This window comes from Haliotis rufescens, unplaced genomic scaffold, assembly GCF_023055435.1.
Source record: "Haliotis rufescens isolate VD_foot unplaced genomic scaffold, xgHalRufe1.0.p SCAF_10, whole genome shotgun sequence".
NCBI classification, from domain to species: domain Eukaryota; kingdom Metazoa; phylum Mollusca; class Gastropoda; order Lepetellida; family Haliotidae; genus Haliotis; species Haliotis rufescens.
Genome location: NW_025963780.1, coordinates 8,350,195 through 8,472,327, shown reverse-complemented (window position 1 = coordinate 8,472,327; position 122,133 = coordinate 8,350,195). Strand labels below are relative to the sequence as shown.

General features: G+C 41.6%; 1 protein-coding gene across 5 annotated transcripts; it reads right to left on the bottom strand.

The window, feature by feature from the left end:
- Nucleotides 1–10,871: 10,871 nt before the first annotated feature.
- Nucleotides 10,872–106,059, bottom strand: LOC124118623 (probable serine carboxypeptidase CPVL). 5 transcript variants are annotated; one of them, XM_048386735.1, is made up of 13 exons: nucleotides 105,829–106,059; nucleotides 104,544–104,716; nucleotides 86,793–86,905; nucleotides 82,358–82,472; nucleotides 73,303–73,361; nucleotides 54,749–54,828; nucleotides 49,984–50,050; nucleotides 31,775–31,897; nucleotides 28,294–28,425; nucleotides 26,715–26,804; nucleotides 15,752–15,925; nucleotides 15,231–15,413; nucleotides 10,872–11,216 (listed from the first exon to the last, which is right to left on the bottom strand). In XM_048386735.1, the coding sequence occupies exons 1-13, from the start codon at nucleotides 105,921–105,923 to the stop codon at nucleotides 11,127–11,129; spliced, it is 1,494 nt and encodes a 497-aa protein (XP_048242692.1). In that variant the 5' UTR covers nucleotides 105,924–106,059; the 3' UTR covers nucleotides 10,872–11,126. The 5 variants fall into 5 exon arrangements, with proteins under 5 accessions (XP_048242692.1, XP_048242691.1, XP_048242690.1 ...); XM_048386734.1 differs by lacking the exon at nucleotides 26,715–26,804 and adding an exon at nucleotides 22,834–22,923; XM_048386733.1 differs by lacking the exon at nucleotides 26,715–26,804 and adding an exon at nucleotides 22,637–22,735.
- Between the last annotated feature and the right edge of the window lie 16,074 nt (nucleotides 106,060–122,133).

Genomic DNA, 122,133 nt, shown 5'->3' with positions numbered 1-122,133 from the left:
CCTCCTTACTGACGTCTGCAGTGTTTCCACCAATCGCCCGACCTCCTTACTGACGTCTGCAGTGCTTCCACAAATCGCCCGACCTCCTTACTGACGTCTGCAGTGTTTCCACAAATCGCCCGACCTCCTTACTGACGTCTTCAGTGTTTCCACAAATCGCCCGACCTCCTTACTGACGTCTTCAGTGTTTCCACAAATCGCCCGACCTCCTTACTGACGTCTGCAGTGTTTCCACCAATCGCCCGACCTCCTTACTGACGACTGCAGTGTTTCCACCAATCGCCCGACCTCCTTACTGACGTCTGCAGTGTTTCCACAAATCGCCCGACCTCCTTACTGACGTCTGCAGTGTTTCCACAAATCGCCCGACCACCTTACTGACGTCTGCAGTGTTTCCACAAATCGCCCGACCTCCTTACTGACGTCTGCAGTGTTTACACAAATCGCCCGACCTCCTTACTGACGTCTGCAGTGTTTCCACAAATCGCCCGACCTCCTTACTGACGTCTGCAGTGTTTCCACAAATCGCCCGTATCTCGGTGAACAGACATAAAGGCAAATTGTGGGTTTGTTTGGTTTGTTGTTTAACGCCGTACTCAACAATACTCCAGCTATATGACGGCGGTCTGTAAATAATCCAGTTTTGACCAGAGAATCCAGTGATTGACATCATGAGCATCGATCCACGCAATTGAGATACGATGACATGTATCAACCAAGTCAGCAAGCCTGACCGCCCGAGCAGGTTCGTCGCTTCTTACGACAAGCACAGTCGCTTTTTACGGCAAGCATGGGTTGCTGAAGATCTATTCTACTCCGGATCTGGTCCAAATTGTGGGTATGATACACGGGGGCACATCAATATCCCATGTTGCAAAAATGGTTGGCAAATCAAAAAGTGTAATTTCTCGACTGTGGGACATGTACCATCAAACGCGTGAGGTTGCAAACGAGACCTGGTAGCGGCAGGAATAAAATAAAGACACTTGTACCAAATCGTTTCATTACATTAATTGCAAAACACAATAGATTCAAATCTGCTTTTGTTGTCAATAGAGAATTCCGTACAAAAACAGAAAGGCGAATTTCAACATCTACCGTTAGAAACAGGTTCGAGGCAGCCCGCCATAAAGCCAGTGAAAGTCTCCCGTGTGGAGCGTGACCCTTAAAACTTACCATAGGCGGCAAAGATTGGGGACGGGCTTTGTGCCAATGTCGTAACACCATCCTTAGAGACGATTCACTGATGGCAGAAAAAACATTGTTGATGGCGAGCTGTAGGGCAGGGCAGAGACCATATACCGGTATATGGTCTCTGGGCAGGGCTACATTGTTTGGGTTAATGGGTATGGGTTGGTATCACAGATGACTGGCGAACTTATTTGGTTATTGTGAATTGGCATTTGACTGGCCAGCCATAGGTTGAACTTTTGTGTCTTGTCGTTCCATACGCTGGAATTAACTGCAGACATTTTTTGCCTAAAAGTCGGGCCAAGAAAAGTCGGGCCGGGCCGGGCCCGCGGGTAATACTAAAAATGGATTGCAGAATAAAAACGAAACGTGCTTATCTAGGCAGATCTCAAATGTCCACAAACGTATAGTTTTGCGCATTTAATTGAGTTTGAATAAAAATGCACCTTCAACAATGTAATAAACTGATGATTATGACTACATACCGTGAGTCTCGTAGAAAAGTCAGCGTCTTGACTGTGTGTATTCTTGATTAGAATGCTTCTCACCGACCTTAGCGTGTAGGGGTGTGATGTCCTGGGCAGGAAACGACAGTGTTTTGACTACACTTCTTTCATTAATTAACGTGTTAAGGTAATTAACCTTTACTAATTCGTGTTAAACCAACACAGGATGTTTTCTGGAAGTGGATATTCGCGAATGTCAAAGGACTGACACGACACGTGTTAATAACTGTCCAAGCACTTCTAAAGATCCTAACATTATTTATATCTAAAGACTAGTATTATATCTAATTATTTACCACTTTATTGTCTCATATTTCAGTAGTTAAAGAAAACACAGAGCTCAAAGTGAAGCCTTTTTCACTCTACATTCTCAACATAGTCTCTATCAGAAGTGTTTGGCTTGTGTTGGGTCCGACTTGGCCCGGGCGGTCAAAATGCACTTTAAACACACAAATGTATCATCAAATGTCTTTAAATCTATAGACTAGCATTATATCTACCTATATACCACTTTATAGTGTCTCAGTTCACTGCATTTAAAGAAAACAAGGTGCTCAAAGTGAAGCCCTTTTCCCTCTACATTCTCAACATAGTCTCTATAAAAAGTGTTTGGCTTGTGTTGGGTCCGACTTGGCCCGGGCTGTCAAAATCAACTTTAAACACATAGATGTATCATCAAATGTGTTTACATATATAGATTAGTGTTATATCTACCTATATACCACTTTATAATGTCACAGTATATCGTATTTAAAGAATACAAGGTGCTCAAAGTTAAGCATTGTTACTGTATTTTCTTCAGAAAATCTATGTCAGAAGTGTTCGGTCCGACTTGGCCCGGGCTGTCAAAATCAACTTAAACCTCACAGATGTATCATCAAATGGATTCACGTCTATAGATTAGTATTATATCTACCTATACACCACTTTATAGGGTCACAGATTGCAGTATTTATAGAAAACAAGGTGCTCAAATTGAAGCCCTTTTCCCCTCTACATTCTCAACATAGTCTCTATCAGAAGTGTTTGGCTTGTGTTTGGTCCGACTTGGCCCGGGCGGTCAAAATCAACTTTTAACACACAGATGTATCTTCAAATGTGTTTACATCTATAGATTAGTGTTATATCTACCTATACACCACTTTATAATGTCACGGTACATCGTATTTAAAGAATACAAGGTGCCCAAAGTGAAGCATTGTTACTGTATTTTCTTTAAAAAATCTATGTCAGAAGTGTTCGGTCCGACTTGGCCCGGGCTGTCAAAATCAACTTAAACCTCACAGATGTATCATCAACTGGATACACATCTATAGATTAGTACTATATCTACCTAAATACCACTTTATAATGTCACAGATGGCTGTACTTAAAGAAAACAAGGTGCTCAAAGTGAAGCCCTTTTCCCCTCTACATTCTCAACATAGTCTCTATCAGAAGTGTTTGGCTTGGGTCGGACCGAACACTTCTAACAGGGATTCTATAATCAAGGTTTTGTCCCGGGTTTGGGAACTTGATTATACCTTAATAAGAAGAAGAGGAACGATTACAGTCAAGCAGTTTACTGTCAGTGGTGTTGTGTCTTATAATACAGAATACAAGAGACATAATAGCAATACATGGAACATAGAATGATAATAGTATGAATACATGAAACATATAGAATAATGATAGAACGATCGAATAAGCAACGGTTATAATACTTGAGGGGGGAAGATGGAAAGGTAGGGGATATAGCTATAGGTAGAGCTAAGCACACTTTCATGTCTAGAGAGAGCATTACATCATAACACCAACATTATGACCTGTGACTGCCTTTGTAAGTAACGTAACTATAAATACGCTTGGCTTATTACGTCCGAAGTGAGACGCGCTATTTACTAAATGTAGATAGACATATACGCGATAAACGATAATAACAATAACCTCAAACCAAGTATAATAAAACATGTAGATGTAGGATATGAACGATATTGATAATCAGAATAGTATCATTTGCATGGAGTTGACTTATCACGATGTTAGATTTGATTTCTAAGTTCATCAATGCTTTGTCATCGTTTGTATCAAAATATGATAAAGTAACAGTTTCTGTAACGGCCGAACATTAGATATACAGACTAACTGTCTGTGTCTTTATCGTTCAACATACCATCCGATTAACGTTACTTTCATGACATTTATTTGATACATATTGTGTTCTGATACCGTGTATATTCGGATATTGATAATGGAAAATCATATTCAATTAATAGGTAATTACTGCTCATTTACGGACACATGTGGTGCTAAACACATTTCATAAAACATACAAAGTATAGTAAACATCTATTCATAGTACATACAAGTTCTGGTAAACAAATATCTCAAACACGAACGTTATTGTGTTTGATCTTTCATACGTACATAGGTAATAATGAACGCTTCATTATTTAAACATACAAGGGACCCGTGCACATGCACAGTGCAAATATGTCTCCACAATCTTACATTAGCTTGTTAGAGTTAACCATCTATAGAAACAAAGACTATCTAGAATATATCACACACATATATATAATATAGGACCAAATGTATCAAATAATAAAATGTTTCTTACCTTAATAAGAAGAAGAGGAACGATTACAGTCAAGCAGTTTACTGTCAGTGGTGTTGTGTACTGACCAGTGTTGTTGTTGCATTAGGTGTTTAAGAGGTCGCCTTCTGCCTAGGCAATTTCGGCTGACCTGTCCCTCTTTGGGACTCCTGTGTGTGAGAAGGGTTCACATATCTATTGTGAGTTCGGTGTTCACATAATTTCTGTTTTTGCATTGATATGATTTCTATTTTCTTATATTGATATGATTTCATTTTTATCCTTGGCTGCTCTGTTTATATACGTTCGAGCAGCTGTCCATCTCTCAGAAATAGAGTTAGTTTGGCCTTCGCTATTGCATCTCTTGGCTTTAGGAGATCTATGACAGATAGCGGATCTAACTGCAATTCTTGTTTTAACCTAGCCCGGGCCGGGGCATGGTCTTGACATTCTAGTAACAGGTGGTCAATGGTTTCAGCCTGATTGCAAGATGAACAAACCTTGTCATAGTGCTTTTTGTGACCAAGTCTGAGGCGTGAGATAGCAGTTTCAATTTTCCTTTCATTTGAGTATGAGTTTGGCTTTTGCTGGACCTTGGGTTGAATTTTGTATAGCCATCTGCCGATCTTACTTGCGTCCCATTGGGTTTGCCATCTTTTTGCTATGGAGGCTTTGATTTTGCTTTTTATCTCTAGTTTACTAAAGGGAATAGGCTGTATATCCGCTTTGTCTAGAGCTAGCTTCGCCAGTGAGTCTGCTTTTTCATTTCCATGAATATCTATGTGAGAGGGGATCCAACACAGCTCCACCTGTTGCCCTTGGTCCGATAGTTTTGTATATTCGTATAGAATATTGTTGACTGTGTTTGGTCTTCTTCTTTGTTTGAGTTTCTTCCACTGATGGCCTGAAGTGCACTTAGCGAGTCTGATAGGACGACTGCCTTTGCTTCCGGGAGTTCCGGTATGAGTTTGAGTGCATGATGAATTGCCTCCAATTCAGCCGTGAATACTGACTGACCATCGGGCAAGCGAACTGAATGTGCTTGGGGTTTGGAGCTGTGGATATGGATCCCGTAACCAGCACTGTTGTTGATAGGATTCTTGGATCCATCAGTGTATATATGGGCCCAGCTGTCCCAGGTAGTTTGAATTTTAGTGATAGCTACTGAACGTAGTAGGGTTGGGTTTTCTCTTTTAGTGACTTCTGATGTTAAAGCAGTGTCAACTTTGGGAGTTTGTAAAGTCCAGGGAGGGTGTAACCCTTTGTAGTGACTTTCTGGAGGCTGAATGTCATCGCAATTGTGACTTCGAATGAGTTCACGTACTAATATCCCAGATGGCTTTAGTGAGGGATTTTTTCGAGCTAGGGCCTCATCTCGAGCGTTTTTGTCTTGCCATATCTTTTTAACCAAAGGGTTTGATGTTCGTCCCCAGAACGATAATATTGCCTGCTCTCGTCTTAGTTTCAATGGGAGTTCTCCCGTTTCTACTTGTAGTGCTTCTAGTGAGGTGCCTGTCGCTGCGCCTGTGGCCAGTATTAGGGCTTTGTATTGTATTCTGTCTAGTCGCCTCAAGACAGTATTTGATGCTGAGTGAAAAGCCTCACAACCATAGTCAATTTTTGATCTGATAAGAGCTTTGTAGAGGTCCAGCTGAGTGTCCCTCGATGTGCCCCAAGATGTGCCTGAAATTGCCCGTAATACGTTCAGGTCTTTTTGACATCTGTTTTCCACATATTCGATATGCTTGCGCCAAGTGAGGTGTTGATCAAGGATAACTCCAAGAAATATTGCAGATTTTTCGAATTTGATAGGTTTGCCTTTTATGGAGACACGGGGTATCATAGCATCTTTCCCCCGGCGTTTGAATAGAACTCCAACAGTTTTTTCACTTGAAAGGGTGAATCCCCATTTATTGCACCATTGATCTACTCCGTCCAGGGCTGACTGGAGTTTTTTTCTGATTTGTGAGATATCTCTGTGCTTTACCCATATTGCTCCGTCATCAGCGAACTTAGAAGTTTGGGTAGGAGAGTTGACATGGTCAAAAAGATCATTGATCATGATATTAAACAGGGTTGGGCTTATAATGCTGCCTTGTGGCGTGCCATTGTCCAGTGCCATAGGATCCGATCGATTGTTCCCTATTTTAACTGAAAGCGACCTGTCTTGCAGGAAGCTGTCTATGAAGTTTGCCATGTTCCCTTCAACTCCATTTTGTGATAGTTTTGAGAGGAGTCCGTCATGCCATACCATGTCGAAGGCTTTGCTGAAGTCCAGAAATACTGCGGCTAGGTATTGTCTGTTTAATTGGGCTTTTTTTATTTCATTTTCCAGTCTTAGAATATGATCTAGACACGAGTGTCCCTTCCTGAAGCCACTTTGGTCAGGTTTTATGTGGTTGCCAGTTTCAAGATGATGCATGAGCCTTTTTGTAACCATGGCTTCCATGGCTTTGCACATGTTTGAGGTGAGTGAGATCGGTCGATAAGAGTTTGGTAGGGCTTCGTCTTTCCCTTGCTTTAGCAGCGGGATAACCGCAGCATGTTTCCATGCTTTTGGGACTTCTCCTTTGGACCATATCGTGTTATACAACTCAGTGAGTAAGCCTTTGGTTTGATCAGGTAGGTTTTTCAATATCTCGTAGCTGGTTGTGTCAAGACCAGGTGCTGTGCCTTTTCTATGTTGTATCGCATCATCAAACTCTGTCACAGTAAATGGTATATTGTATACCAGATGCTTGCTTTGCGGCCGTTTTGAGATCTTAGGCATAAGCATTTTTGCCTGTTTGAATTCTTCGCTGCAATTTGTGTTGCTGCTGACAGATGAGAAGTGCTCAGCTAGAATGTTGGCCTTTTCTTTGACTGTATGGGCGTTGGCTAACTTGGGAATTTTTGTGGGTTTACGCTTACCCCTGATTGCGTGTATTTTGCTCCAGACTGTTTTAGCATTTGTTTTCTCATTAAGGGATTTGCAGAAGGTCTGCCATGACTCTTTTTTAGAATCGTCTATGAGTTGTCTTACTTTCGTCCTGGCTGCTCGGACTTGGGCAAAGGCTGATTTATCCCTTTTTGACCTATTTAGGGCTTTCTTTCTCACTCTCCTAGCTTTTGCTATTTCCCTGTTCCACCATGGTACCGGCGTTTTGCCAGTTTTGTGGTCTTTTTTTGGAATTGATTTTTCAGCTGCGGCAATAATTGCTGAGGTGAGATTTTGGCAAAAAAGATCAGGATCATCCGAGGCAATTTCTGAGGACTTGAATGATACACATTCCTTCCTGAATTTAGGCCAGTCAGCCTTTGCATAGTCCCATGTGGGCTGAGGATTGGGCTGTTCCTCTAATTGTGGTGGGCTACCTATGTAGGTGAGTATAGGAAGGTGATCGCTTCCCCAAGTGTCGTCATGGACTTGCCATTGGCAATGTGAGGCGAGGTTTTTGGTGGCAATTGTGAGATCAATTGAACTCCACGTGTTGTGGACTTGGTCATAACGCGTGTGACTGCCGTTGTTCAGAGTTATGAGATTGTCGTCCTCAACCCATTTCTCTACCATTTTGCCATATTTGCATGAATCATTCCTGTCTTCCCAAAGAGGGCTGTGGGCATTAAAGTCACCAAGGATTATCCCATTTTTGCCTACTATTTGAGCTAGTCTTGTTAGCTCTTCCATGTTCGTTTCATGGGTAACCCTGTGATATATGTTAGCTATGCGTAATTCGTACTGACCAGTGGAGATGCTTGACTTTTATAGTAATCGCCTCGTACATTTTGACTTTGAGTGATTCCCTAGTCAATGAATTGTGCATTGTCTTCATCTAGTTCTTGACCGACGGACGTTACGTCACGAGGTAGTGATGCTGTATTATTACATAATAATAACTTCTACGCCGGCGCGACTACGGCCTCTGGACAATAGAATTCACTCAGCGCGATGGGTTTGATGGATACGTCAATCTTACATCACTGTAGCCTGCTATGTAGCTGTCAGTGTTCAGTGTGACACGTGAACGTCTACCAGATTTAATTGTTTGTTGATATGTTGTAGGTAATGAAACCTTTATGAATATTTTAATTCCATTTATATTTAGCTAATAATTATATCAGATAACGCTAATATTTACATAACATATTGGAACAATATTGAGTGTATTTTACACTGGTATAATTCTCTCAAGAAAATACAGTAAAAGGGCTTGACTTTAACGGCCATGTTTTCTTTGAATGCGATATACTGTGACATTATAAAGTGGTATATAGGTAGATATAATGCCAGTCTATAGATTTAAAGACATTTGATGATACATTTGTGTGTTTAAAGTGCATTTTGACCGCCCGGGCCAAGTCGGACCCAACACAAGCCAAACACTTCTGATAGAGACTATGTTGAGAATGTAGAGGGAAAAGGGCTTCACTTTGAGCCCCTTGTTTTCTATAAATACTGCGATCTGTGACATTATAAAGTGGTGTATATGTAGATATAACACTAATCTATAGAGGTAATCACATTTGAAGATACATCTGTCTGTTTAAAGTTGATTTTGACAGCCCGGGCCAAGTCGGAGCGAACTGTGTGACTGTTGAGAGTATAGGGAGAAGAGGTCTACTTTAACTTACTTACTTACTTACTTTGGAGATTTAACGTGCGCTTTCCGACTGATGCGTATTTCGCACACGGGCCCGGCCAGGCCATTTAATGTGTTTCCGAAAGGGGCGAAAGTGGTCTGTGCAACCCAAGAGTGGGGTTTTAGGGGTTGCTTATATAGAATTTGGAAATTTTGAGATTTGGAATAGATGCCGATGGGATTGGGGAGGAGAACTAAGGGAGCTGGGTATGGTGGATGTTTGTTTGTTTATGTGATTTTGATTTGGTAGGTTATTGTGTTTTTAGATGCGTTTTATTAGTTCCGTTTTTCTACTTTAACCATCGTGTCTGCTTTAAATACGATGAACAGTGACGTTATAAAGTGGTATTTACTTAGATATAGTGCGTTCCTATAATATAAACGCTATGCCGGCAGATGGAAATTCGTATCACGATAGCTAGAAGTATTTGATACGTGTCAAATCTTATTTCGTTTAACGATTGCTCTTTTACATGTTACCTAGATCAGCGACGCTAACACATAGCTCCACTTTCTAGTTTTTAAGTGATTTACTCCGAATTACTTAATTATGCTGCACGTTTTGGATTGGTGATTGTTCAGTAGTGTCATGTGTGTATGTTGCATCAATAATATGTAGATATGATCGCCGATAATGAAGTAATTAGCCAATAACACTTTGGCCCGTCTTGGCCCGGCCCGGCCCGACTTTTAGGTAATCCCCATTTAGAAATGCAAGATGACACTGTCAAACCACATCGTGCCCAGGTCGTCACTGATTATCTCCGAGAAGGCATACGGACATTGGACTGGCCCGCTAAGTCCCCTGACAATTCCCTGAAAGAGCATTTGTGGGATGTTCTCGGGCGGATAGTCTACGACAGTGATGCCTGACCAAACGTGGTCCAGCTTGGGGTAGCTCTTCAGACTGAATGGCAACCATATGGAAGTTAATCAACAGTATGCCATCAAGGTGTCAGGCATGTATCGTCCAACATGGTGTACACACCAGATTTGATCAACACGCCCGAAATTTATTTTACAGTTAGACATTTATCATCACTACCCTTTTGTTATCATTCCATCAGTTCCCTGATTTGTTGTTGACAGTCTGTCCTGCCATCCATGTTGCCTGGTCAAGAATTGATGATATAGTGTCTTCTCCTCTCCTCTTTGCATTGCATTTGTTGTCCACAGCGCAGTCAACAGTATTCAAGACATAACATGGAGGCGTGCAGAAGTTGTCTCTGAATGTTTGTTGGAATCTTTGTCTAAGAAAGCACAGAACATCCAGACATATCGATATGTGTAGCAACACCACAGGATACAGTTTATTTATGGCAGTTGTCAATTTCTACTTTTTCTTTGAAATTGGTATATCTTTAAAGGGGCAATTAGTTGCTTTGGGGTTTTGTGGATTGAACTAGAATTCAATAGGAATGTGAAAATCCTTAAACGACTATTTATTTCTTGGTTTACATTTATTTCTGAAAAAATATTGGTCAGATGAAAGGAGATACTATTTTCCTTCATTCTTCAGTATGGCCGGCCCAATTGTTGAAAATGTGTAGAAAATCGACTATTGTGTGGAAAGTGTAATGTCTCATAGGTCTCCCTTTAACTGAAGCAGGCTTCTTTACTGTTATACGATTCTCCTCAAACCTTTACTTGTGCAATATTAATCACACAACAAAGGTATTCAAAAGTTGTGTACACCATAAGCTCTTCATTCAGGTACCACCCCGTACCAGGCATTACTGTATGTAATGGAGGTGCACATCAGTGAACAGGTATCATACCCACTTTCTGCAAGTGCTGCGAAAGATTGTGAAATACTTGCCACAAATAAACATGAACATAGGATTGTGGAAGTTGTCTGGTGGATTGTTTCATAGACTTTAGAGAGGCCCATCAACAGATCTGAAACTACTTATAGTCACTGTCATTTTAACTTTCATCTGGCTGTGTGCTCTCTGTGAAATAAATGCTAACAATTAAAAATCTGAGCATCAAACTTTATTTCCAAAACTACTCATGTCATCAAAATATGAAATCAATAATATCACATGTACATAGATTTATCAAAATATATACATTCTGAAAGTATGGACCCAAGTTATGATTTAAAAGTAACCAAAACCATCAAGATATTTTGCCATCAGCACTGATAATATGCATAATAAATCCATACAAAAGATGTGATGTGGCGTTTCAGGAGCAGCGAGATATGCAAGTAGTCTTGCTGTGTTAATCTTCCTAGCGCCCTTCAATGAACCTCTGGATCATGTCAAATCCACGGACAGGCTGGTCATATGGCAGTATATGCCCAGCTCCCCTCACGATCACCTGCAACAGCAACGCATCAAAATGTATGACTCACCATCACCAGCAACACATCAATATCTGACTCACCATCACCCGCAACACATCAATGTCTGACTCACTATCACCAGCAGCACATCAATGTATGACTCACCATCACCAGCAACACATCAATATCTGACTCACCATCACCCGCAACACATCAATGTCTGAGTCACTATCACCAGCAACACATCAATGTCTGACTCACTATCACCAGCAATACATCAATGTCTGACTCACTATCACCAGCAATGCATCAATGTCTGACTCACTATCACCAGCAATACATCAATGTCTGACTCACTATCACTAGCAACACATCAATGTCTGACTCACTATCACCAGCAATACATCAATGTCTGGCTCACTATCACCAGCAACACATCAATGTCTGACTCACTAACACCATCACCAGCAATGCATCAATGTCTGACTCACCATCACCAGCAGCACATCAATGTCTGACTCACTATCACCAGCAGCACATCAATGTCTGACTCACTATCACCAGCAACACATCAATGTCTGACTCACTAACACCATCACCAGCAACACATCAATGTCTGACTCACTATCACCAGCAGCACATCAATGTCTGACTCACAATCACCAGCAACACATCAATGTCTGACTCACTATCACCAGCAACAAATCAATGTCTGACTCACATCACCATCACCAGCAGCACATCAATTTCTGACTCACTATCACCAGCAGCACATCAATGTCTGACTCACTATCACCAGCAGCAGATCAATGTCTGACTCACTATCACAGGCAGCAGATCAATGTCTGACTCACTATCACCAGCAGCAGATCAATGTTTGACTCACAATCACCAGCAACACATCAATGTCTGACTCACCATCACCAGCACTACATCAATGTCTGGCTCACTATCACCAGCAACACATCAATGTCTGACTCACTAGCACCAGCAGCACATCAATGTCTGACTCACTATCACCAGCAGCAGATCAATGTTTGACTCAAAATCACCAGCAACACATCAATGTCTGACTCACCATCACCAGCAATACATCAATGTCTGGCTCACTATCACCAGCAGCACATCAATGTCTGACTCACTATCACCAGCAACACATCAATGTCTGACTCTCTAACACCATCACAAGCAACGCATCAATGTCTGACTCACAATCACCAGCAACACATCAATTTCTGACTCACTATCACCAGCAGCACATCAATGTCTGACTCACTATCACCAGCAGCAGATCAATGTCTGACTCACTATCACAGGCAGCAGATCAATGTCTGACTCACTATCACCAGCAGCAGATCAATGTTTGACTCACAATCACCAGCAACACATCAATGTCTGACTCACCATCACCAGCACTACATCAATGTCTGGCTCACTATCACCAGCAACACATCAATGTCTGACTCACTAGCACCAGCAGCACATCAATGTCTGACTCACTATCACCAGCAGCAGATCAATGTTTGACTCAAAATCACCAGCAGCAGATCAATGTTTGACTCAAAATCACCAGCAACACATCAATGTCTGGCTCACTATCACCAGCAACACATCAATGTCTGACTCACTATCACCAGCAACACATCAATGTCTGACTCTCTAACACCATCACAAGCAACGCATCAATGTCTGACTCACAATCACCAGCAACACATCAATTTCTGACTCACTATCACCAGCAGCACATCAATGTCTGACTCACTATCACCAGCAGCAGATCAATTTCTGACTCACTATCACCAGCAACACATCAATGTCTGACTCACCATCACCAGCAACACATCAATGTCTGACTCACTATCACCAGCAACACATCAATGTCTGACTCACTATCACAAGCAACACATCAATGTCTGACTCACCATCACCAGCAACACATCAATGTCTGACTCACTATCACCAGCAACACATCAATGTCTAACTCACTTTCACAAGCTGCCAGGAGCACATCAATGTCTGACTCACTATCACCAGCAACACATCAATGTCTGACTCACTATCACAAGCTGCCGGAAGCACATCAATGTCTGACTCACTATCACCAGCAGCACATTAATGTCTGACTCACTATCACCAGCAACTATAGCTCATCAATGTCTGACTCACTATCACCAGCAGCACATCAATGTCTGACTCACAATCACCAGCAACACATCAATGTCTGACTCACTATCACCAGCAACAAATCAATGTCTGACTCACATCACCATCACCACATCAATTTCTGACTCACTATCACCAGCAGCACATCAATGTCTGACTCACTATCACCAGCAGCAGATCAATGTCTGACTCACTATCACAGGCAGCAGATCAATGTCTGACTCACTATCACCAGCAGCAGATCAATGTTTGACTCACAATCACCAGCAACACATCAATGTCTGACTCACAATCACCAGCACTACATCAATGTCTGGCTCACTATCACCAGCAACACATCAATGTCTGACTCACTAGCACCAGCAGCACATCAATGTCTGACTCACTATCACCAGCAGCAGATCAATGTTTGACTCAAAATCACCAGCAACACATCAATGTCTGACTCACCATCACCAGCAATACATCAATGTCTGGCTCACTATCACCAGCAGCACATCAATGTCTGACTCACTATCACCAGCAACACATCAATGTCTGACTCTCTAACACCATCACAAGCAACGCATCAATGTCTGACTCACAATCACCAGCAACACATCAATTTTTGACTCACTATCACCAGCAGCACATCAATGTCTGACTCACTATCACCAGCAGCAGATCAATGTCTGACTCACTATCACAGGCAGCAGATCAATGTCTGACTCACTATCACCAGCAGCAGATCAATGTTTGACTCACAATCACCAGCAACACATCAATGTCTGACTCACCATCACCAGCACTACATCAATGTCTGGCTCACTATCACCAGCAACACATCAATGTCTGACTCACTAGCACCAGCAGCACATCAATGTCTGACTCACTATCACCAGCAGCAGATCAATGTTTGACTCAAAATCACCAGCAACACATCAATGTCTGACTCACCATCACCAGCAATACATCAATGTCTGGCTCACTATCACCAGCAACACATCAATGTCTGACTCACTATCACCAGCAACACATCAATGTCTGACTCTCTAACACCATCACAAGCAACGCATCAATGTCTGACTCACCATCACCAGCAACACATCAATGTCTGACTCACAATCACCAGCAACACATCAATTTCTGACTCACTATCACCAGCAGCACATCAATGTCTGACTCACTATCACCAGCAGCAGATCAATTTCTGACTCACTATCACCAGCAACACATTAATGTCTGACTCACCATCACCAGCAACACATCAATGTCTGACTCACTATCACCAGCAACACATCAATGTCTGACTCACTATCAGAAGCAACACATCAATGTCTGACTCACCATCACCAGCAACACATCAATGTCTGACTCACTTTCACCAGCAACACATCAATGTCTAACTCACTTTCACAAGCTGCCAGGAGCACATCAATGTCTGACTCACTATCACCAGCAACACATCAATGCCTGACTCACCATCACCAGCAACACATCAATGTCAGTGAGTCAGACTGTAATTGAGGATGAACCACAGACAGACTGGATGGGAGGATTAACCATATACAGACTGTATTGCAGGATGAACCACAGACAGACTGGATGGGAGGATAAACCCCAGACAGACTCGATGGGAGGATGAACCATAGACAGACTGTATTGGAAGATGAACCACAGACAGACTGTATTGGAAGATGAACCACAGACAGACTGGATGGGAGGATGAACCATAGACAGACTGTATTGGAAGATGAACCACAGACAGACTGTATTGGAAGAAGAACCACAGACAGACTGGATGGGAGGATGAACCACAGACAAACTGGATGGGAGGATGAACCACAGACAGACTGCACCCCTGTTTGGAAAACCACTGACCATAGTGAACATGTGAACTGCTGTACCTGGTAAAAGTTGCCAACTTGTCGCACATAGCCTGCCACATCTGTATCATTCGGGTTAACCTTCCAGATGAGTTTTGGTGCCTTCTTGTATTCTTCAAGACCCTTCCATTGGACTGTCTGGAGCCATGCCTCGGTCAGCGGAACAGCAATGATGATGTCCAGTTGTCCATTGTAGATCAGCACCTGGACACAGATCATCATATCATTATTACTACATGGACAAGTTTCAGCACATATTTTGTTTAACCCAACCACTGAATCATGACTTTTGAAGAATTCAGGGCATGTTCTGAAAACTAAAATGTCCAATACAGATCAATTGAGCACAAAGTTGTCTTGTTAACCTATTGCAACAAACTACAATTTAGAATGTCATAATTCAACAATTCGCAACTTCTTAATTTTACAGCAACAAAAGAATGCAAAAGTGATTGTGTGAAAATTGGTGCCAGAACCCAATAATATATTCTTTCAGCCTAATCCATAGCAGATCCTTGACTGCAAAAGAACAAAGCACCAACCCTATAGTTATCCATTAGTGTTGCTATCCATGGCTTGACGGACTGCATGACATCATTCATGAGATGCTTCTCCACAGCGCTGCCATCATTGTAAGTGAGATTGCCTACGTGTATCGCTCTTCGAACTTCTGGTCGTGCGAGAAACGGGCCATAGTAGTTAAAGGAGGCAGGCTCCTGGAGAAAGTTTTAATGATGGGTTTATGTTTTACAGGAAAAAAGGATTGATACACTTTCATAGGAAGAAATGATTGATGCAGTTTTATTGGAGAACATGAGTGATAAAGTTTTACATAAAGATATTCATACTGATTGAGTATTTATTTCATACACAAACACAATTTATTGATATTACATCAGGCTGTATTATTTTCCCATTTGATAAAAGCTTTCACAACAGATTGTGTCATTGTCATAATGATAAGCACCGTGAACCCATTTGTGATTGTAAAAAACAATCGTGAGCAAGGGAAAGTGTGTACTATGTTAGAGATAGAGAAACTGAGAGGGTGATGACACTTGAGAAAAAAGCTATGGTCATGAATGATTCCAGGGAATTAATCCTAACAGAATGGAGATATAATACACTGCATGATGGAAGACGTCTTTGACCGGAGGAAGAATCTGGCATGACTTAGTGAAAGTGCATAGCTACTGGGGCTACCATGTCTATTCATAGTGTTACCAGTGCAATACAGTGTGCAATACATGGGTTAAGTAAAGCAATGCAAGGTCACTGTCAGAGATGCTGACCCACATGCAATCAATATGTGGAACATGAGACATTGTGAACAAAGCAACATATTCAGATACCCTCAAAGAAACTAACCTGAACTAGTAAAATCTGACAAATGTTATATTTGGGAAAACACTTTCTTTGTAAAGTACAGACTTTTGTACTTTTTATGTGTTGAGTTCCGTCCGGGACAGAGTGAGGCACCTAATCACCAGCACACAAAGTCAGCGATCTAACGCACTCAGCCACTTAGGCTTCCACAAAATGAAAGTCTGACAACTGGTAGTCTAGATCACGTACTTTGTGTACTCCTTTGACAGGTGTCAGACTTTGTGTGCTGGTGATTTGGTGCCTCACAGCTGTTACATTTAAACACTTTCTAAATGACATTGTGTGTTCATAGTAAAATCTAGATTATTTTTTATATCTGTATACTTATCCTGCATAACTTTTAATGCACTTACTGCTTGTTTTGACTGAAAGAAAAGTTGATGAAGAGGTTGTTCCAACTAGTTGTGTCGCCATCATGTTACTACAGAGGTGATGACCATCACATTACTGCTAGATCGTAACATTTAAAGACATCGTGGGGAGGCAAGTTCAGCCGGGTGGGCCACTTTAGATGTAATTATGCAGGATAAGTATACAAATATAAAAAATATCTAGATTTTACTAGATTTTATAGCTTACCCTGCACTACTTCTTAATGCATGGTTATCGGATGGTATGTAAGAAGGGCACACCGTCAGATGTGGTCCTCGGTGACACACTCTGCAGTAGTTCACGGCAGTCATTGAGTGCATCACTTGCGCAGATCTGTAATTACTTTGACCAATCATGTCTGCGGACGGTACGAGAGTATGAGGACGTCCTAGTGAAAAGCAGCAAGAGAAATTAGCATGGGCTAAAAGTCTAGAAACAGATTTACCAAGCTAAACAGCTGGTTAGCAGAAGAACTACCCTGTCAGGCGTGTGAACACTGCGCAAGTCGGGAAAGGCTGGCCCAAGACAGGAGGAGTATTTTAATGGTGGCAAGGATTGGTGACCTGCCGGGTTCCAACCTGAGGTTCAAACACCTTTGACATCTTCCAAGGTCACATTCCTCAGGTCGTGGCTTGCGAAGATAGTGTCTGACCCCTCAAAACATCTTTCCATGTTGACTCTAATAGAGCAATTACTGTGTAGAGCCATCGTAGAGGCAACCGCTCGAATCTCATGAGGGTTATTAGCTCTTGGTGGATCAAGATTGGCGAACTCAGAAGCTGGAAGGATTGATAGCTTGTAACCATAATAATATAGTGGAGGCCAAGGATACGGGAATAAAAAGGCATTTCCTAGCACCACGCAACGTATTGAAGCGACATATGACTCATAATGTGTGCACAGGGCATAAAAAGAGTTCTTCAGAGCTCGTTGATCAATAATAAAGGTGGGATGGAGAAAGACCGGTTAGACTGTCCTGGTAACTGATTCTTGGCAATGAAATTCCAGCAGTCCAAGGTGATCGACTCGGTGTGTACCATGCTCAAAGCATAAACGGGTAATATCAAGAGCGTGAAGCTCACTAACCCTTGCCGCTGTTGCCAGTCCCAAAAAGAATATTGTTTTCTTAGTGAGGTTATAAAATGATTTAGCCTGAAGAGGCTCTAACATGCAAACACCAAAGTATGACATTAAAAATCCCATGGGGGAGGCTGAAACTTGGCCTTCTTATCTTCAAGGTGCAATGAGCGTAATAGCGCCTTAAGTTCTGGGAGCTTGGTCATTTTCTTATCTTCTGGAACTGCCAACATCGAATTGTGAGACACCCAATAGGTAGTAATGGTGCTGTCTTTCAGGTGTTGCTTGGTACGCAGATAGGGAGGAATTCAGCTGGGAATTGAGGCGATGCAGTAGTAGGATCCTAATCCTTTCCTTTACAAAAGTTTTCGTGAACGCAACCTATCATCATAAAGGTCTCAGATTGAAAGCCAAAGCCATAGCAATGGCCTTAAATGCCTGTGCCGAATAGCCTTTTCCACCTAGAGCTCTCTTAAGTAAAACCAGGCATACACATGAAACTTGTTTGGCGTTAACCTGCAGTGGTTGGACCACCCAGCTAGAGGTAGTGGATCATTTCCTGCAAGACTTCTGAGGTCTACGGTGCAATCACAATGAGAGCGAGGCTCTTGGTTGCCCTGATCTTCTGCATCACCCTGGGAAGAAGTACTGGTGGTGGAAAAGCGTACGCCCTCGGCCCTTCCAACATGATGTTGAATGTGTCCACCGCTGGTAGTTCTGGCAAGTGGCGACGTGGTCAATATTGGGATGACCTTGGCACTAACACACGAGATGAAAACCCGGGAGGAAGCTGGATAAATTGTTATCAAGGAATGTGCTGGACCTGAACACGTATGCCCAGCCGATTGACCAGATAAAAAAAGAAGAGGAACGTCTCTTGAAGAAGGGAGTAAGAGTGTGTCGTCCCATGATTGTACAGGCACCAGGCTGCCGTGAGGTTGTTGTTCTACCAGTTGAAATGACTCCTGAGGTTAGGGGGAAGAGCAACAGATAGGTCAAGGGAACTGTTGGATCCGACGTAAGTGTAGTTGACTTTAGCTCCTCACAGCGTGGGCTGGAGTGAGCAATCCCAGGAGCACTTGCCACTGAAAAAGTGTAAGCGGCTGTTGAAGAGCGTGTAGCAAATATTTTAGATTCGGCTGTCAGCGAACCAATGCCAAATCCCATGTAGACGAAAAAAATGCGCTCCCCACCTGATTACTGAGGCATCGACATAAATGGAGAGGAAAGTCGAAACTTATCAAGAAGAAAAGGCTGAATATATATTAAACTTTGGTCTAAAAGATTGCACTGTTTGAAGTAAGGTGATCATTTCCATCCCCTGGGCATTATATAAGCTCTCCCGTTCTTATATCGAGGTGGTTACTCGTTACCCCGCGTGATAGCATTGGAGGTCTACTGAAGTTAGTGACTAGGTCACATTGATGTACAGCAACATTTCTTGAGTATATAACTGGCAAAAACAATAGGCTGCATTGAAGAGCTAGGGTTATTATTATTGAAATATATTTAGTAAAAGCTGTAACTAAAATGACATGATATTGGAATATGTAATTCCTGATAAAAAAATAGTTTCAGATACAATTTTTCCCGATCATTGCATCAAAATCCTATATTTTATGTTATATATTATATCATTGGTTAAGTTTTAACTAAATCACCAGTAGATTCCAAGAGAACGTGTGTACAGCTGATAGCTGTTTCCACCTTAGTTTACGAGAGTGAGTGAGTGAGTTGGGTTTAACACCGATTTTAACAGTATTCCAGTTATATCACGGCCTGTCAGCTTAATGTGGAAGGAAAGCCTAAAGTGATGCAGGTCTCAGACGTTTACCACTTCGGTGAAACCCACGAGCACAGGCATGGTGCTGACAAACCTAGAAACATAATCAGGCCTAACCAAGATTCGAACCCACAATCATAGCTTTCTGGCGTGCCCAAGGGACGCAACTCTGCACACTAGTTTACAAGAAAATACATAAGGTAATCTTTATCTCTGCATGTAAAACAATGCCAAGCAGAACAAAAAATACAATGGTGAACGGTGAATCAACATGTCTGGTCAATTATTATCTCAAATTTCAAAATTGTACTGACTAAGTTTCTTGTCACCTGTTTGTTTACCGGAATTCCCTGATTTTTTTCTGCGCACAATATTCAAAATAATTTTTTTTCCAAAATACTGAAGCCGCTAAAGAGGGGTGTGTGCATTATACTTGGGTGTGCACTATACTCAAGAAAATATGGTACAGCGACAGGCGTCATCGAATGGTTGCAGCATTGTGTACAAGTAAGCATGAAAATCAATCTGTACAAATTCACTGCATGGCTAACATTAGGTCAGTTGACCTAATTCAGGTCGGAGATGTTTACAGTCAGAGAGTTCTTGACATGTGACAATTAAATCACCCTGCGCAGTTACCAAGAATCCCACAGTTTGCCACAGACACGGTTGAAGCTCAACATGGATAATCCCTGGTGAACTGTGTGGTAGACAGACAAGTGGTGTTTCCAAGTTCTGTGTAGAATGTGTCATGTGGCTGGTGTAGGAGCAAGTTGATCTCCATGATATCTTGTCCTGTCCAGTGAACGATGATCCCGAGATCATGAAATGATCATGAATTTGTGATGATCTTTAAGTTTTGGTACAGATCATGTCTACCAGAAGCCACATGAAAGAAAATGTACTATTGTCCTTTCTGTGGAATCATTCAGCCAACGTTCAACGGACACTGATTAGACAGGGAGAATTGGGGGGAACTTTCATAGAACCCTCACCATGAATGAGGCCAGGTGCTGCTAAGTGCTTGAGGAAAAGGTCTGACCTCCGTTGTATGAACGCCAATCGCGTGTCCATCAACCACTCTGATCTCGTGAGGGTTGTTGACCGTGGGGGATCCAAAGGAGAGCACGTAACCATAAGGTGATCGTGCTACGGATAACTTCTGTCTGAGAGGTCATTCCGAGTGTGTGCCAAGTCTGCCATCTCCAACGCATGGGTGGGGTAATTGTCTTCCCTCAACTGAGGAATCTTGAACGCAGACGATAAAGATAATATCGTAAAATCATCGTCCAACCATCCAGTCCGACAGAATGGAGTTAGGCTTGGACCAAATAGTGTCTCGTTTATCCACGCCTTGGCCGTTTTCTGCTGGAACATGGACTGCATCATCTGCAACCAGGTAGGATCCATATTGGGTGCCTGGAGGAGCTGGAAGGGCGGGGTCCGCATCCTGGAGGCACTGAGAGTGCTGGTGCCATCTGATGACAGGTGGTACGCTTGCAAGAAGCCGGTCTCTGGGTCGTTGGCGCCAGGGATGGTGTAGTCACTGTGGTCATCAGCGTCTGAAGTACTTTGTTTGCCCATCAACGTAGGTAGAAGAGACGCAGGGGAGCATGAAGAAGATGGAGTAGCACTCTCTGAGAGCCCCTCTGGTACTTGGATTAGGCTGTGGGGTATAAATCACAAAAAGCAAATAGTGTTGAATAACACACAGAGGATGACAGTGGGTTGTCGCTTGAGAACTGAAACAGGACTGTTCAGTATGAGTGACAGCAGTAATGTGATGGACCGTGACGTCATCACTTCCAGTAAGTGCATTAAAGAGTAATGCAGGATAAGTTAAGTCTTTTTTCATAACTTTGCTCTAGGATCTAAAAATCTGAAACACAAAATAATCACACACTGGCTTAATCAGTGCATCATTTATACCTCAGTTAGAATATATGTGTTACAGTTGATGGGGTAATTACTCAATGTGGGGAACAATGGTCATGCACTTCCACTATGTGTATGTTGCAGATCAATGTGGGGAACAATGAGATCTTCCTGTGAGTGAATGTTATTAAATTCTGCTGTCATTAGTGCTCTAGAGTATGGAAATGAGCAGTGTTCTATTATATTTTATGCAAAATGTAATATTTCAGTGCTGTGCATGCAAAAGCTAGTGTTACTGGTTGCAACCAAGATGGCAACATGGGAGAGAGCACTAGTAAAGCTGGCTCACTGAAGAAACTGACTACACATAAACAGGAAAAGCTCCAGAATGTAAACTGGTAGACAAACTTCACAAATAATACACATCAGTCAACTTGCGGGAGCATTAGATTCAGAGGCACCCTGGGATTTTGGGGTCAATATTTCATTACCAAACACTACATGAGAGGCTGCGGTGTTACCAAACAATTGTTTCTCATTACATGAATGCTGATAGTGTTACCAAACACTGTCTTCTCATTACATGAGAGGTTGTGATGTTACCAGTTACTGTTTTCTCATTATATGAGACAGGATGTACATCTGTTCCACAAACTTCCACGATGCTTTATCCTCACAGACACCAACCTAAATTAACACAGACTTACAATGCAAACAAGACTGTTAATGTTTACTTATGTTACAAAATATACCCAATATTGGGTGGAAAAGGTTTTGTAAATATGACATATATGAGATACAGGATATGACTCCTTGAAAAGGCCTGTGAACAGATGTCCTCCCTGTGTATAACCTATCTTTACGATGCCCATTCATCAAGGTCAACTGGTATGTCCCATTATGTAGTGTTTGTTTACCAGTCACACAATTGTACCGTTGTTAGCAGGAAATTGTAGTAATTGGAAGTCCCTGTCACATTTTGGAAGTATGGAGGTCCTTGTGTGAGGTCCCCATTTAACAGCTCATCAAAAACCTGGCAATTAAATAACAGTTAACATGAAACTCAGTTTCTTCCAGTGTCAGAAAGAAGAAGAAAATATGTAGCAGGAAAACACTTTCTCCAAATTATACCTCTGTGAGAATAAAGTTGTAAAGATCGTCCAGGCCTGTGACTTTATAAAAGTATGCATCATGGCCGTTATTTAAGACTTTACCCATTATCTGTAAGAAACAGAATTAAGAAAAGCCTGTAGTTTAGGCAACACCTTTCTTCTTGTTGGTTCTAAAGATGAGCAGGCTAACATAATTAGGCTTAACAACATATTAAACAACATCCATTTCTGCGTTTAAAGTTAGTCAGCAATCTGAGAATTCTGATATGATATACTTAGCCTGCTATGACAGTGTGAAATTTGTTTTTTATCTTCAATACCCATAACACAGAGTGAAAACAGCTCTCACTCTGCCAGAGAAACCATTTGATGTCAATGCTTGATATAAAGAGCCACACAGTGGCGTTGTGTATGGCTGCCAGGTCAGCAGGTCCAATAACAGATCCCTATGTCTTAGTCCAGCTTTTCTTGCAACGTTGTTAAGATTAGGTCTGGGAACCACATTCAGCAGGTGCTAATAAGCAGTCAAAAGTCTGTCAAGGCCTTGATCTTCAGCAGGATCTGCGGCAATCTAGTTGATGGAAATAGGAAGTGGCAAACAGGCCTACATTTCTTTTGCCAAATGTGATTGTAGAAAAAGTGAAAAATCTCTAGATGGAGCATAAATTCCCCCACAAGTGGCCCCCAGAATGAGATGAGATTGTGCCTCCAATGAATTGAAATGGTATCAATCATCATGACAGACTGGAATGTTTACTCCAACAGAGGTTGGGAATGCATTGACCCATCTTGTTGATGTGGTATGCTACTGTGGAGTTGTCGGTGGCAATCGCTACCCTACTGTGTTCAAGAGAATGTTTGCTACGCCTGAAGGGCATGAATGGCCACAGGGAATTTCAGACAGCTGAGTGGGTACAAAGTCTGTGAAAGAGACATTCGACTTGAGGTCAATCACTGGAGATGGGGGATGCAGACACTGGTCTTACAGCCCCAGGAGACTGTGCTGATCTCGTACTTGCCACTTGTGTACCATAATTTCTCTGGAAAGAGCTTGAGACATTAGCGACTGAATCCGTTACCACCTGACCTGAGGAACTGAGAGATGATTCAAGGCTGTATGAAACTGATCCCTAAAGAACTGAGAGACTGTGAGGGAGATAGCTCTGATGTCCCCACATTGATTATCCAGCCCAGCTATTCCAAGCAATGACGGGTGTAGTTGACAGGGAGATGCAGGATTGTCACCTTGATTTGAGACAGAATACTGCCCATGTAAGAATCAAAACTGATATCCACCACGGACATAGGACGCCTTCGATAGACTATAAGGTAAATATCTGGGCCAAAGAAATGCTAAATTGTTGGGTCTGCCATCGAAGATACCGCCCCTGCACGTAGAAACCTTGGAAATATATCGTGTCCCAGTGTTTGGGGATGTGTTGATAAGCATTTTGTAAGTCAATTGACATCAGTTAATTTCCCAGTTGTGGAGTTGTAGCTGTGCCATTGTAAGCATGCAAAATCTGACACTTCTAAGTATTACTCATTAAAAATAGTTATCTTTTCAGCTGGGATTTCTTCAATGATTCATTTCTCCAACAGATCCTCTCTTCTAGATGATCCTGTGGGAATTATCCACGTAAAAAATCCACCATGTTGGAGTCTGCAACCTACTGGCATGGAGATGACAGGATTGGCTGATGGTGGCAGGTCCCAACCACATGGTAATAAATCTTATTCATTGCTGATGCAGACGGAAGGAAACAGATGAGTGTCAGGAATAATGAATTGAGGAGGAATGGCCTTGTGACTTGCTGCATTGTGTGTGCATGACCACCATAAATTTGCAAAATGGGCGCTTTTAGACGGACTTATATAAGGCTTGGAGTGTCTGTAGGGTAGTCACAGCCTGAGACTCCAATGTTTGAGATTGTTGAAGCCTTACCATGGTTGTTGCAGCAGGTGAATCCAGAAAGACGAATGCCAAGAAGTCTCATCCATGTGTGTTTTCCTCCATAACATTGTGAGCAAACTCATGGCGTGCCCTTGGGGAGCAACAATGTTGACCTTCCATTAATCCTTAGAGGATGCAGATGAAGACACCGCTGTCATTGGAGTAAAAATCTTGCATTTGAAATGAAACACAAGGCCATGGATAAGGGTGTCAAGGATTGTATTTGCAGATATATTGCGGGAATTTAAGGTGCTGAAGGTGATGCTTAAAATGGCAGAAACCCCAAGACCATAGGTGCCAGCAGGTAGTCAGTCTCATAGTGTCCTCAAACGTCTTGACACCGAAGGATGGTTTATTTGATCGACCAGGAAACAGCAATTGTTGAGCCTCAACAACCCAGGGCAGATGATCTTGTCTTCTGAGGACACCTGAGTTGCCACATTCTTTGCCCAGATCCTGATTCTGAGCAGGTGCAGTGTTGACAATGTAGGAGTTTGTGATGAACCAGGTACAGGGGCAAACACCACAGAATCAGCAGGCGTAAGTGTGTGCATCAACAGACACAAGTGACACAGAATCAGCAGGTGTAAGTGTGTGCATCAACAGACGCAAGTGACACAGAATCAGCAGGTGTAATTGTGTGCATCAACAGACGCAAGTGACACAGAATCAGCAGGCGTAAGTGTGTGCATCAACAGACACAAGTGACACAGAATCAGCAGGTGTAAGTGTGTGCATCAACAGACGCAAGTGACACAGAATCAGCAGGTGTAAGTGTGTGCATCAACAGACACAAGTGACACAGAATCAGCAGGCGTAAGTGTGTGCATCAACAGACGCAAGTGACACAGAATCAGCAGGTGTAATTGTGTGCATCAACAGACGCAAGTGACACAGAATCAGCAGGTGTGTGTGTGTATGAAGAGACACAAGTGACACAGAATCAGCAGGTGTGTGTGTGTATGAAGAGACACAAGTGACACAGAATCAGCAGGTGTGTGTGTGTATGAAGAGACACAAGTGACACAGAATCAGCAGGTGTGTGTGTGTATGAAGAGACACAAGTGACACAGAATCAGCAGGTGTGTGTGTGTATGAAGAGACACAAGTTACACAGAATCAGCAGGTGTGTGTGTGTATGAAGAGACACAAGTGACACAGAATCAGCAGGTGTGTGTGTGTATGAAGAGACACAAGTGACACAGAATCAGCAGGTGTGTGTGTGTATGAAGAGACACAAGTGACACAGAATCAGCAGTTGTGTGTGTGTATGAAGAGACACAAGCAAATGCAACAACAATATAGAAAAAAAATATGACGCAAACAAAACATACGAGGTGAACTGTAACGTGCCTTGTGAAGTTAAGTGCATACCAATGAGCTGGTACAAACCAAAACACACCCTATCAACATTCAAAGCAATATCAAGGATTGCTATTATAACTCCAAATGGGTGACCTACTTCTGGGGTGCGTTTTACAAGCTATTTTCACTCTGTTATGACTATGGAAGGTCAGAAACACATTGGGCACTGTTGTAGCAGGATAGTAGTAATAAGTAGGTCTATTGCCATCATGCTTGTACATAGTTTTCTCAGAAACTTTTCAAAAGAATCCTGTCTTTGAAATCAAACCAACACTGCCAACAACAAAATATTTCAATTTTGATCAAATACATCCTCAAAAGAACATGTTGTGGCCATCAGAACACATGGAATGTAAATCTGAAATAGATAAGACGTTGTGAATCAATTAGAAGAACATTGCAGAAGCCTGCATCAAATATGTTTAAAAACTATACATCCCACACTGGAAGTAGTAATAACGGAAAAAGCAGCCTTGTTTTTGTGTTTTCATCCCTGCTTAAAACATCTTCCACTTTCCATGGTTGCCAATTTGGTTGCGCAAGGGTTGAAGCAGTATGCATGAAGTCAATCTCAGATATACCTTAGTTCTAAGAAAGTTGAAATGATCGAGTAAGCCTGTAACATTTGTTGCAAAGGAAGAATTGCCTCCTAATATCACTGCCCAAAATATCTGTTGGCAAAAAAAGGGATCTCAATTTTAATGAGATGAAAATGAGCGTGGTTTGATCATGGAGTTATATCTCATTTAAAACAGCAGCATCTTGGCATCCTGAAAAGAGTAATTGTATTGTCAACAGTCTGTGATGAGCATGTGAAAAAAACATTCTTGAGAACCTGGGGTTGATGGCATGAGTAAAGGGTACAGCTGTGATGGAACCATGACTCGCTTTGTTTGTTTGTTTGTTGTTTAATGCCTCACTCAGTAAAATTCCAGCTATATGATTGGGCTTGTAAATAATCAAGTCTGGACTATACAATCCAGTGCTTGACACCATGATCTACACAACTGAGTAAGTGAGTTGGGTTTGACGCCACTTTTAACAGTATTCCAGTCATATCATGGCGTGTCAGCTTAATGTGGGAGGAAAGCCCGAAGTGATACAGGTGTCAGACATTTACCACTTCGGTGAAACTCACAAGCACGGGTATGGTGCTGACAAAGCTAGAAACATAATCAGGGCGAACCGAGATTCGAACCCACAACCATAGGTTTCTGGCGTGCCAAAGGGACACAACTCTGCACAGCAAATCACGGCGCCTTAGACAACTGGGCCACACATTCCCCCTTCACAATTGAGATACGATGACATGCATCAACCAAGTCATGGGTTGCTGAAGACCAATTCTAACCAGGACAACATGTGATCAGCCTGGTCCCACCTACTCTGATACACAACAGTATACTCCATGTGGTTTTCAGGGCGGTGTTGTGGACTTGCTTGCTGTATATGACAAAAGTCATTTTGCCTATTCCTGTATAGAACAATTCCAACTAAACTCTAAACTCCCATGGTAATTAATTTACTGTACAAGATTGTTTCTACACAAGGTTAAAACAAAGTTGTGTCACAAAGAGCTAAAGGGGTAACAACATTGAAGATGCCTTCAGTTGTCTAGTCAGGGGATTAAACCCCGACTGGCATTTACTGTGTGGAATGGGGCCAAGGGCAGCAGGTGTTTTATTGTATATTGTATAAATAGGATGGTAGTAATAAAATGCCAGTTACTGATTGTTAATTGTTATTTTAATTATTCACAATGTCAAGATCAAAGGTTGTTTCACACATTGAACAATTTATGCAATGTTGTTATTTTTGTACGATCAACAGAAATAGCAGAAACAATATATGTTTAATGGCTGAGAATCACTAGACAGACAAACGAGGCAAACCTATCAGCCTTTGAAAACACCTGTGCTTTAGGCCATGGCCCCAAATAGGCTTGTCATAAAAAACGATGTTGGAGCATGTGTGATTTCAGCACTTTCACTAGGACATTTAAATACTTTCTACAAATATAAAGTTTTTGTCTCTCTAGGAAACAAATATCTAGGGAAAATGATATTCAAAACAAAACCGCAAATTTTTTTTTCACTTTACTTGCCCCGTTAAAGAGCTTATAAGAAAGTGTGTAAATTGTTCTCGCTGTCTAACACCCACCTTGAAAGCATCCCCAAACCTCTGTTCCTGCATTGCCTTCACAGCTAGGTCGGACTGTGACTGGAAATAGTCCCGCTCACTCTCATCCAGAACGCCGATGTTAAACATGAAGTCAGCATATTTCGGGAACATCTGTCAATGATATCAAACATCATATGACAGGTAGTCATGCACACTTAGGAACACAACTAAGTGATCAAATTTCATACAAATAAGTTACATTAAACAAAGCCTTTATCTGATTTCACTCCTGAATGTTCTTTATAAAAAACATCATTATCAACAGCTGTTCATACAGTTTTATGTAAGAATAGATTTCAAAGCAAGTACAAATGCATTCTTGTGTGAAACATGAAGTAAAGACAACAGATATAGACAAAACAAGTGACAGACAAAGGGCTTTCACCTTTTCCAAATAATTATTTAAGTTTAGTACCATACAAAGTGAATATTAGAAAGTAAGCAAACGCTTAGATGAACATCAAACATGCATTCTCAAATTGCCGAATTTAAGTCTGCAATTTCAGCTTTTACTGATTCATTCGAAATTCCTTTGTTGACACTTTTTATGAGAGACGCATAAGTGAAAAGACATAACTATGGACAAAAACACTTGAGTGACTTACAGGTTTTGAAAGTCTTCATGCGCCTAAACATAATTTCACATTTATAGAGAGGCAAACAAGCAAAGCTTCATCCCATATGTGATGTTTTCCTAACAGTGACATGCAAATTCTTAAACACGTGCCATTCATTCAGGACAAAACATCTGCAAACACAAATCATCAACATATTTCACAGAATGTTGTCACAAACAATGTTTATTTAATCTTTGTTCATTTTCACAAAACAAATCCAAGGAAAGAGTAATGTACCTGGTCTACATTTTCGAAACGATCTTAGCTAAGGTAAATCTTAACAACTTACGTTCAAAGATAAGATATCTTAGGATTAAGATAAGATAGATTTTCGAAACTGTCGTAAACCTGTCGCAGATCGTTCAGAGCTACGACATCTATCGTAACTCTGACAGAGAACTCATTTGTGTTAGAGATTGAAAAAGCGGGGTGTTTCCCAGTGACGTCACGAGGATTTCCCAGCTGCTGACAATAACAACAACATAGATAAGTGACACGGAGTTCATGATCACATTGTCAGGTCACATTGTTTAACACGGAACTATCTGAGTGACATTCAGTACAATCCCACATACGTTCTACATGTAGACGTTTTGTTTTTATGATAAGAGATGACTACCCGAACACAGATATCATTCGTGTGTCATGCAAAGGCATTTTGCAAACCCAATAAGTGTTATAATCAATAAGTGTAGTGTTACCACACTATAGCTATTAGAATTGAACAAATGTGCAAACAGATACTTCACTATTTTCCCTTCAAATGGTCCCTTCGCGAGCGCGCAGAACTTTATGTTAACACATCGCGTACAAAGTAAAGGATCAAAAGTAAGGGACGTTATTCTAGATGACAATGCCGAGGCCTTTGATCAAACAGCAGGCATTAATCATTTAAGATGCGTGTTCAAGTCTGATGTTACGTGTTGTATACTGGGTCAGTTGGACAATACTGCTTGTTTTTGCGTTTATGTCAAAAGTCAAGTTTATAGAGAAAACACTAACATTATACCTGGAAACTCTCAAAACAAAATTTTTTCATGAAGCAGTGCACCCACGAGCGGGTTATAATGACAATGTATGCTTAAATTAAGTTTGTTTGTTATTTATATATCCAATATATTTCACGAATAAACCAAGGACTCAAATACAATATCAAGCAATTAGTATTTAGAAGATGCTTTTATTTTTTTTTATCTAGTTGTGTTGTCTGATGGAACACTCCACAAGTTAACGTGAACATATATATAATGTAGTCCTTTTCTATCCTTTAAAAATAAGTAGAGCTAATAAACAGATTTTTTTTATTTGATTTAAATCTGGCTGATGAGTGAAATATCTACATTGTGAATGTGTGAAATCTATTTCCAAACATAGCATTGCTAGGGTCATTTAATAGTATTTGTCCAGTGACCCTATCCTTTACAACTATTTTATTGTCTGAATGGTTTCAAGTAATTATATCTTTTTAATATAAAACGGATAAATGTACACTTTAATTTTAAAAAGACCAACATCAATTATTATTATAAAATCGGTCCAGTGAATGCAAAATTCAAAGATTATTGTGATTAAGTCCATCAGTAAATTTCATTCAATAAACATTTGCTCCGTAAATATATTGTAAACTGAATTTTGGGCAGTGTTCAAAATATGTTACTTTTTGATGACATTTTAAACTCAACGAGCATGGGAACCCATTTTTTACTTGATTTTTCAAATCGCCAATCTGGAAAATACGATACAAAAATATGTGCTTAACTTTTGCCGTTAAAATATCAACAAATTGCTATATTTAATCGAATACATCTATGCCGTTAATCACCTGTTTTTAAAGAATGCAATTATTGCATTGCAACAGACAATATTTACTCACTTGTTATCAAATATTTGTCTTTCAGTAATATAGATAACCTAGGTGTTGTTCTTAAAACGAAAAGAAAAATACAATTACATTTGCTAGATAAAGATTAAAAATACTCTTTATACAAATATACTATACACATATTTGATCACATGAATTTCCTTGTTTAATCAATAAATAGTACACTGGTATTGTTACATTCAATTGTTAAAACCGCTTGTCCCACATCAATATTGATGTAAAACATGATGTGAAACGTTTATGGTTTTGCACTTTGTCACACATGTAGATTGATATAATTTTATAAAATGCAAAATTTAAGACTAAAGCATTCCCAGATAGCAGTCAGATGTTGGGTCAGACGTTGGGCCAACGTTATCACTTACAATTGTCACAAATGCGATCCAGAAAATATAACAGCGGAACTCTGCGCTTTATGCACACTCTAACATTGAGCAAGCCCGGGCGAATACAAAGGGAAACCACTCTCAGTTAGAGTATGAACCAAGTTTAACTGCCCCTGAGCTATCAATAAGGTCACGGTCATTACTATAGCCTGCCGACACCTTACGTTTTTATCCTTCCCAAATTATCGAAAAGGTATGTTGTTTCACACTTCTTCAGCATGGACTCGGATAGAAATATATTGTAAGCTATCGACTCCACAGTTATGTGGATCGCTGTCGCGATGAAGAACACTTCTGACGTGAAATCTTTGATGCGGTCTTCGTGTTTTCGAAGGGTCAATTTGAATCACAAATTTTAACAAAAGGAAATGTCAACGTTTGAATGTAAAGCAGACTAATTGTTTGGCAAAATATCTATGGAAAAGTATGCTGCCATCTTAGATGAAGATGAAAAAAACTTACGATAGGTATGGGTCTATCTTGGATTTACCACAAACATTAGCCTACGATGTCCTTACGATAACTTTACGATTATTTAAGGGCTACGATCGTTTCGAAAATCTATATATTTGTACCGTTATTGGATCACAGAGGCCATCTCCGATAGCCATCCCCTTGAAGTTGATCTTCACTTTAGCTGTTGGGTTCTCCACGTGGATCTTGTAGGAGATGGCGGGGACGTACTTCCCTGCATACGACTGGGGAACAGAGGACAGAGATACAGTGATGTAGGAGATGTCGGGAACAGAGGACAGAGATACAGTGATGTAGGAGATGGCGGGAAAAGAGGACAGAGATACAGTGATGTAGGAGATGGCAGGAACAGAGGACAGAGATACAGTGATGTAGGAGAAGGAGGGAACAGAGGACAGAGATACAGTGATGTAGGGGATGGCCGGAACAGAGGACAGAGATACAGTGATGTAGGGGATGGCAGGAACAGAGGACAGAGATACAGTGATGTAGGAGATGTCGGGAACAGAGGACAGAGATACAGTGATGTAGGAGATGGAGGGAACAGAGGACAGAGATACAGTGATTTAGGGGATGGCCGGAACAGAGGACAGAGATACAGTGATGTAGGAGATGGCGGGAACAGAGGACAGAGATACAGTGATGTAGGGGATGGCGGGAACAGAGGACAGAGATACAGTGATGTAGGAGATGGCGGGAACAGAGGACAGAGATACAATGATGTAGGACATGGTGAGGACAGAGATACAGTGATGTAGGAGATGGCGGGAACAGAGGACAGAGATACAGTGATGTAGGAGATGGTGAGGACAGAGATACAGTGATGTAGGAGATGGCGGGAACAGAGGACAGAGATACAGTGATGTAGGAGATGGTGAGGACAGAGATACAGTGATGTAGGAGATGGCGGGAACAGAGGACAGAGATACAGTGATGTAGGAGATGGCGGGAACAGAGGACAGAGATACAGTGATGAAGGAGATGGCGGGAACAGAGGACAGAGATACAGTGATGTAGGAGATGGCGGGAACAGAGGACAGAGATACAGTGATGTAGGGGATGGCGGGAACAGAGGACAGAGATACAGTGATGTAGGAGATGGTGAGGACAGAGATACAGTGATGTAGGAGATGGCGGGAACAGAGGACAGAGATACAGTGATGTAGGAGATGGCGGGAACAGAGGACAGAGATACAGTGATGAAGGAGATGGCGGGAACAGAGGACAGAGATACAGTGATGTAGGAGATGGCGGGAACAGAGGACAGAGATACAGTGATGTAGGAGATGGTGAGGACAGAGATACAGTGATGTAGGAGATGGCGGGAACAGAGGACAGAGATACAGTGATGTAGGAGATGGCGGGAACAGAGGACAGAGATACAGTGATGAAGGAGATGGCGGGAACAGAGGACAGAGATACAGTGATGTAGGAGATGGCGGGAACAGAGGACAGAGATACAGTGATGTAGGGGATGGCGGGAACAGAGGACAGAGATACAGTGATGTAGGAGATGGAGGGAACAGAGGACAGAGATACAGTGATGTAGGAGATGGCGGGAACAGAGGACAGAGATACAGTGATGTAGGGGATGGCGGGAACAGAGGACAGAGATACAGTGATGTAGGGGATGGCGGGAACAGAGGACAGAGATACAGTGATGTAGGAGATGGCGGGAACAGAGGACAGAGATACAGTGATGTAGGAGATGGTGAGGAGAGAGAAACAGTGATGTAGGGGATGGCGGGAACAGAGGACAGAGATACAGTGATGTAGGAGATGGTGAGGACAGAGATACAGTGATGTAGGGGATGGGGGGGACAGAGATACAGTGATGTAGGACATGGCGGAAACAGGACAGAGATACAGTGATGTAGGAGATGGTGAGGACAGAGATACAGTGATGTAGGAGATGGCGGGAACAGAGGACAGAGATACAGTGATGTAGGAGATGGCGGGAACAGAGGACAGATAAACAGTGATGTAGGAGATGGCGGGAAGAGAGGACAGAGATACAGTGATGTAGGGGATGGCGGGATCGGAGGACAGAGATACAGTGATGTAGGAGATGGCAGGAACAGAGGACAGAGATACAGTGATGTAGGAGATGGCGGGAACAGAGGACAGAGATACAGTGATGTAGGAGATGGCGGGAACAGAGGACAGAGATACAGTGATGTAGGGGATGGCCGGAACAGAGGAGAGAGATACAGTGATGTAGGGGATGGCGGGAACAGAGGACAGAGATACAGTGATGTAGGAGATGGCGGGAACAGAGGACAGAGATACAGTGATGTAGGAGATGGTGAGGAGAGAGAAACAGTGATGTAGGGGATGGGGGAACAGAGGACAGAGATACAGTGATGTAGGAGATGGTGAGGACAGAGATACAGTGATGTAGGGGATGGCGGGGACAGAGATACAGTGATGTAGGACATGGCGGAAACAGGACAGAGATACAGTGATGTAGGAGATGGTGAGGACAGAGATACAGTGATGTAGGGGATTGCGGGAACAGAGGACAGAGATACAGTGATGTAGGAGATGGCGGGAGCAGAGGACAGAGATACAGTGATGTAGGGGATGGCCGGAACAGAGGACAGAGATACAGTGATGTAGGAGATGGCGGGAACAGAGGACAGATACAGTGATGTAGGAGATGGCGGGAACAGTGGACAGAGATACAGTGATGTAGGGGATGGCGGGAACAGAGGACAGAGATACAGTGATGTAGGAGATGGCGGGAACAGAGGACAGAGATACAGTGATGTAGGAGATGGAGGGAACAGAGGACAGAGATACAGTGATGTAGGGGATGGCGGGAACAGAGGACAGAGATACAGTGACGTAGGAGATGGCGGGAACAGAGGACAGAGATACAGTGATGTAGGAGATGGTGAGGACAGAGATACAGTGATGTAGGAGATGGCGGGAACAGAGGACAGAGATACAGTGATGTAGGAGAGGTTGAAGACAGAGATACAGTGATGTAGGAGATGGCGGGAACAGAGGACAGAGATACAGTGATGTAGGAGATGGTGAGGACAGAGATACAGTGATGTAGGAGATGGTGGGAACAGAGGACAGAGATACAGTGATGTAGGAGATGGCGGGAACAGAGGACAGAGATACAGTGATGTAGGAGATGGCGGGAACAGAGGACAGAGATACAGTGATGTAGGGGATGGCGGGAACAGAGGACAGAGATACAGTGATGTAGGGGATGGCGGGAACAGAGGACAGAGATACAGTGACGTAGGAGATGGCGGGAACAGAGGACAGAGATACAGTGATGTAGGACATGGTGAGGACAGAGATACAGTGATGTAGGAGATGGCGGGAACAGAGGACAGAGATACAGTGATGTAGGAGATGGTGAGGACATAGATACAGTGATGTAGGAGATGGCGGGAACAGAGGACAGAGATACAGTGATGTAGGACATGGTGAGGACAGAGATACAGTGATGTAGGAGATGGCGGGAACAGAGGACAGAGATACAGTGATGTAGGAGATGGTGAGGACAGAGATACAGTGATGTAGGAGATGGCGGGAACAGAGGACAGAGATACAGTGATGTAGGAGATGGCGGGAACAGAGGACAGATATACAGTGATGTAGGGGATGGCGGGAAGAGAGGACAGAGATACAGTGATGTAGGGGATGGCGGGATCGGAGGACAGAGATACAGTGATGTAGGAGATGTCGGGAACAGAGGACAGAGAAACAGTGATGTAGGGGATGGCGGGAACAGAGGACAGAGATACAGTGATGTAGGAGATGGCAGGAACAGAGGACAGAGATACAGTGATGTAGGAGATGGCAGGGACAGAGGACAGAGATACAGTGATGTAGGAGATGGTGGGAACAGAGGACAGAGATACAGTGATGTAGGGGATGGCGGGAACAGGGGACAGAGATACAGTGATGTAGGAGATGGTGAGGACAGAGATACAGTGATGTAGGAGATGGCGGGAACAGAGGACAGAGATACAGTGATGTAGGAGATGGTGAGGACAGAGATACAGTGATGTAGGAGATGGCGGGAACAGAGGACAGAGATACAGTGATGTAGGAGATGGCGGGAACAGAGGACAGAGATACAGTGATGTAGGACATGGTGAGGACAGAGATACAGTGATGTAGGAGATGGCGGGAACAGAGGACAGAGATACAGTGATGTAGGAGATGGTGAGGACATAGATACAGTGATGTAGGAGATGGCGGGAACAGAGGACAGAGATACAGTGATGTAGGAGATGGCGGGAACAGAGGACAGAGATACAGTGATGTAGGACATGGTGAGGACAGAGATACAGTGATGTAGGAGATGGCGGGAACAGAGGACAGAGATACAGTGATGTAGGAGATGGTGAGGACATAGATACAGTGATGTAGGAGATGGCGGGAACAGAGGACAGAGATACAGTGATGTAGGACATGGTGAGGACAGAGATACAGTGATGTAGGAGATGGCGGGAACAGAGGACAGAGATACAGTGATGTAGGAGATGGTGAGGACAGAGATACAGTGATGTAGGAGATGGCGGGAACAGAGGACAGAGATACAGTGATGTAGGAGATGGCGGGAACAGAGGACAGATATACAGTGATGTAGGGGATGGCGGGAAGAGAGGACAGAGATACAGTGATGTAGGGGATGGCGGGATCGGAGGACAGAGATACAGTGATGTAGGAGATGTCGGGAACAGAGGACAGAGAAACAGTGATGTAGGGGATGGCGGGAACAGAGGACAGAGATACAGTGATGTAGGAGATGGCAGGAACAGAGGACAGAGATACAGTGATGTAGGAGATGGCAGGGACAGAGGACAGAGATACAGTGATGTAGGAGATGGTGGGAACAGAGGACAGAGATACAGTGATGTAGGGGATGGCGGGAACAGGGGACAGAGATACAGTGATGTAGGAGATGGTGAGGACAGAGATACAGTGATGTAGGAGATGGCGGGAACAGAGGACAGAGATACAGTGATGTAGGAGATGGTGAGGACAGAGATACAGTGATGTAGGAGATGGCGGGAACAGAGGACAGAGATACAGTGATGTAGGAGATGGCGGGAACAGAGGACAGAGATACAGTGATGTAGGACATGGTGAGGACAGAGATACAGTGATGTAGGAGATGGCGGGAACAGAGGACAGAGATACAGTGATGTAGGAGATGGTGAGGACATAGATACAGTGATGTAGGAGATGGCGGGAACAGAGGACAGAGATACAGTGATGTAGGAGATGGCGGGAACAGAGGACAGAGATACAGTGATTTAGGGGATGGCCGGAACAGAGGACAGAGATACAGTGATGTAGGAGATGGCGGGAACAGAGGACAGAGATACAGTGATGAAGGAGATGGCGGGAACAGAGGACAGAGATACAGTGATGTAGGACATGGTGAGGACAGAGATACAGTGATGTAGGAGATGGCAGGAACAGAGGACAGAGATACAGTGATGTAGGAGATGGTGAGGACAGAGATACAGTGATGTAGGAGATGGCGGGAACAGAGGACAGAGATACAGTGATGTAGGAGATGGCGGGAACAGAGGACAGATATACAGTGATGTAGGGGATGGCGGGAAGAGAGGACAGAGATACAGTGATGTAGGGGATGGCGGGATCGGAGGACAGAGATACAGTGATGTAGGAGATGTCGGGAACAGAGGACAGAGAAACAGTGATGTAGGGGATGGCGGGAACAGAGGACAGAGATACAGTGATGTAGGAGATGGCAGGAACAGAGGACAGAGATACAGTGATGTAGGAGATGGCAGGGACAGAGGACAGAGATACAGTGATGTAGGAGATGGTGGGAACAGAGGACAGAGATACAGTGATGTAGGGGATGGCGGGAACAGAGGACAGAGATACAGTGATGTAGGAGATGGTGAGGACAGAGATACAGTGATGTAGGAGATGGCGGGAACAGAGGACAGAGATACAGTGATGTAGGAGATGGTGAGGACAGAGATACAGTGATGTAGGAGATGGCGGGAACAGAGGACAGAGATACAGTGATGTAGGAGATGGCGGGAACAGAGGACAGAGATACAGTGATGTAGGGGATGGCCGGAACAGAGGAGAGAGATACAGTGATGTAGGGGATGGCGGGAACAGAGGACAGAGATACAGTGATGTAGGGGATGGCGGGAACAGAGGACAGAGATACAGTGATGTAGGAGATGGCGGGAACAGAGGACAGAGATACAGTGATGTAGGAGATGGTGAGGAGAGAGAAACAGTGATGTAGGGGATGGCGGGAACAGAGGACAGAGATACAGTGATGTAGGAGATGGTGAGGACAGAGATACAGTGATGTAGGGGATGGCGGGGACAGAGATACAGTGATGTAGGAGATGGCGGAAACAGGACAGAGATACAGTGATGTAGGAGATGGTGAGGACAGAGATACAGTGATGTAGGGGATGGCGGGAACAGAGGACAGAGATACAGTGATGTAGGAGATGGCGGGAACAGAGGACAGAGATACATTGATGTAGGGGATGGCCGGAACAGAGGACAGAGATACAGTGATGTAGGAGATGGCGGGAACAGAGAACAGAGATACAGTGATGTAGGAGATGGCGGGAACAGTGGACAGAGATACAGTGATGTAGGGGATGGCGGGAACAGAGGACAGAGATACAGTGATGTAGGAGATGGCGGGAACAGAGGACAGAGATGCAGTGATGTAGGAGATGGCAGGGACAGAGAACAGAGATACAGTGATGTAGGAGATGGAGGGAACAGAGGACAGAGATACAGTGATGTAGGGGATGGCGGGAACAGAGGACAGAGATACAGTGACGTAGGAGATGGCGGGAACAGAGGACAGAGATACAGTGATGTAGGACATGGTGAGGACAGAGATGCAGTGATGTAGGAGATGGCGGGAACAGAGGACAGAGATACAGTGATGTAGGAGAGGTTGAAGACAGAGATACAGTGATGTAGGAGATGGCGGGAACAGAGGACAGAGATACAGTGATGTAGGAGATGGTGAGGACAGAGATACAGTGATGTAGGAGATGGCGGGAACAGAGGACAGAGATACAGTGATGTAGGAGATGGCGGGAACAGAGGACAGAGATACAGTGATGTAGGAGATGGCGGGAACAGAGGACAGAGATACAGTGATGTAGGGGATGGCGGGAACAGAGGACAGAGATACAGTGATGTAGGGGATGGCGGGAACAGAGGACAGAGATACAGTGACATAGGAGATGGCGGGAACAGAGGACAGAGATACAGTGATGTAGGACATGGTGAGGACAGAGATACAGTGATGAAGGAGATGGCGGGAACAGAGGACAGAGATACAGTGATGTAGGAGATGGCGGGAACAGAGGACAGAGATACAGTGATGTAGGAGATGTCGGGAACAGAGGACAGGGATACAGTGATGTAGGAGATGGCGGGAACAGAGGAAAGAGATACAGTGATGTAGGGGATGGCGGGAACAGAGGACAGAGATACAGTGATGTAGGGGATGGCGGGAACAGAGGACAGAGATACAGTGACATAGGAGATGGCGGGAACAGAGGACAGAGATACAGTGATGTAGGACATGGTGAGGACAGAGATACAGTGATGTAGGAGATGGCGGGAACAGAGGACAGAGATACAGTGATGTAGGAGAGGTTGAGGACAGAGATACAGTGATGTAGGAGATGGCGGGAACAGAGGACAGAGATACAGTGATGTAGGAGATGGTGAGGACAGATATACAGTGATGTAGGAGATGGCGGGAACAGAGGACAGAGATACAGTGATGTAGGAGATAGCGGGAACAGAGGACAGAGATACAGTGATGTAGGAGATGGCGGGAACAGAGGACAGAGATACAGTGATGTAGGAGATGGCGGGAACAGAGGACAGAGATAGAGTGATGTAGGGGATGGCGGGAAAAGAGGACAGAGATACAGTGATGTAGGAGATGGCGGGAACAGAGGACAGGGATACAGTGATGTAGGAGATGGCGGGAACAGAGGACAGAGATACAGTGATGAAGGAGATGGCGGGAACAGAGGACAGAGATACAGTGATGTAGGGGATGGCCGGAAAAGAGGACAGAGATACAGTGATGTAGGAGATGGTGGGAACAGAGGACAGGGATACAGTGATGTAGGAGATGGCGGGAACAGAGGACAGAGATACAGTGATGAAGGAGATGGCGGGAACAGAGGACAGAGATACAGTGATGTAGGAGATGGCCGGAACAGAGGAGAGAGATACAGTGATGTAGGAGATGGCGGGAACAGAGGACAGAGATACAGTGATGTAGGAGATGGCGGGAACAGAGGACAGAGATAGAGTGATGTAGGGGATGGCGGGAACAGAGGACAGAGATACAGTGATGTAGGAGATGGCGGGAACAGAGGACAGAGATACAGTGATGTAGGAGATGGCCGGAACAGAGGAGAGAGATACAGTGATGTAGGGGATGGCCGGAACAGAGGACAGAGATACAGTGATGTAGGGGATGGCGGGAACAGAGGACAGAGATATAGTGACATAGGAGATGGCGGGAACAGAGGACAGAGATACAGTGATGTAGGACATGGTGAGGACAGAGATACAGTGATGTAGGAGATGGCGGGAACAGAGGACAGAGATACAGTGATGTAGGAGATGGCGGGAACAGAGGACAGAGATACAGTGATGTAGGAGATGGAGGGAACAGAGGACAGGGATACAGTGATGTAGGAGATGGCGGGAACAAAGGACAGAGATACAGTGATGTAGGGGATGGCGGGAACAGAGGACAGAGATACAGTGATGTAGGGGATGGCGGGAACAGAGGACAGAGATACAGTGACATAGGAGATGGCGGGAACAGAGGACAGAGATACAGTGATGTAGGACATGGTGAGGACAGAGATACAGTGATGTAGGAGATGGCGGGAACAGAGGACAGAGATACAGTGATGTAGGAGAGGTTGAGGACAGAGATACAGTGATGTAGGAGATGGCGGGAACAGAGGACAGAGATACAGTGATGTAGGAGAGGTTGAGGACAGAGATACAGTGATGTAGGAGATGGCGGGAACAGAGGACAGAGATACAGTGATGTAGGAGATGGTGAGGACAGAGATACAGTGATGTAGGAGATGGCGGGAACAGAGGACAGAGATACAGTGATGTAGGAGATGGCGGGAACAGAGGACAGAGATACAGTGATGTAGGAGATGGCGGGAACAGAGGACAGAGATACAGTGATGTAGGAGATGGCGGGAACAGAGGACAGAGATAGAGTGATGTAGGGGATGGCGGGAACAGAGGACAGAGATACAGTGATGTAGGAGATGGCGGGAACAGAGGACAGGGATACAGTGATGTAGGAGATGGCGGGAACAGAGGACAGAGATACAGTGATGAAGGAGATGGCCGGAACAGAGGACAGAGATACAGTGATGTAGGGGATGGCCGGAAAAGAGGACAGAGATACAGTGATGTAGGAGATGGTGGGAACAGAGGACAGGGATACAGTGATGTAGGAGATGGCGGGAACAGAGGACAGAGATACAGTGATGAAGGAGATGGCGGGAACAGAGGACAGAGATACAGTGATGTAGGAGATGGCCGGAACAGAGGAGAGAGATACAGTGATGTAGGAGATGGCGGGAACAGAGGACAGAGATACAGTGATGTAGGAGATGGCGGGAACAGAGGACAGAGATAGAGTGATGTAGGGGATGGCGGGAACAGAGGACAGAGATACAGTGATGTAGGAGATGGCGGGAACAGAGGACAGAGATACAGTGATGTAGGAGATGGCCGGAACAGAGGAGAGAGATACAGTGATGTAGGGGATGGCCGGAACAGAGGACAGAGATACAGTGATGTAGGAGATGGCGGGAACAGAGGACAGAGATACAGTGATGTAGGAGATGGAGGGAACAGAGGACAGGGATTCAGTGATGAAGGAGATGGCGGGAACAGAGGACAGAGATACAGTGATGAAGGAGATGGCGGGAACAGAGGACAGAGAGACAGTGATGTAGGAGATGGCCGGAAGAGAGGAGAGAGATACAGTGATGTAGGGGATGGCGGGAACAGAGGACAGAGATAGAGTGATGTAGGGGATGGCGGGAACAGAGGACAGAGATACAGTGATGTAGGAAATGGCGGGAACAGGGGACAGAGATACAGTGATGTAGGAGATGGCGGGAACAGAGGACAGAGATACAGTGATGTAGGAGATGGCGGGAACAGAGGACAGAGATACAGTGATGAAGGAGATGGCGGGAACAGAGGACAGAGATACAGTGATGTAGGAGATGGCCGGAACAGAGGAGAGAGATACAGTGATGTAGGGGATGGCGGGAACAGAGGACTGATATACAGTGATGTAGGGGATGGCGGGAACAGAGGACAGAGATACAGTGATGAAGGAGATGGCGGGAACAGAGGACAGAGATACAGTGATGTAGGAGATGGCCGGAACAGAGGAGAGAGATACAGTGATGAAGGAGATGGCGGGAACAGAGGACAGAGATACAGTGATTTAGGGGATGGCGGGAACAGAGGACAGAGATACAGTGATGTAGGGGATGGCGGGAACAGAGGACAGAGATAGAGTGATGTAGGGGATGGCGGGAACAGAGGACAGAGATACAGTGATGTAGGGGATGGCGGGAACAGAGGACAGAGATACAGTGATGTAGGAGATGGCGGGAACAGAGGACAGAGATAGAGTGATGTAGGGGATGGCGGGAACAGAGGACAGAGATACAGTGATGTAGGGGATGGCGGGAACAGAGGACAGAGATACAGTGATGTAGGAAATGGCGGGAACAGGGGACAGAGATACAGTGATGTAGGAGATGGCGGGAACAGAGGACAGAGATACAGTGATGTAGGAGGTGGCGGGAACAGAGGACAGAGATACAGTGATGAAGGAGATGGCGGGAACAGAGGACAGAGATACAGTGATGTAGGAGATGGCCGGAACAGAGGAGAGAGATACAGTGATGTAGGGGATGGCGGGAACAGAGGACTGATATACAGTGATGTAGGGGATGGCGGGAACAGAGGACAGAGATACAGTGATGAAGGAGATGGCGGGAACAGAGGACAGAGATACAGTGATGTAGGAGATGGCCGGAACAGAGGAGAGAGATACAGTGATGAAGGAGATGGCGGGAACAGAGGACAGAGATACAGTGATTTAGGGGATGGCGGGATCGGAGGACAGAGATACAGTGATGTAGGAGATGGCCGGAACAGAGGAGAGAGATACAGTGATGTAGGGGATGGCGGGAACAGAGGACAGAGATACAGTGATGTAGGGGATGGCGGGAACAGAGGACAGAGATACAGTGATGTAGGAGATGGCGGGAACAGAGGAGAGAGATACAGTGATGTAGGAGATGGCGGGAACAGAGGACAGAGATACAGTGATGTAGGGGATGGCGGGAAAAGAGGAGAGAGATACAGTGATGTAGGAGATGGCGGGAACAGAGGACAGAGATACAGTGATGTAGGAGATGTCGGGAACAGAGGATAGATATACAGTGATGTAGGACATGGTGAGGACAGAGATACAGTGATGTAGGAGATGGCCGGAACAGAGGAGAGAGATACAGTGATGTAGGGGATGGCGGGAACAGAGGACAGAGATACAGTGATGTAGGAGATGGCGGGAACAGAGGACAGAGATACAGTGATGTAGGAGATGGAGGGAACAGAGGACAGAGATACAGTGATGTAGGAGATGGCGGGAACAGAGGACAGAGATACAGTGATGTAGGAGATGGCGGGAACAGAGGACAGAGATACAGTGATGTAGGAGATGGCGGGAACAGAGGACAGAGATACAGTGATGTAGGAGATGGAGGGAACAGAGGACAGAGATACAGTGATGTAGGGGATGGCGGGAACAGAGGACAGAGATACAGTGATGTAGGAGATGGCGGGAACAGAGGACAGAGATACAGTGATGTAGGAGATGACGGGAACAGAGGACAGAGATACAGTGATGAAGGAGATGGCGGGAACAGAGGACAGAGATACAGTGATGTAGGAGATGTCGGGAACAGAGGACAGAGATACAGTGATGTAGGAGATAGTGGGAACAGAGGACAGAGATACAGTGATGTAGGAGATAGTGGGAACAGAGGACAGAGATACAGTGATGAAGGAGATGGCGGGAACAGAGGACAGAGATACAGTGATGTAGGAGATGTCGGGAACAGAGGACAGATATACAGTGATGTAGGACATGGTGAGGACAGAGATACAGTGATGTAGGGGATGGTGGGAACAGAGGACAGAGATACAGTGATGTAGGAGATGGTGGGAACAGAGGACAGAGATACAGTGATGTAGGAGATGGCGGGAACAGAGGACAGAGATACAGTGATGTAGGAGATGGCGGGAACAGAGGACAGATATACAGTGATGTAGGGGATGGTGAGGACAGAGATACAGTGATGTAGGAGATGGCGGGAACAGAGGACAGATATACAGTGATGTAGGGGATGGCGGGAAGAGAGGACAGAGATACAGTGATGTAGGAGATGGTGAGGACAGAGATACAGTGATGTAGGAGATGGCGGGAACAGAGGACAGAGATACAGTGATGTAGGGGATGGCGGGATCGGAGGACAGAGATACAGTGATGTAGGAGATGTCGGGAACAGAGGACAGAGATACAGTGATGTAGGGGATGGCGGGAACAGAGAACAGAGATACAGTGATGTAGGAGATGGTGGGAACAGAGGACAGAGATACAGTGATGTAGGAGATGGCAGGGACAGAGGACAGAGATACAGTGATGTAGGAGATGGAGGGAACAGAGGACAGAGATACAGTGATGAAGGGGATGGCGGGAACAGAGGACAGAGATACAGTGATGTAGGAGATGGTGGGAACAGAGGACAGAGATACAGTGATGTAGGAGATGGCAGGGACAGAGGACAGAGATACAGTGATGTAGGAGATGGAGGGAACAGAGGACAGAGATACAGTGATGTAGGGGATGGCGGGAACAGAGAACAGAGATACAGTGATGTAGGAGATGTCGGGAACAGAGGACAGAGATACAGTGATGTAGGAGATGGCGGGAACAGAGGACAGAGATACAGTGATGTAGGAGATGGTGAGGACAGAGAAACAGTGATGTAGGGGATGGCAGGAACAGAGGACAGAGATACAGTGATGTAGGAGATGGTGAGGACAGAGATACAGTGATGTAGGGGATGGCGGGGACAGAGATACAGTGATGTAGGAGATGTCGGGAACAGAGGACAGAGATACAGTGATGTAGGGGATGGCGGGAACAGAGGACAGAGATACAGTGATGTAGGAGATAGCGGGAACAGAGGACAGAGATACAGTGATGTAGGAGATGGCGGGAACAGAGGACAGAGATACAGTGATGTAGGAGATGGCGGGAACAGAGGACAGAGATACAGTGATGTAGGAGATGGTGAGGACATAGATACAGTGATGTAGGGGATGGCGGGAACAGAGGACAGAGATACAGTGATGTAGGAGATGGCGGGAACAGAGGACAGAGATACAGTGATTTAGGGGATGGCCGGAACAGAGGACAGAGATACAGTGATGTAGGAGATGGCGGGAACAGAGGACAGAGATACAGTGATGTAGGAGATGGCGGGAACAGAGGACAGAGATACAGTGATGTAGGACATGGTGAGGACAGAGATACAGTGATGTAGGAGATGGTGGGAACAGAGGACAGAGATACAGTGATGTAGGAGATGGTGAGGACAGAGATACAGTGATGTAGGAGATGGCGGGAACAGAGGACAGAGATACAGTGATGTAGGAGATGGTGAGGACAGAGATACAGTGATGTAGGAGATGGCCGGAACAGAGGACAGAGATACAGTGATGTAGGAGATGGCGGGAACAGAGGACAGAGATACAGTGATGTAGGGGATGGCCGGAACAGAGGACAGAGATACAGTGATGTAGGGGATGGCCGGAATAGAGGACAGAGATACAGTGATGTAGGGGATGGCGGGAACAGAGGACAGAGATACAGTGATGTAGGAGATGGCGGGAACAGAGGACAGAGATACAGTGATGTAGGGGATGGCCGGAACAGAGGACAGAGATACAGTGATGTAGGGGATGGCCGGAACAGAGGACAGAGATACAGTGATGTAGGAGATGGCGGGAACAGAGGACAGAGATACAGTGATGTACGAGATGTCGGGAACAGAGGACAGAGATACAGTGATGTAGGGGATGGCGGGAAAAGAGGACAGAGATACAGTGATGTAGGAGATAGCGGGAACAGAGGACAGAGATACAGTGATGTAGGAGATGGCGGGAACAGAGGACAGAGATACAGTGATGTAGGAGATGGCGGGAACAGAGGACAGAGATACAGTGATGTAGGACATGGTGAGGACAGAGATACAGTGATGTAGGAGATGGTGGGAACAGAGGACAGAGATACAGTGATGTAGGAGATGGTGAGGACAGAGATACAGTGATGTAGGAGATGGCGGGAACAGAGGACAGAGATACAGTGATGTAGGAGATGGTGAGGACAGAGATACAGTGATGTAGGAGATGGCGGGAACAGAGGACAGAGATACAGTGATGTAGGAGATGGCGGGAACAGAGGACAGAGATACAGTGATGTAGGGGATGGCAGGAACAGAGGACAGAGATACAGTGATGTAGGGGATGGCCGGAACAGAGGACAGAGATACAGTGATGTAGGAGATGGCGGGAACAGAGAACAGAGATACAGTGATGTAGGGTATGGCGGGAACAGAGGACAGAGATACAGTGATGTAGGAGATGGCGGGAACAGAGGACAGAGATACAGTGATGTAGGAGATGGCGGGAACAGAGGAGAGAGATACAGTGATGTAGGAGATGGAGGGAACAGAGGACAGAGATACAGTGATGTAGGAGATGGCGGGAACAGAGGACAGAGATACAGTGATGTAGGAGATGGCGGGAACAGAGGACAGAGATACAGTGATGTAGGAGATGGCGGGAACAGAGGACAGAGATACAGTGATGTAGGGTATGGTGTGAACAGAGGACAGAGATACAGTGATGTAGGAGATGGCGGGAACAGAGGACAGAGATACAGTGATGTAGGAGATGGCGGGAACAGAGGACAGAGATACAGTGATGTAGGAGATGGCGGGGACAGAGAACAGAGATACAGTGATGTAGGGGATGGCGGGAACAGAGGACAGAGATACAGTGATGTAGGAGATGGCGGGAACAGAGGACAGAGATACAGTGATGTAGGAGATGGTGAGGACAGAGAAACAGTGATGTAGGGGATGGCGGGAACAGAGGACAGAGATACAGTGATGTAGGAGATGGTGAGGACAGAGATACAGTGATGTAGGGAATGGCGGGGACAGAGATACAGTGATGTAGGAGATGGCGGGAACAGAGGACAGAGATACAGTGATGTAGGAGATGGCGGGAACAGAGGACAGAGATACAGTGATGTAGGGGATGGCCGGAACAGAGGACAGAGATACAGTGATGTAGGAGATGGCGGAACAGAGGACAGAGATACAGTGATGTAGGAGATGGCGGGAACAGAGGACAGAGATACAGTGATGTAGGAGATGTCGGGAACAGAGGACAGAGATACAGTGATGTAGGAGATGGCGGGAACAGAGGACAGAGATACAGTGATGTAGAAGATGGTGGGAACAGTGGACAGAGATACAGTGATGTAGGAGATGGCGGGAACAGAGATACAGTGATGTAGGAGATGGCGAGAACAGAGATACAGTGATGTAGGAGATAGCGGGAACAGAGGACAGAGATACAGTGATGTAGGGGATGGCGGGAACAGAGGACAGAGATACAGTGATGTAGGAGATGGCGGGAACAGAGGACAGAGATACAGTGATGTAGAAGATGGCGGGAACAGTGGACAGAGATACAGTGATGTAGGAGATGGCGGGAACAGAGATACAGTGATGTAGGAGATGGCGAGAACAGAGATACAGTGATGTAGGAGATGGCGGGAACAGAGGACAGAGATACAGTGATGTAGGGGATGGCGGGAACAGAGGACAGAGATACAGTGATACTATGCAAGACCACTCTTTTCATCACCACATTTGATAATTGTTACTTACATCATGCAGTGATGTACCGATAATACCCCGCAGGTGCACTTGACATAATATTATCTTAGCAGTGTTTGAAAACCCATCAGTTTGTTACGCTGTGGCCTGTAATATATTTCTAATTCCACACTATATATGACCATTTTCAAAAACTTCTGCTTTCCAAATTAATTTTCATACAAGAGGTGACAGACCTGATCAGGGATCCGTAAATATTTTTTGCCAATCAGACATTTGCATTTTGGTCTCGCCCACCTAATATGTGAGGTGCTGGATGTATGAACAAAAAGAAAAGTCAAGGGTCACTTTCATGATATACATAGTGTTCCCTCACTATTGCGCCCTTCAATACCTCGGTTATGGCACGCAGTAACAATTGGCTCCCAAGATTTACTTACTTTTAATGAACTCAAGGTTTACACCAACACAAAAAACATTTATCAACTGATCACTGTGAGCACGTTACACCGGAAATACCAGTCAACAAATCCAATCTGAAATACGCAATCCCATTATTATACTATCTGGTTATAAAATCGTGTCATTGTATTTCTGGAGTTATGTTTGTAAGATATTTTATCAATTTTATTCAAAATTTAATTCAGTATTGTTTACAATAATTTTGGCAAAATTGTGTGTGAAGTGATCGGTAGATCACACAACTCACCGTTATTTACAGCAACCACGGTCAGATTACTGCTATTGATGCCTTGAAACAAACTTTAGTTGCCAGAGAATGGATACATATATCATAAATGCCATACTTTAACTCGTTAAAAGTCATATTTGTGGCAATGTGACTATTATATGTCAACATTATGTTTTCGCAATCAAAATAAATGTCACGCGGGAAGTCCCTACGGTGCTGACTGGTCCATACATAAAAATATCCTGCAATAGTGATCAGCTATACCAAAGTGTTACGCTTATGGTTCTTATAATTATAAAGGCCACAACTAAAATAACACGATTTTGGAATATATTATTCCTGATAAAATTATAATTTCAGATTCAGTTTGTTCAGACCATTGCATCAAAATCTTTGATGTTGTATCATTGGGTACTTTTTGACTGAATCACCGGTAGATTGTTGCGAGAACGTGTGCACATCTTCATCTCTGCATATAAAACAATGCCTTGGAGAACAGGAAATACAATTTAAATGGTAAATCATCATGTCAAATTTATATCCAATTTCATATTTTCTGACAAAGTTTGTTATATTTGTTTGTTCACCTGAATTCGCTGAAGGGATAGAGCTACGATGTGTTTTATAGCCTCCAACACTTGATAAAGATACATAGATCTAATATAAACAATTTCAACCTATCGGGATGTAGGTCAGTGTGTCTGTGGTGATTGATGTTGGTCGAATTATAAAATGTCCGGTTGCACTATTTCAAACCGGACGTTTTGCAGTCACAATCGGACAAGTCCAGTAAGACAGATTTCCAGAGTCCTGCATGGACATATCTGTGCAAAGTGTGATCTACCACTACTGAGTAGCCTTCAAGTTATACAAACTTGCAATGGAACCTGGTGGGAAAAGTCAAATGTTTAGAATCTGTCTGATAAGCATGCACAGTTTTGTTATAAAATATTAAATGGTTCCTGAGTAATGCACTGGCAACAAAACGTTATGGACGGAAGGTTTGACAGCTCCCATTCCTGTACCCCATTCCCACTTCCTGGCATTTGATAACAATGCCTAAAGTTTAGTGCCGATGACAGGTCCGAAAACAAACTAAAAGTGAAATAATGTTTCGGGTTTTCTTTTTAATGTTTCGATTAAAAAATTGTTTATTTCTTAATCTAAATGGCATGAGTAAATGTGAAGTCTATGGCAGTGTTGCACTTTGAAATATCACCTGGAGAAAGTTGGTATCCTGAAATGAAGATGCTCTGTCACATTCCACTATTAGAAATGTTAGTCAATTTAAAAAAATAACTACCCTTTTCAATCCCATGCCATGATCAAATACAATAACATTAAGCTCCTACACATGTTTTGAAAGTTTCAGCTCTCTGGTTCATAATGTTTCAGGGAAGAATATTCTTAGAAACTTTTTATAATTTCTTTTCACAAAGTATTTGCTGCAATGAAAAAATGTGAATTCAGTTGTTTTGCTACAGATCCTGTCATGTTTCATATTGCTAGACAGCTGACAAACATGACCTTGTAAAAACTGTCTTACCTCTCCCGTGATGTAAAAGTCATTCTTCTGGTATTCATTGAAGATCTGGAAGAACTGTGTTAAACAGCTGTAATAACACAAAATGGACATAGATGTACACATGACATGAGAAGACTGGTGAACACTCTAGTAACGTTCATATGTGTGTGTGTGCGTGCGTGCGTGCGTGTGCGTGCGTGTTTGTGCGTGTGTGTGTGTGCGTGCGTGTGTTTTATGGCAGTAAATTATTGCAAGTGGCAGTAAACGAGGCACTTGCAACCACAGTATTCTAGAGTTATATGCCTTTGTTTGTCAATAAACTCTGGAACAGTCTGCATCGTTAGAGGAGTTTCATGAGGTGACAGCTTCTAGAAGGATGGCTTAAAGAGTGAGACACGGGCAATTTGAGGCCTTCTACGACCTGACTTGCACCTGTCTCTTGACCCGTGAGGACAGGATGATTATCTGAAAACACAGACTTCCTCACAACTTCCAAGAACGATTCAAGAATGGAGCACGTGCCTTTTTCAAGACACTTATTACATTTGTGAGGCCCGCTACTTGTAGCTGCTGCCCCTTATTTGAAAAATAACAGTAAGGATTCTCAGTCTTGGTTCTCAGGCACGGCCCGCATGATTTTTTTTATTTCCATTTTCAAAAAGTAAAAATCCTTTAAAATTCCTTGTCTTCAACACATGAACATGGCAGTGAAATGCTACAATACTTAAAAATAAAATTAATATTATGGATTACAAATGCAAGTCCAGATACACAATGAACACTTTTATAGCCAGATAGTGTAATGACAGAACGCCCCTGCATACTTCAGTACGGATTTGTTGACATGTTTCTTCTGGTGTTGTGTGGTTGTGATAACATCTTTGCATTGTAAAATAAAATCAAAGCTCATTCTATGCATGAATTATGCACACACTGGTAGCCCAACGGTACTCAAATACTGAGTACAATTAAGTAGGGGGGCCCTTTCCCAGGTTTATCGTAAACAACTGTATATTTTGTGACATAATAGCTTTAACAAAAAAAAAAGAAAAAAAGAAATCATCACCCGCCCATCCTGCCCAGACTATATTTTTCAAAGCCATAGCCTGAAAACGAATTCCAGTTTTTGAAGCCTAATATAAAACTGTGTGTTTCAATAATAGTCCAACCTTGAATTAAGAAACATGGATGCTGTTAAACCTTTTCTATTCCACTTTTTGAAACAAGGTGGGAAGTGGGCAGTGTGTGCGTGTGTGTGAGTGTGTGTGTGTGTGTGCATGTGTGTGTGCATGCGTGCGTGCATGTTTTTATATGGCTGTAGATTATTGTAAGTGGCAATAAATGAGGCACTCGCAACCACAGTACTTTAGAGTTATCTGTCTTTGTTTGTAAGGTATCACAGGGATCTTCGAGGCCTCTAGAGGCACAAACATCGTAGATGTGCCCGAAGGCACTGGCAATGTAGAGATGCCCGTAGGCGCAGGTCTAGTAGAGGCGCCTTTCGGCATGTAGATAGGTGCTGCAGAAGACATTATCAACGTCATTTGCTGCAATCTGTAAAAATTCCGATTTTATCTGGCATGTTCCGCCCCGTATATGATGTATGCATGTTGAAGTGCTCAATGTATTACATCATTCTTCATGCACCCAGTGTTATCATAATAAAATGAAGGGACAGATTTTCAGTCAATTTGCAAAATAACTGAATACTGAGGCATTGAATATATTACCTATGTGAAAATTTTAGTCATTTTCAGTGAAACTGCCTGTACTGGTGGACTGCCACCTCTAATAATTACCAGTCCCCCCTAATGTTTGTCAACAAATAAAAATATGTATGAAAATTACCTGTTTTTAATTCTTTCAACTTCATGTTCAGTGCAATGACGTCATCTCTGAAGTAACTTAGTGAGATCTACACATTAAAGTTCAGTCAAAATTTTCTCTTTTTTTTTGAATATTTTGCGACTAAGACGTTACAAATATAAATATATTTTGAAGCAAAGTAAAATATTATTTCCTTGCACTAAAAATAGACAAGGAGAAACCCAAATGGCAACGGACAAGTTGATTTAGTTCGAAAACTATACTTATATAAATATACCCAATGTTTTGATCAACAATAAGATTTATAAGGTACTTTATTTGCCGGTCCACAGGGACAGGCAGTCACATGAATTCTTGGTCCAAGCCTAACATTTAGACACGATTAAATAATGAATGCTTAAGTGAAATATTTAGTATGAGCTACAAGTCAAAATAGTGCAAACGAAATTCAAACAATACCAAGCAAGTGACTTATCCAAACTTCGTCACCATTACCGATGCTACCCCAAAAGATACCTACATATCCTTATTATTTTCAAGACAAAACTGTATTTCATTTTGCTGATTAATGTGACGATACGCCCTTAAAGTGTCAATAAAAGCAGCAAATGCACTTACCGTTGGCGTAGCACAGGGAGCGAACTGGTGGAGATTTCTGGGATATCATTTGGGTATCCACAAGAAAAAACAATAACAGAGGCAACAACTAGTTCCGGTGAACTCTCAGAGATCAGTACCCCATAAAACAGCAACATTTACAAGTAGTCGAAAAACATCTCTTCCAGACCTTGACTGTATTCAAGGCTAAGTATAACATCCAACATTTGTCTCAGTAGAAGTGCAACAGTACCTGACAATGAATGATGCAACCATGTTTACAATTACCACACAGACTTTGACCTTTGATAGACATGGCACACCATTTCATGTGGTAGTATTTGTAAGACACATGCAACCATGAAGTTCCATACTGTAGCGGTAACCTTGCCAGAGAAACTGACATGGACATAACCATATTCTACAATCTGAATGCTGACCGTGACTTATGGTGACCAAAATGTTTTCAAAGCAGGGCCCAGTCAAGAGAAGATACATACCCAGTTCAGTGATAAATTAAAGTTAATTTTTTTTAACCCTTTACCTTGATCTCTGACTGAAGTCAATAAACTTCGGGACATTAGAGAAATCAGTAGCAGTGGTGGTCAAATTCCAACCAAACCGTCAAGTAGTCCTGTCCCATGGGGCAGCTTCTTAAAAAAATCCTGATTTACAAAAGGTCTAGTTCAGCACTTGCCTGAAGTTTCATGAAAAAATATTGAGCAGTTTTTGCTTTGGAAATGAACCCTACACTCATTTGAACGCAAGTCAAACATGCTGCTAGTTAAGCTGGTATCTATAGGAAAATGTTTCGGAAACCAAAATAGCAAAAGGCACAACTACTGTTAATGAATGTGTGCACTATGTTTTGTGAATGTAGCCTGTATAGTTGTTTAATTCTGTTCTGGCAATGTTGTGAGACACATGGAAACTGCGAGGGGCACAACCAACAATTCTACCATGAATTTGGAATTTACTCGATTCTGATTGGTCAGTCAGAGGCTACTAAATCACAATAAACCCCCTCTGATTGAAATTGCTGGTTTGACGGCCGCATCATCGCAGAAGCTAATATTCATAGAATGGTACTATTTTCAGTTATTGTTGGTAGGCATATTTAAATAATTATATCTACAAAGGTAGTACAATTACAGGTTACAAAATACACAGATGCGGTTACTACAATATTCAAAGGATGTGTGGCAATACATTTCATGCAGAAAACACGATAGAAATCTACACAGGGAATGTATTCACGTTTTGGAGACAACAGAGAGCTTGGAATTTTGGTACTTTACTGTATACAACTGTGACGTCATATCTTTTGCGTCACAATGAGCCATATGACATCATAATGGTGATGTGCAATGTAGAGCGAAAGCCTTGCAAAGCTTGCTTCGTTTTCTTTAGGGATGCTCACCCCATGTAAGCTTACCAAGTTGCTGTGCTTATATGCTTTCAATGCCTGTCATATGTTCGAGTGAAGTATTACGGTGTAAACAAACTGCTTGAGTATACACAGCACCATAATTTGTTCGGTGATTTCGTAATCCGGATCGATAACCCACTCAAAACACTGGTCTCAACCCATGCCGCTTCACTCAGTATATTTACTACCACCAAAGAGTTTGCGTTTTATTTAGTCTTGGTAGAATGGAGATAAACATATTGTGTGTTCAATGTAGAGCTAGGCTACCTGTAGATTTAACCACGCTAAATTTAACTTTTGAAACCTCATGCTGCGCGTTAAGTTCCAAATTCAATTTAGCGCCGTTAAATCTACAGGTAACCTAGCTCTACATTGAAAACACAGTATGTTTATCTCCTAATTAACAACTCAGTATTGACCCAATCCAAGTCATCCGCTTTCTCCAGTAAAGCTGAGTCTACTTGACAAGACACAAGTGAGCACCCTGAATACTACACAAAAAATACCCTTGACAAGGTCAATATGCAAAAACAAGGACCCAAGGACTCAAGGACCAAACCCCTGAGGTGGTCTGACCACAGGCCGAAAGGGTCGGGTCCGAGGGTCCTTGTTTTCACATATTAACCTCGTCAAGGGTAATCATTTGTTTTACGATAAAATTCACTTTAAAATTTATACAGTCTTCAAACCATCTTCTGTTTCATCATAATAACTTAGCTGTGAACCGTGAAATGTTCGTACCAGACGCCATCTTGTTTTCTAGCAGACGAGTCAATATTCATCACCTGACAGGTCAATATATTCGAGATCAGAATCAGTCACATGATTTGGGGGTCTACATTACAATGTATCGTTTTGTCACGTGATATGGATTAGCCAATGGTATTGCAAGATTGTTAATAGAGGTATAACAATGCTATGTAAGTGTCTCACCTGTATAAATCTCTTCCCACATCTTCCTCATTAGTAGCATAGCCAGAATCTTCTCCTGTGAAGCTGAAACCAGTTCCTACCTGAAAACAAATAACAAATAATCCAATATTCTAGCAGGATGATCTTTCTTCTGTTGACCAATACACCTCTCCCTTTCAATGTCAGATTCACACTAAGACAACGACTCAAGTCTGTTGAAATTATTTACTAAACCTTTTCTTATACAGTAGAACACGGTTTATAACGAACATGAACTGTTAAAAATTCCCCAATTTATCTCCTATATATTATCATATAAAATTTATGTACTTAACAAACTCTGTAACTTACTTAAATTAGGAATTTAACGTGCGCTTTCCAACATATGCGTATTTCCACTGCAAAAAAAATCCATATATACAAGCTTGTATATCCTTTGGAAAGATGATATTTCCAAAGGATATACAAGATTGGAAAGATGATATATACAAAATATACAAGTTTGTATATATGACATATACAAAATATACAAATTTGTATATATGGTGTATCCAAATTTGTTTTGTTTGTATATATTGGTAAAGGGAGATAATTATTATGTATTTGTGTATAATTATGATATATGTGCAAATTGAAGTGTTTTAAGTTGAGCACTGTGTTTCTTTGTATATGTTGGTAAAGGAGGATAATTGCTATGTATTGCTCTATAAATGTTTTGTATGTGCAAAATAGTATCAGCAAGTTACAAAAAACTGATTTAGTGGCGGGTAACATTACTGGAAGGTTTAATTAGTACTCCACACTGTTAGCGGGAGTACATACTGTCCTTGCAATGATATTGACGGGTGGGCGGTTGAGGCGTCTGGTACTTTTCCTGGCGCGGTGCTTGGTATGTGAGTAGACTTTATGGTCAAATGCACAGAGGGGATTAGCTGTCGGGGGCGATTGCTTTGGCGGTAACTTCTGTATTGAAAGTGTTTGAGCTTGGATTTGTTTTACGGGGAGGCCGCGATGTGTTTTGTAACATGCTCTCGTGCACATATGCCAACAGAGTGGATTGCACAGAGGATGAAAACTATTTTATCACTACTTAAAAGTGTTGAATTTGGTTTGTTCTGAGCTGTCGGTTTCATTGTAGATATACATTGTTAAAATGTGAAATCTCGGCGGAAACGCGGAAAATCACGTTTTGTAAAACGGTAGTCCTTGGGGAAAATTGTATTATGAGCAACCGGATGCGTAAATAACGTGTGTAATATATTCCCGTATTATATTTTATAATACTTGTTCTTTAAATATTGTTATCAATGCGAGAACGAAGATTACCTTGAAAAAACACAACAGCATGCATATGTTCTAGCAAAAGGAAACTTGATATATATTCATTTGGCTTAATTTCTACTTTTGAAAACTTAGTTAGCGCTCTAAAAGCTTGACGCTGTATCATTTGGCACGCGCATGGTTGGGTGCAAACCATATGTACATCAATAATAATAGTAAAAATAATAATAATAATAATAATACATCATGATGGCAGTTTCAATGTAAAGATTAAGTATTTTTAAAGATACGGAAAATAAATCTTGATAACTGCTTTAATCTTTGATCTTTGGGAAAATAATAATGGAATTGGTTGAGTGACTAACGTATTCTTAAAAGTGACAGGAACGTGATTTACATAATTAAAATATAGAATAATATACAAATTATAAGAGAGGGTTTGTGATTTATTTTGGGATGAAGTCAGTATTTAACTTGCGCTTTCCGACATTATGCGTATTTCGCACACGGTTAAGAAAAAAAATGCAATTCATTTATTTATAAAAAGTACGAATGCATCAATCCTACATCACAGGACCATGTACATAATTTGTTGAATGTTATTTCGTGAATACACAAATTGCATAACACATTCCCTGAGGACAAACCCAAATTGCCCGTCCCTTTGTGACAGGTGTTAATTAGAGAATGTATTGCCACCATATTATGTCCCGGCACTTTTATGACATGTAATGAACCTAGTCAATCCCTGGGTCTGTAACAACAACATGGGTCTAATAAAATCAAAGTAACATAAATGTTACGTCATTCGAATTAAAAAAGAGACTGAAAAAATGTAACATGAATATAATTGCCCTTTTGAGGGTAATATAATTTTGGGAAAATATACGTTTTCTTGTATTTATGGACGACTTCACACAACCTGAAAAATTAAACATATGCTTATATAGCTATATTTACATACATGGCATTAACATGTAATAATAATATTGATCATGTTTGTTAATTTGTACATTTCGTTGTTATTGGTATCCTGAGTATGTTGTAATAATGCATGTGTTCTGATCTTATTTGACGTAGATTACATGAACTAGTAGAGTGACTTTCTTTCATCAGCGTGGAAGGATTACCCACACATATACCCTTAATCCTTTGTCAAACAGAAAGAAGTCATATAGATATCATATCTAACTGGTACTAAAAGTTCACTATCAATCTCCTCTGATAACAAACTTACATTTAATATCCCCAAGCTACAATACCAAGCATGCTCATGGAGTAATTATGAGAAACCCGAATGATATCCTGTCTACGTTGTCACACCCGGTGATTGTTAAGACATTCAGACAATATGGCAGTCTGTATTCATTTCTTATATCCCAAAAGTCCCCACCAAGCTTCCTTTTATTAACATTGGGATGAGGGGAGATATACATATTGTATTAAATAATACATCAATACATCAAAACAGAACAAAAAAGATAGGTCAACAGTGCGGTTGATGGAAAGGGGTTTCCTAAGAAAAGTTATTTAACTCTTTAATACTTAATACGTGTCTCAAAGTATGTATTAAGTCTTACTACTAGTTATTATATATGTGCAAATCCACCCGAACGTCGGATGTACATGGCCGATTTCAAAATAGCTAAATTAGGCACTGTTCAAATTGTTTCCAATAAACCACTGATTAGAAACTCACTTAACCTTTAGAAAAGAATCGTTTCTAAATATATTGTAGTTGGGGCATGTGTAAAAATTAATGCAGTGTACCATTGTGACAGCCACAAGAGCATGCATGATGTGTTATCTGAGATGTGTTTTTGAGCCGATGGAAGTTTAAAGTGACAAAATCTGGTATCATGGCTTAACTGAATATAACAATGTTTAAGTTTAATAATCCTCTTTTTCCGGTGACTATTCCAATTATTAATGGTATCAGGTAGGAATGACTTGCATTCAGTTCTACAACGTATAGCCTGTGAATTGGTTAGATTTCTTTATATGTAATCACTAACAGCAAAGATGTTTTCCATCTTGTAAAAAGGTGTAATGGCTACGTTGGTCTGACTCTACATTTTCACGTGGCTTGTACCTCTTATTGGCCCACAAATAGTCCGTAATCAGTGAGTGGGCGAGGTAAAAATTAACGTCTCATCGGCATTATTTCAGCGTCCGTAATGAATTAATGTGTAGACATTCTATGATTAATTCTTTTTCTTTGGTACAATTATCCAAAACATGGGAGCAAAATATTGGCAATATATATATGCTTGTTCATGACTTATGTAAAAGGGGTTATTTATCTGAGTGATTGAGTATGGTTCACGGCGGTGGACACCAGAAAGGTATTTAAGACAATTAATCATAGGGCTTACCTCGTTAACTCGCCAATATCATAATCTGACTGAAATATTAATACCAAAGTCCTTTCATTTTAAGATTAGGTTTTGCACTTGGGCACACTTTGACGTGATATTGAACAGTTTTCTTTTTCCCTGGATTAAGTTTTACTTGCATTCATTCATTTGGTAATTTTCTCCAAATTGGCATTAATATTTTATGCAGTAGTATTTGGAACTGTCCATTTTGGGAATAGGGTTGACCCCACCACAAGCACAGTAAACAGAAATTCCAAGGTGAATAATATGTACTATAGTTTGTTGGCTCGACATGCAAGACTCCATAATTTTAGCTATAAATTCATAGTAATATTAAATTAATTTTTTTTATAAAGAATTCATTGATGTATTTGACATGAGACGTAGCGACACTCATGTATTTTATAATAATGTACAATTTCAATGCCTTAAATCTGTTGCATTAAACAAATTCTTTGATTTGATGTTGTCATATTGTGACTCAATTTGTGTCTAGTCTTCCAAATGTTCTATTGCGAATACATATAGTGTCAGCGCTCATGATCGCCATATCTATGAGTGGATGAAAATATCATCATTAATAAACTTACCTGAGCTCAATATGTGTTCTGAAGACAAATCGCTGTAAAGCATCTTGCACGGCTTCGTTCACGTTCACCCTCAAATGTACGAAAGGAAAATCTGCAACTGTGCGTGTTCAATGTTCGTTTGCATTTTTGTGACAGGCGGTCGTTATTTTCATTAAGATTCCACAAATTCATAAATCACAACTGATGTAGCTGCCTTGGTTAACTGGAGTCAGGATATAACTAATTACAAACTCTGTTCTAATTATGCTAATCGAGGAAGTGCATTATACTGGATGACAAACTTAATAATCCTTTCACACTAATCCTTGTTTACAATGAACGCATGTCAAATGACTAAATAAACATCCTTTTTTATTTTCTTAAGTAGAAGTATCACAATGGGCGGTGAACACAACTGTTTGTAGAATGATAGTTTCAGAAAGGAATACAAATACAAATATACAGAAAGGGGTTTAAAATGGTTTCTTTCTTTGCATCCACACATTGTTGTTGTGGATGCGGTTATTTGCTGTCGGAATTGTTTTTGCAATTCAATTAGTTAATTACATGTCACATGACAACTGCATGTCACGGGGGCCTGGACATAAATCACGTGGTGCACTATTAGGCCTATAATAACCCCCAACCTTGATTCTGCATCAATTCAAAAACTCCTGAATCCTCATCGACTCCTGAACACTTAGATTTTGACGTTGTCATCTTGATCATCAGAACCATCAAAGGCGGCAAAATACAGTAAGCAACTTTTCTCCCACTTTTCAATTCAGATGTAGACAAGTACAACACGTTTAGTAATGATTTAAAAAATTGTACGAGTTTCTTAGTGTCAATAATTAGTAGAACAGACGTAAAACAGACATACGAATGGACACGTTATAGACAACAATCCTATATATTTTAGTAACAATGATTAGTTGGAGTGACCAGTATATATTTGCAAAAAATAGATTTATAAAAGTTCAGCTTATTAAGTACAATACACCCATCAAATAGAGCTGCATGTGTCAGGGACCCAATCTAGATAGCGCCAACATCTAGAACCGCTGCGCCGGAAGTAGGTAACGTTTCTAGCTCTTACATCGAGTAAAACCAGAAATGATTCGCGTGATACATATATGATGTACATATATGTGAACAGCCTCTCGTTATTAATGCCCTTTAATTGTAGTCATCTTACTATTTGATCGTTTGTGCCACACAAAGCTATAAGTTCCGTAATAAAAATACGGAAAAATGAACAGATTAATCTCATGGACATATATTCAAAAATGGTAGCATAACGAATGAAGTAATGTTTTAATTTCCGTTCCCATAATACTGTTTAGATGAAACACCGTTAGCAACTTGAATGGGAATAAACAGTGGTAGCTGTCACTAGCCAAAGGATACTAGACTATACAAGAACAGTTTTAGCATCTCACACCGTCCCGACAGGCGCCAACCTCTCAAATATTGCACAACATATATTGATGGCGTAGTATGATATTAATATTACATTGTTTCTTGAATACTGTGCGAAGAATATTTTGTACGATGGCAAGATTCAAAACAAGTATCATTATCTTCTTTGCGAGGAATTTAGAAGTTGGAGTATTGAGAGAGGATAAGATCTGTGGATGAACAACATCACTTGCTTGATAATGGTGTTACAACATACACCTAAGCGTCGCTCCTAACTGTAATAAAGACGTTGTTCATCAATATATCTTATCTCTACTCAGTTTTCATTATCGCTAAAATTAGACAAAACTGTAAAAATGGTTTAACATGTGTGGTAGCACAGCTAGTCCCTGTAAAATTTTCATTTAAAAAAATAAAATAAAAAATCACAGCGCACAGGGAAATTGAGCGAGGCTCAATTCGAACGGTATTCCCATGTTATGTTATGTTTTTCTGAAAATGTACATGAAGCGGATTGGTCAAGAAGTTTATATGAAGACCACTCCGGAATACAATGATTCAAAAATGCATACATGATATTGTAAATATATCTAGATTTATAGACAGGATAATGCATAGATAATATTCCAACAGTCAGATTAACCAGATTAAACAGATTCCTCTACGCTGGGCAAACACTGGTCTATGTAGAATCATATCGTTATCTGGGACTACGGGTTGACGAGCATCTAGATATGTGAAACTGTGAAAGAGTTGTACAATTCTGCCAGCCATGCTTTGTCTTATTCTGTTGGGTGTATGTCTTATGATGTTTTTTATGAAACTGTATGAAAGTCTTGTTGAGCCGGTAATGTTCTATGGCTCTGGTATATGAGGATAAAACGTTAATCTAATCCACAATAGAGCCGGTAAATTATTTCTTGGTGTTAGTAACGGTACCTCCATGTATAGCCACTAATGGAGACATGGGTCTCTCCTCCCCGTTTGTTACATTACATGCTAATGTTTTTAGACTACCCCAAGATTTCATAACAGTACTTGTAACGCTTTGATGAAGAAAATGGTTACTATGTAAAAGTTCATGGAGTACTAAAGTTGTTAAAATTGCCTGTAATCTTAATATTTATGATGTTATGAATATTATGACTGCTCCAATGTCCCGAAAGAAGAAAATTGCCCATATTAAAAACGTTCTCGTAAACAAAGATGAACTGAGCTGGAGAACAGAGCTTTGGAACGATAAACATAACGTTAAGGGCAATACATTAAGAACTTTCATGATCGTAACGTTGTTGCTCCTTATGTTTTAAATACAGGGACCACCGTCGCATTTTAGCTAGTTTTAGATCTGGATCGAAACAGGACGATTTACAACCCCCTCAAACCTTTTAGAAAATAGAATCTGCCCGCACTGTTTTAAAATTGTTCATAAAAGTTTGTCGAAAATGAATTTCACTTTATTAAATGTTATGTCCTTTATGATCTTAGAAGTATTTTACTTAGATAATGGTCATCTCTTTTGAAACACGTGACGCATTCATAAAATAACTTCCTCTGTAAGGTTCACACCCAATTGTCAGACATCCCATTTGGCAGGTGGCCGAATCATCAGACAGACCAGTCAAGTGTGACCAGTGTATTCGCCTGGTCTAAACTACTAATTACTGTGCTGCTCTCGACTGTGGGCAGAGTAAGCTATTCAAACTCGTTAAGTGATACAGATTAACCAGATTCCTCTACGCTGGACAAACACTGGTCTATGTAGAATCATATCGTTATCTGGGACTACGGGTTGACGAGCATCTAGATATGTGAAACTGTGAAAGAGTTGTACAATTCTGCCAGCCATGCTTTGTCTTATTCTGTTGGGTGTATGTCTTATGATGTTTTTTATGAAACTGTATGAAAGTCTTGTTGAGCCGGTAATGTTCTATGGCTCTGGTATATGAGGATAAAACGTTAATCTAATCCACAATAGAGCCGGTAAATTATTTCTTGGTGTTAGTAACGGTACCTCCATGTATAGCCACTAATGGAGACATGGGTCTCTCCTCCCCGTTTGTTACATTACATGCTAATGTTTTTAGACTACCCCAAGATTTCATAACAGTACTTGTAACGCTTTGATGAAGAAAATGGTTACTATGTAAAGGTTCATGGAGTACTAAAGTTGTTAAAATTGCCTGTAATCTTAATATTTATGATGTTATGAATATTATGACTGCTCCAATGTCCCGAAAGAAGAAAATTGCCCATATTAAAAACGTTCTCGTAAACAAAGATGAACTGAGCTGGAGAACAGAGCTTTGGAACGATAAACATCAATGTTTAAAACTACTTTCAACTACTTGTTGCTGGCGTACGCATTTTATATTGATCAAACTGTTATTAAGATCTGTAAAACATAACGAAATACAAATTATTTCATAACATCATATAGTTGTCATAATGAAAATAGTATTAAAGCATTATTGTCACATGCAATAATTATACTGTTCGGTATCATTAGTAAATTTTGCAACCACATATTATGTGAAACATTCTATAAGAGGTGAGGAAATTGAATGAAGCAGTGGTAAAATCTAACCATATATACAAAATTGTATATTTTGGAAATACCAACTATACAAAATTGTATATTTTGGAAATATCAAATATACAAAATTGTATATTTTGTATATATGGGTATTTTTTCTTGTGTTCGCGCACAGGCCCGCCAGGCCATTTGGTGTTTGGTCCAAAAGGGTATGTCCGAAAAGGTGAGGCAACCTAGGTGGAGCTTTTTAGGGTTGCTTACTTAATTTGGAAAACAATTTTGGAATTTTGAAATATGCCATGCAAAAGGTGGAGGGGGGAGACTAAAAGGAGTTTGTGTGTTTTTATAGGTTTAGAAATTTAGGGTTATTGGCAGCTTGTTTGTTGTACTTATATTTTTAAATGCGGCCAAGTAGGCCTGTTTTCATTCGATATATGCCTAGTGCTTTAAAGGTTTGTAAGTCTTTTAGGGGGTTTAGTACCGTTGCTAGTGTCATTTGATTGTTGCAATTTAGTGTGGATCGGAGTGTTGTTCTGTGTTGTTGGTAATGTGCTCAATATAGTATTACGTGTTCAGGCGTTTCTTTTAAGTTGCAGTGGGGGCATTTACCAGTTTGGTGTTTTTTAATTTGGTGTAGGTGGGAGTTTAACTTAGTGTGGCCTGTTTGTAGTTTAGTTATTACTCTGTCGATTTTTTGGGTTTTATGATGGATTTTTGTTTTTTTGAGTGGCTTTTGTAGTAGGTGTTTTAGTTTGCAATCAGATTTCTGATAGTTCTTTTGCCAATTTTGGAAGATTTTCTCCTTTGTGATACTTTTAATTTCGTTTTTTGATATTGGTAGGTTGATGCTTACTTCTTCTAATTTTAGTGCTGATTTGGCTGCTTTGTCTGCGTGTTCGTTGCCAGACACTCCAACGTGGGCAGGGATCCAAACTATTTCTATGTCTTTACCTAGTTTACAGAGATTATTGGCGTTTTTAATTATTTGTTTTATCTGTTTGTAATTATCGCTTTTTTGTGCATCCCTGAATACAATACAATAGTTTATGATTTTAAGAGCGCTTCAGCCTCTGGCTATTTCGCACTAGGGGCAGACGGGTCGTATCAAACAATAAATAGTGGTAATAATAATAAACATCTAGCCCAAAAAACTGTAAATGAAGGGGGTTAAAATAAGAGAGAAGAGGGGTTTGGGTTGAAGAGGCAAAGGGATGCCAAATGAGATTGTAAAGTCCTACATTAACCAGTGTAAATAGGGATAAAAGGTGAAATAGATTAGAATAAAAATAAAAATAGAGATCAGTTAAGCTGATATTTTAATATATAATAAGAAAAATAGATAATAGTAGAAGATAAATTAATAATGGATAAGGGTGGGTTACCTAAGCTAATAAACTGGGGCCTAGCGTGGGGTGTGTGTGGATGTAGGCTCAGTCGAGGTGCGTGTGGCAGTGTCAGTGGTGTCCCTGACCTTGGGCGAGTGGCTGGATAAACGGCTATTCTTTAAATGTGTCTGGTTATGGCGGAATTTGAAGTGCGGACGTCGTAGAAGACAATCCCCGCTGAGAATTTGGATCCCGATCCGAATCTGAAAAGTTGCTAATATAGTGGAGATTTAGACAGTGAATTTGTTTGGGATGGTCTAAAGTTTTGCTATTAAGTTTGTGTTTTAAGGAAAGTGGCTATTTGTAGGTAGGTGGCTGGGGGGTTGTTTGGTTTAAATAGTATGGTGATATTGTTTTTGTAGTTGGGTGGGAGGGAGTTGTATAGTGTTTGTTGTTGTTGTTTATACTTGGTACAGATGTTGAATATGTGATTTATGTCTTCTGTGGTGTTACAGTGAGTGCAGTTTGGATTTGGATGTCTGTTTTGTTTATGAAGTGTTTCCTTTAAGTTGGTTTGGTTGCTATGTATTCTGTTTATGATTTTATCTGCTAGAATGGAGTTTGTATAGTTTTTGCATTTTGTAATTGGGGTGGTGAACAGTGTTTTTATCCATTGTGATTTGCATTTTTGTATATTATTTTGGAAGCTTTTTTGTTTTATAGTGTGTTTAATTAATGTTTTTGTTTCGGCTTTGCTTGTATGGAATTGTATTGTGGGTGACTGTTCATTTGTTGCTGCTTTTGCTGTTTGATCTGTGATTTCATTTCCTGGTATGCCTGTGTGGCTGGGTACCCACACTAGTGTTATTGTTTTATTTGCTGTGTTTAGTTTTGAGTGGTTGTTTACTATCTGGTTAATTAGGTCAGGTCTGGTTTTTGAGTGTTTTGTCTCCGATTTGTTGTATTGAATTTAGTGAGTCAGAGATAATGATGATTTTGTTTTGGTTTGTTGTTTCAGCTTGGTGGTATGCTTGTAGTAGGGCTAGTAATTCTGCTGTATTTGTGTGAGTATAGTTTGTGTAGTGGTATTTTTTGGTGATTGATGAAGGCTGTGTTATGTGGATACCCAGCCCTGTTGTTTTTTTTATGTGATGCATCTGTGTATATGTGTGTGTGTTCCAGCCAGTTGTCTTGGATGTAGTTGAGTGATATTGTGCCTTTTTCTGTGTTTGTGAGTTTGTTGTGTTTTTTTTAATGTTATGGTTAGGGCTGTGTCTGTTTCGGGGGGGGGGGGGGGGGGGGAGGTCATGGATGTATGTATTGTTTGGTGTGTGGATGATATGTTCTAGTTTGTAAGTTTTTATGAGGTTGTATAGGTGGGGAATAAAAGGGTCTATGTGTTTATTGTTCTTGAATTTTTTTATGGTGGCGGGTCTAGCATTTTGGTATTTCAGTGTTATTTGTTTAAGAATGGGTTATGTTGTGCCCTAGCCCAGTAGTTGAGTATTGATTGGTGTCGTTTAAGTTGTATGGATGTAGTGCCTGTAAGGATTTGTAATGTGTTTAGGGAGGTGCCAGCTCTGGTGCCCAGGGCTATCTTAAGTGCTTTGTACTGAATAGAATTGAGCCTTTTTTTTTGAGTGAAGGACTGGAGCAGCATAATCTATTTTTGCTTGTATAAGAGTTTTGTATATGTTAATAAGTGTTTGTTTGTCAGCTCCCCAGTGAGGTTGATGTCTTTTTGACATGAATTGACCACATTATGAATGTGGGGAGCCCATGTGAGATGTTGGTCAAATGTGACTCCTAAGAATTTTGATTCTTTTTGGAATTTAATAACTTCTACATTAAGTGTGAGTTTTGGTGTTAAATTTGGCATGTGGGATTTTTTTAATAGTAAGCCGATGTTTTTTTTGGTATTAATTTTGAACCCCCATTGGAAAGCCCAGTGTTCTAGGTCCAAAAGGATGGGTTTGATTCTTTTTTCAATTTGTTTTATTGAAGTTGATGACGTCCAGAATGAGATGTTGTTAGCGAATTTTGCTGTAGTTATATTGTTGGGGAGTTTTGGAAAGATGTCATCAATCATGAGATTAAATAGTGTGGGGGACAGGATACTTCCCTGGGAGGTGCCATTTTCAAGTGGGTGGAGGTCAGATAGTGTGTTGTTTGATTTTACTGTTATGTTTCTGTTGCTTAGGAATGAGTGAATGAAATTTAGAATTCTTCCATCTATGGCTTTGTCTAGTAATTTTTGAATAAGGCCTTTGTGCCAAACCATGTCAAATGCTTTAGAAAAGTCAATAAATATGGCCACAGTGTATTGTTTTTGTGCTTGAACTGTCTTAACGTCGTGGCGTTGACTCCATGATTTTACATATATGTGATGAGAGAGATGGGGCGGTAGGAATCAGGGTCATTTGGGGGTTTCCCTGGTTTCAGCACGGGCACCACCAGTGCATTTTTCCATGTTTTGAGGAGATAGCCAGAGGTCCAAATTTGATTGTATAGTTGTAAGAGTAGTTTTTGAATTTTGATAGGTTTTCGATTAAGGATTTTGTAGCTAATGTTGTCTAGTCCAGTGGCTGGGGATGTGTTTTTGTTTTTTATTGCTGTTTGAGTTCATGTATGTTAATGAGTTTGTTGATGGGTATAAGTGTGTGTGTGGGGTTCTATTTTGGTATTTGGGTTGTGTTTTTATGGTGTCTTGTATGTGTTTTGAGTGGTTGGAGGAGCTACTGGAGCTACCTCAACTGACTGACTGACTGATATAGAAGATTTAACGTGCGCTTTCCGACTGTAGCGTATTTCGCACACGGGCCTGGCCAGACCATTTAGTGTATTCCGAGAAGGGTGAAAGTGGTGTGTGCAACCCAAGAGGGGGCTTTTAGGGGTTGCTTATATCGATTTTTTGAAATTTTAAAATTTGGAATCAATGCCGAGGTGGGTGGAGGAGGGAACTAAGGGAGCCGGGTGAGGTGGGTGTATGTATGTTTATTGGATTTTGGATTGGTAGATTAATTAGTTTTTAGATGCGCTTGATTAGGCCTGTTTTGATTAGGAATACGCCTAGGGCCTTGAAGTTTTCTAGTTTATTTTGAGGGTTTAGTATTTCATCTAGAGTAGGAACCTTATTTAGATTGAGGTTGGTTTGTAGTGTGGTTCTGTGTGTTTGGTAGTGGGTGCAGTGGATGAGTGCGTGTTCTGTGGTTTCGGGTTGTTTGCAGTGGGGGCAGTTGCCTGTGGTGTGTCTTTTAAGTTGTTTTAGGTGGTTATTTAGGTTCGTGTGTCCTGTTTGGAGTTTTGTAATTAATCTGTCAATTTTTTTTGAGGGGTGTAGGATTTTAGGTTTGGCTAGTGGTTTTCTGAGCACTTTTTGGATTTGGCTATTTGAGTTTTGATATTGATTATGCCATTTTTTGGTTATTTTTTGTTTGTTTACACTTTTAATTTCTGATTTTGAGATGGGTAGGTTTAGGCTTATTTCTGGTATTTTGAGGGATAATTTAGCTGCTTTATCGGCGCTTTCGTTGCCGTAAATTCCTACGTGGGGGGGGATCCACAAGAAGGTTATTTGTTTGCCTGCTTTTGTTAGGTCGTTGGAGCTTTTAAGTATTTGGTTTATTAATTTAGGTCGTTTTTTGGTATTTTTGTTTTGGAGGGCTTGTAGCCCACTGCTACCTCAACACAAGCATCAGTGGATTTATACCTGAAGAAAATGTCCTCTGTCAAGTTTACAGGAGAATACTCACCTTAATCCTACCTTACATTAATCCAATTAATCCAATCACTAACCAAATAGCACCGCACTTGCAAAGACACCATGTTGCGTGGGTGGCATCTGTCTGGACTTGCAGGTGTGATCAGTGATGACATGAGTGAGTAGAACTCTTGTCTTGACCCAGGCAGTGACAATTCACAGGATGTAATTAGTGTTTGATTGACCTTGTTTATATACTTGTTACAATTTAAGTGCTGCTCAATAAAAAGTGGTGTGGAATACATAGTTGCTTGTTTTCAGCGTATGTCTAAGTTGGTATTTCTGCTAAAATGTTTTATTGTTGATATACCAGTAAATGCAATGTTTAATAATGCAAGCAAAGACCTCTCGCATTTTTCACATTAAATTCACGCTCATGCTAATTTCAAGATTTAGAGTATGACACATGTCATTGTTTGGTGTATAACATGTGATCAGGGATGACATATGTCATTGTGTGGTGTATAACATGTGATCAGGGATGACACATGTCATTGTGTGGTGTATAACATGTGATCAGGGATGACATATGTCATTGTGTGGTGTATAACATGTGTTCAGGCATGACATATGTCATTGTGTGGTGTATAACATGTGATCAGGGATGACATATGTCATTGTGTGTTGTATAACATGTGTTCAGGCATGACATATGTCATTGTGTGGTGTATAACATGTGATCAGGGATGACATATGTCATTGTGTGGTGTATAACATGTGTTCAGGCATGACATATGTCATTGTGTGGTGTATAACATGTGATCAGGGATGACATATGTCATTGTGTGTTGTATAACATGTGTTCAGGCATGACATATGTCATTGTGTGGTGTATAACATGTGATCAGGGATGACATATGTCATTGTGTGGTGTATAACATGTGTTCAGGCATGACATATGTCATTGTGTGGTGTATAACATGTGTTCAGGGATGACATATGTCATTGTGTGGTGTATAACATGTGTTCAGGGATGACAGTGTCATTGTGTGGTGTATAACATGTGTTCTACGATGACATATGTAAATTGTGTGTTGTATAACATGTGTTCAGGCATGACAGTGTCATTGTGTGTTGTATAATGTGTGTTCAGGCATGACAGTGTCATTGTGTGGTGTATAACATGTGTTCAGGCATGACATATGTCATTGTGTGGTGTATAACATGTGTTCTACGATGACATATGTCATTGTGTGTTGTATAACATGTGTTCTAGGATGACATATGTCATTGTGTGGTGTATAACATGTGTTCTACGATGACATATGTCATTGTGTGTTGTATAACATGTGTTCAGGCATGACATATGTCATTGTGTGTTGTATAACATGTGTTCAGGGATGACATATGTCATTGTGTGTTGTGTAACATGTGTTCTACGATGACATATGTCATTGTGTGTTGTATAACATGTGTTCAGGGATGACATATGTCATTGTGTGTTGTGTAACATGTGTTCTACGATGACATATGTCATTGTGTGTTGTATAACATGTGTTCTACGATGACATATGTCATTGTGTGTTGTATAACATGTGTTCTACGATGACATATGTCATTGTGTGTTGTATAACATGTGATCAGGGATGACACATGTCATTGTGTTGTGTATAACATGTGTTCAGGGATGACATATGTCATTATGTGGTGTATAACATGCGTTCAGGGATGACACATGTCATTGTGTGGTGTATAACATGTGTTCAGGGATGACACGTCATTGTGTGTTGTATAACATGTGTTCAGGGATGACATATGTCATTGTGTGGTGTATAACATGTGTTCTACGATGACATATGTCATCGTGTGTTGTATAACATGTGATCAGGGATGACACGTCATTGTGTTGTGTATAAAATGTGTTCAGGGATGACATATGTCATTGTGTGGTGTATAACATGTGTTCTACGATGACATATGTCATTGTGTGTTGTATAACATGTGTTCTACGATGACATATGTCATTGTGTGTTGTATAACATGTGATCAGGGATGACACATGTCATTGTGTTGTGTATAACATCTGTTCTATGATGACATATGTGTTGTATAACATGTGATCAGGGATGACACGTCATTGTATTGTGTATAAAATGTGTTCAGGGATGACATATGTCATTGTGTGTTGTATAACATGTGTTCAGGGATGACATATGTCATTGTGTGTTGTGTAACATGTGTTCTACGATGACATATGTCATTGTGTGTTGTATAACATGTGTTCAGGGATGACATATGTCATTGTGTGTTGTGTAACGTGTTCAACGATGACATATGTCATTGTGTGTTGTATAACATGTGTTCTACGATGACATATGTCATTGTGTGTTGTATAACATGTGATCAGGGATGACACATGTCATTGTGTTGTGTATAACATGTGTTCAGGGATGACATATGTCATTGTGTGGTGTATAACATGTGTTCAGGGATGACACATGTCATTCTGTGGTGTATAACATGTGTTCAGGGATGACACGTCATTGTGTGTTGTATAACATGTGTTCAGGGATGACATATGTCATTGTGTGGTGTATAACATGTGTTCTACGATGACATATGTCATTGTGTGTTGTATAACATGTGATCAGGGATGACACGTCATTGTGTTGTGTATAAAATGTGTTCAGGGATGATATATGTCATTGTGTGGTGTATAACATGTGTTCAGGGATGACATATGTCATTGTGTGGTGTATAACATGTGTTCTACGATGACATATGTCATTGTGTGTTGTATAACATGTGTTCTACGATGACATATGTCATTGTGTGTTGTATAACATGTGATCAGGGATGACACATGTCATTGTGTTGTGTATAACATGTGTTCTATGATGACATATGTGTTGTATAACATGTGATCAGGGATGACACGTCATTGTATTGTGTATAAAATGTGTTCAGGGATGACACATGTCATTGTGTGGTGTATAACATGTGTTCAGGCATGACATATGTCATTGTGTGGTGTATAACATGTGTTCAGGCATGACATATGTCATTGTGTGGTGTATAACATGTGATCAGGGATGACAATGTCATTGTGTGGTGTATAATGTGTGTTCAGGCATGACATATGTCATTGTGTGGTGTATAACATGTGTTCAGGCATGACATATGTCATTGTGTGGTGTATAACATGTGTTCAGGCATGACATATGTCATTGTGTGGTGTATAACATGTGATCAGGGATGACATATGTCATTGTGTGGTGTATAATGTGTGTTCAGGCATGACATATGTCATTGTGTGGTGTATAACATGTGTTCAGGGATGACAATGTCATTGTGTGGTGTATAACATGTGTTCTAGGATGACATATGTCATTGTGTGTTGTATAACATGTGTTCAGGGATGACACATGTCATTGTGTGGTGTATAACATGTGTTCAGGCATGACATATGTCATTGTGTGGTGTATAACATGTGATCAGGGATGACATATGTCATTGTGTGGTGTATAACATGTGTTCAGGCATGACATATGTCATTGTGTGGTGTATAACATGTGATCAGGGATGACAATGTCATTGTGTGGTGTATAACATGTGTTCAGGCATGACATATGTCATTGTGTGTTGTATAACATGTGTTCAGGGATGACATATGTCATTGTTTGGTGTATAACATGTGTTCTAGGATGACATATGTCATTGTGTGTTGTATAACATGTGTTCAGGGATGACATATGTCATTGTGTGGTGTATAACATGTGTTCTAGGATGACATATGTCATTGTGTGGTGTATAATATGTGTTCTACGATGACATATGTCATTGTGTTGTGTATAACATGTGTTCAGGGATGACAATGTCATTGTGTGGTGTATAACATGTGTTCAGGGATGACATGTCATTGTGTGTTGTATAACATGTGTTCAGGGATGACACATGTCATTGTGTTGTGTATAACATGTGTTCAACGATGACATATGTCATTGTGTGGTGTATAACATGTGTTCAGGGATGACATGTCATTGTGTGGTGTATAACATGTGTTCAGGCATGACACATGTCATTGTGTGGTGTATAATATGTGTTCAGGCATGACAGTGTCATTGTGTGTTGTATAACATGTGCTCTACGATGACATATGTCATTGTGTGGTGTATAACATGTGTTCAGGGATGACATGTCATTGTGTGGTGTATAACATGTGTTCAGGCATGACACATGTCATTGTGTGGTGTATAACATGTGTTCAGGGATGACATATGTCATTGTGTGGTGTATAACATGTGTTCAGGGATGACACATGTCATTGTGTTGTGTATAATATGTGTTCAGGGATGACATATGTCATTGTGTTGTGTATAATATGTGTTCAGGGATGACATATGTCATTGTGTGGTGTATAACATGTGTTCAGGGATGACACATGTCATTGTGTTGTGTATAACATGTGTTCAACGATGACATATGTCATTGTGTGGTGTATAACATGTGTTCAGGGATGACATGTCATTGTGTGGTGTATAACATGTGTTCAGGCATGACACATGTCATTGTGTGGTGTATAATATGTGTTCAGGCATGACATATGTCATTGTGTTGTGTATAATATGTGTTCAGGGATGACATATGTCATTGTGTGGTGTATAACATGTGTTCTAGGATGACATATGTCATTGTGTGGTGTATAACATGTGTTCAACGATGACATATGTCATTGTGTGGTGTATAACATGTGTTCAGGGATGACATGTCATTGTGTGGTGTATAACATGTGTTCAGGCATGACATATGTCATTGTGTTGTGTATAATATGTGTTCTAGGATGACATATGTCATTGTGTGGTGTATAACATGTGTTCTAGGATGACATATGTCATTGTGTGTTGTATAGCATGTGTTCAGGCATGACATGTCATTGTGTGGTGTATAACATGTGTTCAGGGATGACATATGTCATTGTGTGGTGTATAACATGTGTTCAGGGATGACATATGTCATTGTGTTGTGTATAATATGTGTTCAGGCATGACATATGTCATTGTGTGGTGTATAACATGCGTTCAGGGATGACATATGTCATTGTGTTGTGTATAACATGCGTTCAGGGATGACAATGTCATTGTGTGGTGTATAATATGTGTTCAGGCATGACATATGTCATTGTGTGGTGTATAACATGCGTTCAGGCATGACATATGTCATTGTGTGGTGTATAACATGCGTTCAGGGATGACAATGTCATTGTGTGGTGTATAACATGCGTTCAGGGATGACAATGTCATTTTGTTGTGTATAATATGTGTTCAGGCATGACATATGTCATTTAGTGGTGTATTACATACTCACAGGGTTGTCAATATACAGCATGGAGTACTTGCTGTTCCAGGTGATATTTCGCCTCTGCACTGGAGAGAGAAAGAGGAGGTGGAGAAAAAGTTAACATATACATAAGTAACCAGCCAAAATGTCACAGAAAGTGTGTGAGTGAGTGAGTGAGTGAGTGAATAAAACTGGATTCTACTGTTTCAGTTGTGTTGTATATTAACTTACCATTGAGCTACCACGTTCACCAAGGAGTTACAGTACCTCACTTGAAAGGTGTCTGCCTTACATGAAAAAAATGGAAACAGTCCCATATCCGACTTTCCTGAATACCCCAACACTTTCCCAAACATGTACCGGTACTCATATCATAAACATTTAGATTTCACCAAATCAAGTCACAGCACACATCACCACTATCTATCAATATAATTCCTAATGTTGTCTTCTGCAGTACAACTAATGACAGAAAGTCAAGTGTTTCTAGGAGCTAACAACATTAAAGGAACAGTACATCCATCTGTGTGTTTTTAAATCATGCATGAAACAATTTCCAAGCATGAGGTCACATGCCCAATTTAATTCTCAAACCAAAACAACAAAGCTCTGTAATGTGTATCCGAGAGTGCGCAGAGTAAACAGGTGTCAGTCATGCTTTTCATAAGAGGCAAAATGAAGAGAAAGCTTGTGTATTCTTCTTACTGATGAGTAGCAAAATACTGATTGCCAGTTTGATTAGATTAGAAGCCAGTATCAAAACCTAGATTACAATATAAATATGCCTCGGTTGTATGAAGCCAAACACTCTCCTACCTCTGTCATATCATCACAACTTTCAAAATCCATTCACTTTTTTTTGTCTGTTTTATTTTGGATGAGTCTACACATTTAGATAACCAACTTTCATTGAGTAAATATCCTAAAACATGAAAAACTATTTCCATTTGCCTATTTATCTTCCACTTGCTGTAAGCTAAGCCCTACAGAGAGCTAGCGATATGGTCACTTGGATTTGTAAAGCTATATTGCCATACACATTACTGTCGCAGTTGTAACAGCATATCTACATAATAACAAAATGTAAAGCACACTGAAAAGCTTGCATTAGGCCTGTCTTTTCTTATTTCAGTTTACAAACAAGAGATAAAGTCCGGTCTCATGATATGCAAATCAGCCTGTGGCAGACGTGTAATACTTTGAGTCATCATTGTGCCGGAGTGTGGATAAAGCCAACAGATATCCGTCGGGGGCACTTATGGATAAATAATATGGATAATATTAAAGTCAGGTATGTACTACCCTCTGATGCTGCTGTTGTTGGATCCTCGCCCCCCCACCTCATTTTTTTTTTTTTTAAATAGAAGGAGGAAACTATTTGTTTGATGATAGTTTGTGCCATGACAATGGGCCCAAGGGAGATATGCCCTCTAGGTCCAGCTGCACGTCACACAAGTAAAAGCTGGTGACAGTGTTTTGTGAGGCCATTTGACAGCTAGACACCACTTGTTCCACCGAACGGATGTCCATGAAGCGAGACTCGTGGCTAGGGCTCTGATCTCATGAGACGAGCAGGATCCAAGACTGGGAGTGGAATTCTGTGTCTGCGTATAACTCGCTGCAAAGGTAGACTTAAGCCACCCTGTTGCCGTAGCCTTGATGATGTCCTTGTTGGAAAGAGGCTTGCAGGATATGAATAGTCTCCTTGGATTGTGTCTATGTGGGTCTGTAGCTGATCCACGATGAACGTTTCAGAATTTTTATGCAATGGTCAGAAGAAATTGAAATTATTGTTTTATCAGGAATAATATATTCTAATGTTGTGTTACTTTAGTTGCAGGCTTTACTATATATATTTAAAATTACAAGAACCATAGCACTTTGGTGTCTAGCTGTCAAATTGCCACAAATATGACTTTTAACAAGTCGGACTGGTATTTCAGGCTCGTGGTGATGTTTTATGAAATGGGGAAAAACATTGTGTCAGTGTAAAACTTGAGCTTATTAAAAATGTAGGTAAGTTTTGGGAGCTATGCAATACTGTGCACTACAACTCAGTTAGCGCTTAATTGAAGGGTGCAAAAGCGAGGAAGACTGTATTTAAGATTTGTGTTTCGCATTGTGGCGTATCGATAAATAGGCCCACGAGTATCGTGTATCGTATCGGTCAAGTATTGCGATGCATCGGAATATCAGTGTATCGTTTCACCCTTATTCTTTGTAATGCAAACAATTCAAACATAGTGGCTGATAAGGGACAATCACTTGTATCTTCTATATTTCATTTATTATTTATTCTCATTCAATCTGCTGTACTAATAATTTGAAGTCATTATAGAGTTTCAATCATAATGTTCAAGGAGGAATTGTGTGGTGTTATCAATAAAATTAAAATATGAATACAGAAAAAGTCAAAAGTTAATCATAGACCATGTTAAAGTGTTATATATAAACATAACATAAAACTATTAAATTAGTCCAATAAAAGGGGCAATTAGTTTCACATATATCCATAGAGTTACAGTGCCTAGTTACACAGAAAATCTACCAAAATTCGCAGAAGTCCCAGCGTAGCTTCAGAAAAGTCTTACAAAAGTCCTGTGGTAAGGTTGCGACAAAGTGAAAGACTTTTGTGTTGTGGTGTAGTTGTGTTCACACATTATCATGTCGATGAAGCATGTCTGAAAATATGTTTTTAACAAAGATTGCTATATTCAAAAGAGGTGGTGGGTTATATTTTGAAAATGGCTTTATAAATGTTCCAAAATTCAGGTAGTTTCTGCTCATAAATACAGAGGATTGAACTATAGTAACATGAAAATGGTTGGAAGCCTCTGACAATATAGCAGTGCAAGTTGAGAAGGATTTCATCACAATTCAAAAAAGTTTTTATTCACTTCATGCAGCCCATTTCAACATATTTTTCAAAAGAATCTTTGATGCAAAAATAACTCTTTTTGCATCTATACTCAACAACAAAAGTTCCTGTGACACCAATATTTTAGTGTATTTTTCAAACATGTAAAGTTTGGTTTTCAATATTGTAGTACATGTATGGAATCAAGTCACAAAAACACAACTGCTACAGAAAAGCATGCATTCCATGCAAAAGTTGACTTCTATGCAAGCCCCATGCATTTCACTACCCAAGAATGGGTATAGAAACATGTGCGTTAACGGGATTCTATATGCATTGTTTAGCATCGTGCTGACAACAACCACTCAGAAAAACAACAAAATTACGCAATTATTCAACATTACGAAATGCCACGCCTGTCCGAAAATGAGCGTCTGCGAGCCATTGGCATGCTTGAAGCAGGATCGAGTCAACGTGATGTTGCAAGACAATTTAACGTCCACAGAAACACCATTTGGTGTTATGCAGTCAGCGACCATCCTCAGAGTGGCAGGCCATGCGTAACCAATAATCGACAAGACAACTGGATTCGAACAACACACCTACGAAATCGATTCCAGCCAGCTACAGTGACTGCCATAAGCATCCCTGGCCTTCGATGAATATCTTCACAAACCGTACGTCGTCGCCTCAGATGTGCAGGGAGATGTCCCATTTTGACAGGAAACCACCGTTAAGCATGTCTACAGTGGTGCAGACAGCGTCTACGCTGGACAGCCATGCATTTGGGACAAGTTCTATTCACTGACGAGTCTCGTTTTCACCTCAGCCACAGCGATGGAAGGATTCGAGTGTACTGACATCGAGGTGGAAGTTACATCAATCATTGTGTCATCAAAGAAGAACGGTTCAGGGGCGGCAGCGTTATGGTATTGGGTGGGATTACAGCAAGACAGAGGACACGTTTGATAGTGGTAGAGGGAAATCTCAATGGACAGCGCTACCGCGACGAGATCATCGGCCCTGTTGTTCTACCGTTTTCGCGTCGTCATGACACAGGCATTACCTTTCAACATGAAAACGCCCGGCCTCATATTGCTCGACTTGTTCAGGGTTCTCTTCAACTAAACAACCTGAATGTCATCCCCTGGCCGGCTCGCTCCCCTGATCTCTCACCAATCGAGCACATGTGGGATGAGATGGATCAGCGACTTCGACGTCAACCACGTGTTCCACAGACACTCCAGGAACTTCGAAACATGCTCCAGCAGATATGGACACATATCCCACAAGACTTTGTGCAACGCCTGGTCCATTTCATGAGACGAAGATGTGTTGCTTGCATTGCAACCAGAGGTGGACACACACGCTATTGATTTGTAAATTGACATTTTGGCATGTTCATGTTTTTTATGAATTCACGAATTTTCTGAAGTCAGTATGGCAAATTAAACCATTTGAACACTTACAAGAGTCTTTTATCTGTTGCAGACAGGAATTGTTTCAGATTTGGTAAAAAACATAACTTTGCATTAAATCTAATTCAATGTCACAGGAACTTTTGTTGTTCAGTATACATCATTCAGAAATTTGTGGAAATTTAATGACTGCACGTAAGTTTCTATTCTTGCAAGCAATATTTGCATGCGTAAACTTCACATGTATGTCATATACAATCACTGGAATTTGGACATAATGTCTTGGTGATTTTACGTGAGGGTGATTATGTCCTCAAAAACCCCAAACGTGCCGTAATACAGCTCCCAGTCCAAAAACCAAACTTCAAGGTGTCTAACATCCTGAATGCTGACCTTGACCCCTGACATCATGATATAAATTCTGACAAAAAACCCAAAGAAATCCCATTTCACCCGTCTTCTACATAGAGCCCAACTGGACATGACTGGAGCTTTGAAAGCCTCTAAAAACCCTCAACAGGCATGTTTAACAAACACAGTTCCCTGGTTCTCTCATATTATCACCAGAATTTATGAACAATGTAAAAATATTTTTAAATGATGGGAGTCATTCTAATTGACATATGTCAGAGGGGTACATAAAGTACGTGATCTAGACTACCAGCTGTCAGACTTTCATTTTTGTAGAAGCCTCCGTGGCTGAGTAGGTCAGATTGCTGACTTTGTGTGCTGACGATTAGGTGCCTCACTCTGGCAGTGACTGTGTGTGTTCGAATCCTGGGCGTGACTCAACCTAAACACGAGTACAAGAATCTAAGTACAAGAATCTGTACTTTACTAAGAAAGTGTTATCCCAAATAAAACATTTGTTACATTTGGGCTTTGATTTCCATATAAGGTCATACAAGCAGTTAGCTGAAGTATGTGTCAGTAACCAACAGAAGTGGTGTGACAAATGAACTGAGGTTTTAATGGCTTTACATTTATTTATATTTTTGTTCATTTTGTAGACACATATAATTCTAGTAAAGCCTAGATATTTTTTATATTTGTATACTTATCCTGCATTACTCCTTAATGCATATTACTGCTTGTTCTTGATAGAGAAAAGAGCTGTATGAAGGTCTTTGCTTGAAGAAGTTGTTGAGCTAAGAGGCAAACCCTATCACGCAGCTCCCACTTGACCAAAGGAAGTGATGTCACGGATCCTCTCATTACTCTGGAGTCCAGAACATCGAAAGGCATCTGCGATGGGCGTGTCTCTTTAGACGCAGTAATGCAGGATAAGTATACAAATATAAAAAGTATCTAGGATTTTACTAGATTGTTTACTTATCCTGGAATACTCCTTAATGCATCTTTATCTGATGGAATCGGTGGAGGGCATACCTTCAGATGTGGACTTTCATCTTTTTTTCGAGACTCTGTTCCCTAGCCAATCCTTGGCTGTGTGGTCGGCTTCAGTTGACCACTCCATTCCTTCAGCCCCTCTTCGGCTGTATGGTCCACATTAATGACCATTACATGAAGGGAAGAGTCAGGTGTGCTTTGTGTCCTGGTACTATGCAGCCATCGACGATAACCCTCTCAAGTGAAGGCCTTAGACTGGAGTACCGAGCCGTATGCAAGTTGGGCATGAACCTTCTAGTCCAGGGCATTATGCAAGGGGATGTCAAAAGGCCAGCTCTGGACTGGAGGGAGGTCAGTGACATGTAGTAGTGGTGACCTGTTGGGTCACAACTAACGGACCAAAGCTGTGCGTGCCTTGCACATCCTCCAATGCAACGTCTCGCAGGTAGTGACTGATGAAGACTGTGTTAGATCGCCAGAAACAACCCTCCATGATGGCGCGTAGAGAGCTGTTGCTGTGTAGCACCATGGTGGAGGCAACCGCCTGGATCTCATGCGGGTTGTTGGAGCGTGGAGGGTTCAATCTCGTAGGCCTGGCGAATGATGGCTTGTAGCCAAAGGGTGATGGTGTTGTGGCTTACCGGTATGAAAAGGCGTCATTGTTGTCTACGACGTTTCTTGGATCAGCGGATCTAGCAGAGGAGCGCTCTAACCAGACATAGACGGTAGCTCTTGTTCCTCTTCCTCGCCCACAATCAATTATAGGGGAGGGATGAGGAATGATCTCGCCTTTTGGTCTTCCAGCCTGTAATTCCGGGATTTTCATCATGCGCCGATATTCCGGAACTACCAGGACGAAGTTGGGCACCACAAGGTAGGTCGTGATGGTACTACCCTTGAGCTTACACTTGTGGCGAAGATAGAGCATGAACTCGGCCAGGAATTGTGGCGCGTCATATAGGCCCCTGGTGGTCAGGCGATGTGCAATCATGATGGCTCTAGCCGCTCTGGCCGAGTAAACTTTGGCGTTCAGTGCTCTCTGTAAATGGACAAGACGTGAAGACATAACTTGTTTGGTCCTGGGTGTGGCTGTCTGCTGTGAGGGTGGATCAGCAGGTAGGTCGGGATCTGGCAGTTCTGGCTGGTGGCAAATAGGTCTATGTTTGGGAGACCGTGGTCCTGACAAACAAGAGCGAAGGCGTCAAGGTGAGGCTTCCACTCTGTCGGAGCAACCTTGCCTGGCCGAGATATTGCAGGGAAGCGTCTACGAATAGGCTCAGAGAGGTAATAAGCCCTGTCAAGGAGTCGCCGCCTAAGACATTCGATTCCACAGTTCACCACTGGAGATGCTGCTTGAGGTGATCCGGGAGGACGATGGATACCAAGGCACCTGATGTAGGGAGCCAGAAACATCTGAACTGGGCACAGTTGGAGCCTTCCTCTGTAGGTCGTCCTGCGCTGAGGTTAGGAGGCCCAGGAGGACTTGCCATTGGCGCAGAGTGGGTGGTAGGTGGAGGGCTGGAGTCAGTTGCGACTGCATGCGCTTCCCCCAGTCTCTTGGTACAGAGAGGAGGTCGAGGTGTGTCTGGAAAAGGCCCCCGATGAACTGAAGGCGATTTGAGGGTGTCAACTGGTACAGGAGCCGGAGGGTGAAGTCCCTGTGTCGAAGTAGAGTGACAGTGTCCCAATGATTCAGGAGGCAGGATACAGGGTGACGGCGTGAGCAGCGGGCCGTCTATAAGCGCCAGCTTGTACCCATGTCGGATGATGTTGGTGACATATGGGTCCCCCAGGATCTCCCAATTCTGCCAGAATCGACCAAGTCTCCCACCTCCTGGAGTGTCGACAACTTGGACGGCTGGGGGTGGAAGTCCCAGTCATGCCTGTCTGGCGATTCACTTGAAGTCCTGCAGTCAGCGTTACATCCCTTGGCGTGGCCGCAGCAGGACTGGTATGAGCCTGAGGACTTGCCTTTTCCTCTGCCTCTGCCACGAGAGGTTGAGGTGGAGCCCCTCCCCCCGGAGCTGGAGGGTGTTGCGTTGTGTCTGGTGTGTGCCAGATTGGGACGCCTTAGCAACGTCTGGCTGTGACACCCTGGCCAGGGCTTTGAGAGCTGTCTCATCTCGGGCAAAGGCTGAGACTCTGGAGTGCGTCTTATATATTTGTCTGTTAAAGAGGTCAGAGGCGGACTAAGGTTGACGCAGGAGGTATCTCTTGAACTCTGGGTCCCAGTCCAACAGGGCAAGGTAGCCCAGGCGTCTTGTGGCTGTGAGCTCAATCAGAGCGACGCACATAGCACATATGCACAGAGCACATATGCTCTATTTGTTGCTGGAGGTAGGATACAACTGTTGTTAGGTTGTCTATTCTATGGGGGTTATCCTCTAACAAGTCCTGAAGAATGGCTCTGAAGGATGTCACCAGTGAGAGAGGTTTGAGCGTGTGGCGAATCTCAGTCTCTACGTAGGCGAGTTAACTGTCAGAGATTCGTACTGAGGTTGAGCGGTTAGACCCAGTCATGCGGTGCAGATCCTCATCTAAAGTATGAGCGCAGTCCACAACGTGAAGAGATCGGACTGGGTAGTCGTCTTGTCTATAGCGTGGGGCCCTGAAGGACAGAGTCAGTGAAAGCTCACTGAAGTCCTCATCCAGGGCTGAGACCATGTCCCTGGTCAGTGGGTCAGGAGGGATGGAGGTAGGGTCCACACTGATGGCTGTCTTGCTATCAACCTCTAGGCCGCGAGATGGAGCGACTATCTCCAGTCTGTCCGCCAACGCAAGCCAGTTCATTAACTCACTGGCCACGTAAAATATTCAAGATGGCTACTTGAAACAACAAGACACCTGGCATAATACATTGTTTTCTTTTGAGAAAATGCCAGTAAGTGTCTAATAATGCTATGCACATGTTTATCAAACACAGAATTACAAAATACAAACCGTAGGCATAACACAAAAACAATAAACGTCACTCAAAGAGCAAACACGTGAGGGTTTGAAAAAGTTTATGCTACAGCAAAAAGACAGGTCTTTGCTCAGCAAGTGACAAAAGTAATGTGAGGATCCGTGACGTCACTTCCTTTGGTCACGTGAGTCTGTGTGATAGGGTTGGCCTCTCAGCTAGTTGGAACAACTTCTTCAAGCAAAGACCTTCACACAGCTCTTTTCTCTGTCAAGAACAAGCAGTAATATGCATTAAGGAGTAATGCAGGATAAGTTAAAAATCTGTTTTATTGTCTGAAATGTGAAAGTAATGTGATCGAGACAGCTGAGGAATGATGATACACATAATGTCAAATCATGGAGCCGGATCATCTGATCCAAGCACTGGTCACTGGACACCTACATCCCTGAGTCTACACAGGATTCTACCCTCAAATATCCAGGGCACAGCTGTCAAAACAAACAAACAAACAAACTTAGAAGTATTTGTCTTATTGACAGACTTTGTACTTACAGTTTCCATGTTTGTCCACCAAGATAGGTCCTTGTTCTACAAACAGACCAAAGAGTGATGAACCCCCAGGACCTCCTTGTAACCACAGCAACACAGGAGCATTAACTGGGTCAGTCTGTGGACACAAGAATAACAGTTGGTCCTGTTGGCAAGGATTGAGAAACACCTGTAGACCGCATACTTTTGTTTTGAATATTACTCATACCAGTACTTACATTGCTGAAACATTTGGACAGTGCCATAAAAAAAGTAAAAGGTTTGCCTGCAAAAGTAGACCCAATACTCATTTCAACTTTTCACCTTTGAAAAGCAAAAAATTAGTTTTAAACATCTTCAGCAGTTCAGCACTTGCTTTTCATTAAGATGTACAGTATTAGACAGTTTATGACTTATGCTCATGAAAGGAAACCTACCCTTTCAACTTGGCAAAATATTAATTCTCAATGCTAACAGAAATAATAGTCTTGGTTCTCAGGCATCGCCCGCATAATCATAAATTTCACCGCACTTTTCATATTTTTTTCCATTTTACTTCTATTTTAAAAAAGCCTTAAATATTCCAAGTCCAATGGTAGTCAAGTACTGTATTCCAGTATTTTACTCATCAAGGAATACATTTATGTAGGGAGGCCCTTGCCCAGGTTGATAGTACACAATTGTTTATCTCTTTACACAACTGCTTATTTGGTTACATACTAGTTTGAACAACCAAAAAAAGGAAAAAAAAAGACACTGCCCGCCTGCACTATATTTTCAAAAACCATTGCTTGAGAACCAATGCTTTTATTTTTTTAAGCCCAATGGTGGTTTTCATACTGGGTAATATATTCATTACATACATAAATGTCATTTAAAGTGGTTTCCAAGAACACTTATTCCCAGTGGTGCAACTGCACGAAAGCCAAAGGATCAAACAAGGGAAAAAATTCAAACATTTACTTTGGATGCCGGTTTTCAAACTCCCTCAACATCTTTATACTTTAATCATCAAACAAGGGACATCAAAAATACATTTTCAATTCTGGTTTAAATACTTATCCCCAACTGCAAAATTTCATTCAGTAAGCACTGGTGAAAAACTTGTCCCCATTAAAATCTCATATTGAATAATTACACATGACACATGAATAACAGTGAGTGAGTGAGTGAGTGAGTGAGTGAGTGAGTGAGTGAGTTGGGGTTAACGCCGCTTTTAACAGTATTCCAGTCATATCACGGCGTGTCAGCTTAATGTGGGAGGAAAGCCCGAAGTGATGCAGGTCTCAGACGTTTACCACTTCGGTGACACCCACGAGCACGGGTATGGTGCTGACAAACCTAGAAACATAATCGGGGTGAACCAGGATTCGAACCCACAATCATAGGTTTCTGGCATGCCCAAGGGACGCAACTCTGCACAGTGAATTGCGGTGCCTTAGATGACTGGGCCACCCGTGCCCCCACATGAATAATAAGGTAGAAGACCAACATTATAGCTACAGCCAATCAACAACACCCACACTCACAAATAGGCATAACATTCAATATGATTCTGGGAATGTGAATGAAAACCCAAGGACTTGATCGTTAACGAACCAGGCTGACTACTGCAGCACAGCCTGTACAGATTGTAGTAGCTTGATGGGTCAACATTTACCTGTATGTGTAATGGTATATACTGTAAGTCTGGTAAGTTTTGCGAGCAGGAAAGTACTGTAAAAAACTGAGAGTGACACACACTCGCAGTAGTGTCATGACATAGTTATTTTTGCAGACCATCAACAAAAAGAACACGTAAGAAGGCATATATTTCTTTTAGTAACTTCCACACATTGTCAAACCAGACAGCATATGATAACTTACAAAATCTCTCACATCCTGTTTCCTCAATCAGACATAATCACTGTGTCCATAGTCTGATCAGGAACGTTCACTAACCTGTCACCTCTTGTCAAGTTGCTCACACAACACTGTGTAGTCCAGACATACGCCAGCCTTGTAAAACTACTGGTACATAAACACGCTTCTCCAACCTTCTTTGCAAACTACAACAGCACGTGTATCTACAGTTGAAAAAACACTGACTGGCGCCGAGGTAACTTTTTTTTACCACACTGCTTTCTACTCAAAATCAATGAGGTAGCTTTGCTTTGATCTTTGGTAATCTCAACAGTGTGTCACAAAACTTTCCCCACGCAGTAAAGGCTATTGTCATCCACTTGCAATAACTTCATGGCAGATTTGACAGATTTACCATAAAGCTGAGTATATGTAAGTGGTAGATATTTTCATAAGTTACCTTAGAATGTAGAACTGATTGTTTAAATCTTATGACAGCCACACATGCCCAGACAGAACTTATGCCAATCACTGGAAGTTCATCACCCGCGACACTGTTTAACATAAACTTGCCAGCTATGTGAACCACCCCAAAGGACCGTTAGCCTGCTGAATTTCTAGCACACTTCCTAACACAGCCTGCTGAATTTATTTCAGCATAAGGTCCTGTTAATAGAGAGTGGGTGATTTCAAACAGTTGATGATATGACGTAACTGAGCTGTGAACATCCTGTGCATGACATCCCTGTGCTGTGAACATCCTGTGTGGGACATAACACACCTCAGCTGTGAACATCATGTCTCACATGATATACCTGTGCTGTGAACATCATGTCTGACATGGCCTACCTGTTCTGAGTGAACATCCTGGGTGTGACATACCTCTGCTGTAAACGTCCTGTGTGTGACATACCTGTGCTGTGAACATCCCTGTGCTGTGAACATCTTGTGTGTGACATACCTGTGCTGTGAACATCTTGTGTGTGACATACCTGTGCTGTGAACATCCTGTGTGTGATATACCTGTGCAGTGAACATCCTGTGTGGGACATACCTGTGCTGTGAACATCCTGTGTGTGACATACCTGTGCTGTGAACATCCTGTGTGTGACATACCTGTGCTGTGAACATCCTGTGTGTGATATACCTGTGCATTGAACATCCTGTGTGTGACATACCTGTGCTGTGAACATCCTGTGTGGGACATACCTGTGCTGTGAACATCCTGTGTGGGACATACCTGTGCTGTGAACATCCTGTGTGACATGCCATGACATGATGTGCCTGTGTGTGACATGGCATGTTGTGTCTGTTTGTGACATGACATGACATGCCTGTGTGTGAGTGGACATCACATGATGTGCCTGGGTGTGACAGGACCTGACATGTCTGTGTGTGACATGACATGTCTGTGTGTGACATGACGTGCCTGTGTGTGACATGACATGACATCATGTGCCTGTGTGTGATTGGACAGGACCTGACATGCCTGTGTGTAGCATGACATGACATGATGTGTCTGTGTGACATGACATGACATGATGTGCCTGTGTGTGACATGACATGACATGATGTGCCTGTGTGTGGCATGACATGACATGACGTGCCTGTGTGTGGCATGACATGACAGGACGTGCCTGTGTGTGGCATGACATGACATGATGTGCCTGTGTGTGGCATGACATGACATGATGTGCCTGTGTGTGGCATGACATGACATCACGTGCCTGTGTGTGACATAACATGACATGACGTGCCTGTGTGTGGCATGACATGACATGACTTGCCTGTGTGTGGCATGACATGACATCATGTGCCTGTGTGTGGCATGACATGACATGACGTGCCTGTGTGTGGCATGACATGACATCATGTGCCTGTGTGTGGCATGACATGACATCATGTGCCTGTGTGTGTCATGACATGACATGACATGCCTGTGTGTGATTGGACATGACATGCCTGTGTGTGATTGGAAATGACATGACATGATGTGCCTGTGTGTGGCATGACATGACATGATGTGCCTGTGTGTGGCATGACATGACATCATGTGCCTGTGTGTGGCATGACATGACATCATGTGCCTGTGTGTGGCATGACATGACATGATGTGCCTGTGTGTGACATGACATGACATGATGTGCCTGTGTGTGGCATGACATGACATGACGTGCCTGTGTGTGGCATGACATGACAGGACGTGCCTGTGTGTGGCATGACATGACATGATGTGCCTGTGTGTGGCATGACATGACATGACGTGCCTGTGTGTGGCATGACATGACATCACGTGCCTGTGTGTGACATAACATGACATGACGTGCCTGTGTGTGGCATGACATGACATGACTTGCCTGTGTGTGGCATGACATGACATCATGTGCCTGTGTGTGGCATGACATGACATGACGTGCCTGTGTGTGGCATGACATGACATCATGTGCCTGTGTGTGATTGGACATGACATGCCTGTGTGTGATTGGAAATGACATGACATGATGTGCCTGTGTGTGGCATGACATGACATGATGTGCCTGTGTGTGGCATGACATGACATCATGTGCCTGTGTGTGGCATGACATGACATCATGTGCCTGTGTGTGGCATGACATACCTGTGCTGGGAAGAACCAGAAGAACATGTTGCTGTTGATTGTCTTGTTGACAGTCAGGAAGCCAGAGTAGCCCTTTGTAATGATTGGAGATGTAGTCAGGCTCATTTCCTTGGCTGGAAAATAAAGAATAATTGAATTAATTACTTTTCAAAGTAAAAACCATTTCACGCAGTATGCATTAAGTTGAAAAGAAGTGGTCAAGGGCCATAACTCTAAAAAGGATGAACTTAGACACCAATTTTTGGACTCATTTAAGATCATGACCATTAAGATCAGTGTGTAAAATTTAACTTAAACAGTTTTTGAGAAAATTTGTCCTCTTTGAGAACTCTGTTCCGATATCCCCCACCTCACGTGGCAGGGGATAATACTACCTTAGACTCTCAGTGATGTGCATTTTGCGCTATATAAATAGCCTTTATTATTATTTTTATTATTTTTATTATTATTATTATTTTATATTATTATTATTTTATTAGTAGTAGTATTAGTATTATTATGATGATGATGATGTGTGAACTGGCACATATTTAGATATAAAAAATTTAAAAAAATGTAATTAAGTATATTTTACTTCAATGAAAAGCAGCGATACCCTTTCTATGACATTTATTTGTTTCCAGTACAGGATGGAAAAGGTAAGAATATTGAAATGTTTCTCACCTGGAAATTAGAGACCTCCCTCCATAAGAGTTCAAACAGAATGCCATGAGGAGGGCAGGTGAGAAAGGAAGTTTTAAGAAGTGGACCAAAGGGCATCTGACACGTATTAAAGGTAGTCAAGTATCATGATATAACATTTATACTAAGTTTTCATATAAAAATTAGATCTACAGCAGGGGCTTTTATAAGTTACCATTGTGTAACATTTATACCACATTTCATATAATTATAGTTTAGCAAGTAATACATTAATCAAGGTAAAATGCATATACAAAAAATATCAGTAGTTTCAGTTATAGTTTTTAGATAGATGCTAGCATAGCCAGACATACTATTCAATAAGACAAAAGTTATGTCTACATAGTTCAATAGATTTATAGCTTTTAGATAAATACAAGGTCTAAGGTAACAAGATCCCATCTCCCAGACATAATATCAAATAAGACAAAAGATATGTCTACATAGTCTTATAGATTGCCTTAAACTATTTTATTTAAGTAAATATGTCATCACCTATACTAGAATAACATTCAGCAATTACTTCAAATTAGACTCATTAAGGATTAGCCCCCATACAAACTTGCCTATAGTGATACCATAATCTCTTTCCAAGCACCCAGTAAATATGTCAACAAGATTAGTGCCAGTCCAACAGGATTAACAGGATTAAGTATTCTACTCTGTCTAGCCATTCATTAACCATTGGGCACACCCCATTGTGTATCAACCAATCATATTCCTTTTTATTGTTCTAATTTTTATTAAATAAATACAGAAGGGGTTTGACACTTATACTAAGCAAACTTCTCTCCCACAGCCCAGAGGGTTGTACCGACTCTCTGTGGCACCCTCAGCTGTAGTTAAGATATTGTTCATTGTTAATTGTTCTTTGTAAATTTAAATTGTGATTAGTCTCTGTGATTTCGTCTCTTTGCTGACTAATTCCCCCAAGAAAACCAGCACGTCATTTGGAAGGTTTTGTTCATCCGAACAGAACCATAATACAAGCTTCACAGTGATATGAAGTGGTGGAATACAGAAAAATAGATAAGGGAAGTCCAGGTGTTGCCTGTGGAGAAGGCCATCTTTGACAGTGAGTCCCACTGTTGGAGAATGGATGCAGTGTCCTGGTCTATGGATTTGAGAGCCTCCATGGTTGGGCATGTATCATTACGGATGAGGTCCAAATGGAACAGATTGAAGAATCAGCTTGCTGATATGTTCTCATCCGTTGGCTAGCGACGTCAGGAGGTTCCATACCATCGTCCGCCATAGAGTTGCCCATTACAGAGAGCAGACACAGTTTGTATGTCCATGGACTGCCGCGGCAACCTGGACAAAGCATCTGCATCAACATTCCTTGCACCTGAAACATACTCAAGGGAGAAGTCATAAGTAGCAAGTTCTGCGAGCCAGCAGTGCCCAGTTGCGTCCAACTTAGCAGAAGTTAGGACAAAAGTGAGGGGATTATTGTCAGTCTTGACAGTGAATGAGTTGTCACACATGTAGTCATGGAACTTCTTGGTGACATCCCATTTTAGAGCCAAAAACTCTAATTTATGAGCAGGGTAATTCAGCTTTGCTTTCCATAGGCAATCAGTCGCCTTTGATTGTCTTGGGATTGGTACAGTACTGCACCCAAGCCATCCCCACTTGCATCAATGTGCAATTCAAAGGGCAGAGTGAAATCAGCAAAAGCCAAAACAGAAGCAAAAGAAAGCCTGCTAATAAGCAGACTGTTGAGCATTGACCCATACAAATGATTGGTTGGACCTCCCATCGTGACCAGCAACCAAAGAAGTTTGTGCCTTAGCAAATTTAGCGTAGTCTGGAACAAACCGTCTAATGTAGCTGGAGATTCCAAGAAAAAGACAAACGTCTTTGACATTACGTGGAATTGGCCCGGTCTTCAAAACCTAAATCTTTTCAGGGTCTGTTTTGATACCCTCCTCAGAGATTACATGACCTAGGTACTTAACGGAGGGCTTTAGCTCGAGCCCGTTCTTGCACAATCTTTGGAAGAATGCTTGAAATCTCTCAAGATGCTCATCAAAGGGTCTTAGAAAACACAATGATGTCATCGAGATAGATGAGGCATTGGAGAAGATGAATGTCATTCATGCATCTCTCCATAAGGTACTGGAAAGTAGCAGGAGCATTTGTCAGTCTAAAACACAAACTCGTAAAACTCAATTGGGCTAACAGTGAAGGCAGTACAGGCCTTCTACTCCTTGTCTACTTTGACTTGCCATTATCCACTTTTTAAGGTCATGACAAGAGAGGTATTTTGCCTCATGAAAAGTATCATGAAGAGTTTCCTCTATCCTTGGTAGAGCATAGAAATCTTAAATTGTGCGACTGTCAATGCAGTCAATGCAGAATCGCAGACTCGAGTCATGTTTGCTTACCAGGACAGCAGGCGAGGCATATGGACAAGTAGATGGACGGATAACTTTAGCATCTAACATCCGCTTTATATGATCCTTGACCTCTTGATACATAGAGGGTGGAATACATCTAAAAGTCTTTCCTTAAATGGAGTCTCATCTGTGAGTTCTATTCGATGGGTGACCGGGTCAGTATGTCCCATGTTGATATCGGACTTGCTGAACACATCGTCAATCTCATTCAGTATAGAGTGCAATTAAGTTGTTTCATCCTGGGAATGATTATCATCCAGAGAGTCCAGATCGAATAATTCTTTTGGTAGTTTGGTAAGTACAGAGCCAGTATTGCTGATGTTGAGTGGCTGGACTGAAACCCAACAGCACCAGTAACCAGAGTAAGTGAACCAGGAAGTATGGACTGTGTGGCACAAAGCTCCATACCAATCTTTGGAGCAAAACCCCTGCAAATACCTGTAATAATCTGGTTGCAAGACAGGGATATTGTGATAGATTTAGTTGTCAGCACATTCTCAGTTCGGTTCAGTCATTCCAACTACTACTGAGCCACTGAATAGCCATGGTACAAGGAGAAGAACTCCCATATACCCTGTCACCAGGGTTGCTTTCACAAGCAGCACGCAGGACATTGGTCCCCAGGATGAGAGGTACCTTAGTGGTGAAGTCGGTAGTGGGCACCACAAGAATGAATGCGGGTACATCCACTACTTGACCCATGAAGTCAGGGGGTATAGCAATAGTAGCCTCAACATACCCCAAATAGGGTAGCTTGGCTCCCCCAGCTCCATGCACTCCAGCAGATGGTGGTGATCAGTGAACCAATATCTATCAGAAACTAGAAAGTGTTTCTACTCGTAAAAACATATGTCTCCCCGCACTCCCCTAACCCCCATTCATTCGTTTACTTCAAGTTAAACCCCATCTCTTCATTCCCACCCTCCATTACTAAATAACAGAGACAAAAATAGAACTCCTAGAAATTTCAAACAACTAATGGGCACCACTTCAGCGTCTAATCAACACCACTAATCCCTCAATCATTTACCCACCTGACAGTGTAGTCATCTAAGTAGCACAGTTTTCTTGTTACTGAAGTATTTGTAGAAAATCCACTTAAAGTACTAATAGAGTTTGGACACAAATATATTAATATCCCCAACATATCAGAAATGATGTAGCAATGTTATATGGCACAAAGGAAAGTCTCTGTGATGTTATTGCCCATGTATCTGACTCTGCAGGTCTTCTACACAATGACATATGTGATGTCATGGAAACTGTAATAGCAAGGCACCACACCGGCTCTCTGATGTGAAAGATCCTTGACATAAATATGGTCAATAACACTTTCTTTCCTGGTATTGGACACTTCATTCAGCTGCGTGAAGGGTTCTTGCAGAAGAGGTTGCGCTTTGTTTGTATTGAGGTCAATGTTGAAATATTAAACTGTTTCTGAGTTATGGTCCGGAAACAAAGCTTACTCCCATTCAGAGCCTATGTTCAACTTATCTCCATGGAAACGAGAAAAAATAAAAATGTCAAAAATCTCTAAATAGCAAAAGGTACCACTTCAGTGCTGGGTTAATGTGTATACAAAGTTTCGCGAAAAAATATTAAACTGTTTCTGAGTTATGGTCCGGAAACAAAGCTTACCCCCATTCAGAGCCTATGTTCAACTTATCTCCATGGAAACGAGAAAAAATAAAAATGTCAAAAATCTCTAAATAGCAAAAGGCACCACTTCAGTGCTGGGTTAATGTGTATACAAAGTTTCGCGAAAAAATATTAAACGGTTTCCGAGTTATGGTCCGGAAACCAAGCTTACCCCCATTCAGAGTCTATGTTCAAGTTATCTCCATGGAAATGAGAAAAAATAAAAATGTCAAAAATCTCTAAATAGCAAAAGGTACCACTTCAGTGCTGGGTTAATGTGTATACAAAGTTTCGCGAAAAAATATTAAACGGTTTCCGAGTTATGGTCCGGAAACCAAGCTTACCCCCATTCAGAGTCTATGTTCAAGTTATCTCCATGGAAACGAGAAAAAATAAAAATGTCAAAAATCTCTAAATAGCAAAAGGCACCACTTCAGTGCTGGGTTAATGTGTATACAAAGTTTCGCGAAAAAATATTAAACGGTTTCCGAGTTATGGTCCGGAAACCAAGCTTACCCCCATTCAGAGTCTATGTTCAAGTTATCTCCATGGAAATGAGAAAAAATAAAAATGTCAAAAATCTCTAAATAGCAAAAGGCACCACTTCAGTGCTGGGTTAATGTGTATACAAAGTTTCGCGAAAAAATATTAAACGGTTTCCGAGTTATGGTCCGGAAACCAAGCTTACCCCCATTCAGAGTCTATGTTCAAGTTATCTCCATGGAAACGAGAAAAAATAAAAATGTCAAAAATCTCTAAATAGCAAAAGGCACCACTTCAGTGCTGGGTTAATGTGTATACAAAGTTTCGCGAAAAAATATTAAACGGTTTCCGAGTTATGGTCTGGAAACCAAGCTTACCCCCATTCAGAGTCTATGTTCAAGTTATCTCCATGGAAACGAGAAAAAATAAAAATGTCAAAAATCTCTAAATAGCAAAAGGCACCACTTCAGTGCTGGGTTAATGTGTATACAAAGTTTCGCGAAAAAATATTAAACGGTTTCTGAGTTATGGTCCGGAAACGGTGGGAACGCCGACGCCGACGCCGACGCCGACGGGAACCGTGCCAAAAACAATATGTCTCCCTCCATTCTGGGGGAGACATAATTCACAGGTATGCTCCTCAACCTTCACATGTGCAATGTTTGGGTGCCCAACTAAATTGGAGAGCACTTATTGTTGAGAGCCTTGGTAAGAGTCCTCAGTTTGCTTCATAGCTGGGACTCTTAGAAGTTGACTTGGTGCATTGAATATTGGCATGTACAAGGTGTGTGATATGGGCATGGTGGAATGTGGAGTTGCCAGGAACTGACTAGCCTGGGCAGATGGAGTGTACCCAGGGTATAGAATTGGCATGGGTACATGTCTGTTGGGCCAGGCTTTAAATGGTGCCAGGCTTTAAATGGTGCCCCAGTCGGACGTGGAATGACATGCGACTGCTGTGAGTAAGGGGTTGATAAACCCTGGGGTTGGTTATAGCTGAAGAGTGACCCGTAGGGCCTAGGCAAATACTTAAGTAATTCTATCCTAGGACTAGGGTCTTGTGGGGGTATTGTCTGCTGGGAAGGCTCCCTGGGTGACCATACATCAGGCAACAAAGGAGATCCCAGAGGTGAATGTGCTAGCAATGACGATGAGGGCCCAGGTGTGTATGGAGGGGCAACAAGCCTTTGGCTATCCACAGGAGCTGGAGGCACATGCGGCCTAAACAACATATCTCCAGACCCAACATCAGCTACATAAGTGGTCTGAGGAGGATGTGGATTGGCGTCACCTGCTAGACGTGAGAGAATAGTACTGCGGACTGAGGGATCAAGCTGATGGATGAAATCCACAACCTTAACATCAACCTGTGAACTTAAATCACTGTCTGATTGTGCCAAGATGAAGTGTATAATACACAAGTATGACACACATCCTAAGAGGCAACAAGGATCCTATAAGTTGGGACCAAACAACAATACTATGAACTGAGGGCAATATGGAAGGCAATCACAAAGTGCAAAAACTCTAAAATATTAGGAAACAAAGTGCAGGGCTCCTACAAAAGCAAGGATACAAGATGGACTATGTAGTGATATGAGTACACTTACAACTGAGGGGAACTAACATCTCCCCCAGGTGAGCAACAAAGTTCAATAGCAATGCAAGTAGCCGAACACAACAGTCAGGATGTGGTCACCTGAAGAATGACTACTGCATGTACTGAGGTCAGGTAAAATGAGACACTAGCCAGATGATGCCAATGGAAATGAAATCATCCAGGAAGCAAAGGTTATGGGGTGAGACTAACATGGCAACAACTACAGAGTAATCCCAGATACAAGTAGTAACTGCAAGTACTACAGACCAGACAACTATTGGAAATAAGTCAAGATGCAGCAACAACTAAGTTGTACATACAGTAAGTGAATGTCTCTATGTGTTTATTCATAATACATATAATAGGCCTATAGTACATGTTATATAGTAATAGGTAACACATTTGCAGATTCTTAGCTTCAGAGCATGCAATATGTACATTGACAGCTTTTTCGTTATTACTACATTCTTACAGAGGGAATAACTTGATAGTTTCTTTGATACTGATAAGGAAAAATGCCAATTTTGAATGTACATATCTTTCAGGGTCTGAGTGCAAGCATCTATGAAAGATCTGGTATATACGTATCCTGTTCTGTCCATATATTACCATAACCACATGAATAAAGTTGATGCTTAACAGAAGAATGTGAAGTATGTGAATGCAACAGTAGATACTGACTGAGCTCCACTGTCACATATGCTACTTACATATGACGGGAAACTATACAAATATCTCACATCACAGCGGTACTGTTACATGAGATAATAGATGTGAGATATGCAATTGAGGGAGAAACTGAGGACATAGGGACATCAGCATAAATCACTGATGGTGTTCATATATTGCAAGCAGATAGAGATCTGCTATGACTGATGATAGGGACAAAGCCTATAATGGGATATAGTATACTATCATGGGATAACATTTATACTAAGTTATCTTATAATAATTAGATCTACATCAAGTGCTTTTATGAGTTATCATGATGTAATATTTATACATCATTTCATATAATTGTAGTTTTAGCAAGTAATAATTATCATTAGGTAAAATGCATATATAAAATATCAGTAGTTTCAGTTAAAGCTTTTTTAGATGGTTGCTAGCCTAAGGTAATGGGAGCGCGTATTCTAGACATGCTATTCAATAAGACAAGAGTTACGTCTACATAGTTTAATTGATTTGAAGCTTTTAGATAAATGCTAGCCTAAGGTATCAAGATCCTATCTCCCAGACAAAGGATATTTATTTAAGTATATCTGTCATCACCTACCGGGGTATATTAGAATAACATTACTTCAATTAAGACTCATTAAGGATTAGCCCCCATACAAGCTCTTCTATAGTGCATTAAGGATTAGCCCCCATACCAGCTCATCTATAGGGCATTAAGGATTAGCCCCCACACAAGCTCATCTATAGTGACACCCTAATCTCTTTCAAAGCATCCAGTAAATATGTCAACAAGATTAGTGCCAGTCCAACAGGATAAACAGGATTTAGTATTCCCCTCTGTCTAGCCATCCATTTAGCTTAGGACACAACCAATCGTGTATCAACCAATCACATTCCATTTTATTGTTTAAATTTTAGTTAAATACATACTGTAGGCAGGTTTTAGGCCAATAAAGTAGGATCATTCTTTAAAAAACAACAAATACTCTTCGATAAAATCAGGGAAGCCCACAAAGGATTTCAGATCATCTTTCCGGACCAACAATCACTTAACGCAGCCAAAAAAATAACGGAAATATTTCAATACACAGTAACCCACCAAACCCCAAACTGGCAACTATACACTAGAGGAGTAATTAGAGTAAACCCTAGAGAGTCAGAGGAGGACCTAGAATTCTACAGTAACGAAGCAAATCTAAACACAGGCTCCTTCCCCCAACCTAAAATAACCAGCACTAAAAGAATTACATCAAATAGGAACGGTAGAATAACCAACACGCCGATAGTCATCATAAACTTCCAAAAATCAGAAACGTATCCAGAAGCCCCTAAACACATCTCCTTCGGAGCGTCATCTAAATTAGAAGTTAAACCCTATATCAAACAAGTCAAACAGTGCACAAACTGCCTCCAATACAATCACACCGCTAACGGATGTAAATATCAAAAAACTAAATGTAGAAACTGCGCTCAACCTCAATGTCTAGGGCCATGCGCCCCCTGGTGCATTCACTGCAAAACAAACACCCACTCCTCACTATCCAACAAATGCCCCCACAAACACACACTCACCCAACAGGCCAACCGACACATAAACATCGACTCGGCCAAACTACAAACACGAAAACTGACACAGCATCCAAGAACACCCCTACTACCCACACCACAACCAAACAACCAACCACACCTACAGAGCCCGTACGACGGCGTCCTCATGCCAACACCACAAGCATCAGCCACAAACACCCAAACCCAACACTACCCGCCAACATTCGCCACACCCAAACCAGTCGCCGCATCCACACCCGCACCTAAACCAAAACTCACTAAACCTACCATATCTCACCCCAACACCATACAATCTACAGCCACCAGGGCAACAACAACCACACACGAGCAAGCAACACACGAAAAACTAAACATTACTAAACCCATTGAAATACCCAGTACACCTACTCCAACACAACCAAACACCCACACAACTCCCATGGATAGTGAGGAAACCAATCTAATTAACCTAGATGACTCCCAAACCACAACTGATCAAAACATAAATGATAAAACATTTTCAGCCCCCAAAACCCTGAAAAATCGCAAACGCAAACCCCAAACTCAACCTGAACCCGAAACTTTAACCACCAAACTAAATAGCTTCACACTCCTACTAGTATACATGCTTAAAGAAATCAAACCAGACCTTAAAGCCACTAACCTACACCAGGTAGCACATAGACTAAATCTAACTACCCAAACCTACCAAGAATTCTACGATAGTTACAACCTAGCAATCGCAGGACTATAAACCAAAAACCAAACCAAAATCGTAATCTCCAAACACTAAAAGCCCACATAATGACAGGCCTAAATATCTTTCAGTGGAATGCGGCCGGGCTTAACTCCCACAGCCACGAATTAAAAGCTAGATTTAAACTAAAACAAGGACCACACATAGCGTGCATCCAGGAAACTAAATTCTCCAATAAATCCAAATTTCACCTACCAAACTACAACATAGTCAGACATGATCGACCTAAAACCAAAATAAAAAGAGCATCAGGTGGCCTACTAATACTAATTAGAGAAGACATAAGCTACGAGGAAATCAAAATAAACACCCCAAACCTAGAAGCCAATGGTATCCAAATCACCCTTAAAAACCAAAAAATAAACATCATAAACATCTACCACTGGCAACAACAGAAAATCCAACCGGAGGATCTAAACATACTCACAAAGATAGGCAACAAATCTACCATCTTTCTAGGAGACTTCAACGCCCACCACCCTTCCTGGGGCACGGGAGATAAACTAGATAATCACGGCAAACTAATATCAGAATGGATAGAAACAAATAATTTAGTACTACTAAATAACAACCAACCTACCAGATACGACAAAAACAATAAAAACATGTCGGCTATCGACCTAACCATATGTACAGCAGACTTAGCTCAAAGTACCCAATGGGAAGTTCACGACGCCCCCCTAGGAAGTGATCACTTCCCCATAAACATAACCATAGGAAACACTAACGTCCCAAATCAATCCGAAAGTTCAGAACCTAAATTTAACTACAACCAGGCTAACTGGGATAAATTCCAAGACATATGCAACCAAGCTAACCTAGTAGAACTAGAAAATAGTGACCCAGAAATATATTGCCAAAACCTAACGGACTTCATAATAAACGCAGCCAAAAGCGCAATCCCCTTTAAAAAACCCAATAAATCGGGTAGGCCCTCTGTACCCTGGTGGAACGAGGAAATAGAACTAACTAGACAAAAACGTAAAACAGCCTTCAACAAAGCCAAACGCGACCATAACCACATACCAGTAGCTCACCAACTAAACCACCAGGTACAAAACCTAGTTAAAATAGCAAAAACTAGAGACTGGAAAAAATTCTGTGAGGGATTAAACAACCGTACAGAAGCCAGAACGGTCTGGCGTAAAATCCACGCCGTTAGAGGCCTAAAACGTCACCAAAAGACACCTAACATAAATAACTCAACAACCCCTAGCGAAAAAGCAGACAACCTAGCAAACCACTTTTCGGCCACAAGCAGTAATAACAATTTCAGTGACAAATTCCAACTAAAACTTAAAACAGAAACCAAACCTAGCCAAGACCCAAATAATGACGCCCTAGAAATAAATCAGCCGTACACAATAGAAGAACTCAATTATGTACTCCAAAATAGGAAAAAGGGAACAGCCCCAGGACTAGACCTAACCTCCTACCAAATATTAAAAAAACTCCCCCCTAAATTACTCCAGACACTACTCAAACTATATAACCTAATCTACATAAAAGGCCATGTACCAACCCCCTGGAAAGAGGCGCTAATCATACCTATTCCCAAACCCGGTAAACCAACCAACCAAGCTAACTCTTATAGACCAATCTCTCTTACTTCCAACCTTTGCAAAGTAATGGAATCCATGGCCAAAAATAGACTTCAACACTATCTATCTCAAAATAACATAATAAACTCAGATCAAAGCGGTTTCACTCCTGGCCGCTCCACCCTAGATAACCTCGCTCGTCTCGAACAGGATATTAAAACCGGTCAACTAAACAAACAATACACAACAGGCATCTTTCTGGACTTCTCTAAAGCCTTTGATATGGTATGGCATAACGGATTAATCCAAAAACTTAAAAAAATAGGACTTAAAGGTCAAATCGTAAACTACATCCAAAGCTTCCTCCAAAACCGCAAAATTACAGTGGGTATAGACCAGGCCTTGTCAGAGCAGTGTCCCCTGGAAAACGGCACCCCTCAAGGCAGCATTCTTAGCCCCACACTTTTTAACATAATGATAAACGACCTATTTGATGGCTTATCCCCCAAAATAAACACCTCAAAATTTGCGGATGACGGAGCCCTATGGATCCGCTCCAAAAGTATCTTAACATCTCAGGACTTACTACAAAAATCCCTAAACAAAATACAAAACTGGGCAGACAAATGGGGCTTCTCCCTAAACTCCGAAAAAACGACAGGAATAGTATTCAAACACAAAAATATGAGACGGGCCTCCCCTCTCCTCAAACTAAACAATAAACCAATCATATTTCAAAAGCAAACTAAATTCCTAGGTCTAATCTTCGACGAGCATCTCTCCTGGGATGCTCACGTCCAAAACCTAACCACCAGATGTAGCAAAGATCTAAACACACTAAGATGCCTAACCGGCTCCAACTGGGGAGCCTCTAAAGATACCCTCCTCAGCCTCTACACATCCCTAATCAGATCTAAACTAGACTACGGCTGTGCCATATACGATACCCTAAACGAAACCCTAACCAAAAAACTAGATTCAATACAATATCAAGCCCTCAAACTAGTAACACGTACTCAACATGGCACCTCCCTCACATCACTTCAGGCCCTTACAGGAGAAATGCCACTAAATTTACGTAGACAACACTTAACACTAAACTTCTGGGCAGCATCTCAATCAAACCCCCTTCTCCAAAACATGCTAAACCAAAACATACGTCCCCAAAACCAGGCACTAACTAGAAAACACCCTCTACTCACCCCAATATCCCAACGAATAATAAACTACCATAACGAACACCAAATAGGAAACCAACAACAAAACTGCAAACAATCAAACGTATTCACCCCAAAACTTAAAATCCCCAAAATAGACACATCCCTAGCCAACACAATAAACAAACAAACCGACCCAAACCTAGCTAAAAGCACATCACTAGCTTACATCCATCAAAAATGGCCAAATTGGTGTCACATATACACAGACGGATCCGCTGATCCGATCACAAATCACACAGGTTTCGGAGTCCATATAGCCCAACCAGTCAAAAATACTCAATCCTTCCGACTCCCAAACAACCAATCTATATTCACCGCAGAGCTCATGGGTATCGCCACGGCGCTCCACAGCCATCACACCAAAAACCAAAAAAAAATCTTAATACTCTCAGACTCACTAAGCGGACTTCAGGCCCTCCAAAACAAAAACACCAAAAACCGCCCCAAATTAATAAACCAAATTCTCAAAAGCGTAAACAAACTAACAGAGGCAGGCAAAAACATACAACTTATCTGGATACCAGCTCACGTAGGAATTTACGGGAATGAAAACGCAGACAGAGCCGCAAAACAATCTCTAAAAATACCAGACATAAGCCTTAAGCTACCAATATCTAAAGCAGAAATCAAAAGTATAAACAAACGTAAAATCACCCAAAAATGGCATAACCTCTATCAAAACACAAAAACCCAAATCCTAAAAACCCTCAAAAAACCCCTCACCAAACCAAAAATCCTCCATCCCTCCAAAAAAATCGATAGAATAATCACCAAACTCCAAACAGGACACACCAAACTAAATAACCACCTTCTAAAACTAAAAAAACACGCAAACGGGAAGTGCCCACACTGCACTCACCCAGAAACAATAGACCACGTACTACTACATTGCACCCACTACCTCACACAACGTACAACATTACAAACCAACCTAAATCCAAATAACGCTCTTACCTTAGAAGCAATCCTTAACCCCCAAAATAAAATAGAAAACTTCAAAGCCCTAGGCATTTACCTAACCAAAACAGAACTAATTAACCGTATTTAAAACTTCACTAAACCACCAACACTAAACATCCAAAAAACATCAACTCACCCCCACACACTCCCTTAGTCCCAACCACTCCCCCAAGGCATGTATTCCAAATCTCAAAATTTCAAAACTTTATATAAGCAACCACTAAACCCCCCTCCTTGGTTGCACTCCTCTCGCTACCACTTTTATACCACTAAATGGCCCGGCCGGGCCCGTGTGCGAAATACGCTCCAGTCGGAAAGCGCACGTAAAATCTCCTAATATAAGTAAGTAAGGTTTTAGGCAGAGAAGAGGTTTGACTCTCTTACCAAGCAGACCTCTCTCCCACAGCCCAGAGTGTGTACCGACTCTCTGTGGCACCCTCAGTTATTTTCTAAGATATTGTAAATTGTTAATTGTTCTTGTAAATAAAATTGTGATAAGTCTCCTGTGACTCTGGCTCTTTGCTGACTAATTCCCCAAGAAAACCAGCACGTCATTTGGAAGGAATTGTTCACCTAGAACAGTTCCATGATAATACGATGAAATGTGATATGCCTCTTCTCACTGTGCAAGTGATGATGTTGATGAAGCCAGCAGCCCCATGTTGGGTGCCACTTTGTAGCCGACGTGGTGTGATGTGTGCAGCCACTGGGCTGCTAGTTATAACATGAGGCAGTTCTTGGATGATGATGAAGTTTATTCTGTGTTTTGTCAGATGTTGGGAGTTCATGAAGAATGCATGAGGAGGGCAGGTGAGAAAGGAAGTTTAAGGAAGTGGACCAAAGGGCCATCAGAAGAAAGGTAGCATCTGACAGGTATTAAAGGAAGTCAAGATGCTTCACAGTCACATGAAGTGGTGGACATATAATGCATAGATAGGGGAAGTCAAGGTGAAGCTGTAGAAATCACAGAGGTTGTAAATGGGTATCAAGGTTGATGTTAGTTGGCTGACATTCAACTGCAGGCAAGGACAACATATAATGAACACAACATGAAGTGATGGTGATAATTGATGAAAATGTATATATATAATGAATACTAGGGGGTTATGAGGAGGTGGTACTTATGTGGCTAACTCCTTCAGAGTTAGCCCCACCACCCGGCTACAGCCGCAAGAGATTAGTGATGTCATTTGATTGTGACATCATGGTCTGCAAAGCATTGTGATGTAATTGCTTGATCTCAGTAAAGGATATCTCCTGTGGAAGTCATTTTAGCATAATAAATCTTTTCTCTTTACTTACTTATATCACCAATAAAGATCCAAGTTAGAATAGGTTTTCAGCACCTCACTGACTGGTACATGTACCTCACTGACATGCGGCCTGTACAATAACATTCTTGGTGCTGTTTTTTCACTTCATGGATGTGTTTTTATATTAGGAGCAGAGTATGTGAAAAAATAGTATAATATAGTAAAATATAGATAAATGGCAAACTGGATATATAGATAGCACAGTCCCTTGATTTGCAACTTAAGGAGAGTCCACAGTGTTTGTGTATGGGTTTCTAACCATTCAACATGCCTTTAAATCCTAGATAAATCACATGGTTGTTGTTGAAATATCTTGTGCCTAATTATGAAAGATAAGGCCATGCATGTGACTTGCCATGACTTGCTGTAAGCCAGGAGACTGACCCCTGGCCTGACACTGAATTGTTGCAGCCCAACAATCCTGTTTAAAGGTCATTCTTGTGATACACTAAGATTAACATAGTACAAGATCCAAGACAAGGTGTGACGCTATGTCTATATTCTCACATAACAATCCATCAGATGCATTTCAGTTTCATCCAAGATAGCCATATGCCCATCATACGATAGCTCCCTGTAATCTGGGGCAGGTGGTTCACAGCACAAGGTGGGAGGACACAATAGTTACCAGCTGATCCTCATTTTAGTCAGCTCAGCTGTGTAAAAATCAATGTGTGGTTCCTTGTTCAGCCCATCAAAAATCAAAGTTCCCAGGTTTTTATTTTTTCACCATCATTCACTCTTTTAAACATGTCGTTTTGCAGTATGTCAGTAAACAAAATGGTAAAAACCTACACACAAATGAAGATAATGATGTGATATGTGCATACATCATGATGTGTCAGCTTGATGTGCGAGGAACGCCCAAGTGATGTACAGTGGGTTGCAGCACCCTAGGCTACAGCCACATTAAAAAATATAATCTAAATACTTAAAAACAATGCAATCCAATATAACATGTACACTAAAGCTGCTTTACTGTGCCTCTGGTGTTATGATGGCAATAGGAGTTATATGTAGGGAGGCCCTTTCCCAGGTTGATGGCACATAACTGTGTATTTGGTTACATACTAGTTATTCCCTGAGAACCAATTCTTTTAATTTTTTAAGCCTTGTATAGATGTCATCTTACCCTTCTGGATATCACCACTCCTAGGTAGGGAGTCAGGAAAAGGATATGTATTGCCTTCTTACTCCTCTCAATATCACCACTCCCAGGTGGGGAGTCAGGAAAAGGTCATGTATTGCCTTCTAACCCTTCTGGATATCACCACTCCCAGGTGGGGAGTCAGGAAAAGGATATGTTTTGCCATCTTAAACTTCTCATATCACCACTCCTTGGTAGGGAGTCAGGAAAAGGTTATGTTTTGCTTTTTCACCCTTCTGGATATCACCACTCGTAGGTAGGGAGTCAGGAAAAGGTTATGTATTGCCTTCTTACCCCTCTCGATATCACCACTCCCAGGTAGGGAGTCAGAAATAGGTTATGTATTGCTCTTTCACCCTTCTCGATATCACCACCCCTTGGTGGGGAGTCAGGAAAAGGTTATGTATTGCCTTCTTAAACTTCTCGATATCACCACTCCCAGGTAGGGAGTCAGAAATAGGTTATGTATTGCTCTTTCACCCTTCTCGATATCACCACCCCTTGGTGGGGAGTCAGGAAAAGGTTATGTATTGCCTTCTTACCCCTCTCGATATCACCACTCCCAGGTAGGGAGTCAGGAAAAAGATAAGTATTGCTTTTTCACCCTTCTCGATATCACCACTCCCAGGTAGGGAGTCAGGAAAAGGTTAAGTATTGCTTTTTCACCCTTCTCGATATCACCACTCCTAGGTAGGGAGTCAGGAAAAGTTTAAGTATTGCCTTCTTACCCTTCTCGATATCAACACTCCCAGGTAGGGAGTCAGGAAAAGGTCATGTACTGCCTTCTTACCCTTCTGGATATTACCACTCCAAGGTAGGGAGTCAGGAAAAGGGTTATGTACTGCCTTCTTACCCTTCTGGATATCACCACTCCTTGATAGGGAGTCAGGAAAAGGTTATATATTGCTTTTTCACCCTTCTCGATATCACCACTCCTTGGTAGGGAGTCAGGAAAAGGTCATGTATTGCCATCTTACCCTTCTGGATATCACCACTCCTTTGTAGGGAGTCAGGAAAAGGTTATATATTGCTTTTTCACCCTTCTGGATATCACCACTCCTTGGTGGGGAGTCAGGAAAAGGTTATATATTGCTTTTTCACCCTTCTCGATATCACCATTCCTTGGTGGGGAGTCAGGAAAAGGTTATATATTGCTTTTTCACCCTTCTCGTTATCACCACTCCTTGGTAGGGAGTCAGGAAAAGGTCATGTATTGCCATCTTAACCTTCTGGATATCACCACTCCTTTGTAGGGAGTCAGGAAAAGGTTATATATTGCTTTTTCACCCTTCTCGATATCACCACTCCTTGGTGGGGAGTCAGGAAAAGGTTATATATTGCTTTTTCACCCTTCTCGTTATCACCACTCCTTGGTAGGGAGTCAGGAAAAGGTCATGTATTGCCATCTTACCCTTCTGGTTATCACCACTCCTTTGTAGGGAGTCAGGAAAAGGTTATATATCGCTTTTTCACCCTTCTCGATATCACCACTCCTTGGTGGGGAGTCAGGAAAAGGTTATATATTGCTTTTTCACCCTTCTCGATATCACCACTCCTTTGTAGGGAGTCAGGAAAAGGTTATGTATTGCCTTCTTACCCTTCTGGATATCACCACTCCTTTGTAGGGAGTCAGGAAAAGGTTATATATTGCTTTTTCACCCTTCTCGATATCACCACTCCTTGGTGGGGAGTCAGGAAAAGGTTATGTATTGCCTTCTTACCCTTCTGGATATCACCACTCCTAGGGAGGAAATCAGGAAAAGTTTATATATTGCTTTCTTACCCTTCTCGATATCACCACTCTCTAAGTAGGGAGTCAGGAAAAGGGGCTGTCCAGGATCAACTCCATTTTGGAGCATTTCTGGATATTTTTCTGGAAACATCTTTCTGAAGGCACCACGTCCATCAGTAGCCTGGATTAAACACACAGCTAGGACAAACAGCCTTGTTAACATCCTGAAAAATAGAAGCAATGCCTGCACTTGGTCATACAAGTACCTCAAGTCCATTCACCCCTACACATACTAAAATGGCTCCATCATAACCTATTCTTTCTTGCAATGTCATCAAGAACATTACATCCTCTGTACGACTTGGACAGATAACTCGGGTACTAGGGTTTGGATGTTCCTTAGTAGGACCCAAATACCCACAGGACTACCCAGACCCGTGGTTAGGCATATGATAAACTGTTTAATGGCAAAACGTATCTAGAACTTCCACGGTTACATTACTAGTAACTAATGTTTGCATTTCTTTCTGACTATGCATTTCTTTCTTTTGACTTTAGGTTATATATCTTATAAAGATAAAACTTCAGTCACCTTTAGTGTATGCATGACCAGATTGTTTTATATGAGTATCTAAATACATTTTGCCATGGCTACAGTCAAACTATTCCCAATCAGATATTTGTACATGTATATCTTTTGAGACTAACAGCGGGTACCCGGGTAGGGTCGGGTAATAGGGGGTTGGGTACCCGGTTAGTAAATTTTAACTCGTCCCAGCCCTAATACTCTGATTTTGCTCTCTTTATTTAGAAAAAAACTGAAGCAATCACATACGACCACGCAGCAGCCTACACACACAGTACAAGAATATAGTGAGTGAGTGAGTGAGTGTGTGAATATGGTTTAATGCCGTTTTTAGCAATATTCCAGCAATATCTAGGCGGGGGACACCAGAAATTGGCTTCACACATTGTACCCATGTGGGGAATCGAATCCAGGTCTTCGGCGTAACGAGCTAACGCTTTAACCACTAGGCTACACCCCTCCCCCTGCCCCTACAAGACTATAACGACCATTGGTATTTATAACTTCTATAGATCTAGGTAAATTCAATTACGAAATTATCAATAATAAATAATTTTAAGGTAATGTAAGATCGGTTAATTTCTTTTTAGAATCGTTACATCCATCATATGTTCACCAAGAAATTTTCAGGTCAAGTAGGCTTATCCCAGTACTTCATACTGATTTATAAAAAAAACAACACATAATACCGACTGCGTGTCCCCATGTACCAGGCTAGTTCCATAAACTTTCAGAAAGAAAAACACCAACCTGATTTTGTCAAACTTTTGAACTAGAAATCCCAAGTAATCAGCTTCTGACAGTACGGTACATACAACTGACTTAGTTTCCCGTTTACTGGTCATGCGATAGTCACATGTTATAATCACGTGCGCTTCTCACAAATTGGGACAGTCAGGATATAACCACGAATATTACTAACAAGTTCGTGGGATGTTCTGAGCTTAGCTTTACTTTTAGCGCCGGTCACTACCTGTAAATGCGAGTTATACGCCCTTGTTTCCTTGTTTGGGGCCCTCTTTGGGTTCTTCGTAAAAATGCTTTCTGTGAGTGAGTCGGACTTAACCCCGCTATCAGTTAATCTCGATGTGCCAGCATAATGTGAGAGGGAAACTCAAAATACCAGTACCACGAGCACGGGGTATTGTGTAACAACTCGATCATAATCAGGCTGCATCTAGGATATGAACACCCGAACGACGTTATATATGTCTGTTGACAACAAACCCGTGCAGGTGGGTTTAGACATTATTCAGCGGGAACAATGAATGATTCCAGCTATAATATCTCTAAACTTGCTCACAGAATTCCTATCCGATTTAAGACATGACCACTATAGCAGTAACACAAAGAAACTCACCAATGTGTCCATGTCCATATTCCAGATTTGAAGTTAACATTTACCATATGCTCATAATATCATAACACATAATTGCAACTAATTTCAGGGAATATGTGATCCGCTGACATTTTGAAGCGACAGTCATCTGCCTTTACACCAGCAATCATTTCGTTTTTAGCTGAAGATGGAACCCACGTTTTCGCGTGTCACATCACTGAAAAGGTTTTGGCATAAATCCTCAGTACGCAAGAAATATAGGAAAATGCTACATTGAAACGATGTTTGCAAACCTAGAGGAAAACTTTCACTTCCTTTGTGGAAAAATCGCCTGCCGTGCATTTCGGCATTGTCCACGACGAGTAGGCTAGACGTGTGTATATATGAACGAATACTATGTGTATATCTGGATCATATGGATATAAAGGATAGCTACGCGATAAATCGCAAAGAACAATGAAGAACGAAGCGTGGTTTATTTCATGAGACATTATTCTGTTCTGACGTCATTTCTGGAGCTTCGAACATACGCTCGCAACTTGATGACGTCGTATATGACGACGTCATTTTGAGAGGGGAGTGCATGTCTCTTGAGTTGTTCCACATAGTTGTAACTGGGCAACGCAGATAAACGCGATGGCCGAACGATCGCATCCAAAACCGGGAGAGATATGACAATCGGTATTGTGAGAAAATGTACAGGTAATCGACGTGAGGATTGTGAGAAGATGCGGGAAATGACATATTAAATATTACGTACCTTGTTACTTGAACTTAGTTGGGTTTTTTTTGGTGTTAACATGGGGTAAGAAACAATGGAGTCCATACAAATGTATGTGGACGAGTGCAAATATTACCTCACGCGCGCCAGTGAATTGTTTACGTCATCCGGACAGCATTGTTGACCTCATTAGAATGTTATTGTGACGTCATCCGATAATTGTGAGTAGTAGAAAAACTATGAAACGATGACATTGAAAGGAACCGCTGCAATTGTATTGCATCAACAAAGGAAATAAAGAATACTAAACGAGCTCTTTATAACACCAATTTTATGAAACTCGTGAATAGTTGTGGTATCTAACTCGCTTTCGCTCGTTAGATACCACAACTATTCACGAGTTTCATAAAATTGGTTTTACACGGGAGCGAGTTTAGTATTTTATTTATTACTTGCCATTTATAACGTTTTTTAGAATTATACTGTTGTGTATGAATAGGCTGACACCTACACGATCCACGGCATAGTCCAATTGAGTTTAACAGAATAATTCTTCAAACACGTCAAAAGTTGAAACGTATGAATTTAATAGCATACAACGGTCCACCTTTAGAATTCACAAAATTATCGTAGGGCTAAGACTATCGCAACTCACATACTTTAACAGACTAACGACTGTCGTTGCGCTACAATACGATCGCCTTGTGGAACGGGCCTTGCACCTCAAAGTAAGGATAAGAATTTATGGATGAACAACTTCTTTACTACAATTAAGAGCGACGTTTCGGTGTAGGTTCTCACACCGTTATCAAGTAAGTGATTTACAGAGTGTGGTTGGCAAGTATATATAGTAGTAGGAGGCAATGTTCATTTTCTGGAGGATGGCGCGTGCTGCTGGTGAGTTGACAGGGCTTCTTAGCTGTAGGCCAACTTGCCAACCACACTCTGTAAATCACTTGCTTGATAACGGTGTTAGAACCTACACCGAAACGCCGCTCTTAATTGTAATAAAGAAGTTGTTCATCCATAAATTCTTATCCTTACTTAGTACTCCAACTTCTAAATGCCTATCAACAAAGTTATTCGTCGTCTTCATGGGGGCGTGGCAATCTCAACCATCAACCGACTCAACAACCTGGAGAACAAGTACATCCATTCTTCCAACCACCTGACGTTCTGGATGCGATGCAGAGACAACAAACTCGTGCCTAAAGGCCTACAGCTAAGAAGCCCTGTCAACTCACCTGTTGCTGTTGACGAAGTAGACATGTTTTTAAGGAACGTGTGTCTCGAAAACCTCATAATATTTAGTTATGCTTTTCACCTGGCTGAACTCGTGAAACGTCACCTGGCTGAACTCGTGAAACGTCTACTGTCAGAGATGTGTTTGGGTTGTTGGTTTGACTTTGGAGAGCAGACACCACACACCTGTACTGGATTGTCAAATGAGGACATAGTGGATCGCTATATTGACATGGCCTGGAAGGAAACAGATGAAACTCAAGTGATTGATGGAATGCGTGATTTGGCGCTCAGGATCCACAACTGAAACATATGAGTACTCTTGTATGTTGTCAGTTTCAATGTGTTACCTATATGAATACGAACATTAAGACTGAACAATGGGAAGACAATCTAAAGAAGCAGGTCTAAAGGCTACAGCATGTATAACGCTTTTTGAATAATATCACTGTTTGTATATCATGTATACGCATATGTAAATGTGCGTCCAATGTGTTATACGAATAACTAAATTTGTTTTCATTTATCATCATGTTAAATGAGACAGGCGAACATAGCAATAGTTTAGAAAAGTATTTTGTCCCTGGTAAACCTGGATCGTTTAACGTCAATACATTTCTGAATGCTTGACATATTCGTGGGCAAATAAAATCCCATAAGAAAGTGAAATACTTTCTGGAACCTATTCTTCTCATAAACCTGTGAGGTACAAGTTCCCTAGGTTACGCGTTCACGTGACTGAGCTAGATGAAATGTGGGACATGGACTGAGCTGACGCCAGTCGCTATGCGAATGCAAACGGTGGTGTACTTATTCACTGCTGGCCACTGATATTCTTTCACGGTATTTGTTGGTAGTTCCACCGAGAAACAAAAAGCCAGACACCGTGACAGTAGGCCTAAAATGTCTTGTCGTCGGTCGTAGACCTAAGATGATCAGGGTGGACAAAGGCCAGGAATTTACAGCTTCTTTCAAAGAGTTTGTGACACACTTTAAATTAATTGTGACTCGAATCGAAGATATCAAGGCTTATGCAGAGAGAGTCATTAGGACACTGAGATCTCTCGTGTCTAGATATCTGACACACAACAACACAGACAAATACACCGACGCCCTGTCCGATTTGGTGTACAACTATAATCACACATTGCATTAGAAGTCTCTGACAATGGGCTCCTGCTGACGTCATGAAGAAGAACGTGAGTGAGTGAGTGAGTTGGGTTTAACGCCGCTTTTAACATTATTCCAGTTATATCACGGCGTGTCAGCTTAATGTGGGAGGAAAGCCCGAAGTGATGCAGGTCTCAGACGTTTACGACTTCGATGTACGGGTATGGTGCTGACAAACATAGAAACATAATCGGGGTGAACCGGGATTCGAACCCACAATCATAGGTTTCTGGCGTGTCCAGGGGACGCAACTCTGCACAGCGAATCGCCACGCCTTAGACGACTGGAAGATACAGCCTATATCATAATCAGTATAAGGTGTGCCTCAGGTACTCATCCTTCATTCCTCAAAGAGAACACGAACGTGTCACTTGTCTTGCTCCACTACCCATTCCTAGACTAACAAAAGATGGAAAGGAAATTATACATTGCTGACCTCAAGAAGTTCATTCAGTACTTCGCTAACTACCCAAGAAAACCATTTGATACTAACATTATTCCTAAGCAGCAGACCTCCAGAAAACAAATCTAATACAGCTAAAATAGAAGTGACGTCACACAATCAGGAGATAGTTGAAGGAGCCAAGGCATCACAGAACAGAACTAGGGCCATAACACGCAAAGCTGGTGACAAGATTGTCACAACCAAGAAAGTGCATTGTGAGGGTAAGATCAAATCATCGCTTCTACAATTCAAGGACACAGCTGCAGTTGGAAAAAGGGATATATTCAAATAAGTCACTATGTCCGTCTTGACTGACAAAGACTTTAGCGAGTCCTTAGCATCCAGTTTAGACCTGTTCGAAATGCCACCTTATCAAACAAGTATTGTACTTCATTATTTTAAGAATTTCTCATCTCTAATGGAGGGGGTGATTGCCTGGATTTAAAACGATTTCGTCTCCATGTGCATTTGAGAGTCACCCACACTGATGGGTCTGTACTGGAGGACAAAGAGCATGTGGCCCCTGTTAATACCAGTTTCTTCAAGCATTATGGTCGCAGATCGCGGTATACCTTCAAGGTCAATTGGTTCAGGTAATGGAGGTTATCCTTACAAAGCCTTTGTTAGGTTATGGGGAGGAAGGTAATTCGAGTCAACTTCAATCCCAGCTGTTTTACAAAGATCCTGGTGACACAACTGCTGACTTTGATGTTACAGATCCAATTACTGGAGGAAAAAATGGTCTCAGTTATCGAGCATCTTTCATTGCGGGAAGCAAAACCCTAACCATGTCAGATCCACTGTTGGAAGATGTGCTTAATAATCTCAGTCATCACTTACTCAATGGAGTCGATGTCAGTAACAAACTGTTCAGATCCAGTCCACAATTTACGCTTATGTCTGGCGCTTGTGAAAAAGAGTACAAAATAGAACAACAAGACGTGTACCTGAAAGTCTGCAAGCTGAGAATGAATAATGCCCTGGTTCTGGCTCATGCTAAACAGTGTAAGAACGCTAATGCGTTGTACCCCTACATCAAAATGTCGCTGAGACAAGCTGGCATAAGTGTTTCACAGATGGCTTTGACGTTATTTCAAGACAACTTTCGAAGTCGAGTCGTTGTTGGGCTTGTCATTGGAGCAGACGATATAAAAGCCAATGTGAAATTGTTTGAAGGAGCCAACATGTGGCGCGAGTACAAAGGCAATGATATAGAAAGAACAGAGTTTGAATTCGAGAGTTTGAGTGCCAGTGGCAAAGGGTCAAGGACGGCAAGATGGCGGCGCCCATGCACCAGGTAAACTGATGAACTATCTTGATTATATGTGGGTGTATGCATTGGACACTCAGAGACAAAGCTTTGAAATCAATGAGGGTGTGGTGATTGACATTGGCAAGAAGAGTAATGACTTGTCAAAGGTGTGTCATGAAATCTGGGTCTACACCAATTTGCGTATGTTGAGAGAAATGATCAAAGCTGGAGAGGTAAACATGTTGGATGTAGATGACTTCATAAAATATGTTCAGGATATCCGTCGTTTTTCTGGCAAGTATATTAGGTCGTCTGTATTGTTATACGACCATGAATACAGAACAGTGCAGAAAACTGAAGGCATGAGATGTGGCACACCATCACAAGATATCAAGGATTATCAGCCAAACCAAACACTCAAACGGCACGATGTTGCTTCAGATGGAAGCCGGTGTTGGTGTCAGCTCTAACCCTAACCTTTGCCATACACCATTCAGCGCCTGGAAAAGTGGACCTTTTATGCTGGATGAGATGGAAATTTGTCATCGCTTCAACCACTGAAACTGCCGGGAGGAGTACTGCAGAATGGCTCATGTTTGCATGCAGTGCTTGAAACGTGGTCACGGTCAGATGCAACATGTTGATGATCCAGTTGATCCTCCCAATCGCATGATTTCAGAGCAACACAAAGCTGACCTGAGGCAAAAAGCTTCACAGCAATTTAAAACCTGATTCCTGGGAGAGGCTGCTTGCAGCAGATGATCCTGAAAGAGATAATATTTTGGAAGGGGTAAGGGAAAGTTATGCCATTAACCATATTGCAATCAGCACATTAAACTGTAAAGACGCCGTGATAATTATATTAGCAGTTACGAGATGGTGTCACCACTTCGTTCATAAAGTGGTAATTGTTCAGACTGATAACATAACTGCCAGATCAATTATCAATAAGAGGACGTCCAATTCCCCCTTTTGAATGAAGTATTTGAGATACATGTTCTGGTAACAGGCGTCATAGAACTTCTTGTTACGAGCTGGTTATATTCCAGGACATCAAAATGTCATTGCCGATTCTAATTCAAGAATTCATGAGAAAGGAAAGCTGTCAAATGTGTTTTCATTGTTGCCTAGCCTCCAGTTGTTACATTTTTCATGTGAAAATCTGTCTATTCACATGAGTTGTGATATTATTAACATCAGATGGGGACCAGGTCAATATATCACTGTCAACTCAAGTGTTACACTGACTTTTGTGATCTGATCGCTATTGATACAGTACCAGTGACACAACAGGACGTATTGCCCTATATTGCGTACATTCGTGATGTGAAAAAGTTCAAATTAGCCACTGTATGTCAGAACTTGAGAATCATTTCAAATGCCCTTCAGGAAGGAGGATATCCGGATCCCATCAAAGATAATTGGCAAGTTCAACATGTTCTTCGTGGTGTAAAACGGGAAATTGGCGATATTCAGACCGCTGCAAACTCAGTTACGCCAACAATGCTGTCAGCAATACATGACAACATGGCTTTAGGTTGTCTTTTTGGTGCCTGTGTATGGGCTGCCTGTGTCTTAGGTTTCTTTGGTATGTTCTGGGGAGGCAATTTCTGGGGCGTTTGTGGCAGAGAAGCATATTCGTATACAAGATGTAAGTGCAGTAGAGGGTGGTTATTGTGTCAAGCTGAGGCACACTGAAACGTTACAATTTCGTGAGAAAAGTTTGGATATAATTCTGCCAAACATTCCTGGAACCAAGTCATGCTATCCAGTGCTAGAGTATCAGGCTGGTAGAGATGGAGCTCAACCTTTTCTACGTGACAATAACTACCAAACCCTTGGTTATGATAGATTTGTGTCCATAGTGCATCTTGCACTCAGGCTTTCTGGCAACCAACAAGTTGTGACTGGCCACTCTTTCTGCAGGGGTGGTGCATGCTGGGCCTTTGAGGTTGGACTTCCTGGGGAGATCATTCAAGAAACAAGCTTCTGGAGGGGTGATGCCTGTTTACGTTATCTGAACATTTGACAAACTACAAAACTGGACGCATTGACAACTTTTGGGAAATTACTTTTCATTCACATTCCTTGTCAATTTCATGTTCCTACTTATTCATTGTTTACTCACTGTGGTAAATCAATTATATTATTATTTTCTTAGTATTGGGACTAGGAGATTAAACTATTCACTTTGCCACTTGTACGATCATGGCAAGTTGATCAAGGTTTAAAATGATTGTGTGTCTTTGTGCTGAGGGGCAGATTTTACTGCATCTTGTGTGCTTTTTCCATATAGATATGAATTTGCTAGATTAAAACAAAATATTGAAATCAAGATGGCGACATGCAACCACCACAGAACCACGTCTACAGAAACTAAAGGACGCCGCACTGCCAAAACAAAACCCAAACTAAAAAAAAGCATGTTTATACATGTAAAGAGGCGAGAGAAAATGGTCCTCCAGGCTTGAAAACACTATCCAGTACACACTACATACAATAGGACACAGCTCAAGCTTGTCAAATCAAAATGTAACACATGCTTTATTGACTGAGTTTGAAAGGATGAAAAATACAAAACCGTTTGTGATTATGTCTTGATACACATAAAATAGATCAGTAAATTCTCCGATAAAGTGAAAAGATTGGTGTTGCAGCGAACACACGATTGTACACTGTGACGTAAAGCAATGTCAGAGAAATCCTTGTCTTCCATAATACACACAACAACTTTACTTGTGGTAAAGCTGCGTTCTACAGGCAAATGTGTTACTGTTTACCAATACAAGCATAGACATCAACTGTTATAAGACTTAAACCCCTGTGTCTAACATCTCATACGCTCTAAGTTACTATTCCCAAATAGGACAGACTATATGGAGAAATTGTATATTTTCTTGTTGGTTTTTCATTCAGAAACTGCTCTCGCGTCAAGTACGGTCGGATTTTCGCTATGACAAGCGACAACACATGTAGAATAGGATAACTGTGTGTTCGAGCACTGTGAAGAAGGGTTAATTGACTGTAGACTGAGGGCTGCTTCAATGAAGTGGTCGTCCAAAAATACTTCACTATCTATACTGAACCAAATTAAAAACTTCACAATCCTAAAATTGTAACATTTTGACCAGTTATCATTGTTGGCCCTTATTGTGTATTTAAACAGTAATGGCCACGTATTGTCTTCAGATAACACCCGTTTTTGTGCAGGTGAATCTATCAAAATCATGTGCACATTACTATAGTGGCAAAAGTGATTTTTCACGTGCAACTGGTCACGTGGCCATAATACCGCACGTGTTTTCAGCCATACTTGTTAGCAGTCATTAACAAAAAAAGAAAAACACAAGAAAACAAAAGTCTTTACGGCCATTTGGCATGCCAAGCCTTTCAAATGTGCAACATGAGCGTGCCATCGGCATGTTGCAGACAGGAACGTCCGTAGCTGAAGTCGCAAGGACGATGGGTTGTAGTCGACGGACTGTTTATGATTTACAGCAAACGGGTACCACCGCTGATCGCCCTCGGCCAGGTCGACCACGTGTGACGTCACATGCAGAGGAACGTCAGATTGTCTTACGTCACCCCCGTAACCGATTTTTGACGGCTACATCAACCAGAAATGAACTGTTTAGGGGTAGACTGAGTGCACAAACTGTTCGAAACCGTCTGAGAACTGCTTACCTTCAAGCACGACGGCCATACTGCGGGCCGATTCTGACTCAATTACACAGACGTCAATATAAATTGTGGGCACAGCGACACTTACCATGGACTCGGAGGATTTGGAATCAAGTCGTCTTCAGTGAAGAATCCCGATTTAATCTTCGATTTGCTGATGGTAGGGCGAGGGTGTGGAGGCGCCGTCATTAACGTTACGCCCAGTGTTGCGTACAGGAAGTTGACAGATTTCGAGGCGGAAGTGTCATGGTGTGGGGTGCTTTCTGTGGCAATGCACGTTCCAGGCTTCTTGTCATCCGTGGCAACCTCAACGCTGCTGCTTACCGCGACCAGAACTTCTGCCTTTTATGGCAGCACATGGACCCGGTTTGATCTTCCAACACGACAATGCCAGACCCCACACAGCAATTTTGACAAGGAATTTCCTTCAGAATGCGGGAGTCAACGTCATGGACTGGCCGTCAAGGTCTCCCGACCTCAATCCCATCGAACACGTCTGGGATGCTCTTTGCAGAAGTCTGCGCACTCTCCAGAACCAACCACAGATTTTGCAAGATCTTGGCACCATTTTGCAGCAACAATGGCGTCGTCTTCCCAATCATGTGTTCACAAGCATCACAAGGTCCATGCGGAGGCGTTGTGTGGCAGTTGTCAACGCACATGGTGGCCATACACGCTACTGAACTTGTGTGCCATCAGATTCTCGTGCTTGGGAATTATGATTTAAACTGTTGATGTTATTACTGAATACCGTAGATGCTTGGAACAAATTATGGTTACCACCGTTAATTAAAATCCTTCTTTGGACATTAATGATTAAAAAATACCTACTCTGATACATTTGTCCGTTGTATATCATATATGGGATTACTTTTAAAAATGTGAAGTTTTTAATTTGACTTTTTATTTCTACAACTGGAAATAGTTACTGCATTAACGATAGTCAAAATGGTGACTGAGTTCCGACTATGTACAGCGTCCTCCCTGTGGAAGGGTTTTATACGAATGCCTCTTCTATGTTCATTAGCAACTTGACGATTAGCCTCAGATCTCACTAATAAGTCGTTGCCGCACATTCCTTCGGGAGATGACGTGTTGTACTATTTTAAAACAGGAAGTAAACGTGAACATCAACAAGAGAAGTGAATATTGCTTTTACACTAAACCGAGAACCAAACAGAGGAATGACCGTTAACTTTTCAACATTGTATATTTTAATGTACGACAGTCACTGTCGTATGTTTACTTCCAAACGAGACGATAATGCCGTTTCTACCTCAGTGACTGAATACTTGACGACCAAGCAGCTATTCCAACGGTTGACGCGCTTCTTTATAATATAATCGTGTAAGGCACACTGTATAAGGACATAGAAAATATCCATAAGGTGAGACAGAAAATATGTAATAAAATATTGCTTCAACTCTCAGAGTCTCATAAGTGAATAACGAGAGAGGCATCTATATATGGCATAATAGATATAGACGGTGATTCAACAAGCGGCTTTTGTACATGGTATATGACGAGAGGTCGTGGAAACTGACTGCAATTGTTCACCGTGCGCTACATTCCTGCTGCCATTGTTGAGGGTACCTAACATTCCAATCTACCATTGTTGTCAACACGCTTTTCCTTTGTTGATGCAATGCAGTTGCAGTGGTTCCTTTCAATGTCATCGTTTCATAGTTTTTCTACTTCTATTGTGGTCTTCTGAGACGTACGGCTGTGGATGTCAGTGCATTTGTCTGTGAAAACAACGAAACACCTGTCAAAGAATCTGATACATGTATGTTTCAAACCGGGCTGTGGGCTGTGGGAGAGAGGTCTGCTTGGCATGAGCGTCAAACCCCTTCTGCTTAACATTTTGCTTCTGTATGTACAGTAAACTACGGTTATAACGAACACGCTTATAACGAACTAACGGATATAACGAACTAACTTTTTAGTCCCGACTATACGCTGCAGCTATGCTGTATATATGCTTATAACGAATTACGGTTATAACGAACTACAATTAGTTGTCCCTTTGAGTTCGTTATAACCGTAGTTTACTGTATTTAACAAAACTTAGAACAATAAAAGGGACTGTGACCGGTTGATACACGATGGGGTGTGCCCTATGGTTAATGAATGGCTGGACAGAGGGGAATACTTAATCCTGTTAATCCTGTTGGACTGGCACTAATCTTGTTGACATATTTACTGGGTGCTTTGAAAGAGATTATGGTGTCACTATAGACGAGCTTGTATTGGGGCTAATCCTTATGAGTCTAAATTGAAGTAATTGCTGAATGTTATTCTAATATAGGTGTTGACAGATTTACTTCAAGTTCATGGCAATCTATAAGACTATTGTAGACACATCTTTTGTCTTATTGGATATCATGTCTGGGAGATGGGATCTTGATACTTTAGGCTAGTATTTATCTAAAAGCCCTCCATAACCAAGAATCCAAAAACCACAAAAAATCCTAATACTTACCGACTTCCTTGGTGGGCTGCAAGCCCTCCAAAACAAAAATACCAAAAATCGACCTAAATTAATAAATCAAATACTTAAAAGCTCCAACAACCTAACTAAGGCAGGCAAACAAATAACATTCTTATGGATCCCCGCCCACGTAGGAATATACGGTAATGAAAACGCCGATAAAGCAGTTAAACTATCCTTCAAAATCCCAGAAATAAGCTTAAACTTACCCATCTCAAAATCAGAAATTAAAATTGTAAAGAAGCAAAAAATCACCCAAAATGGCATAACCTATATCTAAACTCAAATAGCGAAACCAAAAAAGGACTCAGCAAACCACTAACCAAACCAGAAATTCTCCATCCATCAAAACAAATCGACAGAGTAATCACTAAACTCCAAACAGGACACACCAACATAAATAACCACCTAAAACATTTTTAAAAAACACACTACAGGCAACTGCCCACACTGCAAACAACCAGAAACCCCAGAACACGCACTCATCCACTGTACACACTACCTAACACATCGGACCGCATTACAAACCACCCTCAATCTAAACAAGGCTCTCACTCTAGAAGCAATACTAAACCCACAAAATAAACTAGAAAACTTCAAGGCCTTAGGCGTATTCTTAATAAAAACGGAACTAATAAAACGCATCTAAAAACAAAATAATCTACCAAATCAAAACCACATAAACAAACAAACATCCACCATACCCAGCTCCCTTAGTTCTCCTCCCCAACCCCATCGGCATCTATTCCAAATCTCAAAATTCCCAAATTCTATATAAGCAACCCCTAAAGCCCCCTCTTGGGTTGCACAGACCACTTTCGCCCCTTTCGGAAACACATTAAATGGTCTGGCCGGGCCCGTGTGCGAAATACGCATCAGTCGGAAAGCGCACGTTAAATCTCCAAAGTAAGTAAGTAAGTCTATTAAACGTTGTAGACATAACTTTTGTCTTATTGAATAGTATGTCTAGGAGATGTGTTCTCGTTACCTTAGGCTAGCATCTATCTAAAAAGCTATAACTGAAACTACTGATATTTTATATATGCATTTTACCTGATGAAGTTTTACTTGCTAAACTATAATTATATGAAATGATGTATATATTACACCATGATAACTCATAAAAGCACTTGATGCGGATCTAATTATTATAGGAAAACTTAGTGTAAATGTTATATCATGATAGTTGCAACAATAAGCTGGCATGGTACTGATATGCTGCCGATTAGTTAGAGGGTTGCAATGATAAGCTGGCATGGTACTGATATGCTGCCGATTAGTTAGAGGGTTGCAATTATAAGCTGGCATGGTACTGATATGCTGCCGATTAGTTAGAGGGTTGCAATGATAAGCTGGCATGGTACTGATATGCTGCCGATTAGTTAGAGGGTGACAATGATAAGCTGGCATGGTACTGATATGCTGCCGATTAGTTAGAGGGCTGCAATGATAAGCTGGCATGGTACTGATATGCTGCCGATTAGTTAGAGGGTTGCAATGATAACTTGGCATGGTACTGATATGCTGCCGATTAGTTAGAGGGTTGCAATGATAAGCTGGCATGGTACTGATATGCTGCCGATTAGTTAGATGGTGGCAATGATAAGCTGGCATGGTACTGATATGCTGCCGATTAGTTAGAGGGTGACAATGATAAGCTGGCATGGTACTGATATGCTGCCGATTAGTTAGAGGGCTGCAATGATAAGCTGGCATGGTACTGATATGCTGCCGATTAGTTAGAGGGTTGCAATGATAACTTGGCATGGTACTGATATGCTGCCGATTAGTTAGAGGGTTGCAATGATAAGCTGGCATGGTACTGATATGCTGCCGATTAGTTAGAGGGTTGCAATGATAAGCTGGCATGGTACTGATATGCTGCCGATTAGTTAGATGGTGGCAATGATAAGCTGGCATGGTACTGATATGCTGCCGATAACTTAGAGGGTTGCAATGATAAGTTGGCATGGTACTGATATGCTGCCGATTAGTTAGAGGGCTGCAATGATAAGTTGGTATGGTACTGATATGCTGCCGATTAGTTTGAGGGTTGCAATGATAAGCTGGCATGGTACTGATATGCTGCCGATAACTTAGAGGGTTGCAATGATAAGCTGGCATGGTACTGATATGCTGCCGATTAGTTAGAGGGTTGCAATGATAAGCTGGCATGGTACTGATATGCTGCCGATTAGTTAGAGGGTTGCAATGATAAGTTGGCATGGTACTGATATGCTGCCGATTAGTTAGAGGGTTGCAATGATAAGCTGGCATGGTACTGATATGCTGCCGATTAGTTAGAGGGCTGCGATGATAAGCTGGCATGGTACTGATATGCTGCCGATTAGTTAGAGGGTTGCAATGATAAGCTGGCATGGTACTGATATGCTGCCGATTAGTTAGAGGGTTGCAATGATAAGTTGGTATGGTACTGATATGCTGCCGATTAGTTAGAGGGTTGCAATGATAAGTTGGTATGGTACTGATATGCTGCCGATTGGTGAGAGGGTTCGCAATGATATGTGTACTAAAGTGACAATTGGAGTATTACCGCTTCACTATACTATATATGTTGACCGACACTGATTGAGTTTCACTTGTTTGTTTAATCCATGTAAAAATATATGTAGGTCTCTTTAGATAGAGAATTCCGTTTGCTATACCGTTTGTTCGTTTGTCAGTATTCATTGCGCCCATGATGTGTACAGGATAATGTGTAGTTAAGCAGTCAGGACTTGAATAATGGTTATGACCATTAGTACATTATATCTGTTACGTAATTAGGAGATAGACATACTGTGTTTTCAATGCAGAGCTAGGTTGCACGTAGATTTTACGACGCTTAATCGAATTTGGAACCGAATGTGCAACTCTAGAGTTAGCAAATATATTGAGTGAAGCAGCATGCGTTGAGTCCAATGTGTTGAGTGGGTTGTTGATCTGAATTGCAGAATCACCAACAACAGCATTTACAAAAGATTTCCACATGCACCTGGTGCAAGTTAAATCAAGTTCCCTAAATGAAGCCCTGAAATAATTAGGAGATACAGATGTTGTGTTGTTTTTCATTTTACATGTATGCTATTGGCTGTTCATTTGAGAAACTGTTTGACACATCCAGTTAATCCCATGTCAAAACAATATATATTTTCATGGTTTTATTGGTTGAAAACATGTCACCACATCATGATAGAAGTGGGATTAATGGGTTAGTTGTTGCAAAATGTTTGTGCTCATACAGTTTACATCTCTGGGAATGAATTATTATCTATTCTCCCAAAACAGGGCTTGATCTTCAATCGCCAGCAGTGGTTTATTCGCAGTGGTTTATTTTTATTCACCCAATCTGATTGGCTGGCTGAGAGTGGAGAGCTGTGTCATCGAGTTTTGATTGGCTGGCTAAAAAGAATTGACGGCACTATTTTCGGATCGGGGATACCCGAGGTCGTCTGGTGCAGGAAATCCCCAGCTGGCAAAACATTACCGTAGTGACGATGTTTCCATCTCCGAAAGTTGGTGACCGAGAGAACATTGTGGGGAAAGAAGGGGTGTGATATGTGGAGATATATCAATCAGAGATTTTCGGCTTCCCAATGTATGAGATTCATGATCAGTTGCAGAATGGGGAGACGGTAACCGAAGCAAGATACCGCATCGATATTACGGGACCAGGTGAGCCACTCCGGTACATTCTTTACTGTGCGTTTTCAAGGCTAATAACAAAGCTAATGAAACAGTTAATTAATTCATGTAAAAATACTGATGAAATAGTGAAACAAACCATATTGTTTTTGGTATTTTTGGTATCTCGAGCCGATCGATCAAAAACATATTTCATAGTAATATTAAAATAATGGAGACTTAATGGGGCACTGATCTAACGCAATTCCCCGGGACTGGTTGTTGCCTTTGTTATTGTTTTTTCCCAGTGAGTACCCGGATGTATAGCAGAAATCTAGACTAGTTCGCGACCTCTGCTGCGCAATTCGTAAGCGCATCAGTCACTTTTATGGGTAGTAATAAGGGCGTATGGTCACATTGATCAACAAAATGAAACACAGTTTTCGAGATAATAAGGAAATGTAGGTATTTTTGTGGGTAGCATCGGTAATGGTGACGAAGTTTTGATAAGTCACTTTCTTAGTAATTTTGCGATTTTCGTTTACACTATTTTGACTTGCAACACAAAGTAAATATTTCAGCTGAGCATTGCTTTTTTATAGTGTGTATATTTTTTTACTGTCAAAATGTGTAACATTTTCAAATTTATTAAACGTCTAAATATTCAGTTATTTTACAAAGTGACTGAAAAACATTTCCATCTGTATTATTATGATAACGAATTCCAAACATTTTGATGTTTAATGTCATCACCAAGAGACTGAAAATGTTACGTTGAAAAGTACATTTCTATGTTGTTTGGCTTTTAATCCTACATAATAATCTGTTGTGATGTTTGTAGGCCCTTTTGATCATCTTAATCAATCTGGACAGATTTTTTAGTCAAAATGACTGAAATATTTACACATTTTATAAATTGCCTGAGAGAATCACATTTTACAAATTGACGGTAATATATACACGCTTACAAAGGAAAAGACCTGTGAAAAGAACGTCTATCGCGCATTGAAGAATTTCCCAACCAAGACGTAGAGAAACAAGAACGAATCGGTTCAAACGAAGGAAAACCAAATTTCAAATACCATTATTG

Coding starts and splice junctions, on each gene's coding strand:
- LOC124118623 (XM_048386733.1), bottom strand. CDS start 105,923: ATGACCAGTAAACGGGAAACTAAGTCAGTTGTATGTACCGTACTGTCA. Junction 86,906..104,543: donor GAGTGGTGATATCGAGAAGG/GTAAGAAAGCAA, acceptor TTTATTTTCCAG/CCAAGGAAATGAGCCTGACT. Junction 11,217..15,230: donor AAGTTGGCAACTTTTACCAG/GTACAGCAGTTC, acceptor TTGCTGTTGCAG/GTGATCGTGAGGGGAGCTGG.